Below are 135,393 nucleotides of genomic sequence, written 5' to 3' on the forward strand. Positions count from 1 at the left end.
TCATATGAAACAATTTTCCATACAAACACGTGATTTCGATTGTTCTTTTTGTTTGGCAGCTATATGCTATAGTGGTCCGATATCGGCGGTTCCGACAATTGAGCAGCTCCTTGGAAAAAAAGGACGTGTGCAAAATTTCAGATCAATATCTCAAAACTGAGGGACTAGTTTTCGATCATTTATATACGTATATATTTTCATAGTCTCCGACGTTTCTTCTGGGTATTACAAACTTCGTGGCAAACTTAATATACCCTGTTCAGCGCGTAAAAATGTTCGGTTATATAAAAAATCAGTTTTAAAGCCACAACACATGCTTAGTATGTCGATATACCACATGCTAGGTCAACGTTAGTGTGCAGAATAATATCCGATATAAATTTCAAAAATCGATTTTTTTTTTGCATAAACGATACATCGATTGCATATATATTTGAAAATATTCTCCGAAAATTTAAAGTTTATCCGTTAAATAGTTTCGGAGATATGAGCGTATTTGTAAGCATTTTTTAACGTAGTGTAACCGGATCTCAAAACTCTCACCGCGTTTTTCTCGAAACGCTCTTTTCAAAGTCGGTGAGGAAAATTTTTCCAAAACATCTGAAACGATCGGCTTGATTTTTATCCTCTTAGTATTTGTCAAGTAATGCACGAAGGAATAAGAGTTTAATAATAATTTTAAGCCACATGTAAATTTTTTCACCAAAGGGTGGGTTTGGGAAGCCGTCATTTTGTAAAAAAAAACAAAATTTTGACCAGTCCTTCGATCATTACCTCCTATAGTAATAACAATTTTTTTTTACATCTTGCTCTTTTTTCGAAGTAACTCCAGGAGATCGGCTATGGGATCAAGGGAAGTCAAAGTTTTTCAAAATGAATTACCGATTACCCTAGTTTACAGTCATTTTGCGACTGTGATGTTAGAGGCTGTTTCTTGCCAATTTTGGGTTGCTAAGACCGAAAATAATAGTAAAAATTTCCGAACACGTAGGATTTTTTGTGTAGTAGTCAAGGGGTGTAGGGGTCAAACTACCACCATTTACTAAAACTACAAAAATAGCTGTACGTGATAGAAATTTTTAAACTCAAATTCGTAATCAGGACACCCCGAATACCCCCACATGCCTCTTAGCACATCAGTCGGAAATTTTTATTTCAGATTGTTGAGTAGTGTTTTTAAAGAACATTATTTTTAGTTATGTAAATTAAATTCCCCTTAAAAAAAGCAATTTTTCTGATTTGAAAGTGGATACAATCCCTTAAAGAGTTACCAAATAAAAAAGCATCAACTGTAACTTGACATTATTTTCAACTATTAATCATCAAATACCCAAACACCTTAATGTTACTCAATTAATCTTGTAATTTAGCAACTAACTAATTGCACAATTAATATTCAACAGAAAATATATTGATATGAGAGACTCTATGTGATTCTATAAATAGGCAAAGAGGGAAGGAAAGCCTATTTAGTGAACTATTAATTGAATAATTAGCATTCAATTGAAAATATATTAGTAACAAGTCTCCAACAAGACCAGGCAAATGTCAATGAGAAAAGGAAAGCATTTGTTTAGTGAGAGAACAAATTATAGAGTATTACAGAAAATTAAAATTATTTTTCTTACTACAAGTGCAAATAGTCGTCAGTTTTCCTTTTTATTCTCCTTTCTTCTACCCTGTAAAAAGTCGAATTTCAGTCAAATTTCGATCATATTGAACGAAAAATCTCAATACTTCTGTTGAAAACTAATCGAAATTGTTATCCCCAAGCTAACATTAACATTCTCTGTCTATCAAACATATCGGGGTAATACTGTGTGTATGTTTGACATATTTGAAATAATCATAAAGAAGTTAAAACAAAAAATGTGAGGGCATTGAACTGTATCAATTAGCAACCACTTTTTCAATAGTTTAAAAATTGACTCCTGCTATTAATATGACTAAACACACACATACATATACATACCGACGCGAATGGTTATAGTTTATTACAATGTTCATTCAGTTAAGTTAAAGTTTATTTTAGTAGTATGCATATAACTAACCACATTTTGACAGGTGAAAAAGTTTTTAATTGCCATTTAAAACCGGTAAGTAGAATAATTTTTGAAACGTAGTTAAAACAATTGGGTGCCAAAATATTGAGTTGGAGAAGGAAGAAAGAAATGTATAAATATTTGCGAAGTAAGCAACCGGATAGTTGCGATTTGCTCAAATAAAAATTGGTTTGAAAATTATTTTCGATTTTCAAAAACAAAAAGAAACAGCATCTCACAAAAGATTTTTAAAACCGGGGAAAATTGCTATATCATTGAAAAAAGAGGCTTGGCAACTGCCGTCTAGAATATACTTGAATTATGAAGGGACCCTTATACTTAACATCTGATGTATGATATATACATATGCACATGAAGAAGAATGTTCGATTCATAATGACAGTCGACTGTGGCAAAAGCACGCTTCGAAATCAACAATATTGTGGATTGCGATGTAATGAAGATGGTTAAAGTACCGAAAAAAATTGTGGAGTAGCTGATAGAGTTCAACTTTTGTGAAAAATAACGGATGAAAGCAGACGTAACGATAAGTCATAGAAAACTAGCATGAGAAGGAAGAAAGATCTGCATGAATTCAATAAAGGCCTAAATGTTTTACAGAATACCAAAAAATCGCGGCTTCGCTGACTGAAACTAAATGATTAGGGTCTACATACATAGTACAGCACTCTAAAGAGGAGAGCGCCTAACGCATAAGAAAGTACCAGCGAAGAATTATTTTAAGAACAAATGGTAAGTCATTGAAGATTCGGCCAAAATTAAGTGCTTATGTCAAAAGAACACGATGATAATTAGATAAATATCCCGTAAAGCTTCTTTTAAAAAAACTGGAATATACTCGATAGAATCATCTAGAAGTGATGATGGAAGCGAAATAATTTAAAGACCCGGCTTATATTTTCAGTACGTTATGCTGTCATAAGCTACAATGTCTCTACATTATTTAACTTTCTATTTGATTTTATGGGATTAAAAACAAGATATCATACCCATATGTATTAATAAATTAATCAAGCGCTTGCTTGAGGCTATTGGAAAACTTCAATAAAAGTTCCTAAGTTTTATTAATTGATAAATTTATGAGAAGATAATTTGTTCATGATATGTACAGAGGTTAATCCCTCTGTAACTGCCGACATCTGCTTAATTTTAGTTTTAATAGCTTAATTTATGTTTTATACAACGTTCCTGTTACTCATTCATTTAGAGTTTCTTATGAGAATTGTGTAGTTTATGGGTCAATAACAGAAAATATTAGCAGGCAAGAAGGAAAGGTATAAGCTCAATCTCAATGATATTTAACTTAACACTTTAGGAAGGTTTGTGGCGTCTTTAAGTCGCTAAACGCATTTCAATTACATAAAAAAAACTGTAATTTTTTCAGAATTATATTTGTTTAATCTGATCTGGACTAGATTTCGAATGCAATACATTTCATTGATCACCTTTTCAAAGTCCTCCTACGAAAAAAAATTACCAATATTGGGGCCTGCGTGATATGTTTCGAATTGAGGTAAACACAATCTGTTATCAAAGCTTACTTCTAAAAATTTAGTAGCATCCCCAAGAAAATCATCTGTCAGTAACATTTAATAACGATTAGATCAACTAAACACATTGCCAGAGGCAATTTTTAGTTTAAAATTTTTTTTTATAGAAATTCAAATAAATCAGAAATATACTCGGAATTCCAATTAGTAATTTCAAGAAACGCATTCTATGCATGATCCGGTATTCAGATTCATATATGTGACTATTTTTTTACTGCTATTACATATATATATAATTCTGATACTTCATTCAGTCCCTTGAACTCCGAAGCTCCTAGATATCTAAGCCGAGTTTTATACATGGACGGACTAAAGCAAAGGTGTTCTAGCGTCTCTCTCATGCCTGCTTCCCTGCAGATTCTACATGTGTCATCGTTAATAATGCCCATACGACTTGCATGAGATGCCAGTAAGATGTGACCTATGACCTGGTCAATAAGCTTCCTACAGTATTTTCGAGATCGTGTGAGTAAAACGCAATCGTGTTTTCCTTCCGCTTTTTTCCTCCCTTGCACATGATCTTAGCGACTCTGCATGCTTTAAAGGCATTCAATCTCACCATCCGTCTGTCAGCCCTATCGGAAATTTCATTGAGTATCGTTTTTAGCGACTTTTGTAGTTCCTAAACTGGATCGGTAGTCAAGCAAAGGACACTTTTGGCAATCTTATCTGCTATTAGCTTTAGAGATATGAAAAACGGAAATCTTAAAATCGGAGCGATAGCCTAAAGGTGTCTTTCATTTTAGTCAAACAAGAAGCTTCAGCAGACATTTAGCGAACTCGTAAGCGCTATACATCATAAAGTACTTGAATACACCACTTTGTGGCGCGTGTTTCACGTAACTTGAAAGCATTATTTGAATATTAAGATATAATATTTAATTAGTATATAAATATAACATACTTGTACATATGTACAAGCCATATATCACTTTGGTGAATTACACTTTCAGCATTTCTTAAAACTTTAGGCGCAACGCAGCTAAGATAGAAATTTTTAAACATTTTTGCTTTTGTTGTTGTACTATTTTACATTTCGGCACCTGTGGCTCTACTTTTTGACGCCGTAACGCCATACCATTTAGCGGTGCTACTATTCTCAGCGCTTAGGTAAAACTATAATTTTATAATCGAAACAGGTACAATGGCGGCAAATTGATTATGTGCTGGCGCACAGGGGGGCAGGAGTGTGTTGCGTTGCGTACAATCGTGCAAATTGACGCACTCTTATCAAAAACGTTTCTGTGGCCATACAAACCATATATATATTAACAAATATATATATACTATATCTGTATATATGGGCAAGAAAATCTAATGAGCGCCGAAAAAGACAATGTCAACGCTTTAATATTTGGCCAGGTACATACAAACACTCGCACTTACGTTACATATGTATGTATGGTACTTAAGCCTACAAAGTATCAATATATGTATATGATATACTTGTATACATATATATATATATTTATATGACATTTTGTTAGTGTCAACGACAATTGTGTAGCGACGAAAGACACCTTGACACTTGGCTCGCAGGGTGGGCAGCGCCTGCTCACTGACGATCGATTGATGGAAACGTTGGCACGCATACGAATTAGCTGCGCCATAGGAATTCAAAGCAGATTTAAAGTTTGAATAGTAATTGAAATTGAAATTCGTATAGGCCTAATTTAATTACCTGGTGTATGTATGTGGCTACGTGTGTGTGCAGGCCTAAGTACATTTATGGTGACAGTGCCAATATAAGCAAATACACATACATTAATATGTTTGTGTGTGTATATGTATATTGTGATCGCGTGTGAGCGGACCCGTGCTAAATGGTAACGTAAGACTTTTAGCTGGTGCTAGGGCATTGTTGCTATGTCACAAATAACTACATGCACGACATATTTCGGGAATTTGCAATCACATTTTTTAACGCACTTACGTGTGTGCGTAGCTCTATACACAAATGTATAACAAGTCTATAGCAAATGCTCTAATATAAGGAAGTTTAACTATACAATTTTTGTGACAATCTATTTTTTCTTTTCTTTTTTACTCATCAAGCACCTATTCGGCCCATTGGGCTTTCGAAATACATTTGGGAGGCAATGACGCAGACAGACATACACTCATTTATTCAACAAGCATACATATGTACATATGTATGCATTTAAATTTGTCTGGTAATTTAAAAGCAAAAATTAATTAAATTCATTTTAATGAACTTGACTAAGACTATTGATTCGAGAATTTTAAGTTTTTTATTACTTGTTCGCACTACTATTACCGATGTACTTCCTTGATTCCGTTGACAAAAAATCGCTTTTGAATAAGAGCGACAATTTTTTTTTTTCAATTTGTGGAATATCTCCTGAAGATATCGGACGATATGTATGTGGTTCTTTGTAGTACTCTAGCGGTCCCCGAAAGGCTTAGACATCGGTTTTATGAATAACGTCTTAATGGTTGAAATACGTTATAAAGTTTACTAAGACTGTTGGCAAAACCTGGAAAAACACATTTTTTTCTATAATTATAGGTTTTGATAAGGACTTTATAAAACCGAAAATTAACAAGAAGATGTGAGGATTTTAGATTTTTGTACATGGCAACGAACAACTTATTGAAATATTTTTTACTTGTATATTTTTAAAATATAATTCGCCAACAATTTGAAAATATTTTTGTAGAGGATAGCTTATTAACAATTTTAATTCAATATCAAATGAAAGAGAGTTTTAAAACGAAAAAAGAAAATAATTAAAAAAAACATCCACATATATTTTTAAGCAGGGGTAGCAACATTTGAATTTTTTTAATTGATTGATGAATATAAGGGTCAAAATATAGATATGTATGTACATATATGTTTAAAAAAATTAAACATTTTAATTTGCAAATTGAATTAAAATGTCAATGAGTTGCAAAAAGTTGCCACCATTTCAAATTTTTTAATTCATTAAGTTTATAAAATACGTGATATCGAACCAAAAATGTTTAGAAAAGATATCTGTATAAGCTATTTTGAAAGCATTACCACATACATACTTAAAAATATGAATACAAAACAAGAAAAAACGTTAACAACGGCTGCACCGAAGCTATCCTACCTTTCACAGGTGTATTTCTTATAGCATAAAAGAGTATAAAAAAGATCTTAATCTTGATTTTGATACATTACATTGAGTAGCAGCTATATATATGCTATAGTGATCACATCTGACAAATTTCATCGGAAATTGTAGCGTTGCCTAGCGCAGTAGACCATGTGAATATATCTTGTCTAATAAGAACTTTTTCCGTAGAGGGCTTGAGTTTGATCTATCATTTTATATTGCAGAGATAACCTATAGTAATCCAATACGGGCTATTCAGACAAATAAGCAACTTCTTGCGCAGAAATGAACGTGTGCCAAATTTCATATCGATATCTCAAAAACTGAAAAACTAATTCACATACATATATACGGACGGACATAGCTTAATCGACTCAGCAAACCTAATATAGCGTCTTCAAGGTTTAAAAAAATAATACAAAGAAATATTATACGCCATACTTGCAGTTCTTAGAAAGCTTACTGTTGAAAATAGTTTGCATGGTTGTATCTAATAAGTTATTAATAAAAATATTTTGATAACTAAAAAATTCAATTGTGAAATATTTCTCATAGCTGTATTTATTTTTATTGAATTCAGAGAAGTTACACATCGGTTACGCAGAATTCTACGTACATAATTTTTTTGCAACGATAACATTGCATGTTCAATTCAAATGTATTCATAATATGCGTTTTGAAGTTGAAACCGTGTGAATTAAATAAATTATGAGATAAAAAATAATTATGTGCACATCTTGGCGAGCATAATTATTTTGAATTTAAATTTAATAGTAAACTCTTACCAATATACCAAAAAGTTTTTTGAATTTCTCAGAACATGTAAATATGTATGCAAATATGTGCGCACAAGCTTTTGTTGTATGTATGTAACCTTTTGCGGGCATAATTATTTCGAACGTAAAATTAATAGTAAACTCTTATCAATATACCAAAAAAAGTTTCGTTTTCTCAGGACATGTAAATATGTATGTGCGCATAAGCTTTTGTTTTTGTGGTTACTTCAGTTGTTTTTAGATAAAACTCGCTGTTTTCATATGAAAATAAGCGTCTCATATGCCTCACACCTAGCAGAAGCGTAGCGACGGTTTTAATTGCGCTGCTGCCTTCATTGCGCATACCCTTTTGCGTAACCCTGACTTCCTCTTTCAGTTCACAAACAAACAGTGGCAGCACTACACATCAGTTCAATAAGCAAAAATAAAAATTTTCAAATTAAACATAATACAGTAATATTTGTATAAGTATGAACAAAAAAGTCACTTGTCGTGTCTATAGACCCCGCGCATGGGCTCCCAACAAACAGCGCAAACACATTAAAGCCTTTTAATGGGAGGAAGGGCCGCAATTATAATTATGCCTAGCAACAGCCATGGAATTGAAAAACATAAAGCGAACTGTGGCTTGACCAACTGACTCTAGCACGCCAGCAATCTGTCGATGGTTAATTGCGCAAATTATATACATACATATGTATACTTGTAAACTCCTTTCGATATATATACATATATGTATGTGTGTGTGCGCGCATGATAATCCCGCAATCCACAGCGGTTTATTAATTAATCGTCCATATTTGACTACACAAATTGACTGGCAGCAGGCACGTTTGATCGCTTAAAGGAAATATACATCCATACACATATGCATACCATATGCATGTAAGTATATATGCAATGGTGGACTGCAGTATACCAAGGTGAAGCAGACACTTGTGTAAATGTATGTCAGTACATGTGTACACTTGTTAACTTCTAGGCTCACATTTGCTAAGTAGATACTTATGTATATATAAACATAATATATACACATATATATTATATTATATACATATATACATACATACTCATTTACCAGGCATATATAAGTGCATACATATTTATACACCTACATATTATTTGCATTTCTACATTGCAATGTCGAAGACCTGGCTTATTTGCGCAGGGTCCGACTGAAGAAAGCTTGATAAAAAAAATTATTTAACACGGTCAAGTGGCAATGCCCGCTATGGAAATTAACCGTACATATGTACACGCGTTTTTTAAAAGAAATGAAAAAAAAAAACAAATAGAAAATAACAATGCAACAAGTTCACAAAGTACAATACCCAAGCAGATGGATGATGTCATAAGATGGGGAAAGCCGTTTTGAACTTAAGAGAGTGCAAGAAATTTGTTTAGAGTTTTGTCATAAGTAAAATCAGTCATACTTCTAGCTTCTTGCGTCACTTTATACCTTTGGAAACTTAATACTCGGTATATAATTTTATCAACCTTACCTAGGCATTAACGTATAAAAGTGACGCAGTAAATAAGGTATCACAACAACCTTTAGCTTTTTTAATAAACTTTTTCCAGATAGTTAGCTTTGAAAGTGGCAAAACAGTTCGACATTGCAACATATAACTAAAAGTAATTTTTACTCACTTTGACTCCTCTGACCCTAAACTCACTTAGACCTGCGGAGAAGAAAGAACCCGAATTCCACTAGTATACTAACAATCAGAACTATACCATTCCTGCCTAAGGACTAGGATTTGTAAGAGCTTGACCAAGAGCATAGTGGGTATCAATCTGTACCGTTATGCTATAAGTTTTGCGAATCTATATCAACTGAAAATAGCCACACTAGATTTAGAAAAATTCTCGTCGTAAGATTTGATATTATAACACGTTAAATTCATTGAATGCAGCGATTTGAAGCTGGCTGATGAAGTATTGAGAAACATCGTACAACTGCAGAGCATTGTTCTGATGCGGCATGTGAAGAAAACTTGAAGTAATAAAAGCTTTTTCGACAAACTAAAATCAAACTTTTCATTACCAGCCAAATTCGCTCCGGTTACCCGACCCGCCTGTCGAGAGACCATCCCTGTATACATAGTATACACATACATAGGCATGTATTATCAGACAGCTCTTTAGGTCGCAGGAGTTATAATTACACGAGAGTCTTATGATTGAACAGTGAACTCTAAGAGAAGAGCAACATAATTCAGGTAATTAAACTCAATTTAAAACAGGGTAAATTGACATGGCGCCCTTGTCGCTACAAACATCTTAGATGCAAAAAAATGTTTATATCAAACAAGTTTGAATGACGTGAAAATATCGTAAAAGTTTTGAGTCAATACGACCCGGCGACTTTGTGATTGAATTAATAATAAACACATAAAAGGTAGAGGAGCCGATAAAGTATATTTACAATCAATTTACACAGTAGTTACAAGTTGTACCAATGACTAACAAGTCATGAACAGTAAAAGTGATTGTTAGCAGCTATACGAATAATAAAAAATAGTGTTACTCATAAACCAAAGCTATATCGAAAACATATCTAAATTTATTACTTAAAACTCCTGTTAGCATGAGAGATAGAAATATGATTATTTTCCTGTCGCTCTTCGAGATACATATACCTAGATAAGTTCTACACACTGAAGACATTAAAACTAGGCGATAAAATGCACATATCAGAAAATGGGTAAGTTTATGAGACGGTTGGTGCCTAAATATTGTCCAAATGTCAATAGTGTACAACACTTGTACTTACAAGTAACTGTTAAGATATGTTTTCTATCATATTTCATTGGTTATTAGTGACAATTGTATTATGGGCACACAGTGGGTAGCAAAAGTTCGAGTACAAGAATATTTATATTGTTTCCGGAGTTGTGTAAAAAAGTTTATATACTTTTTTTTTTGATTCCGCTTTAAAAGGGCGATTCTTTTATGATATAAAAGTTCAATTTAAAGAACACAGAGAATCAGCGATATTTTAATACATATATGAATATTTTGTATTTGAGCAGAATTTCGGACCATCCTGCGCACCAATTTTTTACCGCTTTTTCAAACACAGTTGACTTTATCTCTCCAATAACGCACCGAATGTTGGTTTTCAACTGGGCCGTTTATTAGCATAGGCTTTGCTATACCCTAAAATATAGTGCGTTCATTTATAGTTGATTTTGTTAACCAAGTTTCCTGAAGCTATTTAGCCAACGTCCTGGTGACATTTCGATTTGTTTAATAATAGTTCACCAGTGCAAAAAAAAAGTTTGTCATAATTTGTATAAGAACCTTTCGTCTACGAAGGTTAGCGATTGCCTGCCTAATGGAAGCACTATTAGAAAAAAGCTTTTAATTATTGATCTGAACTTTGTCTCAATCAAGCGCGACTTCATTGAAATGTAGTAATTTCGAAGTCTAGTGAAGCATTTAGTTAAATTTTTATCATACACTTTTGTTTCCTACTGTCAATATATACGTAATAATATTAAATATATACAATTTTAATATGTCACACTTTACTGTAATATATTGTGTCAAGTGGACTTGGTTACAAAAGTATTTCGTTTATTTGGCAATAAATGTGTTCGGAATAACATTTAGTTGTATCACTTATGTATATTCAGCATATACGAGGGTTACCGTAAAAGTTTGAGGAATTGAGTATTAGATAAAGGATTAAGTTGGATAATATTAACTGAACTTCGCTCACACCATTAGAAAATTCAAAGTTCGGGCGTGTGTTGATACCTCGCAAAAACTCAGAAGGAAGCGACTAATGGGTTAAAAATATATCGAGAGTCAATTGTTAAACTCGAGTCTACATCAAACAAAAAGCAATGTTGTTGGTCCCACACGAAATCGTATAAGATGTACTTAATGACAATAATACTGTTCGAAAGAAAGGTTGAAGAATTGTAACGCCAGATTAGTTAAGGACAAAATAAATAATAGAAAAAACTGGAATATTTTTGGAAACTGTGTTTTTCCATTTTCATAACACCCTCCGAGAATGTCTATAGATTTTTCTTATTTTTAAATAAGAGTTGTTGTTTTGTTAAATATATATTGTATTTTAAATTTAAATCTCCACATTAGCCGAGTACGATTCTGCAATCCTCTACTCGCTATATTTGAACTTTGAAAAGAGTTGCCATGTGAAAACAACAAAGTTTTCCAGTAGGATTCGACTGAATATACTTGTAGTATATTGGTTGCTTATGATAGTTTGTTCGATTCGCCATACTTCATTGTTTGGCTAATATTCTCTATTCTTAAAATATCAGGGAGCCATTAAATATGACGTGATGAACAAGTTAAAATGTAAAAGTGTAGAGCAAACAGGCAATATATGATTATATTCGAAAACAATGGTATCGAAACTATACATTGAGAAACGGTCAAATTTCAATAACTTTCTCTTAGTAAAATAAAGCAGATATTTTGCATGTACAAATAGGGTTTCATATATCATTCATTTTATAGTCTTCGGATAGCTTAAACTAAAAAAAATTCAACTGTCTTTAGTTTAACTACACATATGTAAGTATGTATGTATGTATTTATCAATTCGAGTGTTTTATGACAGCGTTTTTTTATGGACTGCATAGTTGGAGCTCAACCTGCAAGCCATGAATGATATAAATGCTTCATGTTTATGAAGTTAATGATAGTTTCAATCAATATGGGGTTTGATTATGCTTTATCTTCAATGTAATTTATTACCGCATAGTTTTCAATAAATTCAACATATCTGCAGTGAAAGAAGTCTCTAGAAGTATTTAACATTTGTGCAGTTCACTTGACAACAATATCGCTTCGATCTACCTATAACTTTCGGAATCCATGATTTCCTTAGAACATATTTGATGAAGTGCATAAGATATATTCATATATTTCACAACAGAAAATAATTAGCGTCTTTTTTGTTTGAGTGGTTTTAGGTAAGTGAGGTTATAAAATTGAAATCTTATAAAAAAAAGAGATATATCTAGACCGATTGTATTTCATAGACTGATAGGGTGTAATTGTTCGTCTATTAATTTAAAGTTCAAGACATGTTAAGATCAAAGAGTTTACAATACTGAAAAACAGTTTGACACGCCAAAGCCGATTTCAAATCTAGAAAATAAGATATTTAGGACAGGGTCTAAGACATTTGTAGGGTTTTAATTTATTGTCACGCGACCTTACCGGTTACTTTGTCTGAGCTCTCGCAAATATTGCTCCAAAGGGTTAAGAAAAAAGAAGGTTTTTAAGAAGGTGAAAATAGGGCAATATTGAATGTTACTATACAAAACATTTTAAGAGCTCTCGCCTTGTAATTACACTAGATTTTGCCAGACACAAATGCGGTACACTCTGAAATCTCTGTCTGAAATCCACACAGCTGTTAGCCAGGATTTTAACTGACCCGATTATCGACCCTACGACGAGATTAATGTTCTTAAATTTGAAAAAGGCAAATCTGGGTTTAAAAAAAAATTAAATTCCATATATTTGTACCTGAATATGAATTGTTAATAATTTTAAAAGCCTTTAAGATAATTCTAAAGTAAAATTATTCCACTATTTGGAAGAGAAATATGCCAAATATTTCCTTACGAGTAGTGAGTGTATGTAGATTTATAAGTTTTAAAGGCCTAGTGCATGGAGAACTTAACCTGAAATACCCTCGGGAATGCGCTAAAGCCAAATATATAAATTGAATATTTCTCAAATACAGTTTTTGGATTACTTTTTTAATAAAAAAACTAAATGAATGAAAAATGATAATCTAATTCCCGCAAGACCACTTAAACCAAACGCTATAAAAAGTATTTGACCGTTTTTACTCCTCATAACGGCACATCTTTGTATTTCGAGCGAGACTATGAAAGAATTAAAATTGGCTACCGCAATGATAATGCTGAAACTGCTGATAAATAAACATATCTAGATATGCATGAATGTATTTTGTTTTTGAAAAATTAAGAAATAATAGAGTACATAATTTATTAGTATTAAGCGCCCTACAATAAATTGAAATAAAATGGTATGGTTAATGTGGATAAATGCATTATTACTATTAATGGCATTGCATGCAACACGAAAGCAATTTAGCCACTCCAACAACAGACAGACGTTCGTCTACTTAAAGCAAATTTATGCAATTTTTCGGCTCAAACGCCGCTAAAGTACAATGAAACAGCCATTACAACCCTCGCGCGAAAAGTGAATAAATATTCGAAAGTCCAACAGCAAGGCATATGAAACACGGTAAGTCGATAAAGTATAATTTGGACAGTGCAACAGCACATTAGATGCGAGTGTGAGTATTTAAAAATCGATTTCCACACAAATGGCGTGAAAGCAAGCGCTCATCCATCCCTTACTACCAATAATTTTTAATTTCCTTCTTTACTTTCACACTTTCTTTGCGGGTGTTACAATGAAACCCACAATTATATGCATGTACAGTGGCGATAGAATTTTCAATTTAGGTTTTTACTGTGCTACGGTTTATGTGTATAAGAATAAAGGTATTTATATATTTTATTTAATACTTGTAAGACCAAAGAGATAGAAGTGCTTACATTTTCCACAACATAATCCTAAAATGTATCTTTTTTAACAAAAGTAATGAAATATTCGATGTTATATCATCTATCAAAACGTACACTATGTTTGAAAAATTAATGAATTTTTGTTGGAAACTATAATGTTATTAGTTTTCTTTGAACAAAAAATAACATTTTAAATGAACTCTCCGACTCGAAGCCCAGACTTGTAATATAATGTTTTAAAGTAATTGCGTTAATTGATCACGAAGTTTAGTAAATTTGATTGGTTACAGTGCGCTAACCAGATCTAAAACTTATCTTGTTGACAAGATTAAGGAAGTTTCTTACAGAGAGAAAAAGCATTACAAAATCTGTACTTCATTGATTATGATATAACGAAACTCTAAGCCGTAAAATATTTTGTTTTATAAGATACCGAAAAACCTGACACCTGATCTTAAGTACATTTATTATGTGATCTCAGAATTTTTGCAGTTCTTTTTTGCATAATTTTTGGAATCCAATAAATGCTTTATCGTTTTTCCAGAATTTATCACATGACAGAATCTTAAGTACATCGTCGCAGGGTATAGGTGTGTAGGTATTTTTATTTTTACCAAAAAATTGAAGAAAGTTCGTTCTATAAAGAAAAAAAGGAAATCAAGGTGCAATAGTAATAGTAAATGTCATCGAGCACTGCTATATATGTATCGTTCACCAATCAAAAATACTTAAGAGCATAACATAGCTTTCTAAATCGGTGCTAAATTGTATGAACACCTTGATATATAGTGGGTGTAGTTTCATAAAAAGAGTTTGTACGCTAATTTTTGATAAATTAACTTAAACTACTTTTCATCTTTGAAAATTAAGTAGTATAAAACGTATTGTGCTTCAAAAAAGTGAGTCTACAAAAGTAATGTGTAAATCTTCCAAAAAAAAATTTGGTTTACAGTAAATTTGCTAAGTTATATCCTTAATTTCTGCCCAATACTGTAGGTATGCATACACGAGAACCGAAGCGAGCGCTGCGTATGCGTGAGCCAGAAAAACTCGATGATATATCACCAACTAGTGTCAGTTGGAAGATTTTTACTGCAATTGTGGTTGATTGTTTGGACTGCTTGTACAACGATGCGAATAGATAAAATGCAATTATTAATGACTTACGGTGTTGACGAAGCCGTTGACGCTGCAGACGCGATTTGAATAGCTGATGTGTTCTGCGCAAACAGACAGGCATGCAGATTCGGTGACATGCACGCGGACCGCTCCGCAAATAAGCCGTACAATTTGTGTGTTGATCCTGCAAAGAGATATCCTTATCCAAAGTCTGTAATCATGCGGCAGCTGGAAGTTTTCGAAAGCAATATATTGTATACATATTAAATTCCTGAGAGATTCGGGTTGTCGTTATTTATTTAGCCATTTTTGGCGTGACCCGTATAGGAGTGTCATTTATTTTAGCAACCGGCTAATTTGACACTTTGAAACAGTGTTCTTTTCATTTATTTGAGAAATTCGGCACGGACAACGGTAAATTGAATATGTAGCTATGAGAAAAACACTTAAAATAAAAAGTGCGAAATTGAGTGAAATAATATTTGTTTTCTTTTCTCTCACTTTTCGTAAAAGAGAAATCAGCAAAGAAAGCCTAAACCTCAATCTTTCTATCCAGATCAAACGAACAAATGTTACCGATGTCAACGATGTCATATGTACCTAACTAGACAAGTTTAACACCTAGCTTCAACTGCCTACTTTCGTTACATAGAAATGCAAAAGAGTTCAAGACGATCATGAAGTGTCTAAAAAAAGTCTTAGCCTTTTCTATTTTTAGCTTACAATATACGAGTACTTATAGAAAATAAATGTAACTAACATATCGTGTAGTACATTCTCGTAGTTACTGTTTTTGGAAGTAAAACCGGACAGTGAAATCAAAGAGAGGGATGCTGTGTGGTTTTTAATGATAATGAGCCACCCATAGATGTCCCGAAAATAGCTAGTACGAAAGATAGCGTGACAAAAATGCGTGATCTCCTCTTGGGAGACGGGAAGGCCCAAACGTGAGACCACTATTTAAGGGCAATCCGAATCGTTAAGATCGACGAAATATGGATCAACTGTTACAAATCAGAGAGCAAGGAACAGTTGAAACAGTGAACTTCACACAGCGAACCTGCAGCGAAGAAGGCGAAGACTATTTTATTGGCCAATATTGTTTGGCATTCACATGGTGTGTTCTACATACATCGACTAACTAAAAAAATTGGTCGAAGTAGGCTTCGAACTGCCCAAGAGTTGGCACCGTGTGACCTCTTAGGAAGATAGTGAATCGCTGGGTCAAGTGTATCGAGGTAAGCAATTACTACTGCTTTTTTATTGCTTTAATTCATTTATAGTATATACATAAATTGTTTATTATTTACGGATAGCTGGTTCAAATCTTCCAGTGAGGTTAAAGTTTTGAAAGCCAAAGAGAAATTTGTATGTGGTAAAATTTTTTTTTATAAAACTTAGCGTTGGCATCTTAAGTAGCACACATACGCTGAACTTTATGACTGACATAAACCCTTCACATACATACTTGTATGTACGTATGTACAACATGCTCGAACTAAAGCTCTCCCTTTAGGCAAGTATAAATGTACAAGTGTATATCTGTATGTATGTTTGTGTGTAAGTATGTAGCACTTTGGTCCTACCACTTGTCAATTTATCACTATTTTTTTAAATTAATTATCATCAACCCAAAACTGTCGCCAACCAACAAAGCGAACAAGAGACCTTAGCGAAGCAGCTGACTCAGGCGGGTGATGTAGCATTGCGTTTTGCTATGTGAGCAAGTGAGGTTTGTGGTTGTTGTTACGCTGATTGAAATCGACGTGTGACACTTATTTCGTCTGTCGGTGCAAGGGTAAATATTATATTCTTTGAATGTTCTTTTAAGGTGGGGGCTGATTGGACGTTCGCTTTCGCCACGTCGATGGGAGTCAATGAACTCGAGAGCGCTGGCGAGCCGCGAGGAAAGACACAATTTGTTAAATGTATTGCTTTCACTTACTAAACTTATCGCTAAACAAGAACAAATAAAAGCAAGCGCCTTACGTGGCGTAAACTTGTACAAACAGAGAAAAACTTGTACAATTTGAGGCATTTTTAAAATAATTTTCATAAATTTGTTGGGTTCACTACCTTGTACGAGCACTAATTAGGAGATTTTCTATATAATTTGCGGTTAGATTTACTTTCACTTGAAATGTATAAAGGTTTGTTGGCATTTGTCTCGTGCCAAATTAATTTAATTTTAGTACAGAAATATTTAAAAGGCTGCTTGAGGCGGTAGTAGCTACTGTGCGGTTGAAAATATATGAAATAACAGCATTCTAGATTATTATATAATATTTTTAGAAAAGAAATATTAAAATAATAAAAGAAACATTGAAACAGCAAATTTATTTTCGTAGTGTTGCGATTAGAGGCGAGCATGTTTCGAGTGAATTTCAGTTCAGAAAAGATTTTTTAGTAGTGTTCGCGCTTGGACAAATGATAGCATTAATTCTAGCTCCTCATAGCATAACCGTCTGCTATTTTACCGTTAATATTATTTTAAAATCTTCTAAAAAGGTTGAGAAACATTTTACAATATTTTATTTGTTTATAGTTCACTTTTTCAATATTCTTGCATGGGGATCTTTCGCATGAGCTGCTGGAACCAATTGAGGTAACAAGGAAAAATAAAAGAAGAAAGCTAAAAAACAGACCTTACAGTTTTTACGATCTCACCCGGATTTTCTTCGAGGAGCATTGGATAAGTGAAAAAGACAAATAAATTTCAAAAAACAACAGGATATAAGTCAAGGCAAGCAAAATGCCGATGACTGGGATGAGAACAAGAACAGTTTCTTTTTTCCAAGAAGAGAATAAACTATGTATATGCTTAATGACCACATTTTAGTAACGGGTTTAAATCTATGGAATAGATGGAACATTACAGCAAGGGAGTTATGGTATTTTGGTCATGAATGAGATTTCCGATTCTATTTGTAGCTTTCCGTTCGCTTTTGTAAGTCTAATAGCATAAATATATTTACCGACAGAGAGATGAGTGATTGAGTGAGTCAACATATTCTAAACGATGTTCTGAGTAGGAAGTTTATCGCCGCTAGAATTGTACATTTTTACAAAAACAAGAATAAACGTTGACCTTGGCTGCACCGAACCTATAACACCCTTCACAGGTGCAATTATTTAGCATGAAAGAGTAGAAAAATATCTCTATCTTGTTTTTGTTATGCTATGTACACTGATACGATCTGAAAAATTCGGATTTGGATTTGGAGATTGCAGCATTGCTTTGAACAATAATCTATGCCAAATTTCCTGAGGATAATTTCTCAAATAAAATAAGTTTTTCAAACAAGGACTTGATTTTAATTGGTCAGTTTGTAGGGCAGATATATGCTATAGTGTTCCGATATCGCCTATTCCGACAACTGAGCAGCTTCTTGGGGAGGAAAAGACTTGTGCAAAATATCAGATCGACGAACTGGTCCCGTATATATACAGACGGACCGATGGTCCAAGCTGATCATTTATACTTTATAGGGTATCCGTCGTTTCCTTTTAAGTGTTACAAACTTCGTCGTAACCTGAATGTACCTAGTTCAGACTATAACAAGTCTTGTAGAGGTCGTTAATTGGATGCTTGTCAATGAAACAGAAACTATCACCTATCCTATTTCACGTTTTGGCTCCTTGTGGCCCCCCTTAATTCGAATATCTATTCTGGAGGTCGTGTTTTATGAGTTTTAGCAATATTAAAAAAAAATTTTCGGAGCTACAATAAGCCCGTTAAAGCCAAACTATCAAATTTGATCAATTTATAACAAATGTAAATCAGTTGGGTATATTTTCTACTTAATAGCATGTATCGTCGGGATTGCAAACAGTGCATATGTATAAATTCTTTACTTACAAATTTAAATGATTGTTGTTGTTGATGACTAAGCCCGGTGCATTGTAAATTCATTTGTTAATATTGTTGCAGGTAATACCATAAACAAATTGTTTTTACGAAATAAATGGCCAAAGAATAAATTACAACTTGAGGTATTTATTTACATATGGTCCGTTTGTTAGCAGTTTGCGTAGGATGGAGTCAACGCACTGGTGGACAACAATTTAATTTTTAGTTGTGACTAATTGACGACACTGTTTAAGCAATACACAGACACGAGCGTGTAGTAATAGGGTGATATATTTGTCAAAATGCCAAATTAACGGAGGGATTATGTAGGTAGCAGACACATAGGCAGTACATACATATGTACAATATTGAGAAAATGTAAAATTAGACAGATGTTGATTTTTAAACAAAAGATTAAAAAAATTTCCGATTTGACCGCCTAGTTATTAAGAAAGCCTCTAGCATAGCAACAGTTTCTGAATTTTTATCTAGCTTTTCCCTTATAGCTTTTGTATGAGAAATTTTAAAGTCAGGTAGGTATTTAATTTAGTTATCAAGTGAGCGAACGATTTAGGCGAATATACAAATATTTTCGATTTGTGACACATTTAATTCGTAGCTCGTATGCGGACGTTCGGCTCTCTCACATGCAATCTACCAATATAAAAGGTATTGTAGAAATAAATCCATTATTATACCCTGAACAGGGTATATTAAGTTTGCCACGAAATTTGTAACACCAAGAAGGAAACGTCGGAGACCCTATAAAATATATACATAAATGGTCAGCACGATGAGCTGAGTTAACTTAGCCATGTCCGTCCGTCTGTCCATCTGTATATATGCAAACTAGTCCCTCAGTTGTGACGCTATCGATCTGAAATTTTGCACCTGCCCTTTTCTAACTAAGAAGCTGCTTATTTGTCGGAACGGCTCATATCGGACCACTATAGCATATAGCTGCCATACAAACTGAACAATCGGAAACAAGTCTTTGTATGGGAAACTTTTTTATTTGACGAGGTATCTTCACGAAATTTGACATAGTTTATTATTTACGGCAATAGTGCAATCTCCGAAGAACTTGTACAGATCGGATGACTATAGCATATAGCTGCCATACAAACTGAACGATCGGAATCAAGTGCTTGTATGGAAAACTCTTTCAGTTGACGAGGTATCTTCACGAAATTAGATCGGAATCAAGTTATTGTAAGGAAATTTTGTATCTGTGAAGGGTGTTATAGCTTCGGTCTAACTGAAATTAACGTTTTTTCTTGGTTTTGCATTAAATTGAAGGTTTTTCTCTTGGGGCGAATTTTCGATCAGCAAAATAGGAACAGTTAGTAATCAATTGGTGCCGAGAAAGAACTATACGTCAGCTGGGTGCATAATAACCTTCCAACCAAGCCCCAAAGATTCTGGCGATTCACATCGATTTATGTTGCCTGGCGTTGCCCTGATGGTCCCCAAGTCCATTTCTATTGGACGATTGCTTACTTCAGGCGGTCCAACTACTGACAATACAGGTCCGAATTAGACGTTTGGGCGTAGGGAGCAGTTCATAGTGAAATATTTCCCCTTTCAGTCCCACCAAGCACATTGCAAAATCACCCTAGCCACCGTTTTGCGGCGACATGTTAGAGGTCGCACTGTACGATTTGCACGATTTTATCGATATTTGTATTTGTCAATGGGCCTTCCAGAACGTGGTGAATCTTTGATATTAAAATTACCGGAACGGAATATATAAAACCGATATTACGCGGTACTGGCTTTTACAGTATTAGGACTATAAACACTTTTTACATTTTTAGTCATCTGGCTGGCGTTTTCGAAGACTCGTGCTAAGTCAAGCAATCACACAACTGTCAGAAAAGTTTTTTAGTGCGAAATCTTAACTTTCTAACACCATAAAGCGTAACCCGATCACACTTACATATACAACGCGAGATACAGATTACTGAAGCCATCTATTGGAAAAATTAAGAACCTTATATTTTATATTCAGGTCTTTGACAGACAAAATCAAAATTGACAAACAAAAAACGCAATCCTCAACAATTTTATGTATACTAGTTGTTTGTTCGATTCGTCACATTTCAATACTTACAAATAAAATAAACTGGCATAATCATAATGCGATAGAATAAATATCTTTTAAACCACTTTAATAGGGTATTCATACACTATATTGTATAGAATTCTACAATTCCACTGGTTAACTTCGTTGTTGTTTTAACATATAAAATTATTTCGACAACAATGTCAAACTCTGCGAGCTCAGAAGTGGCGAATCGGAAACAGTTAATGTAAAATAGTACAGTTTGTGCACACAAATTATAGAAAATAGAGTTCATATTTTTAATATTATAATAAGTCCAAAAATACAGCTGTGTATATGAAGCCAAATTTGTGTTTTTACGTTATTTCTTAGCAGAGGACTTGACTTTGGAAATTTTCATACCTCTTTGCTGGCAAATGTCGCATATTTCACACATCCATCATTATGAATTCTTCAATTTGGGTGAAGAAAATACATTTTTGTTTGAGCTCGCAAGGATTGTAGAGCAGAAGCATCTTGTAATCTAAACGTTTATACCTGGATAGAACTATTATAAGTAAATAACTGTTACACCACATGAGCCGTCTTAGTGGCTGCGAACGGTACACACTTCGGCGCAGTTCGCTGTCAATCAATCATCAGCAAAATTATACAAACATAATTGGCACGGAGAAGAATGAAGCCAATAGTAAGGGGTTAAGTTTACCAAAACCTAGCAGGAATTGTAAAAGCAAAGAAGGTAAAAGGATATGCTAAGGTGCCCTAATAAAAACAAAAACGTATTAATCACATTCGACTGGGTGAGCACTAAAACAACACATTACATATGTTCATTTCTATAACGAAAACTCAGGCGACGATATTCTCAATTTGTCCGGTAGTAATGTCGCTTTCTTTTTATTGACTCAAAGACAGCTTGCAGCAACAAGGTGCAACTCACACTTCGAACGCTTGTGGCATACTTTCTTGTACAACCAACAGCTAAGCAAATAGCCAAATAATTAGCCCATATTATATAAGCTGCTAGCGACAAGCAACAGCGAGCGAAGTCTCTGGCAGCAAATTAGAAATTATTTTAAAGAATTTTCTCGAAAGTTCTCAAACTATTTAAGAGTGTATGTATGCGGTAACAGCAGGCAAACAATTTTCCAGAAAAAAAATGCGAACTAACAGTAGTTTAGAGCCAACAGCCCTCATGCCTGCACATATACATACACCCATAACATTCCACTTCCCTCGCCTGGTTGAACACAAACACAAGCAAATCAGATTAACGCCGGATTTATGCCCAACAATGATAATAATAAATGCTACAGATATTGAAATGGGTATGTGCAATGTGTCACGGGGATTCTTTTGCGAGACTTAAGAAGGAACATGGCATACATAAATACCCAAATACAAATGTGTGTATATGTTTTTACCTACAACAAAGCAAGTAAGGTAAGCCAAAAAGGTAAAGGTAAGGAAGTGAAATTCTTCGACATTTCTAAGCTGTGAAATCGTTTTCTTGATTCATCTATGTTTATCAATTGTATCTCCTCCGTTGGCGCATATGAAAAGAGGCGCACACACGCGCCATAAATGGTAAATGGCTATAAAACAAGCGTTCATAATTTTTTTCACTCTAATGGTTTTGCGGGTAAAAGAGAATTTAAATAGTCTGACATTATTCACAAGTAATTCGAAATGACAATAATGGTAGGAAGTGAGAGAATTCTATATACATATTTGCATAAAAATATACATATATAGAACGTATAGAATATGTATCATAGTATATATGACAATCAAAGATTACTCTAGTTACTAGAGATCTGTAAATACTTTCAGTAGGCTTATTTGAAGACTGAGTTGTCAAAAAACAGAAAATTCAAAATACCTACAAAATAGTTTTTTGGGTTTATCGTTAAATTGGCACACCGTAGGCAAATGTTAATTCACGTTAAGTAAACTCAACTCACTCTCTTTGAGTATGCGAGAGAAACTGTTAGTTATTTACGTAAGAGTGATATGTACATATGTTCGGAATTAGTACACTTCGTAAAATATGAAAATGTATCTTTTAAATCGACTATGAGCACATGAAATTGTTCTGAGAGCTTTTAAACTTTTTCATTGTGTCATTCAGTTAAGAATCGTGTGAATTTTTTGTAGGCGTATACTACCGGAGAAACAATTCCTAGACTATAACATAAAATCTCGTAGCTTCTCCAGTTCAATAAGTTAGAAAATGGTTGACGATGTTAGAAAACAGATACAACAGTGTATCAAAAGTGAATCAATCACAGTTCGGCAAAGCGAGAACTTCAAGCGATTTGGAAAGAGTTAATGAACAAGTGTAAACGCGTAAAAAGCTAGAATTCTTGACTTGAATGTGAATAGAAATAAATATTTGTTTTAACTGTCTTAAAAAATTGATTTTCTCAGGCTGATGTTTGTCAAATTTTTTTTTTTTAACGAGACACACTTTTTATTGGATGATTGTGGAAAGTGGTACAAATTTTTCAACAGCGACTCAATGATAAATCAAAGCAATGTCTCGGAAAAATGCGGAATATTTCATGACACAGCTATCAAATCGAAAAAATGGAAGCAGTAATGATTGTACGAATAGTTTAAAAGAGAAAGTTAGAAGGTTGTTATCTCTTTGAAAGTTTGTTGAAATTGATAAGATAAAGAAACACTACAGAAAGAAGAAAACGTTTAAGAAAGCCAATCAAATAATTCCTAGAATATGATAATCGAAATAATGCGACAGTTTTATTTTTAATATTAAAAATTATTATGATCAGCATGACGAGCTGAGTCGATTTAGCCATGTCCGTCTGTCTGTAAATACGCGGACTAGTCCCTCAGAAGCTGCTCATTTGTCGGAACCGGCGATATCGGACCACTATAGCAAATCTTTTGAACGAGCGGAATGAAGTGCTTTTACGGTAAACTTTTTCATTTGACGAGATACATATCTAAACGAAATTTGGCTTGGTTTATTGTATATGGCAATTTTAGAATCTCCGAAGTAATTGTTTAGTTCGGATCACTATAGGATATATTCGCTACCAAACTAAACTATCAGAATCAAGTGCTTGTAAGGAATCTTTTGCATTGTTGAAAGGTATTATAGCTTCGCTGCAACCGAAGCTAACTTTTTTTCTTGTTTTAATAGCATTATGGGGGCCCAGGTGGATTTCCTTTTACTTTGCTCTGTAACCAGCCGTTTTTACAAAACGTTCCAAAATTTAAAAAATAATACAGCAACTTTGTAGAACTAATAAAAAGTTTCACCAAACTTCAGTAGCTTTTATAAACTACATTATTCGCTGGTATAAATCATTGACCGCCGTAAACCCACAACTGCCATTAGTGATGCATACCATACCACGGCCTTATAGTTCTCAAAAATTTTCACTACCCCCTTTCTCATTTAGTAGTTATAAAATAATCGCAGAGCATCCAAATTGTTTTTTTTTCAAAAATTTTATTTAATCAGCTTTACTGGACTCCGAAAAAGCATTACATACATTTATTTCTTAATTTATTTAAAAAAAAAAGGAGGAGGTCAGTTGCATGCCAAACCGCCAAGAAGAGCATTTGGTGTCTTAACTCAAAAGTAGTGCAGGGATAAAGATTTTATAGAGTAATCGCTAATCTTTAACTTAGATTGTGTAAACCTGCCTTTGTCGCTTTACTTAATTACAACTGAGGACCTTTAACACCTAACCTGCCAAACCAAAGCAGCAGCAATTGTAAAATCATACAAAGCTACATTTCATCTTATCAAGCAACACAAAATCAGTCATTTATAATAATACAATATCATCACAATAATTGAGGTATCAAAAACTGTGCGCATGCGCACTCAAACCTTATTAAGGCCTCAAAGCATACAACTTTATCCACTTTGAGAATCTTCATACCGAATGATAGTCACATCCGCAGAGGCGCTGACATTAAAACATGGAATTAAACAAAGAACAGTGTTATTTCAGAATATTTCAGCTGAAATAACTACAATCAAAAAGGTAATGAGTGAAAAGTGCTATGTTGCAAGCTGCAACAACATAAAATGACTTATTGGCCCGCCGGCCTGTTGCCCTCACCGCACATGTACTTGACTGAAGACATTTTAAAACAAATTTTTAGAATTTTTATTTTTATTGCTTTTTTGTTGCGTTATCACTATAATTTTTGCCCACTTACTTCCGTTTTTATTTCGTAAAGCAAATAATGACGAAGGCAAAGCTGAGCAGAGACCAGCAAGCTGACAAAATTCTTGAAGGTACAGTTGGCGCAAGAGGTAAATTGCCAAACCCAAGCCTCTTAAACGAGATGACTCAGTCAAAGAAATTAAAAACAACTGGTCAAGGTTCATAGTTATATGTAGACATACGTACATATATACTTTTTTACGTACATAAGGATATTTGTATGTTTTTGCCTTTATAAAGAAAATCCGGAGCCCAGGGGGATACGAAGGCTAGCGAGTGCAGAGATCGGGAACCAAAACAAAATGCATAATAATACTAAAATACTAAAAACTTGTATGTGAGCAACAGGAAAAAGATTAAAAACGTATGAATGTATGTACAAATTTTTGTCTGTCAGCGTAGTCAGCGCATAGGAGATTGAGGCATGACATTTTGGCGCAAGTTACGGCACACTGCTTTGACATATAGAAGATGAATTTGCATTCTGAAGAGCTGCTAAAAATCAACTAAAATGGATTTCAGGACCTACATGTACATATGTATATCCACACATACATAAATACATAACGACAATGACTAAGACAATGACAGAGAACAAACAAGGATTGCAGAAGCAACAGGGTACAGCAGGATACAGCCTTACTCAGGGAGCGACAAACGAAGCCTTTTCCACAATATACCTATATGTATGTATTGTAAATATAAGTATATACATATATATGTGCAAAAATACGCAAAAGCAAAACAAGTCAGCAAAACAAAAGCGTCTGGAATTGAGAAGGATCAATGCAATCAGACACGAAGTAGACATGTGCAAAAATTACAAACGCATCTACCGACATATATACGTATGTAAGATGGGATAGCAGTGCTGGAAGACGAAAATGGAAAGCTGCAAAAATGTTGTTATTACTTTTGAGGAAAACAATAACGCCAAGCTAATGGCAGAGCAACGTTTACGCTAAGGTATACTCAAAATAAAACAAAAAACACAAACATCCATGCATCCTATTACGAGGATGATGCGATAAATACATAGCCTACGAAAGAAAAACCAAAATTTTGGCAACATCGCGACATATTTCTCAACATAATTCCTTTTAGCTCGATACAGTTGACCCAGCGGTGCTTCCTTTTCTTTAATTCGTTCGAAAAATTAATTTGCTGTCTGCGAAGTAGGCAATCAACTTTTACAAGTTTTGAAAAAAACCAGCCCACATACCGAGAATTTGACAGATGGGGCAGCCCTTCATAGATGTATTCGACTAGTTTTGCCGGTGCGACGGCGAAGTTGAAAATTTTTGCAGTCATGTTCGAAAATCATTTTTTTCTTTGTCAAATCTGACCATTTTTTTGCAATTTGGTGTCGATCGGTACAATAACTCGGCATAGTTAGATCCTGTGACCTTTTCGTATTCCTCCACATCAGATCACACTTTGTGAATACCAGAAATCGGTGCCCATCACTTTTCCTTTACAGAGCAGGTTTGCCGGGTGAAGTCCACGGTGGTTCGACTGTTTCTTAGTCTCTAATGGATCGGTGTTTCGGCGAATCCCACTGCCAACGCACCAAAAGCTTCTTCATGCCCAATATTTCATGCAAGTTATGAGCAACACTGTTGTTGTTGTTGTTGTTGTTGTAGCGGCAGAATTCTGCCGAGTTGACAGTCCTTGGCCGGATTTAATCCGGGTCCGTTCCGGTTACGTAGACCCGACTGTCGTGGGAACGGCAACACTGTCTTGTAAGATGCCTACTGTCTCAGCTATCTCACGTTATCCACCATAGTGGCCGTTTTCAGTACACCTAGACTCACGAGCACGTTGAAACTCATCAAACCAATTTTTGACAGTTACCATCGAAGGAGATAAGTCATCAAATACAGCATCCAAGCGCTTATTGTTTTCTCTCGGCGATTTCCCCTCCGAAAAAAGCATTGAACCATCGATCGATATTGCTCTTATTCCATTTTTATAAAATAGTTTTCAAACTCGGTCAAAACAAATCAAAGTGTTTGATTTGGATGAAATTTTAATAGTAATCACAGAATATGTATTATACGATGATAAGAACACGATAAATATTTCGCTTCCAATCCTTCATCGAGCTGTGATACTAAGTATTTAACGGAACGCCCTCGTACATATGTTCTTGCTTCCTATTTTACGAATTACTATGCTCTTACGCTTAGCAATACATATACGAGTATAACTTCAATGCAGAAGAATGGCAAACTCAGGGAACTTAATGGTTCCTTGCCATCACTGCCTCACTGCTAGGTACATGCGATACATATTTACATATGGCAAAGCAACAAGCATTATACTAAAACTGCGCTAGCACTTTTGCTTTTGCTACAACTTCCCGTATTCCCTTCTAAACCCCCCCATAGTGTGATTACAATTTACTCCACTTTATGAAATACCCGTAGCATGGCAGTGACCGAGCGTCTTTCGGTGAACATCTGTCGCATTAAGTGGCAGCCGCTGTGACTACAACTGTTACTGGTCGGTCTGGCCTCCACAATAGCCGCATCTTGTCTGGCGTTGTCTTCGTTCGTGGTGGTGGTTGTGGTTGTTTTGTCGAAGAATTCGCATGCAACAGCTTCTTTTGTGCAACAGTTTCTTTCTACAGCTGCGTCTCATTTAAGTGTGGCATGGCATGGCATCGCATGCTGAAACACGTTTCCCGTTAGCATGTTTGTAAATGCCGAAACCGCCACTCCACCAGCAGGATCGACCACCGCCAGACCGAGATCGGTAGCGAAATGCCCAAAGGCGATTGTGTAAGACTTGGTGATGCGGCCAGCTCCCCTCTATGTGTTCTTAATTTCTATGTACATATGTACAAACATACATCTGCGCTTATGTTTTGTATCATTCATACTCATTAAATACCCGAAGTGCCATTGTAAGTATGTATGTATGTACACCTTAATGTTGTATACAATGTAACTGGTTAACAGTTTATTGGCGCAATCAAAATGTGTTTGTTTGCGAATTATTATTGCTCATTTGTCACGTGTTGCATGTGCTCAGCATGCAAACATGCCTGCAGCAAACTCTCTTATGGTTATTAACATCGAGAGTGAAAAGGGATCGCGACAGGAATAAAGTTAGACGAAAGGAATCCTTAACTTCGTAGATAAGTATATTGCGTATTGAAGCGTACATTTCTAGATCCTTTGAGGTGCGTAAGTAGGAGTGTTATTACAGATGGACCATAACCTACCCCTCCATATTGAGGTAAGATAAATTTAAATGCGGCATGATCTGGGTACACTATAGTTAACATTGGCGACTTTGCTTTTAACAAAAAAGTAATTTCACTGAATTTTTAGCCACGAAGGTGCAATTTTCACACAAGGTGCAAGTGTAAAACATACATATGTAAGTATATATATTTATATAAAGAGCGTTTTTTCAAGATGCATTTAATGTTATAGACAAGAATTTTGTTTTGAAATTGAATTTCGGGCAAGTGACCGCCAACCCTGGTTCAAATAAAATCAAGCCGCGAGGCCCAATTTTCGACCACTTTGTGCAGCAATAACGCGCTGAATATTCTCTTCCAAGACGTCAATCATCGCGGACTTATATGCGTTATCAAATGACTTCACATAACATAACATATATAATATATACAAAAAATAGTCTACGCCACAGGTCCACGAAATAATGCGACCCCCAAAAGTTTCCTTCATTGATTGTTTTGTTGGCTGTTTGGCATGTAGCGCCATTTTGTTGGATTCAAAGCTCATCCACATCAACATCCTCCAAGTCAGGCACGAAAAAGTGATTAATCATGGCTCTATAGCGTTCCCCATTGTCTGCAATATTATGGTTGGCTTCATTTTTGAAGAAATATGGACCAATGATTCTCTCTGCTCATAGAGCACTCCAAACAGTGACTTTTTGAGGATGTATCCACTAGAGTAAACGTAGTGCGAAACCGATCCATGGTTGGTCGAATTTCCGACTCTGCTGGGCGATTACTTCGACCGAATATTGGACGCAACGCGAATCGAACTATTATTTTGGTAATAAATTTGCACGATTTGCAAACGTTGTTCCGGAGAAAGTTTGTTTATTATGAAATGGGAAACCAAACTCAGTTTAAACCAGGTAATAACTGTCAAAAATACCAATTCCGTAAAAATTATTGCTTCATTGAAAACCACACCAAAAAAAAACACCCGTTATATTATTCTTCGAATAGATTGTTAACCATTGTTTCTATACTAGGACGAGCTAGTGGAAAAAACAGAAATAAAGTCACGCTCTTCGAATCAAAGTTACCCCATAAAAGGCTTATAACTACATACCTTCCTTGCAGTACTATCTCAAAACTGACTACGATTCTGAAAATGTTATATAGCAGTTGGTCAAAGTTTACACAAACAAATGATATATGGTAGATATATTTACATAGTATTCCCATTTCCTACACTTTTTTCGATGTTACTCAAGTAAAGCAAGTTTTATTCGATTTCACTATCCTCACTGAGTTTTATGCTCGAATACTTGTCACTCACACTCTTTCAGTACTTCCAAATATAGAAGAAAGATTAAAAAAAGTCTGTCGACTGAAAAATTATAAAAAATTAAGCTCATAAAAGGTGTTTTATTAAAAAAAACCTTAAGTATGGTTTCAACATTTGTCTCTCTATTTACTTCGATCTATCTTCATTTTTCGAAACAAAGCTGACACTACAAAGATTTCAGTTATTTTGTTTCATGTTTTTTGATTTTTGAAAAGTAAAATGAAAATAAAAATTAAAGATAGAAAAGAAGATAAAACCACTATCGATCAGTGTTATTAATGTTTTATTACCACCAAACTGTCGTGGTCACTTTCACTAGTCATACTGTTTCATGAACGTCCACAAGGACTTTTTTTAAAGAAAGGCCAGATGTGAACTATGTTTTCACCAGAAGAGAAAGTCCTAACTCGGAAAAATCGAATAAAATAATTCTATTCTCACATCATTTTCCGTCACAACTCCATAGGAATATTATATATGTATAAGTATATACTTTTTAGAAAACCCTTTTACAATGACAGACCGAAAACTATTGTATTAGCTTTAGAAATATAATTGTCAAATATTTTAAACTCTAGGAATACTACTTCATCAATCATTACGAACTACAAGTATAATATAAAAATATGTTTTTATGGCATGAATGGTATATCCTAAGCGATTACTGGAACACTTTTATAGGTTATAATTTCCTTCTTATGGTATTACCATAGAATAAATAGGTGGATGATCCAACAACTCAAAAAAGCTCAACATTGTTGCAATTAAATGGATTAATAGCAAGACAAACACGCTAACAACAACCACAGCAGTGCTCAAAATATTGTTGCAAAACATGAAACAAAGCAAACTATTATGGAAAGCGAATAAAAACTTAAAAAGAAAAAATCAACATGAACAGTTGTATGGAATAATGCAATAATTAGACACCGAAGCAACAACAGGGATAAACAAAAGAAAGCGAGTCATGAAAACTTGCAAGCTGGAAGAAAAAACTACACAGATATACATACATACATATATTTTATATAATATAATAAATGGTTCATGTATACCTAATTATGTGGAAATAAACGATACTAAGGGCAAATTTTTTGTACGATCAAACAGCAATTAAAATCAATATCAACAAACAGAAGAAACTACAATATAAAAGAATTTTGAATTTTATGTTCAATAATTAGCCACCACTGGAATGAGGAAACATATGCAGATGTATCAATATGTATTTACATATGTAGGCATATCCAAACTATACCAAAGGCACAAAATATCGAAAAATATATGACAATTAATGGTTTTTATGCCTGCAAAGGCGCACATTCATGCATACATATACATTTTCATGCACACAGACACATGTACACACTTATATTTGTATCTAGTATTAGTTGTGAGGAAATTTATTACTCTCATAAATGCCTAATTAAAATGTCATTGCTAAATGAAGTGGAGCTGTTTGAATTGTCACATGAAGAAAAGGACCGCAAACTGTGCTGTATGACTCTGTAGACCAGGAGCTAAGCCGGTTCTTAAGTAGATTGTTAGAATGAATAGGCATTGAGTGTTTGCGTTACTTAATAACGGTTTCCACACCTGGAGGAAGGTATAAATATGTTAACAAAAATAAACGCTAAATAACATTTACCATTTGAAACTTAATTTAAAAAAGCCTTGTAACTTGTAATTAACAAAACTACAAATATACTTATAGGTGCCTCTGAAATTTCACACTCGGCCTCTACGCCTCACTAAAGCGCATCGAGGATGTGGAAAAGGGGGATGAACGCAGCAATCACAAACACATTGTGACCATGCACTTCTGTCGAATCAATGAGTTCAATCGTTTTTGGTTGCAGGGGCTGTAGCTGCCGATAAATTCCACTTTTCCACTTACAATGGTATTTTTTTATTTACAATACCACTTAAAACTCGTGCACACTAGTATGTATTTTCTATGTGCATTCTCCAAATGAAAAGAGCGACCCCCTACTGATGACAGATTTACAGGAAGACACAAGCAAAGTGACCGTACACAAGAGAAGTCGCAACATGTGACAATTTGAGAAAATCCTTAAAACAACACACATTAAACGATAATTAAAAAAAAATTGTAAGTTGATATTGATAGATCGCTCGCTTTAAATTAAAAATTATTTTTACGACAAATCTGCAGGTTAATGATGTAGGAAATTATACTACTTAGAAAGATCTAGGCCTGAATACGATTGAAATATATGTTAGATGAAATTATTAAACAAAAAAAATGTTAACTACATAAGCTAAAGATAGTGAAAGAATGTATTGATATCTTAGTGGATCTAACACATTACTTGAAGGTTCCCATGCCTTCCGAGAAAAAGTATCGCATAGTGGACATAGGACAATAAAGTGTATAATAAATATATAGATTAGAAAATAAGGTATGCACCGCGACCTAGGGTCTATTGTGCCCATAATTAATATATAGTTAAGCGACCTCTCTTTTCCCGCTTACCTTTTACATTCGATGTTTATGAACTCATACGTGGAGCGAATGCTAACCACATTCGTTGAAATTCATCTTCGAAATGTTCCAACAGCAGTTTATTAGAACTAATTACAATATTCTCCCAATTGCCACCAAAACCCTGAAAAATCATTACAAAATATTTAGTAAACTATTATGTTTTTCAATAACCATATATACACCTGCATGGTCCAGTTGAGTGAGCCGGACATGAGAACACCTTTCACATTACGTAAATCATCTGTTTTGCCGGCATTACCTAAAACCGAACGCGCACGTTTCGGTCCGTCCAGCAAGCAAAATTTATGATGCATAAGCATTGTGGTCATTGGACACCGAACCGCCACGCCTAAAAGTAGATTTGCATAAAATACAAAATGAATTTTAATTAAATAATTTTAAAAAGTTTTAGAGGGGTATATAAAATCTCAACAGATTAATTTTTGTAAATATACTGTACATATGTGCAGCACATAGTACATAGTATGAATGTACATATGAAGTTGAACAAAACTTTCCACGTTAAGTTGTAAGGTTCAATTAGTTAACTTACGAAATATTCTAAATATATTCAACATATTATATAACCCACTTATGTATATATTTATTCAGAAAGTATTTCAAATTAAAAGTCGCTAAATTTAAATAATTTTTTTTTTATACGGTGCACTATTTTATCGACATACAAAACTAATAGAAACTAAACAGAGCTAACAACGTTTCCGTTTCCTCCTGCAACCCTAAAAGTATGCACTGTTTTTAGTTCTAATTTCGCCGAAGTGGCAAAGCAGTGTTAATGTTAATACCAGAGAATATTAATGAATAGAGAAGGTGCAAATGTTGGATCAAATCTTTTTTTAGTGCTAATTTGTAGTTTTCACCTGAGGGAACATCGAAAAATGTAACTTCGAAAAGAAAAAATACACCACGCAATGTGGAAATAAAACACTTCTCACTTTTGAGGTGCCTGTGGTCATAAGCGTGAAAGAGTTAAGCTCAATGCGAATATGAGCATTTACATTCGAATCCTAAAAATAATAAATTTTAAATTTCATTTTATTGCAACCTGAACAGGGTATAATAAATTTGCCACGAAATTTGTAACACCCGTCTCCGGAAACGTCGGAGACCCTATAAAATATATACATACATACAGTAATGTGCGATTAAATAAAGCCACACAATCGCTGACGATGTTACTTCATTTAAAAACATCGTCTTTGAATATTATTCAAGTATTTCTGAAGTAAATTGCTCGTTCATTTTTTGCAAATCAGTGAAAGTGTGCTATTGCCTGTGCAACGACGTGTGCCTTAAAATAGAGCCAAACGATAAAATTATACATTTACTAAGCGAAAAAACTTTATTTGATAAAATTTTCAACAAAACGTGAGTAAAGGTTTTTAATTTTATACATTTAATGTAAATTTTGTTGTTTCGTATAAATTAGGTATAGAAATGAAAAGAGCCAAGCACTGCAGTTCTGAATGCCAAAAACTGATAAACACTTTGAGTTTACTATCAAAAAGCCAAAAGAAAATAGCTCGAATAGTTGGCTGCTAAAGAAAAATGGTTGCGAATGCAATAAATTATAAAGAAATACTAGAAAATAGAGGTAAAAAAATCCAAAATCAGTGTGGTCTTTCAAAGTCGAATCCTGAGTCAGGTGAGAGAAAATCCGTTTGTGACCTCTTCCGCCCTTAAGAAGCAATATTCTTTGAATGTGAATACTTTAACCATTCGAAAGTTATCAATCAAAAACAATTTGAAAGCTAAAGTTGCTCGGAAGTTAGCGTTTCTGACCATAGTCAATATAAAAAAACGGTTAAAATTTGCCGAAGATCGTGCTGAATGGCCAGTTAGTAAATGGCGAAACATTCTTGGGTCAGATGAAAATAAAGTTAATTTATTTAACTCAAACCAAGGTAGTCATTCGGTGCGAAGACCCGCAATACCGAATTCCTTCCACAACACAATAAAAATACGGTAAAACATTGCGGTGGGAGTATAATGGTTTGGGGGTGCATCTCATATTATGGAACAGGTCCGCTATTACGGGCACAAGGTAAAATGGATGCATTGCAATACACCAAGATTTTAAATGAAACCATATTACCTTATGCGGAGTTTAATATGCCGCTTCAATGGGTCTTTCAACAAGATAATGACCCGAAACACACATCGAAGCGGGCAAAGAAATAATAGAGACAAAACTGCATCGCAGTTTTAAGCTAGCCCCCGCAATCACCAGACCTCAATCCTATAGAAAATTTTAGCGTAAGGTTAAAGTGGCTCTGAGAGGCCAAAATCCATCCAATAAAGAGGATCTTTGGAGGCTAGTGAAGGCCGCATGGCATAAAATTCCAGCTGTTCTGTACCAGAATTTAGTGGATTATATGCCCAGACTTTGCGCAGCAGTTATAAAAAACAATGGATACTGCACTAAATATCAATATAACAGTTATTATTCTTTAGCCTTTATATTGACTATTTCATTAAAAATTACAGATTTCAAATCACCGAAAACAAATAAATTCAAATAACGTCTTCTGCCTCTAATTCAAAGTACAGCCAAAACGGGACATGCTAATGAGTTTTTAATTTTGATTTTAGACTTAAGACTTTTAATTGGGATCTTAATATATACTCCATGTGTTGTTTCTTTTCTACCAATAAAAAAAAACTTGAAAAAAACAAAATTTCTTGAAATATATTGATTTAAAATATATCTATAGTACTGTCTCTATTTCATCGCACATCACTGTACATATTTTGAGTTGACAAAATTTGTTTCAATCGACAATATATGTACATATATTTATTACCCCGTACCAATGTAACACACTGGTTCCTAGAAAGAGCAAACGCTGCAGGAAAGTGATTTTGCAAAAGAGATCCAAAATACTGGACTAAACAAAGCAAGTTTTTTAAACAAAAAATCAAATTATTTTATCTGACTTAATTATATGAGCACGAAATACCATATATGTACATACTAATGAAGAAGAAAGTAGATTTCTGTTTTTATCAATAAATTTTAATTTTATGAATTTGTACACCATGACGTTTAGGTGAAAAGGCAATTCCAAAAATATTCACATACAATTTGGTAATTTGAAACAAGTAAAAAAGAGTTCACAAATTAGACTCATTTAACCAAATATGGTCTGTGGTGCTGCTTGTATAGCAAATTCATTATTGCAACATCAAATATTTTTCCTAAGTTCAAACCTAACACAGCTATTTTCTCTTTTTCTGTATGTTTTTTATACACCTTTTTTTTATTAAATGACATTTTAATTACATTTTCATTATTATTTCCCTCATTGTTTACATTTTCTTGTCATAAGTCAATTCCTTTTCTTTTTGTTATTTTAATCTCCGCTCATACGCATGCCGAAGAACATTTGCGCATACATTTTGCTTGGTTCCCTTATGGAGTGGTGAAGTTCATTGAGTTTCCTGATTGAGTGCTGAAACTTAATTTACGAACTTACACTTTTTCGATGTTCCCTCACAATAATTACATTTTAAAACAGCTAACATTTGCGTATTTTCTTTTTATTAACGTTTTTGACGGAACTTACATGGTTTCCGATTTCTCTAGCCACCCTAAAAGTATGCACTGTTTTTTAGTTTTAATTTAGCCAAGTGGCAAAGCAGTGTTAATGTTAATACTGCCACCGATTTTATCACAGAACCAAAGTAATTTTACCATCTTACACAAATTTTAAAATTTTAACTTTTTTATTATCAAAATATACTAATTTTCAATTAAAAAAGCACTATAACTAATTCAACAGGCTCTACTTTAGCGAACAAGCACCTGTTACTTGTAACTAGAGCATGTAACTTCCGGTGGCAAATGCAGAAATGCATTAAATGTGGCTGCTTTATGTACGAGTTTTCAAAACGAGCGAACATTTTACCACGAAATGCACGTGGTTCAATCGGTGGCATAAAGAAAAAAGACCACAACGTCCGTACCTACGGCGCAACTGAGATGCTTCAAATAACATCAATACATAGCATTGTTATTGTACTTGTCGTGTCTTTGCCGGATAGCAAGTGTAAACTTATTATTGATGGGGAAAGAGAAAATGTGATTAATTGCCTGGATACAGAACGTTTTCGCAATGAAAGAATACGAAATACCTGTACAAATATGTGGTTGAAGTCCCCACAAACACGCTGTGGACATTCATTAAATATCCAATTAAAGTATAGAAGCATTTCAATGCATACATATATGCATGTATGTATATTTCGATAAATTTGTTCGAACTGTGTATTCGTGTAAGCCTCAGCGTAAATACGATTGCATTTGTACAAATGTACACACATATATGACATCATCAGCTGATTTGCAATTATATTGCACGTCCATAACTAATATGTAGAAATTTTAAATACTTCACGTTTTTAATGTATACATTTCTAGAAATATACTTTACTAACCTGCCTTCGTTAGTGTTATAATCTGAGATCCACTGGAGTATACCATTTCTTTGTCACTTATTATGCGCACAGAAACTCCTCGGCGAATCGCGCGCAAAAATGCCTGCGATAGATCATACGATGTAAATGTATACATTGCTAGATCAATGGTATATTTTGATTTATCAATTAACGCTATTAAACGACCGACATTATTGGCAGCACAATACCGATTTTGACATGATGGACTCACGTTAGGAGTAGGTAATTTCGTAATATGTCCATTTTCAACCATTCCATTCGATGGACTTTCGTATGTGGGACTCTTACGTTCAGATGGCGATTTTAGTATGTGACTACCAGCACAGCTTTGTGTCAGCTCATTCGTCCAGATGACTTCGGCTATTTCGTCATCAGATGCATCGCGACGCCACAAACGTTCGCGCACGTACAAATAGCCACGATAAAAGATTTCTGACAACAACACTACCGAAACGCCCGTAGTCAGGCTATAAAACGTGTAGCGCAACACCCGATTCTCCAACATTTTTAATAAACTAATATCGAAGATATTTCACTTGCACAATATATTATCAATTTTATTTATTAAATGCACTTTCACTTATTATTTTTCAATAAAACCTTCACGTAAACAATATGAAATGACAGAATTGAATTGCTCTGCTTTTGTTGGATTTTGTTGCGCTACAAAAAGAAGGGGTGGGGGTATTTGATTACCTACAAATTCATTGTATGCAAAACTGAAGGAACACACAAATTAAAAATTACCGAAAAAATAACAAATTTAAAGGCTTTCAGCAATAATTTGCACTTTGATAACGAATAATCACTTGTAATACAACTCGATGAATTTCAATATTTGAAATTGGCCAATTGCAACCCGAAGCAATCAACATGCATGCACTAGCCGGTGTCAGTCGAACTGTGCAAAAGCTTTTGTTTCAAATGATTAATACCGCTTTTTACACGTTTTGTGGTTTATAACACATTTTAATAAAGTTATTTATTGTTATCTTCAAAAACTTACAATTGCACTTAAACGGAAATGATGTCAGTTGCAAAAAAATATAGGTTCGCGAGATGCAGCGGCCAAAAATGCACGTGTCGTTGAAGGCAAATTGCTGACAGGCAAATCAGCTGTGCTAAGGTTAGTAGTGTTGCCAACATTCCACATTTATATTGATTTATTATTTGCTCAATTGGTACAAGCAGAGAACGTTGAAGCAGAGAACATGAATGAGTAGAGAAGGAGCAAATGTTACCAGTACTAAAATGTTAATTGCTAAGAAGGAACATCGAAAACGTGCAAGTTCGAAAATAAAATGTCACCACAGCTGTCAATTTACGCAACGAACTACACCACTCTATAAGCAAAATGTATATATATACATAAGCAGAGATGTTCTTGATATGCGCATAAACAAAACTTAATATAATAAAAAGGAAAATAATTGACTTATGAAAAAAAAATATAAGGAATGAGGGAAATAAAATGAAAATAGAATTAAAATATCATTTAATAAAAAAGGGTTATAAAAATAAAAAATAGTATATAAAAATATGATAGGATTTGAACTTAGGCAAAATATTTCACGTTGCAATAAGCAACTGCGCTATACAAGCAGCACCACAGATAACTTCATGTTCAAATAGTTTAAGGTGTGAATTCAAACATCAATAATTTTTTTACTTGTTTCAAATGACTAATTTGTATGTATGTGAATATTCTATTGATATGAATAATCAATCGTATGATAGAATCTGACGAAAGAGAGTATGCACCTGATTGGTCATATTTTAACGGCCAAAATAGAAATACAGCTAATATTTGGTGTGAAATTGCGCCAAAATAAAGGAAGAGAAAATCCAATAAATGCAAATCAGAAAATAGTTGTAATTGGTTTGAAGTTGCATCTAAATAGAAAAGGAGAAAAAATGAAATTTCAATGTTAGAATCAAATGTGCATATGTACCCAAGTATATACATATGTAGGATATATTATATGTTTTAATAAATAAATATAAATAGTAGTAAAGTATTTATAATATAGTTTAAAAAAAGGAATATAAATAAAAAAAATGTAAAAAATATAAATTGTTATTAAATTTTTTGGCATGTGGGTGGGATTTGACCATTGGCAAATTGCAAAAATTCTAACTAGATCAGAAGAGGAAGGTATTCTCCTCTATTGATGTACCTGTTGGATGAAATTACAATTAAAAAAGATCTCGTTTATAATAAAAGTAAGGATGTCATCGATGGTTTCGTTGACAAGGGAGACGGCAATAGGGAATTAGATATTGCCGACAAATGCTGCTTTTTCATGGCGAAAGCTATAGCATCTAATTGGAAATACGTAATTTCGTATTATGTGGCAAAAGGAGGGCTGACCGCAGTAGATTTAGATGTAATATTAAAGAAAAACATTGAAGTCTTGGAAATGATAGGACTCAGTGTAAAAGCGATCATTTGTGATCAAGGTTCCGTGAATGTCCGATTATATAATAATTTAAAAGTTACAAAGTCCGAACCATATTTTATAATCAATGGCAAAAAAGTTCATTGCCTATATGACTATTGCCATTTGATTAAATCAGTTAGGAATAATTTATTGAAGCACGACTTAAAAACTATCGATGGCATAGCTAGCTTCAAGGTTATAAGGAAGCTGTATGCAATCGATAGTGCAAGTCATCATTTTAAAATATGTCCGAAGTTGACATCCTCCCACATATATCCCAATAATTTCGAGAAAATGAGCGTTTCTAGAGCTACACAGGTGCTCAGCAATTCAGTAGCAGCTGGCATCGACATGGCATTCAGGCAGGGATTATTGGGCACGGATGCATATATATTGAAATGCGCCAAAGCGACACAAATGTTGGTAAAACGTATGAACGACTTGTTTGATGAGCTTGATTGCAAGGTGCTCAACAGCAAGAACCCGTTCAGGTGTCCCATTTGGCGAAACACTTCGGCAAAGTTTGATAGGCTGAAGGACCACCTGCAGTTCATTTCGCATATCCAGGTTCCTAACAATATAAATGTTCAATGCTTATCAGGGTTTATCATAACCCTGACAGCAATGATGAATTTATCCAAAGATATCTTTGATAATTACAAAGATGTGAAATTTATATTGTTAGGAAAATTAAATCAAGACGCGCTAGAAAACTTTTTTTATAAAATTAGGGCTAGTCAGGGGATAAATACTCATCCATCGGCCTATGATGTTCAATTCATAGTCGCTCGTCTTATCTCAATGAAGATATTGAGACGCAGATTTAATAATAAAGGCTCAAACTGCGAAGACGATGACGACCTGAATCTTGATTGGAATATCAGCGAGGAAATTCATAACTCCCTCGATGATTCCGAGCAACATGCCGTTGATATAGTTGACATTCCCGATGAGCACTTTGCAGAAACCGAAGAAAATACTGCGGAGCTTCAAGTACAGCGGTATTACACTGGATACTCGATATACCAAAAACTTCTCTGCAAGTCCAGATGCGATAACTGTGCAAAAGAGCTGTTGAAGACTCAAGGAGATTTAAATAAGCACTCCGAGTCTTTAATACGCTCTAAGAACTATAAAGATTGCACCGATCTGCGACTAATAAATCCGACTGACAGAGTTTTCGAAATTTGTCGGATACAGATGAAGTGGTATAAAGAGCTATTCGGAAAATATGCGCATTACTATGGAGTTCGAGAGCTCATCGAGGATGCCATAGATGATAGCACTAAAAACGTTTTTCCAGAATGGTTTTTAGAAGCTGGCGAATGCTTGGTCCACCGACAACAACTGTTAAAGTCCTTAGTAACAGTGTTGTTGTATAAAAATGCGAAATGGCTGGCTGAAGAAAAGAGGCAAAATGATGTGCAACGCCGAAAAATAGGTAAACAAAAAAAATTAAATATATATAAGAAATAGGGATTATGGTGCACTTCTTTTAATCTAAAATTCTATTGATTGAAGGCAATAGGTATTAGGTGTGTTTTTTTGTGTAAGTGATGTATCATATACATACATATTTAAAACAAATTTATTAATATTTTATACATTTTTCTTCCACATTTAGATGTTCTTCTATTTTCAGCTCTTCTTTGTATATTTTCAGGTTTAAATAAGTTTAATTTAGAAGATTTAAGTAGTTAAATGTATTATATATGTAGAAATTAGTTATAATTAGTTTTAGTTGTAGTGTAGTTTTTTTAGTTTTATTGCACATGAGCCTAGTTTTATAAAACAGGTGAATTATTGATTAAATCTATGTAAATAGAAAAAATCGTGTGAGAATTTGTGGTTGAAGAGGAGGCAAATTCGCAAATCGTGTGGAATTAAAAATATTTTTTTGTTTTATCGTTACAATTTAAATAACAAAATTACTTATATGCATTTGTTTTTTTTTTATTTTCAGTGTTTTCTATTTTTCCATTTCAGATTTTTATTTAGATTAATATAATTAAGAAATACCTATAAGTATAATTTATTATTATTTTAATTAAATAATAAATTAATTAATAAAATATAAATAAATAAAAATTAATTTATTTGCATTTGATTCGTTAATTATTTGAGGTTTTGATAATACATAGGTAAGTATAAAATTTTTTGATTTGACCACCAGTTAGTGTTCACTTCGTTTGTACAAAGCAGCTAAAAATAGTATTGATGAATTGCCACGGTCTGTTTGTATGCACTATGACTTGTATACATACAAACAATTCAATATGCCATATACTTGTATTCATAATTACAAGAAGAAAAAATTCATTCCTGCATATCCATATCTACATACATAAAAACGTGAATATGTCAAGGTCTGTTTGTATGTATGTAATGTGTAATATGCCATATATTCATACAAAAACAACAAATTCATTCATACATATATCTACACATTCAAATAACACCAACAACAAATTCATTCATATATCTACGCATTCAAATAACACCAACAACAAATTCATTCATAAGAACGAGCATATTCTACAAGTTGCCCAAAAGCTGCTTCTTCATGGTGATTCTAAAAATCAGAAGTTGAAGAATTTTCTGATGTTTACTCCAGAAGAGAAAAATGGCAACTTGGGTCATTGCCGATTTAATATTTTTGTTTTTTAATTTTCATATATTATACTACATATGACAAAGTAGACAACATAGCCGATCGACATTGTCGCAAAATTGTCGATTGAAACAAATTTTGCCAACTCCGCCACGATGCGCAAAATTCGGTGTCAATATGTATGCGAGCTCATATGTATATATGTATGTTTGTTGACAAAATCGTCATTTGGTTACTTTCAACAACACAATGTCTGCGCGACTCGCCGTTATTTCGTTGGCTTGCCACTATACACAGAGGCGTGTTAAGTGAGGATTCATAATATATTAATATGTTGCTTAATTTGTATTGAAAAGTACTAATGCATTAATGATTTATTTTCGTAATATTATTAATATATATGTAAAAATATAAATACCAATAAATTCATACCTATAATCGTTCTTAAACTAAATTCGATAAATAAAATATATATCTGAAATAATTATGTGGCAGTGCGCCCCAATCCCTCCTTGCCTGCGATCGTTCAACTCGCAAAAAGCAAAAAGTGTGTACAAAAGTCATTGCTTGTGCGGGGCAAAAAGAAGCAAGCATCAGCGTACGTGTATTTAAGAATGTATGTGTGATTATCACATTTGTGTAAATACGCATAATAAGGAAACATTCAATAAACCTAAACATATGAACATATTTTCCTGAAATATTATATTTTAATTATCTCTGAAAGTAAAATATGCTATTTAAGTAATTGAATTATGATATGCTTAGATTCCAATTAATAAAATAAAAAAATTAAATACAATTTTAATTTTATGTATTTTACGATTCGAACGTATATGCTCGTATTCGGAATGAGCTTAACTCCTTCGCGCTTACGACCTAAGCCACCACAAAAGTGGAAACGTGGCCGCTTAGCCACCGTTTTATTATTATCATTTGTTTAATAAGTATATTGCTCACGCAACGCACATACATAAGTTGGAAAAATAGCCTATTAAATGTTTATTTTATTATGAATTCTGGGGTTTTTACCGATAATACAGATTTTTAATTCAGAAGGCTTTTCATAATTATAAATTTGTCATATCATAGAAATTGAAAACATAAATCTAAATAGGTATGCGCAACGATTTTTCATATAGGAATATTCGTTGTGTCTATTTATAGCATTTCGCATATTGTGTGGTGTATTTTTCTTTTTCGAAGTTATACTTTTCGATGTTCCCTCTTGTGGAATTACAAATTAGTACTCAAAAAGTTTTCATTTAACATTTGCTCCTTCTCTACTCATTCATGTTCTCTGGTCAGAGAACATGAATGAGTAGAGAAGGAGCAAATGTTACCAGTACTAAAATGTTAATTGCTAAGAAGGAACATCGAAAACGTGCAAGTTCGAAAATAAAATGTCACCACAGCTGTCAATTTACGCAACGAACTACACCACTCTATAAGCAAAATGTATATATATACATAAGCAGAGATGTTCTTGATATGCGCATAAACAAAACTTAATATAATAAAAAGGAAAATAATTGACTTATGAAAAAAAAATATAAGGAATGAGGGAAATAAAATGAAAATAGAATTAAAATATCATTTAATAAAAAAGGGTTATAAAAATAAAAAATAGTATATAAAAATATGATAGGATTTGAACTTAGGCAAAATATTTCACGTTGCAATAAGCAACTGCGCTATACAAGCAGCACCACAGATAACTTCATGTTCAAATAGTTTAAGGTGTGAATTCAAACATCAATAATTTTTTTACTTGTTTCAAATGACTAATTTGTATGTATGTGAATATTCTATTGATATGAATAATCAATCGTATGATAGAATCTGACGAAAGAGAGTATGCACCTGATTGGTCATATTTTAACGGCCAAAATAGAAATACAGCTAATATTTGGTGTGAAATTGCGCCAAAATAAAGGAAGAGAAAATCCAATAAATGCAAATCAGAAAATAGTTGTAATTGGTTTGAAGTTGCATCTAAATAGAAAAGGAGAAAAAATGAAATTTCAATGTTAGAATCAAATGTGCATATGTACCCAAGTATATACATATGTAGGATATATTATATGTTTTAATAAATAAATATAAATAGTAGTAAAGTATTTATAATATAGTTTAAAAAAAGGAATATAAATAAAAAAAATGTAAAAAATATAAATTGTTATTAAATTTTTTGGCATGTGGGTGGGATTTGACCATTGGCAAATTGCAAAAATTCTAACTAGATCAGAAGAGGAAGGTATTCTCCTCTATTGATGTACCTGTTGGATGAAATTACAATTAAAAAAGATCTCGTTTATAATAAAAGTAAGGATGTCATCGATGGTTTCGTTGACAAGGGAGACGGCAATAGGGAATTAGATATTGCCGACAAATGCTGCTTTTTCATGGCGAAAGCTATAGCATCTAATTGGAAATACGTAATTTCGTATTATGTGGCAAAAGGAGGGCTGACCGCAGTAGATTTAGATGTAATATTAAAGAAAAACATTGAAGTCTTGGAAATGATAGGACTCAGTGTAAAAGCGATCATTTGTGATCAAGGTTCCGTGAATGTCCGATTATATAATAATTTAAAAGTTACAAAGTCCGAACCATATTTTATAATCAATGGCAAAAAAGTTCATTGCCTATATGACTATTGCCATTTGATTAAATCAGTTAGGAATAATTTATTGAAGCACGACTTAAAAACTATCGATGGCATAGCTAGCTTCAAGGTTATAAGGAAGCTGTATGCAATCGATAGTGCAAGTCATCATTTTAAAATATGTCCGAAGTTGACATCCTCCCACATATATCCCAATAATTTCGAGAAAATGAGCGTTTCTAGAGCTACACAGGTGCTCAGCAATTCAGTAGCAGCTGGCATCGACATGGCATTCAGGCAGGGATTATTGGGCACGGATGCATATATATTGAAATGCGCCAAAGCGACACAAATGTTGGTAAAACGTATGAACGACTTGTTTGATGAGCTTGATTGCAAGGTGCTCAACAGCAAGAACCCGTTCAGGTGTCCCATTTGGCGAAACACTTCGGCAAAGTTTGATAGGCTGAAGGACCACCTGCAGTTCATTTCGCATATCCAGGTTCCTAACAATATAAATGTTCAATGCTTATCAGGGTTTATCATAACCCTGACAGCAATGATGAATTTATCCAAAGATATCTTTGATAATTACAAAGATGTGAAATTTATATTGTTAGGAAAATTAAATCAAGACGCGCTAGAAAACTTTTTTTATAAAATTAGGGCTAGTCAGGGGATAAATACTCATCCATCGGCCTATGATGTTCAATTCATAGTCGCTCGTCTTATCTCAATGAAGATATTGAGACGCAGATTTAATAATAAAGGCTCAAACTGCGAAGACGATGACGACCTGAATCTTGATTGGAATATCAGCGAGGAAATTCATAACTCCCTCGATGATTCCGAGCAACATGCCGTTGATATAGTTGACATTCCCGATGAGCACTTTGCAGAAACCGAAGAAAATACTGCGGAGCTTCAAGTACAGCGGTATTACACTGGATACTCGATATACCAAAAACTTCTCTGCAAGTCCAGATGCGATAACTGTGCAAAAGAGCTGTTGAAGACTCAAGGAGATTTAAATAAGCACTCCGAGTCTTTAATACGCTCTAAGAACTATAAAGATTGCACCGATCTGCGACTAATAAATCCGACTGACAGAGTTTTCGAAATTTGTCGGATACAGATGAAGTGGTATAAAGAGCTATTCGGAAAATATGCGCATTACTATGGAGTTCGAGAGCTCATCGAGGATGCCATAGATGATAGCACTAAAAACGTTTTTCCAGAATGGTTTTTAGAAGCTGGCGAATGCTTGGTCCACCGACAACAACTGTTAAAGTCCTTAGTAACAGTGTTGTTGTATAAAAATGCGAAATGGCTGGCTGAAGAAAAGAGGCAAAATGATGTGCAACGCCGAAAAATAGGTAAACAAAAAAAATTAAATATATATAAGAAATAGGGATTATGGTGCACTTCTTTTAATCTAAAATTCTATTGATTGAAGGCAATAGGTATTAGGTGTGTTTTTTTGTGTAAGTGATGTATCATATACATACATATTTAAAACAAATTTATTAATATTTTATACATTTTTCTTCCACATTTAGATGTTCTTCTATTTTCAGCTCTTCTTTGTATATTTTCAGGTTTAAATAAGTTTAATTTAGAAGATTTAAGTAGTTAAATGTATTATATATGTAGAAATTAGTTATAATTAGTTTTAGTTGTAGTGTAGTTTTTTTAGTTTTATTGCACATGAGCCTAGTTTTATAAAACAGGTGAATTATTGATTAAATCTATGTAAATAGAAAAAATCGTGTGAGAATTTGTGGTTGAAGAGGAGGCAAATTCGCAAATCGTGTGGAATTAAAAATATTTTTTTGTTTTATCGTTACAATTTAAATAACAAAATTACTTATATGCATTTGTTTTTTTTTTATTTTCAGTGTTTTCTATTTTTCCATTTCAGATTTTTATTTAGATTAATATAATTAAGAAATACCTATAAGTATAATTTATTATTATTTTAATTAAATAATAAATTAATTAATAAAATATAAATAAATAAAAATTAATTTATTTGCATTTGATTCGTTAATTATTTGAGGTTTTGATAATACATAGGTAAGTATAAAATTTTTTGATTTGACCACCAGTTAGTGTTCACTTCGTTTGTACAAAGCAGCTAAAAATAGTATTGATGAATTGCCACGGTCTGTTTGTATGCACTATGACTTGTATACATACAAACAATTCAATATGCCATATACTTGTATTCATAATTACAAGAAGAAAAAATTCATTCCTGCATATCCATATCTACATACATAAAAACGTGAATATGTCAAGGTCTGTTTGTATGTATGTAATGTGTAATATGCCATATATTCATACAAAAACAACAAATTCATTCATACATATATCTACACATTCAAATAACACCAACAACAAATTCATTCATATATCTACGCATTCAAATAACACCAACAACAAATTCATTCATAAGAACGAGCATATTCTACAAGTTGCCCAAAAGCTGCTTCTTCATGGTGATTCTAAAAATCAGAAGTTGAAGAATTTTCTGATGTTTACTCCAGAAGAGAAAAATGGCAACTTGGGTCATTGCCGATTTAATATTTTTGTTTTTTAATTTTCATATATTATACTACATATGACAAAGTAGACAACATAGCCGATCGACATTGTCGCAAAATTGTCGATTGAAACAAATTTTGCCAACTCCGCCACGATGCGCAAAATTCGGTGTCAATATGTATGCGAGCTCATATGTATATATGTATGTTTGTTGACAAAATCGTCATTTGGTTACTTTCAACAACACAATGTCTGCGCGACTCGCCGTTATTTCGTTGGCTTGCCACTATACACAGAGGCGTGTTAAGTGAGGATTCATAATATATTAATATGTTGCTTAATTTGTATTGAAAAGTACTAATGCATTAATGATTTATTTTCGTAATATTATTAATATATATGTAAAAATATAAATACCAATAAATTCATACCTATAATCGTTCTTAAACTAAATTCGATAAATAAAATATATATCTGAAATAATTATGTGGCAGTGCGCCCCAATCCCTCCTTGCCTGCGATCGTTCAACTCGCAAAAAGCAAAAAGTGTGTACAAAAGTCATTGCTTGTGCGGGGCAAAAAGAAGCAAGCATCAGCGTACGTGTATTTAAGAATGTATGTGTGATTATCACATTTGTGTAAATACGCATAATAAGGAAACATTCAATAAACCTAAACATATGAACATATTTTCCTGAAATATTATATTTTAATTATCTCTGAAAGTAAAATATGCTATTTAAGTAATTGAATTATGATATGCTTAGATTCCAATTAATAAAATAAAAAAATTAAATACAATTTTAATTTTATGTATTTTACGATTCGAACGTATATGCTCGTATTCGGAATGAGCTTAACTCCTTCGCGCTTACGACCTAAGCCACCACAAAAGTGGAAACGTGGCCGCTTAGCCACCGTTTTATTATTATCATTTGTTTAATAAGTATATTGCTCACGCAACGCACATACATAAGTTGGAAAAATAGCCTATTAAATGTTTATTTTATTATGAATTCTGGGGTTTTTACCGATAATACAGATTTTTAATTCAGAAGGCTTTTCATAATTATAAATTTGTCATATCATAGAAATTGAAAACATAAATCTAAATAGGTATGCGCAACGATTTTTCATATAGGAATATTCGTTGTGTCTATTTATAGCATTTCGCATATTGTGTGGTGTATTTTTCTTTTTCGAAGTTATACTTTTCGATGTTCCCTCTTGTGGAATTACAAATTAGTACTCAAAAAGTTTTCATTTAACATTTGCTCCTTCTCTACTCATTCATGTTCTCTGGTCAGAGAACATGAATGAGTAGAGAAGGAGCAAATGTTACCAGTACTAAAATGTTAATTGCTAAGAAGGAACATCGAAAACGTGCAAGTTCGAAAATAAAATGTCACCACAGCTGTCAATTTACGCAACGAACTACACCACTCTATAAGCAAAATGTATATATATACATAAGCAGAGATGTTCTTGATATGCGCATAAACAAAACTTAATATAATAAAAAGGAAAATAATTGACTTATGAAAAAAAAATATAAGGAATGAGGGAAATAAAATGAAAATAGAATTAAAATATCATTTAATAAAAAAGGGTTATAAAAATAAAAAATAGTATATAAAAATATGATAGGATTTGAACTTAGGCAAAATATTTCACGTTGCAATAAGCAACTGCGCTATACAAGCAGCACCACAGATAACTTCATGTTCAAATAGTTTAAGGTGTGAATTCAAACATCAATAATTTTTTTACTTGTTTCAAATGACTAATTTGTATGTATGTGAATATTCTATTGATATGAATAATCAATCGTATGATAGAATCTGACGAAAGAGAGTATGCACCTGATTGGTCATATTTTAACGGCCAAAATAGAAATACAGCTAATATTTGGTGTGAAATTGCGCCAAAATAAAGGAAGAGAAAATCCAATAAATGCAAATCAGAAAATAGTTGTAATTGGTTTGAAGTTGCATCTAAATAGAAAAGGAGAAAAAATGAAATTTCAATGTTAGAATCAAATGTGCATATGTACCCAAGTATATACATATGTAGGATATATTATATGTTTTAATAAATAAATATAAATAGTAGTAAAGTATTTATAATATAGTTTAAAAAAAGGAATATAAATAAAAAAAATGTAAAAAATATAAATTGTTATTAAATTTTTTGGCATGTGGGTGGGATTTGACCATTGGCAAATTGCAAAAATTCTAACTAGATCAGAAGAGGAAGGTATTCTCCTCTATTGATGTACCTGTTGGATGAAATTACAATTAAAAAAGATCTCGTTTATAATAAAAGTAAGGATGTCATCGATGGTTTCGTTGACAAGGGAGACGGCAATAGGGAATTAGATATTGCCGACAAATGCTGCTTTTTCATGGCGAAAGCTATAGCATCTAATTGGAAATACGTAATTTCGTATTATGTGGCAAAAGGAGGGCTGACCGCAGTAGATTTAGATGTAATATTAAAGAAAAACATTGAAGTCTTGGAAATGATAGGACTCAGTGTAAAAGCGATCATTTGTGATCAAGGTTCCGTGAATGTCCGATTATATAATAATTTAAAAGTTACAAAGTCCGAACCATATTTTATAATCAATGGCAAAAAAGTTCATTGCCTATATGACTATTGCCATTTGATTAAATCAGTTAGGAATAATTTATTGAAGCACGACTTAAAAACTATCGATGGCATAGCTAGCTTCAAGGTTATAAGGAAGCTGTATGCAATCGATAGTGCAAGTCATCATTTTAAAATATGTCCGAAGTTGACATCCTCCCACATATATCCCAATAATTTCGAGAAAATGAGCGTTTCTAGAGCTACACAGGTGCTCAGCAATTCAGTAGCAGCTGGCATCGACATGGCATTCAGGCAGGGATTATTGGGCACGGATGCATATATATTGAAATGCGCCAAAGCGACACAAATGTTGGTAAAACGTATGAACGACTTGTTTGATGAGCTTGATTGCAAGGTGCTCAACAGCAAGAACCCGTTCAGGTGTCCCATTTGGCGAAACACTTCGGCAAAGTTTGATAGGCTGAAGGACCACCTGCAGTTCATTTCGCATATCCAGGTTCCTAACAATATAAATGTTCAATGCTTATCAGGGTTTATCATAACCCTGACAGCAATGATGAATTTATCCAAAGATATCTTTGATAATTACAAAGATGTGAAATTTATATTGTTAGGAAAATTAAATCAAGACGCGCTAGAAAACTTTTTTTATAAAATTAGGGCTAGTCAGGGGATAAATACTCATCCATCGGCCTATGATGTTCAATTCATAGTCGCTCGTCTTATCTCAATGAAGATATTGAGACGCAGATTTAATAATAAAGGCTCAAACTGCGAAGACGATGACGACCTGAATCTTGATTGGAATATCAGCGAGGAAATTCATAACTCCCTCGATGATTCCGAGCAACATGCCGTTGATATAGTTGACATTCCCGATGAGCACTTTGCAGAAACCGAAGAAAATACTGCGGAGCTTCAAGTACAGCGGTATTACACTGGATACTCGATATACCAAAAACTTCTCTGCAAGTCCAGATGCGATAACTGTGCAAAAGAGCTGTTGAAGACTCAAGGAGATTTAAATAAGCACTCCGAGTCTTTAATACGCTCTAAGAACTATAAAGATTGCACCGATCTGCGACTAATAAATCCGACTGACAGAGTTTTCGAAATTTGTCGGATACAGATGAAGTGGTATAAAGAGCTATTCGGAAAATATGCGCATTACTATGGAGTTCGAGAGCTCATCGAGGATGCCATAGATGATAGCACTAAAAACGTTTTTCCAGAATGGTTTTTAGAAGCTGGCGAATGCTTGGTCCACCGACAACAACTGTTAAAGTCCTTAGTAACAGTGTTGTTGTATAAAAATGCGAAATGGCTGGCTGAAGAAAAGAGGCAAAATGATGTGCAACGCCGAAAAATAGGTAAACAAAAAAAATTAAATATATATAAGAAATAGGGATTATGGTGCACTTCTTTTAATCTAAAATTCTATTGATTGAAGGCAATAGGTATTAGGTGTGTTTTTTTGTGTAAGTGATGTATCATATACATACATATTTAAAACAAATTTATTAATATTTTATACATTTTTCTTCCACATTTAGATGTTCTTCTATTTTCAGCTCTTCTTTGTATATTTTCAGGTTTAAATAAGTTTAATTTAGAAGATTTAAGTAGTTAAATGTATTATATATGTAGAAATTAGTTATAATTAGTTTTAGTTGTAGTGTAGTTTTTTTAGTTTTATTGCACATGAGCCTAGTTTTATAAAACAGGTGAATTATTGATTAAATCTATGTAAATAGAAAAAATCGTGTGAGAATTTGTGGTTGAAGAGGAGGCAAATTCGCAAATCGTGTGGAATTAAAAATATTTTTTTGTTTTATCGTTACAATTTAAATAACAAAATTACTTATATGCATTTGTTTTTTTTTTATTTTCAGTGTTTTCTATTTTTCCATTTCAGATTTTTATTTAGATTAATATAATTAAGAAATACCTATAAGTATAATTTATTATTATTTTAATTAAATAATAAATTAATTAATAAAATATAAATAAATAAAAATTAATTTATTTGCATTTGATTCGTTAATTATTTGAGGTTTTGATAATACATAGGTAAGTATAAAATTTTTTGATTTGACCACCAGTTAGTGTTCACTTCGTTTGTACAAAGCAGCTAAAAATAGTATTGATGAATTGCCACGGTCTGTTTGTATGCACTATGACTTGTATACATACAAACAATTCAATATGCCATATACTTGTATTCATAATTACAAGAAGAAAAAATTCATTCCTGCATATCCATATCTACATACATAAAAACGTGAATATGTCAAGGTCTGTTTGTATGTATGTAATGTGTAATATGCCATATATTCATACAAAAACAACAAATTCATTCATACATATATCTACACATTCAAATAACACCAACAACAAATTCATTCATATATCTACGCATTCAAATAACACCAACAACAAATTCATTCATAAGAACGAGCATATTCTACAAGTTGCCCAAAAGCTGCTTCTTCATGGTGATTCTAAAAATCAGAAGTTGAAGAATTTTCTGATGTTTACTCCAGAAGAGAAAAATGGCAACTTGGGTCATTGCCGATTTAATATTTTTGTTTTTTAATTTTCATATATTATACTACATATGACAAAGTAGACAACATAGCCGATCGACATTGTCGCAAAATTGTCGATTGAAACAAATTTTGCCAACTCCGCCACGATGCGCAAAATTCGGTGTCAATATGTATGCGAGCTCATATGTATATATGTATGTTTGTTGACAAAATCGTCATTTGGTTACTTTCAACAACACAATGTCTGCGCGACTCGCCGTTATTTCGTTGGCTTGCCACTATACACAGAGGCGTGTTAAGTGAGGATTCATAATATATTAATATGTTGCTTAATTTGTATTGAAAAGTACTAATGCATTAATGATTTATTTTCGTAATATTATTAATATATATGTAAAAATATAAATACCAATAAATTCATACCTATAATCGTTCTTAAACTAAATTCGATAAATAAAATATATATCTGAAATAATTATGTGGCAGTGCGCCCCAATCCCTCCTTGCCTGCGATCGTTCAACTCGCAAAAAGCAAAAAGTGTGTACAAAAGTCATTGCTTGTGCGGGGCAAAAAGAAGCAAGCATCAGCGTACGTGTATTTAAGAATGTATGTGTGATTATCACATTTGTGTAAATACGCATAATAAGGAAACATTCAATAAACCTAAACATATGAACATATTTTCCTGAAATATTATATTTTAATTATCTCTGAAAGTAAAATATGCTATTTAAGTAATTGAATTATGATATGCTTAGATTCCAATTAATAAAATAAAAAAATTAAATACAATTTTAATTTTATGTATTTTACGATTCGAACGTATATGCTCGTATTCGGAATGAGCTTAACTCCTTCGCGCTTACGACCTAAGCCACCACAAAAGTGGAAACGTGGCCGCTTAGCCACCGTTTTATTATTATCATTTGTTTAATAAGTATATTGCTCACGCAACGCACATACATAAGTTGGAAAAATAGCCTATTAAATGTTTATTTTATTATGAATTCTGGGGTTTTTACCGATAATACAGATTTTTAATTCAGAAGGCTTTTCATAATTATAAATTTGTCATATCATAGAAATTGAAAACATAAATCTAAATAGGTATGCGCAACGATTTTTCATATAGGAATATTCGTTGTGTCTATTTATAGCATTTCGCATATTGTGTGGTGTATTTTTCTTTTTCGAAGTTATACTTTTCGATGTTCCCTCTTGTGGAATTACAAATTAGTACTCAAAAAGTTTTCATTTAACATTTGCTCCTTCTCTACTCATTCATGTTCTCTGGTCAGAGAACATGAATGAGTAGAGAAGGAGCAAATGTTACCAGTACTAAAATGTTAATTGCTAAGAAGGAACATCGAAAACGTGCAAGTTCGAAAATAAAATGTCACCACAGCTGTCAATTTACGCAACGAACTACACCACTCTATAAGCAAAATGTATATATATACATAAGCAGAGATGTTCTTGATATGCGCATAAACAAAACTTAATATAATAAAAAGGAAAATAATTGACTTATGAAAAAAAAATATAAGGAATGAGGGAAATAAAATGAAAATAGAATTAAAATATCATTTAATAAAAAAGGGTTATAAAAATAAAAAATAGTATATAAAAATATGATAGGATTTGAACTTAGGCAAAATATTTCACGTTGCAATAAGCAACTGCGCTATACAAGCAGCACCACAGATAACTTCATGTTCAAATAGTTTAAGGTGTGAATTCAAACATCAATAATTTTTTTACTTGTTTCAAATGACTAATTTGTATGTATGTGAATATTCTATTGATATGAATAATCAATCGTATGATAGAATCTGACGAAAGAGAGTATGCACCTGATTGGTCATATTTTAACGGCCAAAATAGAAATACAGCTAATATTTGGTGTGAAATTGCGCCAAAATAAAGGAAGAGAAAATCCAATAAATGCAAATCAGAAAATAGTTGTAATTGGTTTGAAGTTGCATCTAAATAGAAAAGGAGAAAAAATGAAATTTCAATGTTAGAATCAAATGTGCATATGTACCCAAGTATATACATATGTAGGATATATTATATGTTTTAATAAATAAATATAAATAGTAGTAAAGTATTTATAATATAGTTTAAAAAAAGGAATATAAATAAAAAAAATGTAAAAAATATAAATTGTTATTAAATTTTTTGGCATGTGGGTGGGATTTGACCATTGGCAAATTGCAAAAATTCTAACTAGATCAGAAGAGGAAGGTATTCTCCTCTATTGATGTACCTGTTGGATGAAATTACAATTAAAAAAGATCTCGTTTATAATAAAAGTAAGGATGTCATCGATGGTTTCGTTGACAAGGGAGACGGCAATAGGGAATTAGATATTGCCGACAAATGCTGCTTTTTCATGGCGAAAGCTATAGCATCTAATTGGAAATACGTAATTTCGTATTATGTGGCAAAAGGAGGGCTGACCGCAGTAGATTTAGATGTAATATTAAAGAAAAACATTGAAGTCTTGGAAATGATAGGACTCAGTGTAAAAGCGATCATTTGTGATCAAGGTTCCGTGAATGTCCGATTATATAATAATTTAAAAGTTACAAAGTCCGAACCATATTTTATAATCAATGGCAAAAAAGTTCATTGCCTATATGACTATTGCCATTTGATTAAATCAGTTAGGAATAATTTATTGAAGCACGACTTAAAAACTATCGATGGCATAGCTAGCTTCAAGGTTATAAGGAAGCTGTATGCAATCGATAGTGCAAGTCATCATTTTAAAATATGTCCGAAGTTGACATCCTCCCACATATATCCCAATAATTTCGAGAAAATGAGCGTTTCTAGAGCTACACAGGTGCTCAGCAATTCAGTAGCAGCTGGCATCGACATGGCATTCAGGCAGGGATTATTGGGCACGGATGCATATATATTGAAATGCGCCAAAGCGACACAAATGTTGGTAAAACGTATGAACGACTTGTTTGATGAGCTTGATTGCAAGGTGCTCAACAGCAAGAACCCGTTCAGGTGTCCCATTTGGCGAAACACTTCGGCAAAGTTTGATAGGCTGAAGGACCACCTGCAGTTCATTTCGCATATCCAGGTTCCTAACAATATAAATGTTCAATGCTTATCAGGGTTTATCATAACCCTGACAGCAATGATGAATTTATCCAAAGATATCTTTGATAATTACAAAGATGTGAAATTTATATTGTTAGGAAAATTAAATCAAGACGCGCTAGAAAACTTTTTTTATAAAATTAGGGCTAGTCAGGGGATAAATACTCATCCATCGGCCTATGATGTTCAATTCATAGTCGCTCGTCTTATCTCAATGAAGATATTGAGACGCAGATTTAATAATAAAGGCTCAAACTGCGAAGACGATGACGACCTGAATCTTGATTGGAATATCAGCGAGGAAATTCATAACTCCCTCGATGATTCCGAGCAACATGCCGTTGATATAGTTGACATTCCCGATGAGCACTTTGCAGAAACCGAAGAAAATACTGCGGAGCTTCAAGTACAGCGGTATTACACTGGATACTCGATATACCAAAAACTTCTCTGCAAGTCCAGATGCGATAACTGTGCAAAAGAGCTGTTGAAGACTCAAGGAGATTTAAATAAGCACTCCGAGTCTTTAATACGCTCTAAGAACTATAAAGATTGCACCGATCTGCGACTAATAAATCCGACTGACAGAGTTTTCGAAATTTGTCGGATACAGATGAAGTGGTATAAAGAGCTATTCGGAAAATATGCGCATTACTATGGAGTTCGAGAGCTCATCGAGGATGCCATAGATGATAGCACTAAAAACGTTTTTCCAGAATGGTTTTTAGAAGCTGGCGAATGCTTGGTCCACCGACAACAACTGTTAAAGTCCTTAGTAACAGTGTTGTTGTATAAAAATGCGAAATGGCTGGCTGAAGAAAAGAGGCAAAATGATGTGCAACGCCGAAAAATAGGTAAACAAAAAAAATTAAATATATATAAGAAATAGGGATTATGGTGCACTTCTTTTAATCTAAAATTCTATTGATTGAAGGCAATAGGTATTAGGTGTGTTTTTTTGTGTAAGTGATGTATCATATACATACATATTTAAAACAAATTTATTAATATTTTATACATTTTTCTTCCACATTTAGATGTTCTTCTATTTTCAGCTCTTCTTTGTATATTTTCAGGTTTAAATAAGTTTAATTTAGAAGATTTAAGTAGTTAAATGTATTATATATGTAGAAATTAGTTATAATTAGTTTTAGTTGTAGTGTAGTTTTTTTAGTTTTATTGCACATGAGCCTAGTTTTATAAAACAGGTGAATTATTGATTAAATCTATGTAAATAGAAAAAATCGTGTGAGAATTTGTGGTTGAAGAGGAGGCAAATTCGCAAATCGTGTGGAATTAAAAATATTTTTTTGTTTTATCGTTACAATTTAAATAACAAAATTACTTATATGCATTTGTTTTTTTTTTATTTTCAGTGTTTTCTATTTTTCCATTTCAGATTTTTATTTAGATTAATATAATTAAGAAATACCTATAAGTATAATTTATTATTATTTTAATTAAATAATAAATTAATTAATAAAATATAAATAAATAAAAATTAATTTATTTGCATTTGATTCGTTAATTATTTGAGGTTTTGATAATACATAGGTAAGTATAAAATTTTTTGATTTGACCACCAGTTAGTGTTCACTTCGTTTGTACAAAGCAGCTAAAAATAGTATTGATGAATTGCCACGGTCTGTTTGTATGCACTATGACTTGTATACATACAAACAATTCAATATGCCATATACTTGTATTCATAATTACAAGAAGAAAAAATTCATTCCTGCATATCCATATCTACATACATAAAAACGTGAATATGTCAAGGTCTGTTTGTATGTATGTAATGTGTAATATGCCATATATTCATACAAAAACAACAAATTCATTCATACATATATCTACACATTCAAATAACACCAACAACAAATTCATTCATATATCTACGCATTCAAATAACACCAACAACAAATTCATTCATAAGAACGAGCATATTCTACAAGTTGCCCAAAAGCTGCTTCTTCATGGTGATTCTAAAAATCAGAAGTTGAAGAATTTTCTGATGTTTACTCCAGAAGAGAAAAATGGCAACTTGGGTCATTGCCGATTTAATATTTTTGTTTTTTAATTTTCATATATTATACTACATATGACAAAGTAGACAACATAGCCGATCGACATTGTCGCAAAATTGTCGATTGAAACAAATTTTGCCAACTCCGCCACGATGCGCAAAATTCGGTGTCAATATGTATGCGAGCTCATATGTATATATGTATGTTTGTTGACAAAATCGTCATTTGGTTACTTTCAACAACACAATGTCTGCGCGACTCGCCGTTATTTCGTTGGCTTGCCACTATACACAGAGGCGTGTTAAGTGAGGATTCATAATATATTAATATGTTGCTTAATTTGTATTGAAAAGTACTAATGCATTAATGATTTATTTTCGTAATATTATTAATATATATGTAAAAATATAAATACCAATAAATTCATACCTATAATCGTTCTTAAACTAAATTCGATAAATAAAATATATATCTGAAATAATTATGTGGCAGTGCGCCCCAATCCCTCCTTGCCTGCGATCGTTCAACTCGCAAAAAGCAAAAAGTGTGTACAAAAGTCATTGCTTGTGCGGGGCAAAAAGAAGCAAGCATCAGCGTACGTGTATTTAAGAATGTATGTGTGATTATCACATTTGTGTAAATACGCATAATAAGGAAACATTCAATAAACCTAAACATATGAACATATTTTCCTGAAATATTATATTTTAATTATCTCTGAAAGTAAAATATGCTATTTAAGTAATTGAATTATGATATGCTTAGATTCCAATTAATAAAATAAAAAAATTAAATACAATTTTAATTTTATGTATTTTACGATTCGAACGTATATGCTCGTATTCGGAATGAGCTTAACTCCTTCGCGCTTACGACCTAAGCCACCACAAAAGTGGAAACGTGGCCGCTTAGCCACCGTTTTATTATTATCATTTGTTTAATAAGTATATTGCTCACGCAACGCACATACATAAGTTGGAAAAATAGCCTATTAAATGTTTATTTTATTATGAATTCTGGGGTTTTTACCGATAATACAGATTTTTAATTCAGAAGGCTTTTCATAATTATAAATTTGTCATATCATAGAAATTGAAAACATAAATCTAAATAGGTATGCGCAACGATTTTTCATATAGGAATATTCGTTGTGTCTATTTATAGCATTTCGCATATTGTGTGGTGTATTTTTCTTTTTCGAAGTTATACTTTTCGATGTTCCCTCTTGTGGAATTACAAATTAGTACTCAAAAAGTTTTCATTTAACATTTGCTCCTTCTCTACTCATTCATGTTCTCTGGTACAAGGTCGCAACTAATTCTTATTGGAAATAAGAAACATGTTTGTTATTGTTTTTGTAATAATAAAAACGGCAAGGACACGAATTATGAGCAAGAAATATATCGGACTAGACATGAAAATTGTCTTTCGACTGTTATTCATATTCTTGTTATTCGAAAATTCTTTATCTCAAAATGTTCAACATAACATATGAAAAATGTTCAACATAACATACGATTTATTTTGAGGAGACAAATTGCACATTTTGGGTGGCTGTGAAATTCTTTATTTATTTAAAATTAAACCAACATATTGTTTTAGATTGTAATTATCTATGTTTATATATTGAAACCAGTAAATCAAACTTATAAGCGTAAGCAAAACTTTAATTCATTTTGATAATCAATTCTCCATCTGTTTTCTCTTTCTACTATTATTTATGCACATCTTTCTATAAGTCCTTTCTTCGTTACTAGAGGTTTATTATTAAGTTTTCTACCGCAACTGATTATAACGAACTTCACCTGTCTTGCGGTTTGAGAAAAAGTTACGAAGAATTAAAATCTGGCCAAAGCCAATAACTAAAACAATACACGTCTCTAGACCAGACCACATCATCACAGCTTCATTCAAATCTTCCGCCCTTTTGCGTCCCTTTGATTCACTCAGACGGTGATGTGTTTGAGCATCAAGAATATCATTGAGACTCTTGTGTATCGACTGTGAGGATGTTTCCATTTGAGTGAGGACAGTGGCATGTTCATCGATACCAGGTAATGCTGGCTCATCTCCCACTTGGAAGTCCACATACACAATTTTATGTGAAAATGATGAAAATTGATTGCTAAAACATACTTTGTAGACACCCGTTGCCTCAGCGGTAAATTGATGACTATCGAACGTCGCACGCTGTTGTTCGTATATTACTTTGCCATGTGGATTCGTCAAAGTTACATCGACGTCCAACTGACCACCAGCGGATACTTGAAACTCAAGATAGCAGGTGGTATTACGTCGCACCTCTTCGAAGAAGCAATCTTCAGAATTGTCCGCTAAATCAAACGTGAATTCCACCGCCTCTCCAGTGCGGCACGCAATACAGAGCATAAGTGCCAAATAAGCAATGACAAATCTACATCTTATCGTTGGCGATTGCATATTTTTGTTAAAGCTCTCAAGCGTTAGTGCAAAAGTTTTGATAAATAAGTTTTTGTATAGCAATACAACGATGAGTTCGATGCGGTGCCACGCAATGTGTCAGGAGCAAGAGCTGCACCTAAAATATTAGAAGAAACTGTTGACTAGTAACTTCGGCGAATTATAAAAATTACTATACTTGTCTTACTGGTAGAAAAACACCACAAATGGGAATTAAAGTATTATCTTTGGTTTATTATAAATTAATAACGAATAATACGATTTGTTTGCTTTTACGTTTAACTTTTCTAGTTGTACAAACGACGAAAAATTCTGCTTAATTTGACAGCTGACAACTGACGTGTCAGAATTATTCACAGCGTTACCAGGCAAGCAGAGATTCAAATAATTTTGTTTTTAGTCATTTAAGTACAGACTACACATTTTTTAATGGTTTCTGTTTTTTTAGCAAGCAGGTCGAATTAAAAAAACCATATTTATGTATTTGTGCGGTTTAAGTGTTTTTTAAAGAAATTTAATTTTTCTGAACAACTTCTAAACACGCTTCCTTCGCACTAGGATACTTAAATTTAAATCCACTTTCCAAAGTTCTTTTAGGTTGAACCTTAGCACCGGATAGAAGTAATGCCGAACGGTCTTTGCCAAAAAGCGCTTGTACTACAAACTCCGGTACTGCGAATAGACAAGGACGTCGTAAAGCGGAAGCAAAAGCCTAAGTGCAAAAAGAAAATGGAAATATATTAATTAAAACTATATATAATTATAAAAAATAGTCAAATCCCAAATGTTTAAAATGTGTCCTTTCATGCATGAAATTTTGTTTTTCTTTTATAACTCTATAAACTTTTACTCTACTACTTTTACAGGAAATAAGTTATAGGTAAATTTACCTTTGAAAATTCGCCATTAGTTACAATTTCCGGTGCCACACCGTTTATTACTCCCTCTATTTTGTCATTTTCAATACTTCTTTGTACTAGCTGGCATAAATCATATAAATGAATCCAAGGCAGAATTTGTTTTCCACTGCCCAGAGGACCGCCTAAACCCAATTGGAAAGGAAGCCAGATATTCTGAATCATTCCACCTGTTCGTCCTATTACAACCCCAGTACGAATTTTAACCTACAAATATTATATAAAATTTTAAATAACTGTTTCACTATGCAGAACATTAAGTCAATTATTTGAAAAGTTATTATGATTATTTATACTCACGCCCCTACAGTGCGTAATATTCCCTGGTAATGTTGCTGCTTTCTCCCACTCTAAGCATAATTTCGACATAAAATCAAATCCTTCCACTGGATCACTCTCAGTATAAATATGCTTATCATCAGGTTTATAGTGACTTACGCCTGATACATTAACAAAAGCTTTGACTTGAGGTGCATCTGCAATAGCTTTCACTAATGCTGCACTTGTGTTTACACGAGAAGTCCACACATTTTGTTTAAAGCCATCCGTCCAGCGTCGACTTGGATCTAATACATTTTGTCCTGCCAAATTTACAACAGCTGTAACACCATTTGGTATGCCGTTCCGCTCCAGTTCTAACCAGGTAATGCGCTTTAGCCCAGGCATTCGGGATATTACAGTGACATCATAACCATTTTTGATCAAGTGTTTGTTTAACCCTTTACCAATGAATCCGGTTCCTCCGCCTAAATAATGTGTCCATAAGAATATATTGAAAAACTGACATTTTTTTTTTGTTACTACCAACCGATTAATGCATGTCGCGACATAATTTACTCTACGAGTATTTCGATTTTATTCTACAATTTACGTAAAGTTACTAAGTACTAAACTCACACAAGAATGAAAATTTCAGTGCCGTAAGCGAATGTTGCGAGCAAAACAAAACGGTCAATAATCGCACTGAGTGCACTTCGCTAATATTATGGCAATTACTTATGTGGAGGCCACAGAAAAAATTTTTCATAGCTTAATGAATATATGCTATTTAATGCATTAAAATTTATTTGTGCGCTGAATATCTTTCGGTAGAAATCAAATAAATGAATTTTATGTTATTGATAGATAACCATTTAAATAATTATCAATGAAATTACTTTAGAATTTCAATGTATCAATACGGCAGCCTTGTTTAATAAATAATATACGGCAACCAATCCACTAAACTGTCAAATATTTTTACTTTTGCTTTATTTCTAAATTCGGTGAAACATATCTCATATTCTTTTCTAAAAGTCAAACTACAATTCCGTGATCTACATAGCTTAATTTCTTTCCTATCCTACATTGGTAAAAAGCGTTGTTACTGTTGTGAAATGTCTGCTCCGCTAGAAAATCTTGAAACCCAATTGGAGATGTTTATTGAAAATGTCCGCCAAATACGGATTATTGTAAGCGACTTCCAGCCACAGGTACGTGAAAGGTTACAAACGACTGTCTACCATATCCCACTGAAATCAACAATTTTTATATTTGTTATGTAGGGTCAGAATGTGCTGAACCAAAAGATGTAAGTTATTTTGATAGATCTTATTGAGTATTGCATATAAACATTTTTTGTTTTCTATAGTCAAGGTTTAGTGACCGGTCTACAAGAAATCGATAAGCTTAAAAATCAAGTGCAGGACGTCTTCGTCCCATTCGAAGTATTCGATTACATTGACCAAGACAAGAATCCTCAATTATATACAAAAGATTGCGTTGAAAAGGCATTGGCCAAGAATGAGGAAGTTAAAGGCAAAATTGATGCTTACCGCAAATTTAAGGCCAATATGCTATTAGAGTTATACAAAACGTTTCCAAATGAAATGAATATGTATCGTGCATACCGCCCGGATTCTATTTAAGTGTATTAAGTGCATATGAAGGCGTTATCTTCGTACAACTTTGTAATTTTTGTATAAGTTAAAAAAGTTTGTGTACATTTAGATATAGTATTTTAATAAATATTAGCATACAAATACTGAAAATTAGTAACAACCATTTCTGTAACGATGGGTTATTGCTATAGGTAGATTGTAAATACAGCAAAATATTTCTTAGCATCATTTGAAGGGTAATTATATATTGCTCAGTTTATGAGATATCGAATTGAAATTTTGCACACGCCCTTTACTCTCAAAGAAGTTGCTCATTTGTCGAAACCACTGATATCGGATCCCTATAGCAAATAGCTGCCGTACAAATTGAACGATCAAAGTCATGTCCTTATTTTTATTTGGCAAGATATCTTTGCGAAATTTGATATGGATTTTTGTCCAAGGCTTGTGTAGGGTATTACAGTTTCAGTGCAACTGTTTTTCAATATAAAAACAAATTTAAATCTTCTACTTCTACAATGAGGCTTTGCTGCTAGAGACGAAGGACCACCTTTCAAAATTGGAGGTTATGCTAATCTATTTGTTTACGTTACCACGTAGTGTCTGGACCAAACATACCGTGATTAGATATAGTATTGTTGTTGTTGTAGCGAAAGAAAACAACTCTGTAGGAACTTTGAGAAATACTGCCGAGTTGGCAGTTCCTTCCTGATCGGATAAAGATCCCGGTCCGTTCCGGTCATGTATACGCGAATGTCGTGTAAACGGTATCGAAGCAGTAATTAGTATTTTTTGTTATGCTTCATATACAACACAATTTACCCTTTTAATACAAGAAAGAAATATGCTTGTTTTGGCTGGTTTGTGATAACGTTTAATAAGTTTTATATTTTTGATTTGTTATTACAGTTTTTGGTTTTTAGTTTTCATAATACCTGTTTAAAATTTTCTTCAAAAGAACTAAAGCACGACGTGATTTGAAATGGGTTTCGAATAATAATAAAATACATCTGTAAGATTGTTGTAATCAGGAATAATTTCGCTGTTTTTTGTTTTAATATTTGCAATAATTAATAATGTAGGTAAAGCTTAAATGCATTATTAAGTATGTAATTAAATAGCTTATAATAGGAGATTTTGTAAATATATAAATAATCGTTTCTACATTGGCTTTGTGAATAATCATTTGTAATAATTTCCAGTGCTCACAAATAGTTACAGTTTTAGTTTTTTTCACAACATACGTATTTCAAAGAGAGGAGATACAATAACATTGAACATAAATCCACTTTGAATAATTCAAAATAATTGCATATATTTTTATTTGTGGATTAATCAACAATCTCAAAACAGTCAATTTTATACCCGGCCATACATACGCTAACTGTTGTACATAGTATATTACGTTTTTTTTTTATTTAGATATCAAATAAAATTTTTTTATTTATTAGCCATAAGGCTTTGGGTTAAATCAATTACTTTCGAAAGTTTGTCAACTATTTTTTCTTTCATCGTATATATATTTTTTTTAAGAATAACAAAAAACATATAATTTGCAGCATCGACGATAGGTAAAAAAAGGTCGTCATCATCATAAACCTATAGCATCACATTTCTTTTATGTACTTATACGCATTTAATAATATATTTACTGCTGATCACAACATTGCCCAATTAGAGTCTGCGCCTGCGCATTGGGTGGTCATTTATTCTCGCAGCAGCCATTCAATGCCAACTGCTTCTGCAGTGCGGGCGGCAGCGAATCTTTCGTTTTGGAATGATTGCCTTTACCAAGTAATGTGGGTTCGATCACTTTGCCCTCCTGTATGTCCTTGATTCTCTTGAGCAAATCGTAGTTGATGCGATCACTTACAACAGAGTCTTGTCTGTAATGAAAAATGTATATTTAATCGAAAAATAGTAGGAATGTTATATTGGAGGTTATTGTTATTATTATTTACGCTTATAACAAAGCCACTAATTGCACGCCTACACTTAATTAAATTGACAATTATTTACTCACTTATAATCGGGATGATTTAACACTTGCTCGCGCATCCAAGTAGCAGTGGTGACCAGCTCACCAGAAGCACGCTTCTCTATAAAACGTAAATACTGCTCAATTGTGCAATGAGTGTCGGGATCAACTTCCATTGATTGCAAATAACTGCGAATGAGCGGCACGAGACCAGGGAAAGAGTCAGTCTGCAATAAAAAATATTTAATTTAGTTTAATTGATTGCTATTTTTCAAATTCTATCTCAGCTTACCTTTCCATTGAAAATTTCGCCAACTGTCAGCAATTCAAATTCCTCGTGATTAGTTTCGCCATTCTCCTTAGTACCGTTGTGTACGCCATTGACGCCATGGCCATTTATGTAGCAGCTCTTTTTAGAAGTTTTGCGGAACCAGAATTTTTCTTTCCGACAAGCGTCACGCTTCTGAGCAGTTTGCATGTTTTCATCAACCTGAAAAAAGTGATATTTACATTTAATAACAATTCATTAAAAACATGTTTTTATTGTTGTTTCATTATGTGTATTATTATCACTCGCTCACCTTACTAATGGGGATCAGGAAATTCAACTGATACGATAGTATCACTCGTGTCAGCAGCACGACAAAGCAAACAATGGCAGCATTTTCAAAGTCACTTATCTGTGCCTCACATGGCCGAAACTCCACACGCCAGCCGATCGACGAATTCGGAGGTGGTGGCTTGAAGCGCATTGTCTGCCAATTGGTCGATTGTATATTCTCAAAGTGGTCCGTGTCCTCTTCGTCATTTTGATCGATTTTCTCACTAAACAATGAAACCGTATCGCGTATGAACAAGTGTGCCACATGTTGCGCCAATAGTGGATCAATGCCGCCATCACGTAAACGTTTATAATCTTCTTCGGCATAAGTGATCGGTACGTCATTGTATTCGGCACCCTCTGGTGAAAGATATGAATCGATCGAATCATATCTCGATTTTGCGATACGGAACTTATTTTCATTTAATGGTCGTAGACCACGCTCCTCTTCGGTGCGGCAGTCTACTGAGGAGCTTATCACATTCCAACGACAGTCGGATTCGGTTAAATAACCGCGATATATGGGCGATGCTGCTGTAAGTGCTAACATAATGGGACACAATGGCGCCAATTGATCATACAATTTACGTGCCTCATTGATGTTACAGGCCTGGAATGTAAGTTGCAGACAACAACAGCCCATACCGAAGCCCATGGCGTCGAGTGCAACGACATCGGGCTCACCCTTTGGAGCACCCTCTACGGGTAGCTTTGTGTTTACATCTTTGAAAACTGTTATTGTTAAATATAATATTATATAGTAGTTTAAGTGCTTAAAGCCTGTTATCATAATGCCTTTTTATACCTTTTAATTTGATGGCGACTTTCTCGCCACGTCGTTTGCGTATATTACGTGTTAACGTCTTGAAGCGTGGATGTGCTGGATATATGGCTTCATCTGGAAAATATAACGATTTAGCTGAGCTACTCGGATCGTCCGGATTTGGATAGTAGATGGGATGTGTGAATTCCGGTGCACCCAAACGTGGAAAATTCGTTATGGACATGACACACTCATCTTTGTTCAGTATTTCTGTGACCTCTTCACGCCGGTAACGCATATTCGCCTCCACTAGATTAAAGTGTGCCATAAGACCACCAAACGGCTTGCCCGGTGTACCCTCGATCATGTAAGCACCATATTCGGGGCGCCACAGTGACTTGACGCCCTTAGGATCGGCTAATTCTTTTTCATTAAGGTGATTTAGTAGTTCTGGCGCTTTTAGCGAGACACGTGCAACGCGATTTTCATCGTCAAACTTAACGATTATATATTCAACCTCATCACCCCACTTGAGTATGTCGCCAGTGCGATCTTTCAGTCTGTGATAGAGATTTATAAACTGCGTAATGCCATGTTCACGCACATGTTTGGCTAATTTTTTGGTTTCTTCCCATGAGAGTGGACTGCCTTCGCTGAGTAAACCCATTTTAGATGTGAATAACTGCAAGAAACGATAAAATACATATTAATAGGGTTTGGTATATGCAGGCTTATATGTATTGGTATATATAAATGTAGCTAAGACCCTATATGGATGTTGCAAAAATGCATACTCAGCTTAGAGCTCAGTTTGCTATTAAGGAAATGTGCAACAGTGGAGAAGGAGGAGGAAAGCAAGAATGTGATATCTACAATTCCGTGAAGCTGCTGCTGTGACAAGTGTACAAACACATATTTTTGTATACACACTTATAAATTTATACGTAAAATATATAAACAATCACATACTCTATATTTTTATTTGTTAGAAGAAAATTAGAAACTAGTTTCCGCTCGGACAGATGGACAATAAAAAAGCGACCAGAAGTCATTTACACAAAACTACTCGCTTTTATGAACATAAACACATCACATTATATATTTGTACGTATGCTAGCTATAATTGATTTAATTGCAGAAAAAGTGCACGCGAACCGCTTGCAAATTCCATTGTTGCATTAGAAAAGCGATGGAGTTATAAGCGATAGCGAATACAGACGAATCCATACTTATAATCGACACCAAAACTGGCTCAAAGTCAATGCGACTGAACTGGCACACGTAAAATAGATATGAGCACACGTACACATGCATACAAAGTTGTTGGTGCGCATGGAAGTTGAGTTTCAGCATTGGAAGTGCTTGGCGTATTTGTGAAAACTAAACAAATAAATAAATATCGATTACGTTTTAACCGGAACAATAAATACATCATTAATAACGACTACTTTTGCATATGTCCGTACGTATTAGCAACACTGCGAATGCGTTTTAGCGAAAATCCGTACCCGATATATAATTCAAGAGGTCTATTTTTGTTGAAAAGCGCTAGTGGATATAACCATTTTAATAAATAAATGAATAAATAAAAATATTCTACATTTACAGAATTTAATGTACTTTAATAAACGGAGATTAATTTTAAAAAAGTTTGGATTCTCCTGATACCGTGACGATCTCCAGGGGGACCTACGAAATAAGGTGTCTGGCGGCGAGTAAGGTTTTTCTAATTAAAATTATCTCAAATTCAAAAATCAAAAATAAATTATTATTACAATAGATGAATACAAACATTGCGACTAGTTAAAATTTGGATTTTTGATAAAATTTTGATTGCAAAAAAAATCGTTTTTTGTGAATCAAATTTACACTTCAGATTAGCTTAAAAAAATCGAATTGAATCAAAATCTTATTCCTTCACTGAAAAAATATATTTAAAAAGATTATGTGAAAATTTCATTTTCCCAGCCGTTTCCAAGAAAATTTCCTCACTCTGTAAACACTATTACGATTAGGCTAACTAAAAATAAATTTTAACAAATAACATCTCCGCAGCTATTTGCCGGATCGACATATGTACATATATACGATTTGTAATAAAAACTAAATTAAATGTTTTGAAATTCACAAGTAGATACAAGTATAACCCCTTAAACGGAGCGTTAATGGCTATAAAGACAATTTTTAGCGCCATAATGCAGATTATTCTAGCTTTAAGCATGTTTTACCATTTTGAATCAATCTCATCATTTGAAAGCTCGAATTATTTTTTCAGAACACTCTATGATTTTTAGAACGAACGATAATAATTCTGACAGGCCAGTGTGCGAAGCAGAAACAAGTATGCCTTTTCCGACCAAGGACTTTCAGTTCGTGATATTCCTAAAATTACAATTTGGATTACTACTTTCGACGTCAGAAGGCATGTGTTAAGCATTCAAAATACGTAGATGTCTTGCAAAAATTATATTTCTTTAAAGATCAAAAGTTCCGCCAACGCGAAAGACAGGTTGGTATAAATTAAAATTATAGTCAAACTAAAGATCGTTCGACTTCACAGTTTGTCCGGAGCGTCACAAGAAATGAAGAATCGAGCATAAAAATTAGCAAATATTGATTTTTTTTAATATCTTTAATTTTGAAGTAAACAAAAAAACAATGTTTGTTAATACAATACAATTGTTAATATCCATTGCGTATTTGAATGAATATATTTACTTCGTTTATGACATGCGATCAATATGTACATAACTGGTGTTTTTTGATGAAATTATTTTTTACTAAAAGTAAATACGAAAGAGGTCTCTTTACTGAGTTTTAATTATTACGTATATCACAATTTTCCGTTAAAAATTTTGAAATTTGGCTGATTTGAGTGACCTTATTGAGTTTGTTGAAAAGTTTTTGCAAGTCAGAAATATGGTATGACATAGTTACTGGGGCTTAATTGCGCAACAGTTGGGATTTGTTAAAAGGTCGACAAGGGTTTCAATTAACTGTGAATAATACACAAATGCCGAAAGCCAACCAGTTTAGCAGCAAATGGAACAAGTATTTCATCAGTTCAAAATTGTTAAGTGCAATGATAGGGTTTCTATTATTATCTGCATACATATAAGTACATATGCGCATGACCTTGAATAGCATGCATTCATGCATATACATATGTATGTACATATGTAGATATATTTAAAAATATGCACACTATTGCTTGTATGATTGATGTGTTTCAGTATGATAAGAATTACAAGTAAAAATTATTGCAGCAAATGTTAATTAGTACATTTTGTTATATTTGCATGAGAATAATTTACTGTTGTGAAATAAATAATTTGATAATATCGTTTGTAAAATGCTATCATCATTGTAAAATGTTAGTTTTAAATCAGCGTAATGTCAAATACAATTAATGACATGTGATTTGTTTTTTGCTTTTGTAGCTGTCTATATTAGTGAATTAGAAATGGCAGATTTTGTGCGCGGTTGCCACCATAAATAAAACATATGTATGTACGTTTAAAAAAAACTTGCGATTACGGCACAATTCCCGCCACATAACAAAAAGTATTACTACAGAATTATAAAATATATATGCATATAAAATATATATGTATATATTAGTTTATTCTTCCGCAATAATTAATGTTCCGGAACAACACTATACTGCCATATTCCATAAGAAAATACTAAAAATGGGTGTACATAAATATGTATATATACACATTCTCATTAATTGTACATATGTATGTATGTACATAGTTCAATTAATTGCTGAAATAGCGTCTAAACGAATCAACAATATCGAGAAGAAAATTGTCTAATTGTATGCGACATACAGAAATACACTCATGCTATGTAGCTAGATGAGAATCAAGTAGACTGAGAGTACAGTGTTGAGTATAAGGGGAACACTATCACTGAGATTCCATGCATTCTAAATACAACATAACCCCCAGAAAGATATAACGGAGACCCTACAAAGTGTATATATGTATGTACAAATGATCAACATCAATGATTTAGCCATGTCCGTCTGTCTATTAATATGTGTATTTGCGATCTAAAATTTGGAACACGTCCTCTTCTCTCTAAAAGCAATCCATCTGTCGGAATCGCCGATATCGGAAAAATATAGCATATAGCTGTCAAACAAACGATAAAAAAAGAGTTTGTATGAGAAACTTTTATATTTAACCAGATATCTTTACGAAATTTGGCATACATAGATTATTGCTCACGACAACGCTACAATGTTGTTAAAACTATATGTAGCACAGCTGATATTCAAACTGACCGATCTAAATCAAGATAAATATCTTTTAATACCCTTTAATGCTAAAGGAAATGCACCTGTAAGGGTATTATAGTTTCGGTGCAACCGGAGTTACAGTTTTTCTTGTTTTTAATATATTTGACATATGACCATAAATAGATACTCGTAATACTAAAGCTTATTTACCTTAATTTTCTATTATTTACCGAACAAACAATTGTATGATAAGTAGGCACGTGTCTAAATACCGTATATATAGTACATACATACATATGTATGTTAATATGTATAAATGTATATAAGATTATGGATTTTCCATAAGTGAACGAACATATATATTTATTGTATATTGAGCAGTTTTTAAGGGTAAATTTTAAAATAGCATCCGTCGAATTCAGAGTTTAAATGGGTATGTACGGATAGAGGAAGTTCTCCAGATTAAGAAAATATATATTGTACATTTACATACAGTTGCCGCCGACTTATGGTTTTTGAGATATTTATATTTAAAGTTCAAAAATTCAACTATTTAAAGTGCGTATTTCTTTTTTTTATTTTACACTCATTTTTTTAACTTTTATATCCACTGATTTGTTTCCACAAATTTTTTTTGTTATTAAGAAGTGCAAAAATAACTTTAATTCAATATTTAACTTTTGTTCAATTATTTTTATTTACACAATAACAAAAGGGTTGCATTCCGACAAATGTACAGTGTTACCTTATCTTCATATTTTACAAAGGAATATGAAAATGGCGCGAAATTTTCAGCGTAACTTCCGTCCATATTTTCTAGAACTACAAATATATTAACAGTAACTTACTCAATACACAACAATTTTATTTATCACCGCTGTAATGAAGCATACGTTGAGTACCGAAAGACATCACATACACACCGCCCTAGTATTTATGGAGGTACTTATGTACGTACAAATGTATATGCGCTGTTAATGGACATATAAACCTAATCTTGCGCCTGTTGCAGTCGGAATGTTTTTAATTTTTTACGCAGTTACAATTAAGCGAACTTTGCGCAATTTTAAATACAAACATACATACATATACATATTTATGTACATATACGAGGTGTGTTCAAAGGAAAAGGGTAATTTTGATTTTTCGCGAGCTGTGTACAATCGATTATCGATATTTTGTTTTTGTTATAATCGGACACATATGTTTATCATGTGCTTGCATTAGGAGCCATTTTCGATTGGTAGTTTTTTTTTTTACAACAGATAACAGTAAGTCAAGTTTTTGTGTGCTCTTCGATTTTTGACTTTTGAAAGAAATGGATCAAAGAATATGTATTAAAATTTGCGTTAAGAATTGAATAAAGTGCTCCAAGGCACTTGAAATGCTGACTGTGGCATTTGGTGAGTTCCCTTTGTCTCCAAAAAGTGTTTATAAGTGGTACAAGCGCTTTACAGAAGGTCGAGAAGATGTTGATGATGATCAGCATCCTGGCGGTGCGACCACGTCAACAAGCGAAGAAAACATCGAAGCAGTGAAAAAAATTGTTCTTGAAAATCGTCGAATCACTATTTGGGAGGTTGCAGAGGTTGTTGGCATATCAATCGGCTCATGCCATTAAATTTTCTCGAATTTTATGCGCAGGAAACGTGTGGCAACGAAGTTTGTTTCGAAATTGCTAAATTTTAAGCAAAAGCAATGTCGCATTAGTATCGCTCAGGAGTTTTTCCTATTTCCAAAACTGAAGAAACCAATGAAAGGAAAGCGTTTTGCCACAATTGATGAGATGAAGTCAGAATCCGAAATTATATCCGAGTGGTATTACTTTCAAGGGAAAAAAATAGATATTGATGATTAAATAAGTATTTTTCAAAAAAATTCAAAATTCACCTCTTCCTTTGAACACACCTCGTATTTACATACGTAATGTCGAAGTGAACGTCTACTCAATTATTTAATTAATCATACATTTTTAAGCTTGCTAGTAACGTTGGACAAATTATTCTTAATTAAAATCTATTTCAATATTGAGCCCTTAATGGAAGGAATTGAACGAGAATTACACACTAGAAAATTTATAACAACACTAAAATCAAACTAAAACTAAAAAAAGCGTTAACTTCGGCTGCACAGTAATACCCTTCACAAATACAAAATATTTCTTACAAGAACTTTATTTTGATCGGTCAGTTTGTATGGCAGCTATGTATATGCTATAGTGATCCGATATGGGCGGTTCCGATAAATGAGCAGCTTCTTGAGAAGAGGATGCGTGCAAAACGTCAATATCTTAAAAACGTAAACGTTTGCGTATATACAGATTGACAGATGGATATAGCTCGCTAGCTATGTAAGTATGTAGCGTCTCCAAAGTTTCCTTCTGGGTGTTACAAACTTTGTGGCAAACTCAATCAACTCTGTTCAGGGTATAAGATAAAAATACAGCTACAGGTATGTATGTATGTATATACAAGTATACAGGTGTAGATATAAGTACATATGTACATAAACCAATATAAGCATACCTGACTTCCAATCAATTATTTTAAGCTTTCGTGTTAAATATGGAACATCATTTATCTACGTATGTACCAAAAACGATATAAAAAAGAAAACCACTCATATTGAAACAAAATTTGAAGTTTGGTTGTAAATTGGTCATATCCAATAGCGGAAGCTTAAAATCACAAATAATACGATGTAGTAAATCGTAATCAATAAAAAAAAGTCAAATTCGAATTTGTTGATGATATGTTGTTTTATATTTTAGCTGACGATTGGTGTAAATTTATGTATGTACATATCTAGCATGTGATATACTCTTACTTATGAAGTTTTTTGTCGCATGACTTGACAAATTATCAAGTAAGGAAGTGCTAAATACGATCACAATCGAGTACTAAGTAAACACGTATGAAAGTAACTTTGCCTAATTATAAGCATACATATAATATATACATATGTATGTATGTACATATAGTTACAATCGCACAACACCTTCAATGATCCACATAAATAGCCAACAAGCAAACTTCTAGAGAATAAGACATTCTTCAAAACAGACTCTACTCATCAAAACCCACCTTCATTTTACCCTATCAGCATCGTGGAGGAGGAGTAGGCGAAAAGCTGATAATTTTCAAAAATTATTTATAATTAGTGGTACAGAGTAAATTCATCGGAAATTTGCCTCATGCGAGTCGCCCATGCACCTCTGTTAATGACGATGACATCGAAAAAGTGCTTGAATGAAAATCATCGTGTGGGCATCAGAGAGATAGCAAAGCATCTCGACATCTCTTGAGGATCGGCTCAAAACATTTTGATTGATATTTTGGGTATGAAACGTAACCATGCTAGACTCATACCAAAAGTCTTCAATCTTTTGTAAAAACGACGTCTAGTAGAGATCGCAAAGGAGATGGTTGACAATGTAATGGAAGATCCTACTCTACTGCTGACGAATCGTGGGTTTATGAATATGACGTCGAAACTGTATAACAATCTAGCGAATGGGGCTACAAAATTGAACCGAAACCCAAGAAAAAACTCCAATACGCACGCTGAAAGCACTGAAGACCATTCCAACCGAGGCTTATAACATGTGTGTTGAAAATTGTTTAATGTATAAGGCGGTAATAAAGATTTGCATTAAAATGTGAAATACGAAAATGTTGTTATCAGTCCGGGTCAAATTTGATCAAATGATTCATAGTTGGAATCCAAGTACAATAAATTGTTATATTAAATCAGTTTTTCTTGGAGAAGTTTCAGTGAAAATTTTCAGTTTTTTCTGTTTTATCTTGTAAATCAAGTTGATTGCTCTGAAACCAGTTTTTGTAATGGAATCAATGGAATTAAATAATTTGACAATTATGAACAAAAATAATTCTACTTAATATTCAACTTGTTTAAGAGTGTTAAAATGCACTTCTGAACATTTTTTTTAGCTTGTAGGGGAAAAAGTGGTAATATGTGTAAGTTTGAGAAAAACTACTAGTATTAGCCTTCAAGGCCAAATTAAAACGTGTAATCATCATAAAAGCTAAATTAACTAGTTTTCGTTTCATATATTTGTGTTCGGCAAATAAAAATATCAATTGTTCAATAAATCAATCTTTTATACGTAGTATATTTACCGTGTGGGTTGTGGGAGTTGGTATTTTTCCTAAAAATAAACTGTCAACTAATTAATCTAGCAATGAGTATTTGTAATTCAGATACATTTGTAGATACATTGTATTATTACGCAAAAGCAGTATATAAACTGCGTATATATTAAATATATTACGTCAGTTTGAAAGAGCGCAATTGAAAGATAAGTGGAGCGACAAACATACCATATACTATATTTATTCAAAGGCATATCCATATATTTAAAATATTATCTTATTTCACAACACTTCATAGTTAAGAAAATCTCTTAGTTAATCTCTTGTTCTGAAAGCCCTCATAAAAAGATTATTAAATACTTTCATATGTACATACATATGTATAAAAGTTAGATAAACTTAGTTCAAAATGTAGATTTGACACTATCAAAAACTCACAGATTAAAGAGATTCTCCGAAGAAATTGTTCAGATTGGACCAGTACAGCATATAGCTGCCATTTTTTTTATTTGTGTCGGTATCATAGCTTGGTATTCTAGCTTTGGTGCAATCGAAGTTAACGATTTTTCTTGCTTTTATGTATTTTTTTCCGACCCATTTCAGGGTTATACAATTAAATTATATGTATGTAGATAAGTATATATAAAACTTTTGCAAAATGTTAAAATTTTTGAGCTACGTCCATACACAAGTACAAAATTTCTAGAAATTATTAATATATTATTAAAAAAAATTTTGATTATTATAATAATTTGAATTGCAGAATAATTTATTGCAATAAGTTGTCGATATTATAATCATTAGATAACCGCTATAACTACAACCAAATTAATATTATACTCAATTTAAATTAAATGCCACAAATCGAACTTATTTGTCATATACTTTTCAAGCGCAGACGACTACAGAGCTCATTTGCCGTGCAGAGTCCCATTATTTTCTTATCTCCTTTCACTCACAAGTTATGTTTTTTAATTATTAATGTTTAAAATATTTTTGCCAAAGTCTCTTGTTACGAATAGCTAAATATAAACAATTTTTGTTTATATGTATGTACAGTTATCCACAAAAAAATAGGAGTGGCATCATTAACTAAACGAATCTTTCACTTTTTAATAAAAATAATATTTTAAGTCTCAAAATTTTTGCACAATGATATACTGATCACTGATGATATATTAATATTTCCGTAGTCCATATGAGTTTTAAACCTTTACTGAATATTAAAATAATTCATATTTCTTTCCCAAATTTCTTTTACTAACTACCAGAAATCACTCGAATTGGTTAGTTTTCGTTCAATACTACTTTTTGTCATATCAGTTCTGAGAGTTATTATGGGGTTGAGGTCAGGAGACTGAACAGATTGACAGATAACCTCAACTCCGTTGACTCTACACCACTTCTTTGCGCATGTTGGTATACCCATATAAATGTTATATTCGAAAAGCCAAAATGTTATATTCCTCATCTAATATTTTGACATATCACATCCAAAACGCATTCAATCAAGAGAATTTGACCAACGCCTCCATGTTTGGCGTTTTTTTTTTGTAAATCAGGGAATATTTTCCGTATTTTGGATTCATCTAACCACAATTTATTTCGCCATTTAAAAATCTGTCTGGAGACATACTTTTTTGCAAATTGTTTACGGGCTTCCACGTGTTTGTGTTTTAGTAGCGGTACTTTTTGTGCTGTGACAATCGCCTGCAAAGAGTTTCAGTATTAACGGATAAATTTAGTTCATCGCTGATGCTCCTTGCTGAGGCAAAAATTTGGCATTAATTTTTCAAAAGTGTCCTATATTGGGATCGTCAGCAACGGGTTTTGGCACTTTCGCCCATGTGTTTCATTTTTATTCCTACAATATAAGGCATGTGCTACAATTTAAGCAACATATCATTAGATTTCTTGGATCTCTTTATACATTTTCCCAGTTTTATTTATTTTTTTTTTTTATCATTTCCAACTTTAACTCTGTAGAATGCTTTCCTCTACCCACTGAAGAAAAATCCGATGATTAAATTAATAATAACTAATTGAATTTGCTTCTAGATAATGGAATTCCACTTACTTTGTTCATTATGCGAATATTTTTTAGGTTAATTTATTATTTTAGAAAGGAAATGTCTAACACTCCTATTTTTGTGTAGAAAGCAATTTCAAGGGTCTCCGAGAACTAGCCAAGCTGAACGAGAATAACAATCATCACGTTTAAAATTTTTTTCGTCTTTTAATATCAATATTTCGTTATGTGTAGTGCTTTTGTACCAGGCCATTTACATGTGATCCAGAAAAGTTATGCATCCAAATATATTTTCCATATTGGCACTCCTATTCTTTTGTGGACAACTGTATGTGTACTTATGTGCAAGCATTTACGATGGTACACAAGCAAAACGGAACTTGAAGACTGCTGAAATGCGTAATGGGAATCTTTACTATTTGATAAGCCACCGCTTTTTCTAATTTTTTATTAGATTTTTAAGAGTTTATAATCAAGATAAGAAGTTAACCAATACATGTATAACCCCTCTCCCGATCGATCCGATAACGACAAACAACTTGTTTTTGGACCGCATTTTAGATGACTTCGATGACAATTAATTTGTATTTCCTTCAAAGTAGAGTTTAGACTAGCCAAACAACAACAACAAGAAAATAACTTAAATGCATGCTGGTTAATATAATATAAAGAGCTTCAAAACCTAAAAATCTAAAGGTTAACATACATATGTACATATGTATATGTAAGTATGCTTTGATATCGATAATTAATTGTAATAAATAAACGAATAAACTCTTAACTTTGAAAATGAAAAGCCTACTGACCTTCATAAAATACCAAATACAATACAAGCAAATCGAATGCTTTCACGATATAGAAGTATATGATAAGTAAACAAATAATAGATTACAATAAATTAGATAAGCAATGCTGATATTAGTGATATAAAGGGGACCCGGAAGAATTAGCTGAAAGGTATACAAGTTGTATGGATACGTCACGGAAAGCGCTAGAAGGCATTCGTGTATCTTAGATATATGTAGATATTATAGAATACGTACTTTATATTTTATAACTCTCAATACAGATGAAAAAACCTTTCAAGCGTGTACAGTATAAAAAAGGGTCGTAAAAAATTTACTAGTCATCCCATTCACCATAAAATTAATAGGGCCACCAATAAAACCCATGATTTTGATGACAAATCAGTCAGAAACAAATGCGGATTTGTATCGCTTATAATTGAAAAAAGGCTATCGTTTTACATATGTGATTTAATGACTGCTTCAAGTGTATTCTAAGGAGATCCAGGCATGGCTCACAATGGAAATTTACAAATGTTTTATGTATCCGTTAAATAAATACTTTTAAATTAGTTTCTTATCACTGGCATATTACGGGAACTAATACTATTTAAAAACTCTTATGAGTAAGTGTTTAAATTTCTATGGCACACACATGTAGGCATTGCACGTTTGGAAGTACAAAGTGCCCGTGCTTCTCTTATCGTGTTGAGTGCGAAAAGCAACATGTGAATGAATTGAAAAGTAAAAATAAAACATAAAAAAGTGTCAGTAGGTGAGAGAATAGCAACCACAGCCGGCGCTAAACGAATTGATTCACTCTACTACGAAATGGGTATACGCAAATGTATAGGCATGTACAGTACGTGGGAAAAGTTTTCAACTTGTAGTAGTTGTCAACTAATATTCGAAAAGTTTAAAATATGTTTTTACAATTTCGATAGAAAACACATTTTAATATTTTAAAATAATTGAATTATTTTTATTTATTTTTTTATTAATTATGTATATAATGGGTATATAAATAAATTTTTACTGTTGTCTAAAAAAAATTTTACGGCTTCGCTGATAATTTTTTATATAAATTTATTTAAATAAATATATGGATTTAAACGAATTTACGATTTTTTTATTTCAAAAATGTTGTATTAAAAATTAGATTATAAATTTTTAATTCGAATTTCGGGATACAAAATTGCATTTTAAATATTTAAATCCAAAATCATAATTAAACATTTTTTATAGTTAAGTTTCACAGCAATTCATTTTGTGAAATTTTAATAATTGTTAAAATTAATTCGGACCTTATGATTCGAGTGGCATATACTAACTATATATTATTTGGTTTAATTGGTGATGAAATAGTTTGCTTAAAGTATTTAAAATTTCATCTATAATAATACAATATATTAGATAAATTACGCGCTTGTCGGTTCTGAGGAAGTGTCTGCAAACTTTGTACGACAGTGTATACACACTGTGTAGATATGTATGTAGAGCGTTCTTTTTTGCGTGTTTATCAGACATTTTACACGGAACTAGCAAAAAGAAAATAAAAAAGCAAATAAATTTACACATAAATATATAAATATTTATATGTATCATATATTGGTTTGTAAATCGTTAAATATACGTACATACATACACTGAAATTAAATTAATTTCGTCAAACAATTATGCACATGATAAAACCACTTCAGAGGGAAAGTACATTCTAAGAACGTTTTCTGTATAACTGTTATTTTGCACACGTTGTCCCACAATATTTAGATATGTGCTGCCAATTTTTTTAAATTGTTAAGAAACTTTTGAATAACGAATGTAGTTTGTCAAATTTCACAATAAACAATCAGATCGAACGGATATAGACACACCACATACCTAAATACATAAATATGTTCATATGTTCATGGGAAGAAATGAAGTTTGTCAAGCTTTAAAAAAATGCAGAGTCATGATGAGGTGCCGAATAAACACTTGCAGAGGTATACAATCTTCAATCCTATGCTTGTATGTACGTACACATGTAATATGTACAATGAGAGAGGTTTGTTAATTTCACAAGACCATTTTGATGACGTCATGTAGGCAATGAATTTATAAACTAATTTTCAGCAGTAGATATATAATAAATTCTATGAAAGATATAATGTGTGGCAAATATTGTTTGCTAAAAATTAAATTTGTTGTATCATTGTATAATGAGTAATACATTTCTACTTATAATTTTATGTTTGAAAAATAAGTAATTTTTCGATCAATTTTTATTATATTACTATTTTTTAATGAATTTTTATTATTGTGTGCCATTTTTTATTAATAGTTACAAAACCAAATAATCGTTAAAAATTTCCAAATATTTTTTAATAATAAAACTTTTGATTTAAAAAATATTTGTAGCACAGATTTAAAGCAATATCTATAAATATTCAAACTTTCAAAATAAATAAAATATAAACAAAATATATGGCGTATTTTAGAGTTTGTATGACTACTAACAAAACACCCACTGCAAAATCGCAAATGAAATTCACAATTAACAGTTATGGTCTTGTCAACTTTATTAGCGGATATTTTGCATCTTATCATTTACCTCATGTGACAATGACTAATGTAAATTAGTAAATGTGTATGTAGCAAACTGACAACTGTTTTTCTTTTTAGCAAATACTAATGGGTGACTGGGCTGATAAATATTTACATGAAAATTGATATGGAAAAGGTTTCTACAGATTCTACAGACTTATTGGAGCACACTTCATTATTCAGTTGAAATCAGAAATTGAAATGCGTTCTTTAGAATTTTAGAAACAATATTTAGTTTACTTTAATATTTAAAAACTTTTTCTGCTATTTAACAAAATTTGGAAATGATGGAGTGGAAAGTGGAAATTTTAATGGGATACTTGAAGAGCACTTTCAAATAAATCAAACTATATAATTAATTAATATATTAAATTATTAAAATAAAGTACTTATACGAGTCAGAAAACAGTTTTTGTTACACAAACATGTATTTTATGAAAAGCATTATAAAACTAAAACTTTCATATATTTAACTTTTACCAGATAAATATCGCATTTCATTCAGAAAACCTGTTTATTTATAAACTTCATAAATATTTTATATGGATATTTTGGTTTTTCACTCCTCTTATCGGGCAACGATTTGCGTGCCTTTTACTTACGTCTTGATATTTATTTAAACAGCTGTTTTAATGTATAAACAAACAAATTAATTTTATCAATAACACCATTTTATGAATCCCATATAAAAGTATACAAATTTATGGTGCCACGAAAACTAAGTTAGAAAAATAAATAAATTTCACAGAAAAGAAACACATGCAAAAGATAAATACAAAAGCCGAAACTTCATAAGCCTTTTTAAATTTCATCTAATTCTGCATTAAACTTCTTAACCTTAACCCTTTTAGTGCCGGGCGAAATAGAGGTGCCTATGCGAAAAAAACGTCCGAATTTCACAGTTTTACAAACGATTGAAAAATCTCGTCCACAAAGAGCTCAAACAAAAAAAATATTCTTTTTAATTATCTTGTAATAATATTAAATTATTCATTTACAAATTTATTTTGAGTTAGAGTTCTCCCGCAATGCGAGTAGTAAACCGCTACAAGACGCGAGCCGATTTATCGGCTCCCGGTACTAAAAGGGTTAACACTTTATAATTAGGTGACAGGAAAAAAGTTTTTGTTCATTTAGTACGTTATTTTAAAGTCAATGTTGAAACTATTTTTCTGTTTATCTATTGATTTATAAACTTTTTTTTTTAAGTTTTGTATGAAGAATACATAAAATTGGAAAGTTTTTAAAAGTACTTTAAATCAATGGGTACATATTAATTTTTAAATTCAAACGTGTGAATAAAACCGTCAGTAAAACATTTAAATATACATACGTAAAATCAAAAGATAATATGTTTCTTATATTCAAATATACATTTTCAGCCTATATGTGCCTGCAGACACCAAGTTAATTTATATTAAAAAAAAAACACATATATTTCGTATATACTAATAATAAAGTTGTAGCATCAATGCAATTTCACTAATACACAAAACAAAAGTGTAAATTAAAAGAAACAGAATTGAAACTAAAGTCAAGGTTAACTGAGTTACTTGTTGGGCCACTACCCGCAATACTATATACGGCGTGAATGTTCAATGGTATTTATTTTCAATTTTCGTTGTTATATTGCTTATTAGAGTGTACACATATAGCATGTCTACTAATACGCATAACAGTAATTACAAAGTAATTTAATATAGCTAGATACATAGCAGACAATTTGCCATCGATTTTTTAAACAATTAAAAGCTCATGCCAGAAACATTCTACAAAAAGTATTAATGATACTATTATAAATCATTTTCAAACATCATTTTTATAACATACAGGTCTATACACTTACCGTTTAATAACTTTATAACTGGTGAGTATGTACTTTGTTAAAAAATACTAAGGCCGCAATATGCACCTGCTTCTTTGCACTTTAAACAAATAATGATATATCCAGTTCCCGTATAGCTACGGGCACGTGAAAGTATATTTAAAAATTTTTAAATGTAGGTAATTATTGGTACGAACTTTCCAACTATATAATGTGTAGTTTCGTGTGCTTATTGTGTAATATTATGCCGGTCAGAAATGCAATATTCGTGCCCTTTTTCTAAACTTGGTCTGATGACGAAATGCTATTTCTTGCTAAAGGTTTTATGGATCTATTTTCAAACTCTTCTAATTCAATCGGTAATATAGATTATTATTTCGTCGTTTATTATTTACACAATTCTAATTTAGAATTTCTGTTTTATTTTCTTTCGGTATCCGACTATAGGTTTAATTTTTGTGTATACGACGTATAGAATCCTCACACTAGTTTCCTATATTGAAATTTACGTTTATAGATATCCACTGAATGACCTCACTCACTCTTCTACACACAGGCAAGAATTTTATATGGTTCTCACACAGCCGAGATTTTACTATCGGCTTCGCAGGAAGGGTTTGTTCGTGGCAAATACAATAGACGATTGTCCACAACAAATCAAAAATGTTACTTCAACCACACGTTCACACAATAAATTCACTGCGGTGCTCCTCTGCTGTAAAGTATATTACATTTGTTATAAAACTTTTACACAATTTTTCATTTACTTTTTAAAACTGTTGCTCTGTTACCCCGGGCGCAACTAAAACTGTACACTTTCCGCACCTCCAAATTGTTTAATATTCTCAAGATTGTGAAGCACGTTGTTCGATAGACTCGCTATTTATGCAATTCCGTGATAGCCACCGCAAAGATTTATTTCCAATTCCACCGCATGCCCGTTGTCGTTGGTGCTTTTGCTTACTGCTGCTTCTGCCAAAAAACATAAAAAACTTTCTGACATTTTGTTTTTTAAGACATTCTTATAATGTTGCCATACTGTACACGTTTTGTTTTTAGAAATACACCCTGTATTTTTATATATACTGTAACGGATTTCTCGATAAATCGTCTACCTGTAACTCACTCTTGAGTTCGATCACTGGATTGTTAAATAAAAGTCCCAATTTAATGGCTATACACTTATCTTTATTTCTAATTCCAACAACTTAACACTTATTGCTCGTTATTCAAGCTTACAACTTCTTGCTTATGTCTCAATTGTTCTTATCACGACAACACACTAACTAGAACTGTGTTTGCTGCACAATCCGATTACTTTTCTTGTACAACTTCTGTTTGCGTTGGTGGCCTTCGGCCGCGCTTCAAACAAAATAACCCTGGTCGGTCCAACACCGGGATGTAACAAGTCTTTTCGCGTAAAACTCTTTTTGGCGTTGGCGGTCTTCGGCCGCGCTTCAAAAAAATAACCCTGGTTTATCCAACACTGAGGTTTTTTCGCGCAGAACTTCTTTTTGCGTTGGTGGCCTTCGGCCGCGCTTCAAAAAAAATAACCCTGGTCGGTCCAACACCGGGGTGTACCAAGGTTTTTACGCGCGGAAATTCTTTTTGCGTTGTTTTCTGTATCTAGGGTATAATCTCTATTTATTTTATTTTTCTTCGTTTACAAAATATATGTGTCTGGCAACACTAATGTTTTGACATTCACAACCATTATGTTATTGTCAAAATTAATAAAATTCAAGAATGATTTAAATATTGAAATAAAGCTATTTTTGCAGCATCTAATATAAAAAAAATTCTAAAAACGAATTAGTCAAGTGTTAGTGGATATAAAAGTGAAAAATACAAGTGTATAATTCAATTTAAACCGCAAAAATACGTACTTTAAATAGTTGAAATTTTCAACTTTAAACGTAAATATCCCGGAAACTATAAGTTTCCCGCGGCTATATCTATATATATTCTTGATCTGGAGGATCTTCTCTATCCGCCCATACCCATTTTAACCCCGAAAGCCTGGGACGTTATACTAAAGCCGACCCGAAGTTTGGTAAGTTTTCGTTTATTAAAGTTCAAAAAAGTTGTTATAATATTTTTTTTTAAGGTTTTATTAAAATGCCAAAAGGCAGTTACTTAAACGACAGTGAAAAGGTCCAAATCAACCTGGACGATAAAGAAGGTTACTCAAATCGAGAGATTGGGCGAAGAATCGGAAGATCAGAGGCAGTTGTGCGCTCCTTTTTCAAAAAACGTGAGAATTATGACGTAAAAAATCCCACGAAAGGCAATAAAAATAAATTCACGCCAAATAAACCAAATTAAAACGGAAGCCACAAAACATTTTTTGAACTCCACTCAAATAAAGGAGAAGTTGGATTTACCGGTGACAACAAGGCACATTGCACACATTTTACGCATGTCACCTAACGTAAAATGGAAAAAACCGGTGTGCAAGCCTATATTGAAGCCGTACCACAAACAAGCTCGGTTAGACTTCGCCAAAGAGCAAATGCAGTGGTCAATAAAGTGGGACAATGTTGTGTTTTCCGATGAAAAAAAGTTCAACCTGGATGGTCCAGACTCGTACAGTTGTTACTGGCATGACTTGCGTAACAATGACGTCCGTATGTCAAAGAGAAACTTTGGTGGTGGCAGCGTTATGGTGTGGGCTGCTTTCTCATCGAGAGGAAAAGCAAAAATTTGCTTTGTGCCGCCCAAAATGAACTCAAAAATATACACAGAATTGTTGGACGACGCTCTCATTTCATTTTTGGAAGATAAAATGGATGAAGATAGCATTTTTCAACAAGATAACGCTGCCATCCATGTCTCTAAAGAGTCTCTGAAATGGTTTGAAGAGCACAACATCTCTCTTATGAAATGGCCTGCATGCAGTCCTGATTTGAATCCAGTGGAAAACCTTTGGGGGCACATGTCGCGAAAAATCTACGCGCAAAAAGCTCAAGGACACCTCTTTAAAACAACACTTGAGCTCAAATGGGCTATTAAGGAGGCTTGGGAAGATTTAGACCGGACGCTGCTGCAAAATTTCAATCAAGGAAGACCAATAAATTATTAAAAATTAAATAAATGTCGCCTTATTAAAAATTAAGTTGATGCTTTTAAACGAATATGTGCCTGTTTTTGCTATCTGATTTAAAATGCAACGATTTAAATATAACAACAACAAAAGTGGGGGTTTGCACTCAATACGAATTTCCGTTAGTTTAACAAACAATATGAGAGAGAATTTGTTGTAATTAGTGCAATGCAAAGAAAGAGAAAAGTTAGCAAAATTAAAACTAAGAGTGCGTTTATACGTATATGTGGCACTGTACCATCCTCACATTACTAAATAGTTATTCAGGGATCGTGTTATAGCGATATACTAATATAGAATCCCAATTGTTATAAGCTAATAAACCACTTATTAATTTATGAAAGAAGCTCTGGTTAAAGGCTAATATTTTTAATAACTTGCTAACTAACTATATGGTATATAAGAAAGCATCTTTAGTTTCATATAAAATTTATTTTGCATTATAAACTATATAAGTATATTACTTTAGTTAACTTAACTGCAAATGTAAAAGACAACGTTCAGTAAGTATTGTCACTACTTGCTCAGCTGTCGCTAAACCTAATACTTCGCCAGCGTCTTCAAGGGTTATTAAATGCTGCTTGCCTATTTTAACTTGTGGACCATTACGGTTTCTCAATCCATCCGCTCCGTCGTAATTTGATTTATAAAGAAAAATATGTCGATGGGATTCACAAATGATAGCATAGTTTAAATCTGGTGAGCAATCAATGAACTTTCGTTGTTGCTTGGAAGCTTGGACATATCCAAACGCGTGCAAGTTTCCCTCATGTCGAAGAGACCAATCATCAGGTTTCGATGGATTGTATTGCTGGAACCAAAGCCCAGCATCCACGTCTTGTCGTATTGCCAAAGCATTAGGAAACCCGGGACGCAAAATAGTGGAAAATATCGGAGGCGTTGAACCAAACAAAACAGCATGTGTAACCGACTTAGTTGGCATATGATAACGACCTTCATATTATAGATACATAAGAAAATTAAATTAAAATGGTTTACAAACTATGCTTACTCACCAATTTTGATTTCATTGTCGATAGTAGCTATGGGAAAGTCGCAATCTTCGATAGGAGCCTCTAAATTTGCAATAGGCTTTTGCTCTATAGACAAATCGGATTGTGTGTTGTCATCGAAAGTTTCTTTAGGCCCAACATTGTTTTGGAGAAGTGATAACCAGCTTGAAGATTGATTTTGCTTCACTAGAGTTATTTGTAAATAATTGTTTTCCTAAAAATAACCAAAATTAGTAAATGATATTTACATTTAATATAAACATCATACGATAGTCCATGTCGTCAAATCTTGATCAATCTTATCGTATAGCTCATTATCAAGAAGCACTACTTCGCCTACTTTCACAATGAGTTTATTAGCGACGTATTTTATGTTGTAATCTGATCTTTCTTTTCCTTCCTTAGCGTCAAATTTTATTATGATATCATCGTCGGTTTGTGTCCAAGTGAATCCGCTAATTTCATAATTTTCATCGTGGAGCACAGCTTTTTGAACAATAATTTCACAACTACCATTCGTTTGTTTAGAACGAAAACTATATTCACGATTCGAGCATATAATCAGGGATTCTGCACGCGGTTCAAAGGCACAGTAATATAAAGATCCTTTACCTTCAAGCGTGTCAATTATTGAAAATTCCCAGCTTTCATTTTGTATCCATTTCCCCCAATACAAGTGCATGAAATGACTTGATCCACTTGTAGGGCAGTTGTCTATCCTTTTAATTCTACCAATTACCATACTGATTTGTTTTTTCTCGTGCACAATATCTAATCGGCAATCAAATAACATAAAATTACGTTCACCAAGTGCTTCATTGTTTAAGCTCTTTTCGGCAATCAATATCCATTCAGATGCCTTAAGACGATCTTTGGTGTCGAACAAATAAATGCTTTGGATACCATCGCATAAAACACAGTACTTTTCAGATATAAAGCGCATGGAATAATTGTAGTCTCCTTTCACACGTATATCAGCCGTATTCAGGCTATAAACGATTTGCATTGATTCAACACGACCGGTTGATTCATTATAAGAAGCCCTTGTAATCTTTCCGTGTCGACTAATGTAATAGGAAATTGTACGAGCCCAAGGGTCTACATGCAACAAATTTTGCATGGAGAAGAGTTCCGCGTGCAATAGAGAATACCTTAAGAATGTCTATATATATAAAGCAAGTTGAAAATCGGTTAAGGAATATATGTACATACTGGTCTTCATTGGGCTCAGCTCTAAAAGGAAGGTGGGACAGTTCCTGCCGCAACAGTGGCACCGGATCTAATGATAGCTTATACCCATCGAAATTATTCCGTATGAGATTACGATCAGGACGCAATTCTACAATTTTAGACATTTATAAATATTTACTTCAATATATAAAGAATATAACTTTGTTAAAAAATACAATTCCGGCTACTTAATAAACGTTTTCGTAAACAACAAATAAACACATGTCTCAGCAGTGTTTAGCACTTTTTGTACATTGGAGATGCCACTTATTAAGTTTGATAAAAATGGCTTCGTTCAACATGATAGAAATACGTATATATTATCAAAATGAAAGAGAAATATTCTTTGGAATCAAATTTGTCGAATCGGAATATTCTATTCGTTACAGAATATTAAATGTTATTCTAAGCCTTTCTAAATTAGCTATTAAGGAAGTTATGTTGTTCAACTTGTTTGAACGTAGCAATACATTATTTTTCGCTATCCTTTGTTATCGAACTCTGCCACTGTGGTTGAACAGATCCAGTTTGACATTTTATTTCATTTGGTTTTTCTTTATTTTGATTCCCGACTTTCATTACGGTATCCTTTTAATCCAGAACCTATAGGAAATGGGTGGGTAAATTTTCTGGCATTGTGTATGATTCTCTGTTTGCCTTCATATCATTTATATGTGGCATTTGGAAAAAATTAGTTTGATTAGAAAATCTGGACGTATAATTTTTAACTATGTGAAAAATATGTGTTATTTGCTTTCAGTGAATGTTAATTTGAATAAGTTGTATACAAAATTTGAAAAATTCGGAAAAAATTTGAAGCAAAATAATTTTAAGTGTGCATACTTACATATATAATAAGTTTTGGTTTAAAGGACTTTATTGCATCGCATGTGCTGACGCCTAGCGTTCCCTATATTGTTATTTAAAGAATACACACCGTGTCAATGTAAAAGAGAAATAAAAACAAGAAGTCCAACTTACGTCCTTGGCTAGAAAATGGGTAAGTTATAAGTAAATAAGGAAACGAAATGCAAAAAAGCGTGGCTAATAATCGTGGTGCAGGATGTATACAATTACTAAACTAAAAAACGTACGTGTGTGTTGAGTGGTAATGGGGGGCGGTGCTGGTGTGAGAATTGCATTATGAGCAAATTTGGCAATTTCACACCGTTGTCTTCTGCTTTCCGCATTCTGACTTGCCAAATCGGACAAGTATTTGAAGCTTCGAATTGGAAATAAACGCGCTTAGTGCCTTGGGCCGCAGCTTCTGCTGCAGACGTGCTTTTGTTATTTCGATTGTGTTGCTTTTATTCACATTTTACCTGTCATATTTGTCTCTTATGTATTTATCAATTAAATAACTAAAATAAATTGACCAATCACTCCTTTTAATTATATCCTGTATATTTCTATTTTCGTTGCTTACATTTCTTGGAATATCTTTGGGCTTCTTGCGCGTAGAAAGCATCGAAATGCTTAAAGCACTTTACGACTTCCAGGCGGTCTATCCCAAAACGATAAGCTTCGATGAAGGAGAATACTTTATACTATACCAGACTTCAGCACGTCAACGGAACTGGTGGCAAGTAGTTAGCATGAAAGGCAATATTGGTTTTGTGCCATCAAATTACGTAATGAAAATTAAGGTAAGTTTCTTAATATTTTGTCTTCCTCAATGCTGTTGTTTTAGTAAAATTGCAATATTAAAAGTGGTCTGCTAATAATATTGTACTTACAACAATATGCAAAATAATAATTAATAACAGTGAAGTATTGTGTAATTGTAAAATTTAGGGGTGTGGTCAGTAAAATTCAAAGCAATATTTACTATGTTCAAACTGCCAACTCGATTCCTAGTGACGTAGGTCGGAATATACACTTTATACATATTCCTTTCGAGAGTGGAATAAATAAAGATTTAACACTCTTTAGTTAATAAGTTCGTGACTAGTTTCAGATATTATGTGATATCATTCATATATCCTCAAATTTGGCATTTAATCAAGAAGAACGAATCAAAATTTTGTTTTGTTATTTATTATAAGTATGTATATACTTTGTAAAGTATTGTTCATGCTAAATATTAAATAAAGTACATATGAGTAGAAATAAGATCGTTTATTTCGATATATTTAACAGAGTTATAGTGAGTTGATTTATTAAGCCTTTAAGAAAGCGATATTTCTTATTGAGCTACTCTCTTCTCTTTTTTATTGATTATGATGCATTTCAACGATTTCAAGCTACCAAATCGTTTATTTATAGATCATACAGATTATAATAAACTATAATTGGATTATAACCTTAATTTAAATCTTTCCTATTTACAAGTCTTGAAAATTTTAAAACTATTATTTGTTACCTACAACTTTTTGTATCACAGCATAGGAAATAGTAAGATTGATGAAAGATATATTCGTAATTATATTTCACAGCGTTACCCAATTACTTACAATATGTAATAAATGTATACATATGCTTATATTAGCTTAGACGTTAGTAATTTTATTAATTTTAACAAATTTCAATTATTAAAATAGCAACATATCGTTCCCCATATATCTATATGTATATGTACTCGTATATGCATATATAAAAAATACATCGATGTACAAGTATCTATGCAATTCTAAGATTACATAAGTGCTTTTGAAATTGGCAAGCAATTGCTTCCAAATTTGTCACAAATCATTTTCTTATGCAACGAAGCAACATAAGTGCTTCTTTCTGCACTTGTTGTTTGATTTCGTATTTCTTATTTCAGGTATAATTCATATTAGAAAGATAACGTATAGAAGGTAGCAGGCTCAATATTTGAAAAAAATTTAAAAACTAGATCAAAATCTCCACATTTCAATTTAAATGCAAAGTTTTACTGATAAAAGCAAGTCTTACTAAAAAATAATTCCGATAATATTTTAAAGGAATCTATAGGGATTACTAATAAGAACGACGTGATGTTAAAATGAAATAAAGCACTCAAATTTGGTCAAAATTCTGCTGTTTTTTTTAGTTGTGCAGATCATTTTATGCAATTTATGATCTGAACAATATGTCCATGTTTAGACGTAAAACATGGGGCGGCGCACCGTCTTGTTGGAAATAGAGATCGTCCGCGTCAATTTCATTAGATTCCGGGAAAAAAGTCGGTCAACATCGTGTTACGCTCGCTATTGATCGTAACGCCAGTTCCTGCCTCATTTCGAAGGAAATAAGGCCCACAATCCGCACAAAACAGTTTAAAGAGATGCAATTGCGTTTCTTGAACCACACGAGCATTTGACTCACCGTAATAACGACAATTTTGTCAGTTGACGAAGCCATTTAGAAAGAAATGGTTCTGATCTGAGAATATGATTTTTCGATTAACGTGAAATTGCGTAGTAAAACAATTTCCAAGCGTTCTACCAAAGTGAAACTTGTCATTATTAAATGGCAAACCTTACTGAACACACTGACAAAATTTGACACAAATCCGTAAACAAACATGGTCGCCACGAGCCGTCAAAATCACGTCATCCCTATTGGTTGACGCCGTATAATCGCAATAAAATATCCAAAAATATCTAAGAAACGGTCCCTCTTGCATTTTGTGGTACAACTTTCTCGTCTCATATGCATAGTATATTGATTAATTCTTTAATTATACTAATATACTTTTCATCCTTCACTTCGCCCTTTTTGAGGCTTCCGTTTGCACTTTAATGCCTGTCACTACACAGCATGGGCATTGAAGTACGAGTAGTGTTTGTGTGTGTGTATATACTCAACCTATAATTACCCATGAAGATTGCCTCTTTTTCGGATTTACTTGTCTCCCGGAGCTGCAGCTGATGGTGATAGCATCAGTGAGTGGATAAAATGCAACTTGAGGGTTATTGACACCAATATTCGGGCAAAACTCTTTGTGAAGCCTTATAGACCTACTCTATTGCGTTGAATATATTTATACTAGTGTGTAGATACATATGTATACGTATTTGAAGATACTTACACATATTGCATTGATTTAAAAATTTTAATGTATCAAAATTTGGTTATTCTTTTTGCTGCTCTAAAGAAGTCTTTATTTTTGTATTTGTATATAATTTACAGTGGCGGACAAAGAAATCCGAACAGAAAACTTAATTGTTTTGTTAATTTTCATTGATCTGCCTGCTTTTATCAAAGTAATCAATTGATTATGGTAGCTAATCAAAACAATTATTTCTAAGCTTTCAGGATTTTTGCGTCTAAAAAAATTATATATTTTATTTTGCGATAAATTTAATACGAAGAAAAAACAATTTGTTTAATATTTGAATAGATTGTATTGTATTAGTTAAATAATGTACTTAATTAAAAATTAGCTTTGTGTTGGGCCTCCTTTGATTGTAATGGCAGCCTTAATATGCGTTGGCATATAATCGATTATCGATTTTCTCTAGGGCTATGTCATTGTATTAGACGTCCTTCAAAGTCCCGGGATTTTTCTTCGTTATTTTAGGTTTCAAAATATGACAAAGGTTCTTGATTGTGTTCAGAGCAGGGTTTCACTCGAGTTATTCCCACTTTATTTAAATATTTATTGCTTAAAAAACGTAGAAATTTAAAAGTTTGGTTATCTTTCATAAAATAATAAAATAAATAAATAAAAATAAGATTTATCGTTTTTGAACAATGGCAAGGACCAAAATGAAAAATGCGAAACACGAAATGTTCTTCAATAGATGGTTTAAGATGTTGGTCTAAAATTTTCTAACCCTTTACCGCGTTCACAGTTCCATCAATTATATCCACATCTCAAACCCCATATTAATTAAAGCACTTCACATCATTCGGGATCCTGTTTGGCTAAGGGTCCGTCATAAGCCAAACCCTAAATTAGTTTTGACTCATTAGAACGTACCATGTGATGAAATTTGACCCGTACTGACATAATATATTTACTAGTTATAGGCCTCGTCTTGGATGGCCTTCATTATCTTCAGCGAATTTTGGTTCTTTTGGTTTTGATTCATTTTTCGAGCGCCATTCAGTAATGTTGCGTTTGACGAATGTAGGGCTCTCCCGAAAAAACTTGTCAAACATTTTCAACAACTCCATAGCCGTGATTTAAATGGGCCAGTCCGGGTCAAATTTGATCTTGATATATAACATTAGAAAATATAATAATTCAAATTGGTTAAAACGTGTTTACGTATATTTCAAATTTCGCATATGAAGTCCATACGTTGGAGTCTACCACTGCATTCTGTTTGCCCTATTATAACTCGGTCAGTCGGCCACTTATCGGACAAAAAATTCTGTTTTAAACTTTCATTTAAATTATTTTTGTTGTCAACAACAATATTATTTACCTACGTGCTTCTTGGCTTATAAAAGCATATTCATACAAGTACAAGTATGTATATTTACTAGCTGCTGTTTCCCATGCTGATGGATGTCAAATTGACAGTAACAGCAGTATTATTGGGTTTCCTTCATTTAAATTAGTTCTGTTTATTTACATTAAATTAGCAAAAGATATTTTCATCACAAAAAAATAACAGTAAATTTTTTTGTATTGATTTACTTGTATACTAAAGAAGTGATTTGCGAGCAACTTAATATTTCTTAACTATTATAATTAGTACTTAGTAGTTGCTTTGTTGTCGCATGTACCTTATTCAATTAACATGCCCTCATACATATGTATGTATGTATGGATGTGTGTTGTGATCAATCTAATTTGCAAAATCTTCGCATATATTGTCATTATGTGCGTCCGCGTCGCCGTCCCCGTAAGATATGGCAACCTCAAATGGTATTCCAGATTGTAGAAAAGGACTAAAAGTAATTACTTAGAATACCTTTTATTCGAATTTTTTTAGGTTTCTATCCTACTAATCTCTCAATGAATGATTTTTGGTTAAAAAAAATATATGCTTCAGGAATATTTTTATTATTTTTTCAAATACACCAACTCTTTTACACCGAGGATATGAAATTAAAGAAATATAAATTTCCTAATTTATTGATTACAAAATTGAGGTAAAAATTTGAGTAACGTAGTCATCTGATCTAATCTTATTGGAAAATTGATGCGGTTATATTTAGAATGATGTCTGAAATATGCAATTTTTTAAATTTTTTAAATCATTTATTGTGTATAGGGGAGCTAGAAAAGAATATAATTAATCAGAGGTATGTGGTCTGTTGGCCCCTCTATTCTTCAGAATGTCTCTTCTATCGCCAGCACTCCAACAAATTAAAAAATTGTATTTTAGATCAGACGCGCTGCCTTCGGGCAAGTTTGCATCGTATTAATCGGTTAATATTCGTACGAACGGTTACAAACCGGACATTCGAATAATCGGTTTTCAGGTTATTCGAATAACAGCCCTAGAATAAACGCCTTTTCACCTTCACTGCGTTTGTGGTTATTAATCTTTGGAACTTTCTTTGCATTCGCTTTATGTGCTGTTGTAAAAACAATTTAAGTAAACAAAACTATTATGCTCTGTGGGAGAATACACCCTAATTTCCTACAAGGTTATTGTTAATGTTATGTATAGGATGAAGAAATTACTTATATATTTTGGATTGACGCTTTGGAAGCTCAAATGAATATTTAATGGCGTGGACTGGATGGTTGGCTACGCTCGTTGAGTTTTCTTTTGTTGTTGTAGTTGTTATTCCGACGTTATTCACTGGTAATTTTAGATATTGTCTTCGATATTATCGAATGGTAGATCTAGAGGCGAGCTCTATCGGGGTTGCATCATAGAAAAAAGTGTGTTACATGAATGGGGTTGCATGACCATGAAAACGGATGGTTGCTGTCATCTTGTGCGCATGTTAATTGAATTTCACTAGGCACCACTAGCCCTTTGTCTCCGAAAGGACTGCCAGGTCATTATTTATGTCATTGTTTCCAAGGTGCCCCGTCCGAAAAACTTTACATTTATCTGAAATCGGTCGGATAATGGCAATGTTCTAGAAACTCTGCTTCTCTCAGCTATATATGAAAATTCCTAAATTATTAATTTTAAATTAACAGCAACACTAATACGTCACTACTAATTTTACTTAATGCTATTTTGAAGGTGGAACCAGATTTTCTCATCAGTTTCCTCAACTCCTCAATTGAGTCACTAGAAAAGTCGAAAGAAACGGAAATCAATGGAATTATGCCAAAAGAAGAACTATTGGAGCGGTTGCGCGAGAAGAAAATGGCCATGGAAAGAGTTTACTTGGTAAACTTAATATGCTCCTTACAAAAAGAATACAATTATTTTATATATATATATTTATATTACAGGACTACTCAGAACGTGACTGCGATTCTTCCTTGTCCTTTTCGCAAAGCATTAGCGAAAAAAATTGCTCCAAATCACACAGTAATCGCGCCACATCCGCTTCAGCGCAGCCAACACCGCACAGTCCACAGAGTCCACCGCGTTCAAATCGCTTGGATAGCAATAAAAAATCGATGTCTAGCCCAGCTGTCGGTATTGTGTTGCCGCAAATTATGCAAGAATCCAATAGCATGGGCACCATGCAAATACAGACACAGCAATCGCAACAGCAACAGCAACAGCAACAACAACAACAGCCACAGCAATCGCAACAAACACAGAACAGCAATAAAGTCAGTGATATCACACAAGACAACAGTGTCACATCAGAGCCTTCAGAGACTACCACAACTACAACGACAACAAGCGAAGATGTGGTGACCACATATAAAGAAACTAGTCAACGTGAATCGCCCGGACAAAGCCATGCTAAACAGAATGGCAGCGAGCGAAAATGTGAAACGGGGGATGCTAATGGCGGTGGCGGTAATAGCTGCAACGGCGCTGGTGTTACCGGTAATGGTATAACTGGCGGCACAAACACCTTAACAGACACCAGTGAGCATTTCAATGATGAGAAGTTTGCTGAAAAATCCGAAGGCAGTGAACCGGCAAGCGATGGACGCGACGTTGCTACGTTGGCGAACGATGGACGCGGTGACTTTACCAATAGCGTTGAGAATAGCCAAGCGCTGGATAGTGAGGAATTAGCTGTGCAGCAGGCTTTGCCAACAGGTGCTTCCGGAACTACTATAGTTACCACAAATACTGCTGCATATGGCGTAACACGCGCTGATTTGAAGGTGGAATCCTCTGATGTTTATCAAATTGTAGATATAATAAGGCGTAATACGAATTTAAGCTTCGATTTGTCATGCGAAGCTTTACGTGTGGTCCTCACTAGTCTAGAGCAATTATATAACGGTGCCATAAATCCATACTTAGAGGCTGTGGCGATACATGTTACCGACAAAGTGGAGACACCAAAAGCATTGTTGGGTATGACGCACGATTCAAAACGTCTACAGTACATATTCTCGCAGCTGGCGGATTGTAAAAACGATACGGAGCAACGTTCGTGGATGCTGTACGAAGATGAAGATGATATAATACAATTTCTCGAGGAACTAGTTGAAATATTGGTAATTATGTTAAACTTGGTTACAAAAAATCAAATATCTATAAGAAATATTTCTTTAGAATAATGCCGATGAAAATATTAGTTGTTATGAAATGTCGTGCGACCAGTACCAGGTGCTTATTAATCTAGTGCAGTATTATCAAATGGAAACGCGTTGGCCTATTAAACAGCTATTGCTGAAGACTTTTACCGCTGCTTGCCATTTGGACCATATTATAGTCGATATTTTACTCACATCTGTATTGCCATTAGAAATTGTAAGTTATTACTTTTGTTGAAAATTGTATACCAATTACTCACTAATTCCACTAATTTGTCATATTTCAGGTAGAAGATATGAAAACCAATTTTGCCAACTTAGATAAATTTAAGAAACTTGTCAAAATGTTAACAATCATCTTTTCATTAGGTCAACCTATGCCAGTAAATCATCAAGGTGTGTAAAAAAAATGGGTTGGTTTGAAATCCTCGATTTCAAAATCACAAAATTCAAAATCCCTTAAAAAGAAAATAATAATAATAACCCTGGCCCTCCCTCTAACAAAGGAGTGATTTTTTAAATTGTTGATTTTGTGTTAGTAGCTTGAATTTTTTGACGTTTTCGAGCCTCTGTATAATAAAAAATTAAATAACTTTTTATTAAAAATAAATATTAATAACCACAAATAATTACTTTCAGATTATCTTGGTGTGCACTTTGCGAGTTTCCTTTTAGAAATCGTTGAAGGCAACAATCCAGAAGCTCTAGTTGATATGGTTATATCCTTAATATTGGCATTCAATCTACAATTCACCGACTTTTCACAAAATGTTGTCGTTGAAGCCATGCAAAGCTTGCCCAGCGCTAAAATATTTACTGAGAAAATTCTATTACTATTAAATAGAGAAGGTAACTTCATTTACCTTTCCTTCATACAAGTATACTAATATTAACTTGTACACTTTACTCGCTGCGCAGAGGATCCAATCAAGTTGTTGAAACACTCAACGGATACTATGAATTCAGTGCTCAAAATGTTTATCGATATCTTCAGCAATCCAGATACAGCTGGCATGTTTTACACGAATGACAACAAAGTGCTCATTGATATTTTGGTGCGGCAATTGTCCGATTTATGTGCCGGTAATCCGGTAAGTTCTTAATGATATTGCATATTTTAATATATTAAAAAAATAAAATAATTGTGTTTGCAATACCTTAATACGAAATAAGTATATAGTTGCATACTATTTGATGAAATGCGACACGGATTAGTCCATTTACTGCAGCGCGGGCAAACCGAATCAATAAATACTTTTTGGCTAGATTGATGCAACCCTTTTTTATGTTGAATTGTAATGTTGTTGCAGAAGTGTTTTGGGAGAGTCTACTTTATCACGAACACAAGTATTTGAGTGGCACATAGCATTCAGTGGAGGCAGTGAAGTCATAGAAAACTTGCCTCATGCGACCACCCAAGTTAAAGTTTGCGAAACTATTTTCCAGATCAACTTTAAATTTTCGGCGAATATTCTCAAATATATAATATGCACATTTGATATACAGACATATATGCAAAAATACAAGTTACTTTTTTTAAACTCACAAGTAGATATAACGCCTTAAGTGTTGTAATCTTAGTCATACATTTCATTCATCGGATATTATAAAATATTATTTTTACAATTTGCAAGAGTATTTAATGTTCGGTTATGGTCGAACTTAGTCCTTACTTTTTCTAACTTCAGCTGTGTTTTGTTATTTTGCTACAGATGCGACGTTGCTACTTGGAACTATGTCGACGCATTCTACGCAATACTAATTATGCTGAGCACCAGCATCGTAAGCAGGACTTTATGAAAATATTTACACGCATTTTTTGCGAAGAAACCGAATGTAGCGCTTCGGATCAACAGTTAGTGCGGGAAATCGCTAACGAATTTCCACAATTATTCAAGGCTTAAAGGCTTGAAAGGCATTTATGGTAGGTTGGGAGGTGAAATGCATTTCGATGACTGAGCTAATTTTAGTAAATCTTTAGTATGACTATTTAATTTACTGAAAATCGAAACATTAATTTAACTTTTATTTTGTAATCAATGCTATTTTGTAATGAAAATTTTAATGCAGCTATAATTTTACGTGTGTTTTTGTCGCTTATTCATTTTGTACATTTACTTTTGATGAATTCGAATTATTATTGTTAATAATAACAATTATTACAAAAAAAAATTATTTATATAAAAAATTTAAATATTAGATTCAAGCATTCATACATTAGTGTTAAAATCATACCTTATTAAGTACTTGGTTAAATGCGAAATGTTCTAAATGGCAATGAAGCATATGCTCACACAGCTGGCAACGCTACACCAGTGCATTACAAACGTTTGTATGAAGGCATGTGGCATGTGGCATGTTGTTGGTGCAACAAACAAAAAATAATGTTAATCGTAAGCAATTAGTTAAGCAGAAATATTGAAACAGTTTGCAATATTTGAAATTATACCTGAAATATTATAAAAAATAAGTATATTTAATATCGATGTAACATTGTAAGAGCCCTTAGTGCACGCACTCATTCAAAAAGCTACGTGGTTGTTCCAAGGACAAAGGTATCAAATGAAATACTCAAATATTTCTGTTTGCCAACAAGAAAGCGCGCAGCCAAGGCATACATTTAAAATAATCTGAAAGCGTTAAACGGTTTTTTAAACGCATCTCGTTAATTATTTTCAATATACTAACTTATTACATACATATAGATATATTAGCTTTTTAAAACAACAACAACTAGTCGAACATACAAATATTTATTTTAACTTTTATTTATAAGAAAATTTATTTTAAGCACAAATGTTGAAAAAAATAAAGTCGAATTGGTATTTGAAGCGTGCAGCAGTGACAGCAACACATTTTTACCTTCTAAAAACAATTCTAATGCAGAACAACGTAACTAATAAACGAAGTTAATAAATATATACAAATATAACAAAAAAACTTTTAAAACAATACAATGTTAAATTTGACTATATAATCTATATAATGAAATTAAATAAATGACCATATATTAAATATATATACGGAATATGTTATAGCCAAAACTGAGAAATACTGAGAAACTGAAAATTGAAAAATTACATATGCATATGGTATAATAAAAATACTATTTATTTAAATTAAAAATTTTCTAAACAGTTCTCGAACAAGAAATATTAAAAAATATAAACAGTAAAAGTAGACTAAAAAAAATTGAAAACATTTACGGTAAAACTGAACTTAATAACACTGTGTAAACATTTTTTAATACATTCAAATCAAATACAACATTTATTAAAAACCATAAATTTTAAAATACTGGTATTCCAAATTTATGGCACAAAATTTTTTTATTAAAATTTATCAACTTTTTTGGTATTTACGTAGAATTGAAAAAGTTAAGCCTGAGCTGCCCTTGTCAAGATAGGATTTACCATATATGTATATGTAAAAATTATTGTTATCTATTGTATATATTAAGTTTGTTGTTATATGTATGCCTGTTTTTAAATCAATTCAAAAGACATCCAACGGCAAAATGTGTTCAATTCATTTTTGAAAAGTCTACACACACTAGCACATTTTAATTCGAGATTAAATCAAAAGTTTTAAGGTGAAAGTAATAAAATCTTTGTTTTATTTAATAACTTGTTACGGTGTAATTTGTGTAAATAAGAGCGGATATTTACTCAAAATCATGATTCTGGGATGATGAGCACGCAAATGTTCTTTCGCTGCGTCTTTATACCTGCTAAAGTTTAACATCAAACATAAGAAATGGTAAAAAAGAGACCAAACTACAAAATTGCCCTCTCTATTCACAATATTTTTATTGTTAATAGCCATAACTTTGTTGTCAGTAAAAATTTCATCTATTGTGACATCAACAGTAGTTTAAATTATTTTCAAAATTCCAAAATTCACATATCCAAAGTACCGATGAAACTTTGAATTGGCTACAATCCGGATAATATCCGTATATTATATCTCCTATCCGTGTATTACTGATATCCGGTTAATATTTCTTAATGCGAATATTCGGTTCAGGTCATTACCACTATTTATCTAAATGTTTAGTATTCGGAAATACGAATAATATAGATATCCCGTTAATATTTTCTAATGCGGATAATGTGTTTATCCGGTTTATATTATCAAAGGCCAATATGAATATCCGGCAAATTTTCACTAATCCGGATATAACTATTTTTGTAAATGTATACTAAAACTGCTTGTAATGTCGATACGAGCGAGTGGTTATCACTATTCCGGTTTTGAACCTTGATATTATTTATAAATTATTTGTTTGCTTTATTTTGAGCATTAATTAATTTCACATATTCGGATAACAAAAATATTAATTCGTATAAACGCATATCAGCGGATTTCGTTGAGATTTCAGAATTTATCCGGCTATTTGAAAGTAATTGATGAAACTTCTAGCTCTAATTAAAACCGGTTGTAAGTTACTTATAAATGCATACTTTTTTTTAAGTCATTTAACTGTTCTGCTAGCGGTCGTCTTTGACTATATTTACGAATTAGGAACGACACCTAGTGTGAAATTAAAAAAATGTATTTTTTCATACTTCTATAAGTTCTATCTTAAAAAAAAGAACATACTTAAATTTTAAATCGATATCTTCAATAGCTTTTGAGTTACAGCCTTTCAAAATGTAACCGCCCAGTTCAATCAGCTTAACCAGTTTATCTTCAAAGGTGGGAAACAGCATTTCTTAAATTTGGTTGAGCACTGGAACAGAGCCGGATACATGATCGACCGAGCACTGTTAACTTCTCAGCATTCTCCAAAACTATTTTGGTAATATATCATTCCGCTACAAAAACAACTAAAAGCATATTTTGTACAATATTTATCATTAAGTTTAGGTTAGACGTTGTTGGCGGGGGATCACACTTAGACTGTTATCTATAATCATTTATGGAACCAGACGAAAAATGTTTTTATTAAGATATCAGCTATCGGCAAAATGCCCTAAACCTATCACAAATGTGCGTAGGTGCTTTATTTATATTTTCGCTATTTCCCCTAGATGTCTAAAAATATGACACGTTTATGGCAGTTACCTCCACTGTGCAGTGGAAGCTTAAAACAGGAGCTGCTGGAAAGTTCCCAACAGCGTACTAGGACCCTTGATAGTTTTTGTTTATTAGAAGATGGTGAAATAAAATACAGTTTTTTGTTTTGTTTTGTGTGTTTTCCAATTTTCAAATTTGCGTTTTTTTGTTTATTTCCAATTATTTGTTATAAAGCATATGTAAGTACATCCAATACAAGTACTTTTAAAATCATAATTAAATACTTTATAAATACACAGTTACTCTTACAATTTCGATTTACAAAAGAATTTTCACAGCTTTTTGAAGCTTTGTTGGGAGACAATACATATTTATTGCTTTCATTTAAATTTTCTTATTTTGCTTTTAATTGTTTTTTGTTATGTTTAATATATTGCGCATACATTGGTATGCATGAATATTCTGTTTGCTGGCGAAAAACATTGATTTTGAATTTTGAAATAAAATATCAAAATAATGACAACAAGTCGAAGTCTAAACTAATAAATGCACTTGACTCTGGTACTTAGCTTTTCTTGTTTTAAATCAATAACTTAGACGAATATTAACTATAAATGAATGCTTTTGCCAGTTGCAACAGACTCGTATACATATATACATATGTCTTTACTTCATATACCTGAGAAGTTGCTGTTTTAAAAAGTGCCTACAAATTACAAGGTAAACATGCTCAGCTAATGAGTATTCACAGAAGAGAAAAAAATCTCTTTCAATGACTTGCTGTAGCTACAAATTGACACAGGTAACTAAAACTTAATTTCTCAGCATACATTTGGGATGCACATATATATAACATATTATAGGTAATTATTACAGAAAATATTCGTACAAATATTGTCTATAGCATTTCATAAATTAAACTATATTACCTTACCCTAAACATGTAAAATAAATAATATTAGAAACTTACGAAATTAATACGTAAATATGGAGTCTTTAAATTATTAAAGGACAAACTCAGCGAGCTTCCCCAGTATAGCTTTCTACCTTATACACGCCTAAACTAATAGTACAACTGCACAGATATGTATATGCATGTATATGTGTGTGCAGTGCGCCAAAGTTCGGCACAAATACACCGCTGACATTGGCGCACCGAAAGTCCAAAACATAAATGCAATGTTTGGCTAGAAAACATTGTTGAAAAAAGTGGAGCTTTGCCATTTCCCGAAAAAATATAATGGTTATAGTTGATAAAATACCCGTTAGAGCTGCTTTCGTCCATACCATAAACTATGCGAATAGTTAAATTATATGTAAATAGTCATAGTAAAGCTATTTCTCTCAAAAGAAGAAAATTTAAAACTATTAATACACTTTCTTTTGCTAAGAATCCATCAACAGATTGTGAAAGATTTCGAAGACGTAGCACGCGAGTGTTTACATTAATCAATGACCATCGCCCATGGATGATCTATTTTGCCATATTGAATGTCTGTTAGTGTTTCACGTATCCATTCGTGTATGGGCTTCTCCTGCTCCATGGTTGGTATGTAAATATCGGTACCTATATAATTGATACGATTGATGGGGCTGACCACACAGGCTGTTCCAGTGCCAAACAGTTCGAGCAGCTGTGGGTGAGAAGGAAGAATTTAGCAACTTGTGTAACGGAAACATTTGCAGAGCATGAATTAGAGGAGGTACTTACTCTTCCTTGATTCAGCAGCTCGCAGACTTGTGGCATGGTGATCACTTCTTCGCGCACTTCAAATTGACCCAATTGTCTGGCTAACGTGAGTATTGAGTCTCTTGTAATGCCGGGCAAAATGAGACCGCTGAGTGGTGGAGTGACCAGTACTTTCTCTGTAACAAAATGTATGACGTCACGTTAGCATATGTTAAAGGAACTTATTGTTATTGCTAAGAGAATTTCGTTTATTTTTATATGCACTTGTATTTACCTCCGTTTTCGTTGACGTAGAACATGAATATGTTCATTGTGCCCACTTCGGTGAGTTGATGATCCTCGCCGTACAACCACAACACTTGTTGCAATCCCTTTTGGGCAGCCTCTTTTTGTACATTGATCGTGGGTGCGTAGTTGGAGCCCATTTTGCGATTGCCAACACCGCCGGGCCACGCTCTGTAATTACGAACATAAAAATGAATATTCACTTTGCCTACTCTTTTGAGGTTTTAACACACTCACCTTGTGTAGCGTGGATCTGCGAGCAGTGAGACCGCACCATCGTTGTTAGCCTTAAAGTAGCAACCCACAGGGCTGAGTATTGTGTAGAGCAGGGCAGAGTCGGAGGAGGCAACACCGAGCGTCGGGTCGATACCGATCAATGTGGGGCGGATATATAAACTGGCAGCTTCACTGTGTGGCACCCACTCTGAGTCGATGGATATGAGGCGGGACAGACACTTGATATATTCTTCACCTTCGAATGTTGGTAGGCCGGAACGTCTTGCTGTGAGATTCATACGATTCATATTCATGTTCGGGCGGAAAATACGAATTTTGCCATCAACACCACGATAAGCTTTCATGCCTTCAAAAAGCTGTAAAGAACGGGAGAAGAATTTTTCAATACGGTGTCAGTATAACAAGTTTAAACTGCGGTAGGATTAATAAATAAGAAGTTAACTCGCAAAGAGCGCGTTATTGATTTTTTATTAAGTAGTTATGTGAAAAGAAGATCGTCTTACCTCTACAGCGTAGTGCAACACTTTTGCCGCGGGATGCATAACGAGATTTTCGAGTGGCGTAATCTCCGGTCGCTGCCACCCACCCAAACTCCGATGGTAATAGATTTTCAACATGTGATCGGTGAATACTTTGCCAAAACTTAAAGCCTCATCATTATCTGGTTTGGGTTGCAATTGTTGTGGCGAGGCCAGTCGTACGGCCAATTGTACGGCAGCGAACTGTTGACCGATATCCGCATCGTGTTTGATCGGTTCCGGGGCAGTTGTGTAGGCGCTGGAGATCGATGTGGTGATCTGGAAGTCGGGCTCAGCCTGTTGTTTTACGTGTTTCTGTGCGGTTTTCAATGACTGATTACTGCACAAACGAATTGACTGCTCAATGAAACGTATTAGCCTATGTTGGTTGCGGAATATATCCTGAAAGGAATTAAAAAGAATAGATATTAGCTATTGAAAATTGTATAAAAAGAAAATTTAAGAATTAAAAAAAAAATAAAATCAAAATCGATGTTCTAGTTTTAAAACAATTTACGTAACAAAATTAATTGCAAATTAACTAGTTTAAATGTAATGTAATTCATTTGGGGTGTCCGCCGTTTGCCCCTTGTCACATGGGGAAATCTACATATTGCGCATTTATTTCGTATAGATTTCTTTGTGCTAGCAGTAATGATCATTTTTTAAAACTTTATATACATAATTAATTTATACGCCGGGAATGATCAAGTGAAAGCCATTTACTGGCGTTTTTTGTTTCAAGTGCTTGCTCCTTTTAGACCTTTTTGAATTTAAAGCGCATATGTATAAAGTTCAATGTTGCATCAAACCGTGGCGTATGTGATCAATTACATAAAGTACTGCAAGTAAAATATACCATTACATGGAAATATACATAAATATCAATAATTATGCATAAATTGAAAACCTATATATGAAACGGAATCTAAAAGGCGAAAAGGTAAATGCCTCAATAATTGGTTGAAATAGTGACGCTCCTGGATTTTCGGGAAAAAAGAAAATTAACATCATGTCGAATGCAATGAAATAAGCTTAAAGGTGTGTCTCTAAAATTGCGTTTCAAAACTGTTGTGAGTTTAAAAGGTTAAAACCACTGGCAAGTCAGAAAAAACGTGCCTGACTGTGAGAAAGTTTTTTCTGCTTAGTCTCAAATTCAAAAAAAAATTATTTTATTACAATAGATGAATATAGGTCGAACAAATATTCAAAATTTAAATTTTTTATGAAAAACTTAGAACTATTAATATTAATAATAATTTCGAACATAATATGTATTTATGTATAATACATAAAAAAAATATATCTAAGCAGTTTGTGTGAAAATATCAAGTCGCTTGGTCCAGCCTTTTCAAGAAATTTTCTTTATCGACAGTGTTTCGAGAAAAACGCATGTAAAGTTTTGGGAGCCGCTTTCCCTAAGTTAAAAATTCCTACTCATATCTCCGAAATATATAATATTAATGTATATTTAATGTATAAGGAAAAAAATTAAATTTTTCAAAATTCTCGAGTTGATATAACCTCTCAAGTATCAGAGGCATTTTTTAAGATACGAAAATTAGGCTCTATATTGTTTTTGAGATTAGAAAATTTTATTTTTAAAAATAAAAATTGTATGTTTGACATACAAACACAATACAATACAATGAGTCACCGTTACTTAAAAAATGTTAAGTAATTGCAAATCTAATGCTACAATTAGTGAGAAATTTCTCTAAAAAACAAACTATGCTACAAATTAAAAAATTTGAATGTTTTTTTTGCTTTGGAATAATTTTTTTTTTTAGACTAAAAAATAGCGTGAGTGACATATTAAGAAATATTTGGTGCCAATTATAAATCAGTGATCATATATTATAGATGCCTTGGTTTCTCTTCCCGGGTTTTCGAAAAAAAGTGGATTCCACCCTAAAAATAAATTCCTACTTACTTGTAATAATGAGATTAAAGTAAAAAAATGTATATACATATATAAAAGATATATTTATTAAAAAAAAAAAATATACATTTATTTTTTTAAACTAGTCCACTTCGGCACGCAGTCGATAGCGATCATTTGCACACACTCCTCGTCAATAAATGACAATTTGATTACAATTAGACTTTATCTCAATTAGCTTTGTCAAATACCAGACAAATATTTCAAATAATTGATTTCAATTCCATTTATAAATATTTTTGAACATGTAAAAGCATCTACATTTGTACGAACATATGCAAGTTATGGCACGTCGTTGACCCAATGATAACCCAATTAAAATTTTATTCCGATTAATAAATGCAGGCATTTCTATGAATGCTAATAAATTAATTTAACTAGTATGAATCCACTTTGTCCAAATCTTTCAATAAAAATTCAATCCTGTTACCGAGCAAGCAATTTTCAAAACAATCAGCATGCTTATTTACAAATATAAAGAAATCAGTGTTTTTTTCTGCGCGAAATAATTTATAGCCATTAACAGTATTTATTGTTTGCTGTTAAACATAAAGAAATATTAAGTCCTTTTCAGTTTTACAAAAATGAAAGTTCGAACGTTATTTCTAAAATTACAAGGAAATGGTGTTTTCAATACGCACACAAATTTAATTAACACTAAATTTAGTTAGATACTGTTTGTATATAAATATATGTATGTATGCGTATGTATATAATATATGCACACATATAAACAATGTGAACATCCGATTAATAATCAATAACTAACTTTGTTATTTTCGCTCAAGAAAAATTGTTTTTGCTTTAAAACAAAACTAAAATGTTTATTTGTATTTATCATCTACTATGTATGTATGTGTAATGTGCAAAATAGTTCTAAAACGGCATTCAGAAATAGTTCAAGTAAGCGAGAATTATTGATAGGCTCGACTAACTGATGCAATATACTTGTTTTCAAAAGTCAACAATTTTCCCAAATAAATTTATTTTTAAACAAAACAAATTTAAATATTTATTTGTTTATACCCTTGAAAATTGCTTTTGGAATTTTGCATCATCCAACAAAAAACTGATGTAACAACTTGTTTATATGAGGAGAGAACGCTCAAAACGAATATTTCTAGCTTGACCGCGGTCAGTGTTAATGGTGCACTATTTTGAAACTATACTCATTTAAAAATACATATTTACACATAGGTAGGTAGTATGTTAATAAATAGAAAAATAAACAGCTGGAAGCAATAATATTGAGCCATTATCACTAGTAAATTTAAATCACATTTGCGGCAATTTTTATGAGATATTTGCTAATTTATAATATATATAATCTAAGATAATCTTGCAGATAAAAATTAGCACATTGCCTCGCTGGTTAATAAGTGACTTTGCAAAAAAAAAATACATATATGAAAATTTTTCAGAATGTGTTTGATGATATTGCTCTTCCGGACGAAAATTTATTTTGAAGACAATAGGTAATCACCCTCGCTAATGTCTCAGATTATTTATTAGCAGTTATTTCAACTTTTTGCAATTTATTTTATACATTTGCACTGTAATTTCAAACAAATTCATAAAAACAGCAAATACACTGTGTTTCTTCAACAGCTGCTTCTGACGTTTTTTTACTATTGCTGCAGCATATTTTCAGAGTTCTACTTAGCAAGTATTTAGAATTATTTATTTGCATATTAAACTTATGGAAATATACTGATTAGTTTCTAATTTTGCATTATTTTTAATATTTTGCAAGGCGCTAATGTTTTCTTTATAATTTGCTTTCATTCTATTTTGACACTTTGCTTTTTATTTTCTTCTATTTTTGTTTTGTTTTGTTTTTGTGCTGCTGCTTTCCCGCATAAATTTGCCTTGAAATGTTTCGTCTACGGAAATAACTGTTTTTAGTTCATTTGGTCAATTTTAAATTGTACTACGAATGGTGAAATATTATATTTTGATTAAAATTGTTTATTCTGATCGCCCGAGTGGCGAATTTTTAATTTAAAAATTTTGGATTAAAAACAACATTTTCAATTTTAAATTCCAAGATGTTTAGGATGAATAATTGAAAATTTCATCTTTAATTTATTAATAATAATTGAAACTTTAACTTTTGATCTCAAAATCGGACAAAAAATTGAGAAAATATTATTTATTTAAAAATTTGCTTTAATTTTTTTGATAATATTTGGGATTAGAAATTTGTTTTTAATTTTTTCAGTCAAATTATTTGGGATAAAAAATAAAAAATTTGTTTAAATTGAATTTTCGTGGTTGCAAACTAACAAAAAAAGAAAATTATTTAATTTTAATGAAATATTTGCAACTGTTTATTATCAAACTTAAAAATTTTAATTGACCTAAATTTATAAAATTTTTTTCACTATTTGTTGTAAAAGGCAAACTAACAAAATCTCGAGTCAAAAGGAGGCTATTTTTAACAAATAAAAATATTTTTCATCAATATGATGTTTACCTTGGTTTTACTAAAATATTGAAGAGTACGCTGGTCAACAGCCGCAATTAGGCACTTTCACTCTTCATACTACTTAAGTCAACTATTTTATTGTTAATTATCAACCTTGTGTTATGTATTAATTAATAGCCCTCTCGGGCTTCCAAAAATTGCCGTAGTGGACGGTATTTCACGTCCCCCATGGCGGGGTATTGGTTAAAGTTTTCAACTAGCAATAATCGCACCTCAGTAGAACTTCATTGGTTACGATATCGCCTCTGCGCAAAGCTAAAGAATCCTTCGCCGGCATCAACTATTTAAATTCCACCACTTATGAGTTGGTTGAGAAGTTGTTGGTAATGACCAATTTGGAAAGTGCACGCCAATGAAAAATAAAACAAGTTTTGCAAAAGTAGCAAAAGAACGAAAAACAGAAGACTACCTAAATTCTACCTATTCTACATACCTATTTACACACATACAACATGACAATCTAACAGCAATTTGTTTATTGTTGCAACCAACAACACCGTGCTGCAATCTCGAAAGAAATGCCCATGAAAAGTGCCGAAACTACCCCACCGGGTCGACTTGACATTGATAATCGGGTAGTAGTTAGGGTGTAGGTAACTGCATGCAGTTTGCATTTGCATGTGAGTGCCGCCTTGTGCAATTGCAATGCATTTGCTTTTGTTGTAGATGCAGTCGTGAGCGCTGCAGTTTTCATTTCATCTGTTGAAGTATAGCAATCTCCTCACTTCCTAAAATTGAAAGCTTCGCCTCTCGTTCATAACATTATATTTGTATCTCTATATCTAGCATTTGTTTTTGTTGCATTTTGTATAACCTATGCAAAACAAAAACATTAGGCATACTCGTATGTTTAGCAATCTGCAAAAGCTATAGATAACTGTTTATTGCGATTGCAAATATGCCATATACATGCATACATATGTTTTATGAATATTTACAAACAGAAACAAATGATAACTGCTACTAAGAATCATAAATGAAGCATTTTACTACGCATACTTATAAACCTAGTAGCGTGTTCTGAGGATAAACATATAAACTATGTATATAATAAGTATTGCAAAGATAAAAACTTGCACTTAATTTGAGGCAATGAATAAGTAAATAATATACACATTCATGTACATATATACCTATCAAGAATGATAGAAATAGACCTACATACGTATATCCCTACTACTTTCTATCTATAATCTTCTATAATCACAAATCAATATTAGTCTATAATTTGCTGCATATTTCATAATGGTAAGTATTAAAGACTCTTTTTTAACGCATACAAAAATATGGCAGATCTTTTAATCAGAAAAAGTTTCCGTACATTTTCAAAAACGGAATTCTCCTTTTAACGTAGCGGCCTATTTTGAGATCAATATTATTCGCTATACGTTATTTTATAAAAAATTCGAAGTTTTTGTGGAAACGAAGTTACGATGGCTTCCGAAAGAAAGAAGTTAGCAAAGGAGATAGAAAATTACATATGTTGAAACTAAACAAATTTTAAAGACTTTCCGTGAAATAGATCAAATTATAGGAAGATATCAATCGAAAAAACTCGATCTGGTCGGCCTAGCAAGTTCCCCGCACGCAAGAAACATGAAATATGGCGATAATGAAAAGATCTTATTCTCTTGATAGAGAAAAAAATGGATCAATATGCTTCATTTAATGTTTTGAAAAGCAATATGAAGGAAAGTGTTCAACTATAGGGGCATAGTACCGATTTTTTATTTTTATTTTCTAAAAAATATTGTTTATAATAAAGAAGTTAAAAAGACATATTTTGATATTTTATTAAAAAATACATATATACATATTTTTTAAACAAAACATTTTTACTAACTAAGAAATCATTAAGGTTTGTTTTATTTTACCTGGTGTACGTGATCTTTTTGTTGCAAGTGTATGTCTCTTTACATTTACTATGAATAAAAACTAAGTTAATATATAAATATATACATATGTATGTATGTATGTATTTAGTATTTAATAAATTTATTACTAAAAATTGAATAATATCTACGAAATAGTATCAATTGATTCGAGTATCTTTAATATATTTTAAGCTTCTTGAGTATTCCAGACAGTTCCTAAACATAGGTATATGTATGTATAGAATATTTAATAATCCGCAAATCTGCAAATGTAAGCTAATATTATTCCAAGCCGATTTATAGCCGTTGTTCGAAAAAGAAAGGTTGAATAAAATACGTGGACTTCAGGTAATAAAATATTTTATATATTATATTTTTTGAAAGTTATCGGAAATAATATTTTATATTTCAATTTAAATTTTTTTAAATAATATTTTTAATTTTTGATTTTCAAAACATATTTAAAATAATTTTACTTTTTCAAATTAGCCCAATTTTCTAATTAACTTTTTCTTTTTCATTTCAATATTTAATAAAATAATATTTTTTTTCTCTAAAATACGCGAATGTTACCGCATTCAACTCAAATTAAATATTGATTTCTGTAGCTTACTTAAATTCACAAGTCAACGCAAACGTCTGTTATATATAGATATGAAGTGATAATGGAAAATGTTTTCTCTAAAACCGTTTGAAATTAAAATTAAAAGGAAATATCAAATTGTTGTTACGTAAAAGATTCTAAAAATGATGAATGAAAATAACTAAAATGCACACTGAAAACAAAAACACACAGCACGAAAGTAATCGCGAATATAGTCGGGCCAAGAGTTTAAACAGAATCAGCAAAGTCTCGAGACACAATAAATCACAGCGAATTCTTGAAATAAATTTTAGAAATTGTCGAAAGAGTGCCGATTTGACAATTTAATTGTATACACAACACGTATATACATACATACATACATATGTATATACTATATGTATATACTATATGCAAATTAGAGTTCACGATTTTTTTTGTAACAACAAAATATTAAGACACATGCACATGTATTAATACCATATATGTATGTGCATTTCAATAAAGTGCGACCGCTAAAAAATTCAAATAGCGTCCGTAAACTTCAAAATCAGCGAGCAACAAAAAATGCCACATTTTAAATTTTTTCTATTTTTTCTTTGATTTTATGCGAACGAGCAGCACACTTAAGTTTCGTTTATTCCTTGTTAGCAACAAACGGCTAAAAAAAAAAACGAAAGAAATGTGTGCAAAAAAAAGAATAAAATTATACAAAACGTCGACAAATATGTAAATAACCAGGCAGACTTGCGCTGAGTGGCGAACCGCAAGAAACCACCTTTAGTTGTTCGCATGTCTTTTTGTGGATTTGCCTTTAATTTTTGCATAATTAAAAATGATTTTTTTGCGACTTTAAAATATGCTTTGCACTAGTTTTGTGCAACTGTTTCTACAAGGTTTCTGGTTTTAAAGGTTGAAAATATTTCTTGCTCAACTTTTATACCGTAAATTTTTACTAAATATTTGCACATCCTCGCATCTTCACAAATTTACTTATTTATGTAAGTAGATATCTGCGTTTTTCATTATTTGCAGGGCGCCTGCACTATATCTACAAGTAGCTACTTATATCTCGCCAACAAAAATTTATTTGGTCGTTTTCTTTCCGTTCTGCACAAACTTATTACAATATTTTTATTTTGCTTTAAATTTCTTTTTGTCTCATACGCACCTTTGCATTAATCGCCATTTTGGTAGTCATCTTGTCAGTTTATTTTTATGAGATTCGCCAACAAGTTGGTTATGTCAAAAAAAAAAAGATTACGTTTACTTATTCACACTGTCCCACACTCTAGGCACAGTCAGTCCTTTGCAGTTGCTTCTATTGTAATCAGTAATCAAGTTCACAATTATTACTGTTTTATTGTACACTGTTTCATATACACACATATATGCGTATATATTTTATCACTATCCAGTTTTAAATTTACTGATCCTGTGATTCAATAATTGCTAGCACTTATGTTCCACTTTTTCTATACTTTGCGTTTATATTTTTCTTTTCAACCATAAAATCCAAAATTAACACTTCGAAGTTTCTGCAACAACTGAGTTTGCACCGCGCTGAGCACCTCTATCTATAGGCGTTCGTCAGCACCAACACCAATACAAGCAGTGTACGTCCGCCTTCGCTCACCTAGCATATGTCAGATACAGTCGTGAACATATAATTAAATCGTTTTCCACATAATTGGAAACTCATATCATTTACTACTAATTTAAATTAATATTTGTTTAAAGGTTTTAAACACAATTTTTATTAATGAATCGTGCAGCGATATAATTTGTGTGTCCAGATCAGTTACATTCCTTAAGGTAAAATTGGCAAATGTTTAAATGTATTAGATAAACCAGAACTGACACTTCAACTACAGCTCAAAAGATGAACTCCTTACCAGGGAAATAAAATCACTTTTTGAATTCATCGCATATAAGGTCTTCGTTTTCATTACTTCGGAAGTATATTTTATATTACATTTTTATTAAACATGAACAGTCTTTTGTAAAAAAAAAAAACGATACATTTATTTAAAAAAAAAAGAAAAGATAAAATGACAAAGACATGACATTCTCAAAATACTACATGTTATCTCATCAATACTATAAAAAGCTTATAATAATATACAGGAATAATTATAAAATAATAATATATTTACTTTAGTTTATCAAGATAAGCCTTAAAGTCGTAACGTAAAAGCGAAATTTTTTTTTACATTAAAAATAAACAACCATATTTACTATAAAATACAATGGAAAACGAGTGACTAGTTATGTGTCCACAAGTGTATCTTAACGACTACTTGCCTGTTCAAGTGCCCCCTCAAGAAATAACTGCATAACATACTATGTAACATACGGTAAAAAATAGAACTGTTATTGCTCTAGAATTTATAGCAAAGAATATGTAGAAAATAATAAACTATTCTTAAAAATAAAAAGTAGTTTTCTTTTTGTACTATGAAATTTGTTGTTTGAAAAAAAGTCTATTATTATTAATTTTTATAGCAATATCCCAGCTATAGAAAATTTATATAGCATGCAGAAAAATCAAACAATTGTTTAGTGTTAATTAAAAGAGAGTTTTTCAGTTACCTATAACAAACTGTAGGGTCAAGTATTAAAACTATAACATTTTAATAAAAAAAACTGAAATTAAAATATAATACAACAAAGCTAAACCTGAAACAAAAATGTAAAAAAAATATTAACTTAAACTCTTTAACAGTATTTTTCAACGCCTGAGATCAATTGAATTGGAAGGAAAGGTGTGATTCATGTCTACTTTTTCACTTTCAAAAAATGTCAAATTTACCATTTTAATAGTTTTTTTTATTTATGATAAAATGTGGAGTTTTTCTTATATTAAAAAACTTTTTAATTAACACATTTTTAAAAACAATTTATTAAATTATTACCACAAAATTGTTACAAATTAAGAAGCAATAAAATATTGATGTGTACATAAATTTGACTAGTTTTGAAAAACGTTCATACAAAATTCTAGCTAAATCTAAGGTATTTTGGTAAACAACATTTTCAATTAATTTATTGGTAACAAACTGGTAATAAGGGATTCAGAATGGTCAATCAATTGTTACTGACAAGACAACTTCTCAATTACTTTAACTGTAAGAGAACTCGTCACCAATTTTTTTAAAAATACAAGTATATTAACAAGCATTTCAATTTCTCGCAGGGTTTAGCACACATTTTTACCATATAAGAAATACTAAACATTTGTCCACTCTAGAAATTATTTACAGAATTTATTTTACTCGCCGCCACACTTGTTGAACACTGCCGAAAAATATATCAGAAGTATATGTATAAAGCTCAAGTGCTTGTGTGCCTCTATAGAGGAAGTAAATATCTCTTCTCTGTGGACATGTGTTTGTTTTACAGAGAGGAAAACCTTTCGTTGGCTACGACTCTACATGCCGTCGGATTTTTGAATTGCTGTGCCGAATCAACTGTACTAAAAACTAATGATACCGGAGAGGGAGACCTAGTGTACTAAAATGCTGGTAGTGCTCGGCTCTTAAGATCTTGGAGCTCAGCGTGTATGACTATGTGCGTTCACAAACATACATAGGTATGTAGGTAAGTAAGTAAACGATTATGTCTGTGTCTCCACAATTATGTATTAAACTTATAACATCATTTCGATGTCTAATGATTTTTCGAAAACAAGTTTATAGAGTGCTTTGCTTCAAATTTGTTTGTTGTTTTTTAATTGAATGAAAGTTAGACAAAAAATATTCGGTTCTTTTAACTATTAAAAATACTGTATACATGTACATACATACATATATAAATATACATGTATAAAAAATTATTGATAAATATTTCTAAATCAATTGCGTTCTTGAGTACTTGATTACTAAAGCTTCTAGATCTGGATATATGAGTATTTTTAGAATTTTTAGCAAAACAAGCTGTTGGAAGATACAGGAATTTTATACTGAAGATCACTTTGTGACGCTTTTTATTTAGGGTAAATTATTATTTACTCAGTAAAATCACAGTCTAGCGTTAAAAATAGCGAGGGATATTAGTTAGTCAATAAGTATAATACACTGACTTGTCTATGTAATTGCAGACAGCGTGTGATAAGTTAATATAGAAAACATAATTTTTCTTATTTTCCTCTCCTTTTCCCTAAGTTTTATTTTACGTCTAACATTTTTGGCGTGTTTACGTTTTGTTTGCCAATTTCTACTTATCCATGTACACAAATACATACCCGCTTATGTATGGAGTGTCTATTTACTTAGCTGTTTAAGTATGCAGAAAAAATGGCGCGTGCGTGCGATTCAATAGAGAAACGTAGACAAATTTTGGTGAAGTAAACACACTACACACAAAAGTCCAAACTGTGCGCCTAAAATGGACTATAATTCGTTTTTTTCGAGGGAATAGTGTGTATTTATCTACACATACTTATATACATATGTACAATATATCTAATTTATAAATAATAAAAAAATAGTATAAAAAACTATTACTCATTATATATATTATATACAATATATAAGATAAAAATTTAATAAATTCACCAAACATAACTCCTATAAGTAATCTAGACAATACAGCGTTTACCTATAGGTGGCCACTGTAAGAGCTCATGTGAAAAATCATCTGCTCAGATGAGGCCCATTTCTGGTTTAATGGTTTCGTCAACCAACAAAATTGTCGGTATTGGGGTGAGTCAAATCCTCGTGTGGTCCAGGAAACTCAATTGTATCCCCAAAATTGACCGTTTAGTGCGGAATGTGGTATGGCGGCATTATCGGGCCTTAATTCTTTCGAAATGAGGCAGAAAATGCCATTACTATCAATAGCGAGCGTTATAACACGATGTTGACCGACATTTTTCCCGGACTTTGATGAAATTGACGCGGACGATCTCTATATCCAAGAAGACGGTGCGCCGCCTCATGTTTTACGTCTGCACATGGACACATTGCTTGCAAAGTGACTCGTTAATTTCGAGAAATGGCCCAGTCAAATGGCTGCCAAGATCATGCGATTTAACACCTCTGGATTAAGAACTTATATTCTATATAAACCTTGGCAGTAAATAGTATATATGTAGATAACTGCTTTAAAATTTACTATATACATATACTGACTTTAAATTAAAAGAAATCAGATTAACATGGGCTGAAAAGTATTTGGTCGAACAATGAAATAAAGTTTTGCTAATTAAAACATGGCTTCATTCTTTTCTTACTTCGAGATAATTTCAGCAATAGGTGTTCATTTGTTGTAACGGTCCTACCGTATTTCGATAGTGATCAATATGCGTTTCCTTTATTTGAGTGAAATATTTTTCCATCGAGCCACTTTTGGAGTTGCGGAAAGAGGACTATTTTGTCTCGGAGACTAAATCTGCCGAAGACGGTGGATGTCGGATTGGTACATATGTATATGTATATGTTTAAAAAACGCTGAACCCATCGTACGCAAAGATTTTTTATTTTTAAAAATTCGTGGGTGGTCTGACATATGTATTCCCTTGAGATACTATTGATGTTAACTAACTCACTCAATTTCCTTAATGGTCATGAATTTTTCTAATGTACTGATACAGTTACGCAGAAATTCAGTAAGCCAGTACTTGAACGTTGAATATGTTAGGGCAGATTTGTCATACCATTTATCAAGCGATGACTTTCATCAATAATGTTTTTCTAATCATAATCCGGTCAATCTCGACATTCAAAGATGCATAAATTTACAACAAGTTGAAAGTGAGTAAAAAACGCCTCATCGTTCCAGTATGTGGAAAAAAATTTACTCGAGGTCAAAGATTAAAAAAATGTTTTGTTTTTTGCTATTTTCAGCCATCTATGGTATGTTATAATCCAAATTGTTTTAAGTAAAGTAAGTATGTCCAGATGACTTGATGAGTGAACACTGTTAACTTCTAATTTGCTGCTTAAATTATTTTTGGTTCCTTAAAAGCGACTTATTATTTGTTCCCTAAATACTCGTAGTCTCTATTTCCGTTTGGTTACCTATTCACGCGCCATTTTTATTTTCTTTTTTCTGAAAAATCAATGTTTATGTTTGGTATCAAAATAAAAACATACATACATTTGAATAAATATATAAGAATGTACAGTTGATAGTGATTGCTATAATCTTTAGACGTCTCACGTTCATAGCCAAAAAGTCTGATGCAACACACGTGTTGCCGGCGATCAGCATGCGTGTCTGCCGTTGAAAATATCATTATGTTGAGCAGAAGCGAACGCGGGAATTTTCGTCATACTTGAAAATGAAAATACTTGGAATTGTTTAGCACAAAATTGTCAATGAATACTTCGTAATACATAACAAATACACACATATATACATATATACGTTACAAAGCCGCATACATGCGCAAATAATAATTTGGTGCTCAGAGAGTGTGTTCACGTGTATGTGAATTACATATAATATTTTCGTGTGCTAGTTTTTCTTGCAGTCTCTCCATTGGTTCGTTAACAGTGCATTTACAGTGCACTCGCTGCTACACACACACATATATATAATTACATTCTCGTTACATTGCCTGTAAAATCATTTGATTTACTTCAAGTGCATTTGATTTGTTTTGGCGTTGCGTCTGTAGTAGTTAGTTACTGACCTAACCCTCTATAAATCTCGGTATGTCTCTACTGTGATTGGTGAACACAGTGTGTGAATGAGTGTGGACAAACGGCTGTTAGTCCGCTTTAGTACTCATTTTAAATAATTTTTTATATTATAGTTTTCTTTTGATAAGTGCACTTAATATACTTAGTATGGAGATGATGGAATTCGTCACAAATGTAATATGCAGATCAGTTCTCCAAATTTAGCATTTAGCTGTCTACCTAATTTTAAATATTTCACTAATTGTCAAATGCGATTTCGTAATGTACGAAATGTGTCGCTCATCCTTCTGGTGCTCTAGAGGATCTTAAGTGATTCCATCATCAGGAGCACTAGCCAGTCTAGGATCACCACTAAACGGCGTGTCCAAATGTTATAGGTTTTGTATGTCCCACTATATGTACTTTAGACAGCGAAAATTAGATTGTTAGATAGGTAGGAGTGCTACCACCCTGAGTTCAATTAGCTCTGAATGCGCTATTTTGTTGCTCTATCATAGGACCTTTTTAATCTTGCTGTCTCGTTTCACCGCTGCACTCAAACTAGTTGGTGCTCTATTCGTTTTGCCTTTTTTGTTTTAGTTGTTTAGTAGCTGTAAGTATGTACATACTGTTCCTGGCCCTATGTAATATGTCCTTAGTTCGAGTCTTATCATACTAGGTTAATATCTGCTTCGTTATCTTGCAGTTATTTATTGCTTTCCATCTGCTTTGTAGCTATTTGTTGAAAACGTATGTATAAAGTTATCTTTTGGTCGTTCCCAGCGGAAATGGTATTAACTCTGTCGTCTAAGGAGGCTCCTAGCTTGGCCAACTCGTTTCACCGCTGCACTCAAACTAGTTGGTGCTCTATTCGTTTTGCCTTTTTTGTTTTAGTTGTTTAGTAGCTGTAAGTATGTACATACTGTTCCTGGCCCTATGTAATATGTCCTTAGTTCGAGTCTTATCATACTAGGTTAATATCTGCTTCGTTATCTTGCAGTTATTTATTGCTTTCCATCTGCTTTGTAGCTATTTGTTGAAAACGTATGTATAAAGTTATCTTTTGGTCGTTCCCAGCGGAAATGGTATTAACTCTGTCGTCTAAGGAGGCTCCTAGCTTGGCCAACTCGTCTGCTCTTTCGTTATCGAAACTGTACCTGTGGCCCGGGATTTTGTAGACAAACGGAGTTGACCTGCCAGTGAGCTTAAAATTTTCCTGCAATTGTTTACTACGCTGGAATTAATCTGTGGCGTTGTAATTATTCAATAGAACATCACAGGCTATCTCTATACCTAGTACTTCCGCTTGGAAGATGCTGGCTGAGTTTGGTAGGCGTATAGAGATAGATATTTCGAGATCATTGGAGTATACATCCGTCTCTAGATAGAGGCTTCATATGTCCACATGACTTTATTTGGGTTCAGGTTCCAGTTATTGCTAAGTATTCTTTTGCACGTGTAATAGGCTGTATTTGGGGACAGAGAAATTGTTGTACCACCAAGTGAGGGAAGATTAAATTGAGCTGTTTTTGTTTTATTCGTGAAAAGCATCAGTTCCGTTTTACTATGGTTTACACCTAGTTCTTTGTTCTCGTCTTATAGGTGTAACCTTCGTTGGACTTTTTTCATAATCTCACTGATTGTGAAAGGAAACATCCCTGATACCATCAACAATATGTCCTCTGCATATGCTATTGCTTTCACCCCTTCTCCATTGAGCTGAAGTAGTATTTCATTTAGCGCCACTATTCGTAAAAGCGAGGAAAGGACACCTCCTTGAGGAGTGCCTCTGCTTACGTGGCTTGTTCGGGTCGCTGATCTATGTGATGCTATAATCATTCTGTTTATAAGCATCGGTCGTGTGCATCTGTAAACCATGTCATTTAAACCTCCATGTGACAGAGAATCAATAGTCGTACTTATTTCTATATTGTTAAAAGCTCCTTCTGTGTTAAGCCATTGTGTACTGTTGGTGACTTTTTAATTACATTAAACACTTCGTATATGACAGTTTCTGTCGATCGGTCCTTTATCAGAAGAATTCAAATATTTCTAAAACACTATAATTAAAAGTAATTAAATGTAAATAACATGAAGAATGTTAAACTACTGATATTGACATTTTATTAAAATAAGCTACCCTTTTGCAAAGCTAACTAAAATGGGAGAACACGTAGTGCGCAGTGCGGAATAATTTCTAATTTAAAAACACAATTTTTTAATTTTTAGTTATAAATTTGAGACTAACATTTTAAATCTGACATTTGGGATTAAATTTTTATTTTTTCCTTTTAAATCCAACTTTGAGAATTAAAAATTTGTTTCTAGTTTTTCAATCCGGTATTTCGAATTAGAAAATTTAAAATTACTTTTTTCTAAGTTTTTGGGAATTAAAAAATAAAAAAAAAATCAATTTTAATTTTAATTCAAATATCTTCTTAATGAATTATTTGCAGCGCTGCTTCTTAGTATACACGCTATTTTATTATACCCAGAAGATAGCGCATAGAAAGAAAGTATATACATAAATGAGCAGCGTGACGAGATGAGTCAGTTTATGTCTATTTGTCCGTCTGTATATACGCGAATTAGTCCCTTATCCCATAGAAAACTTTTTTATTTGACACGAAGTTTGGCATAGATTATTATTCCAAGCATCGCTACAATTTCTAAAGAAATTGTACAGATCGGACAAAAATAGCAGCTATAGCCATTCAAACAGAGAGATCAAAACCAAGATAAAGACTTTTTTATACGCTTTTATGCTACAAAAAATTCACTAAAGCTTCGGTCTAGCCGAAGTTAACGTTTTTTTAATTGTTTGTCGAACACTTTCCGAAAATTCGAATTTTTTATTGATCAAAAATATACACAATAGAAAGTATACGAATTTCGAGTAAGTTCTTCAGTTTCAAATATGAACATATTTACTCCAAATAACTACAATTATTTGAGATACTTTTCAAAACTTAAGTTAATTGAATTTTTTTTTTAAATTATTTATTATTTGTCGAAATAATATTCTTATTCCGCTTTACGATACCTCTCCACACATTTTTCAAATGATTTCTTTTGATGCATTTGAGTGTAACAGCACAATTGGCTATAGTGCAAAACAAGTGTACCAAAGCACAGACAGCATTTACTTTGCATGTACATATGTTATTATATCTGCTGAACACATGTTCCTTATATTTAAATGCCCATTCAATATTGCACAAATAGCAACGGTTCAGTGGGCAAAAACTTATCAAATCTTAGAAGAGGAAGAAATATTGTTTTGCACGTGTGTGGAAAAAAACTATATTGTGAAAGTAAACAGCAATATCACTGAATGTACAAACGATATAAATAAACAATTTAGTTTCGCTCGAAGTCATTTAAGTTTTGAAGTCATTTCAATAAAATTTTACAATTTTATCATAAAAAAAGCCTCTATTTAAAAAACATATAATGAGTATTTATAATAATTAATATATATATATATTTTTATAGTAATATATAGTAAATTATGTTATTTAAAATGTTTTTTTTTTGTTTTTGTACTTTATTATTCTTATAATTATTAATTTAACTACGTTGTTATATTATTTGTGTCAATTGAAACAATAGCCGTTAGTTTTGCAAAATAAATAATAAATACATTAATTTTCTTTTGTTAATTACCTTTGTAAAAAAAATACGTTCAAAAAGCCCAATTCAATTATAAAGTGGTTCCATCAAAAGTAATGCCAATCCAAACATTTTTTATACACAAATTCTATTTTTTCAGCAAACTTTGTATTGTGGTCCAATTCCCAAAAAATGTTTTTAAGTCAACTGGAATAATGAAAATCATTATGATGGCAGTAGTACTGAACCGATATATGATTTTAGTGACAAGCCTCATTATCAACATCACAAGATGATTCCATTAACATTTTCTTGCAAATTGACCGTAATTTTAAGTCCATGTCCGTCTGTCTGTATATATACAAACTAGTTCCTCAGTTTTTAAGCTATCGATCTAAAATTTTGCACCTGTCCTTTTCTCACAAAGAAGCTGCTCATTTGTCGGAACGGCCGATATGAGACCACTATAGCATATAGCTGCCATACAAACTGAACAATCGGAATCAAGTGCTTGAATGGAAAACTCTTTCATTTGACGAGGTATCTTCACGAAATTTGGCACGGACTATTATTTAAGGCAATAATCTAATCGCCAAAGAAATTGTATAGATCGGATGACTATAGCATATAGCTTCCATATTAACTGTACGATCGGAGTAAAGTGCTTGCATGGAAGATTTGTTTATTTGACGGGGTATCTTCACGAAATTAGGCGCGAGTTATCGCTTAAGGCAACAAATTATTCTCCGCAGAAATCGGTCGGATCAGATCACTATATCATATAGCTACCATACAAATTGAACGTTCGGAATCAAATTCTTGTAAGGGGCCTTTGTATTTGTGAAGGGTATTATAGCTTCGGTGCAACCGAAGTTAACGTTTTTTCTTGTTTCTATTTCGATAACATCATTGATTATAGATTTATCTTAGAACAGTTGAGAGAACGAATTTTATAGCAAGTAAAGTGATGCCAAGACACAAGTGTATCAAGTTCATTTAAGATATTTCAATTATTACTCAAGTTATGCTTGCACGGATAAGTTGTTGGACAGACAGACATCCGGTAAACAAATCATCTGGCCCTCTGGTATCTACCTCTTAGTTTTGAGTTTCAAGTTGCCGGTAAATTAATCAATCTTTCATAAGGCACCTTGCTGGGATTTTAAAACAAAAATACCGTTTTCTTGTTTCCTTTTTTTTAGAAAAGAAAATGGTATAGATAAAAAAAAATATTGGTTTATAAACTGTTGTTTTTTCGGTGTAAACTAGTGTAATTTAACAAATAATAAAATTTCCTTTGGCCATTAGTGGTTACTTCTACCCTTGCACATATAGACATGCATATGTACATATATTTACATACCTACAAGACATCTCCGTCATTAATAAATAATTTTATAAAAACATATTATTGACTATTTTCTACTAACATTCAAAAGAAGCCTCTCATATTTGTTTTTTCTACAGCTTTGCAAACTTGCGGACGAAAGTTAATGTAAATATTATTCTTTTTTGTATTTACAATGACACATTTCTGTCAATCCTCTGGGTATTCGTGACGCAGTGTTTTTAAATTGCTACAATTATTCTTAGTACACACATGTAAATATATATACATAAGCATGTACGTAAAGTTTACAGCGTCATACTCATTCACATTTTAGTTCGCCATTATTGGGAATTATTCTCAGAGCATTCGCCGCGTTTACAAAACCATGTAACACCCAAATTTATAAGTGTGTGTGTGTGTAGTTAAGGTATATCTACGCACACATATGAATTTTATATGTATTTTCATTTATTAATGTCAGGGTGAGAGCTTATTTTCAGCACAGAGAGTAAATGGGAGGCATTTATCGGTATGTAAGTACCTGTAAGCGTTTGTATTTCTGTAAAAGAAAGAAGGTGTATTGCCAGCGGGTGGATCGTTGAAAATTTAAATAGATTTTTGGTGAGTTGTTTTGAAGTTATACGCGTAAGCATTGATTACATTTATGTATTGTATTATAATGTTCATTCACGATGTAGATCACAACGTGCTCGAAGCTAATTAGGTTTAACCGATGCAAGCGGCTTCTTCAGTGGCACGCGTTCAAGGGCCATGAAAATACACTTTTTATAGATGAAAAAATGGTCACTGTAGAAGAAGTTCCTTATGAGCAAAACGACAAAATACAAAAAGCTTCCAAAGATGCAAAATAGGTTATTCCATGAGCTCAAAGTGCACACCATTCAGCTGCTGTAATGGTTTAATGAAGAGTCTGCTATAAAGGCGTTACACTTCTTCACTCCTGTGAAGAAAGGATTAAAACTGGGGCAAAAGTGTACCAGCAGGATGTTTTAGAAAGCGTGGTAAACCAGTGATTGAAGAGCATGTCCTGTCGACTATCCCACAAAAATTTGGAGAGTCTCAAAAAATCGTTGGTTCCAGCAGCGTCGGACAATACCAATAGAAACTGTACGTGCTGCTATAGATAAATGGCTGAACCGTTCGAGGGTTATGTGAAAGCAAAAGGTGACCATTTCGAATACAATTCATCACTCATTTAATATGTACATTGTTTAATAAATTAATTTTAATAAACAATTTATGTATTACAGTTTGCTTTTATAACGGCCTGAACTTGTAACAGCACTTATGGCAGGACTAAGTACTTGTAGTTGCATTTAGAAATGCACCTGTGATGGGTAGTGTAGCTTACGTGAAGCCAAAATCAACTTTTTTTTATTGTTTTTAAAAATTTAGAGCTAAGCGAGACCTTTTTTCATAATTGATTACTTCTACCTTACTAATTTGTATACATTGGAGAAAAAAAAATTGTGTAAGCGAAGTTCATGTGACACAATGGAAAGTTCGAAGTAATTAATTCAAATAATGCTTAATAAAAGTGTTCGTCCACCTATAAATTGATATTCACAAAAATGTATACCATTAAATCCAAATATGTGCATACAATTTATATGTATATGTAGTTGGGAACTATAGTGAAATTTTAAATTAAATCTGAAACGCAAAAGTAGTTTAATATAAGAAAATACATATGTATACATATATGTATGTGACTATAAAAAATGCACTATAAACTGACCCTGACCATGACATGTCTATATACATAACCAACTATCTACAAAAGCTCAGCACACTTCTGCATTTCTAATTTTTCTATACTTATGTAAATTCCTAGAATTATTAGCGAAAAATTATACAAACTCACTCTGCATTATATCAGAATTTTTTAGGAGACTATCGGCGAAGCAAAGCAAATGATTTGCAAAAAAAATCAAAAATACTGATATTGTATGTATACTTTTAAAGATATATAGTATAGATATAGTAGAAGAAACATATACGATTGTATGCAGGATTGATTTATATGATTTTTAAGCATTGACGTCATCATAAAGGAACAGAAAAATCGGGAGCACACATCATCCACGAAACTTAGATAAATATAAGAGTATTTTTAAAACATTGCAGTGTTTACATTTTTTTAATTTTGGTGCTCGTGATTTGTATATACACACGTACAAAGGCTTCTTCTAGTAGGTTATAATTATTAACTGAAAGTCAATATTAGTTTTTTGTGAATTAAATTTCTAAAGTAACGCCAAGAAAGTGTTTTGTAAACATATTTACCTAAAAGATGAAATTACTAGATATTAAGAGTTGTTCGAATAGTTTTCAATAACAATATTGAAATAAAGAAATATATAATTCATATTTTTTTAACTAAGCTTTAAGATAATAAAAATTTCTAATGTAATATACTATTATTACCAACTAAATTAATAATAAAATGTCTTTTTACCGCTTTTTTCAATTGTCAAAAGTCTTAAAAAATTAGTTATTTTATGATTTTGAGGCATTATTTTGTGAAACCATGTAAAAAATTGTAAAATTATCTTTTACGATTTAATGTTGTACTCGAATAACTTTCGAGCAAGTCGATTTAGGAAGAATTTTCTGAAATCTTTTTCGCAGAAGGTGACAAGATCGTTAAATTACAAAAACAAATGCATTAAACATCCGAACAAAATAAAAAAATATTACAGTGTTATTTATACGGGATATTAAAAATCACAGTGCGACGATAATTTTCACGGTAACTAAAGAAAAAAATTAATTTTTTTAGTCCACTCTACTAAGCATATTTTGCACACAGATTAATTTTTATAATATATTTAATTTCTGAAGAACAAAAATTCGCTTTTATTATTAAAAAGCTATTACACAGATTAACGGTTCACGAACTTTTTGATACAATTTGTTTCATCTCGTGGCAGCGATTTCTTTCCAGTGACCATTCGCTTGAGGCTTGAGAACAGGGGTGACTTTCCCCAAGAGAGGCTAGGTCCGGAAAATACGGTGGATATTAAAAGTGGAATTATTCCTTTTCATTGATTTGTAACACAAGGGATCGCTCCACTTACGTTTTACCGAGCATAAGAAAGCTAACAAAAATTCAATAACGTCCAACTTATACCTTCTTTAGATCGTATAGTAAACAACTTTTTTTAAAATCAACCACAATCAAATACAAATATTCGGTCTTTAAGAACCTTTTGAAGATTAGATCTAATTACAAAATATACGCATTCAATTCTAGCATCTCCCATTGAAATTAAAAGAGCCGCCAGCCTCCCGATGGACTACCATAGATTTTGTGTAGATTTCGAAAATAATGGATAAGGTGGAAAGGGTGAGAATTATTTTCATAAACATTTACAAAATGTAAACCCCGCAGTTCTAACCTAAAATATTACCCCGGGGGAAAAACAAAATTTTGAAAGAGTCGTTCGAGGATTAGAATTTTATGATTATTTCTTTCCTCAAAAACTTCATAGCATCAATGCAACAGCGAATACAATATTAAAAGAAACTTCTAAAAACGAATTTTGAATGGGATTGAACACCATACTGTTCGTAAACTACAATTATTGAAGATTCATAAAGAAAGAGATGAAAAGCATTGATAATTATCAGGTAAATGCCAAGCACATGATATGATATTATATGTATAGATATGTTGATATAAAATTAAATATCCTTCAGTATAGAAATTAAATTTAAATTATCGTTTCGTATACACTCCTACTTCCTCTCTCAAGAGGAGTATTCTTCTTTATCTATTATTCACCGTAACTGGTTGCTAAGTATTCTATCGTTACATATAATAAGGTACAATATATTTTTAATTTATTCAATTGTTATTAATCTGGAAATTTTGAAGTTGTGGAGTAATTTAAAAAGCTAATTATAGCAAGAATGCGTTCTACGTAAAATTTTAGTGTCAATTTGCAAGGGTTTTTTGAGCGAAAGCTCTTAACAAATATTAATTTTGGATCAAGTTTATTTTATGTTCTCTCTTAGCTATAATGTAAGTAAATACGACTCTGAACTCAAGCTATTTAAATACTCTCGTTTTTCACATTCCTGTGCACATTTGCCTTCTGTTAAGCGAAAAGCTGTCAGCGAAATGTCAGTTTTGATTATGACAACACTAAGGGATTTGTACCCGCTTTGTCGTCAATTCGTTCATGCAATAAAGAAGGCTAAAATGCATCGTCTTTCTCACGCAGTAACAACTCGCAACCGATAGTTGTTTGTTAAGGTTAGGCCGATTAAAATTTCGTATTTTGGTAAACATCGTGACAACTTAGAGGTATTTAATATCTACATATATCTAATAATAATATAGTAATAAAAAAAGAATGAGAGATATGCGAAGAAATTCTGGCTTCCGTCTGTTGCGTCAGCAAATTACTTACATTTTTTTATACTCTTGCAACATGTTGCTACGTAGTATAATAGTTTTGTCCACCTAACAGTTGTTTGTATCACCTGAAATTATACGAGCAAGCTATAATGTTATATATATATAAATGATCAGGGTGTTGAGATGAGTCGAAATCCGGATGTCTGTCTGTACGTTCGTCCGTCTGTCTGTGCAAGCTGTAACTTGAGTAAAAATTGAGATATCGTAATAAAACTTGGTACAAGTGTTTTTTGGCAAAAACGTAAAGTCACGCCATTTATCGAAAACCTATAAAATGTCATAACTAAGCAACAAATTAAGATATAAACCCATTATTTGGTATAGGAGATTGCAGTAGAAAGGGACATCAGTGAATTAAAGATATTGAAAATGACCATGCCCTTTAGTAGGTTTAATGTACATATCTCCTAAACTATTCAAGCAACAATAACCGAATTCGCTTAGGAAAAATTCCATTAGAATCCTTACCAAAACTGTGTAAATGGATGAAATCGAATTATAATCCCGCGCTCTCCCCATATAACGGTTTTTTTAAAACTACTTAAAGCGGGGTAAATCAGTAACCAAATGCGCTAGAGACATTAAATTTTACGACCAGGATGAAGTTTTAAAGTGGGCTTTATAAGAGCCGGGGTAAAATTTAGACGATGAGCGTCGCATCGCCGATATTTAGGTGAAAACTCATATCTTAGGATCTACTGGACCAATTTCAACCAAATTTGGTATATAACATAATCCTGATGAGCCTATGTCACAATATCTCAAATCGGACTATAACCACGCCTCCTTACCATATAGCACAATTTTAAATTCCATATGATTCTCTCACTTTCCAGTGCACAAATCAAGTATAAAATGTCCGGTTACACCCGAACTTAGTACTTCCTTACTTGTTACACATACATATTTTACTTATATATGTGGCGTGTGCAAGCTAAAATTTGGCAAATTATTTCTTCTTTCACGTAGCATTTGCATGCGTGTCAAATTCTTGCTGTTGTTGTTTTCAATTTTCTAAAAAATTTTAGTGTCTATCATACACAATTTCCAAATTCTATTTCAAATTAATTTACGCGTATACTCGGGTATGTATGAATTATTTGAATATGAAGCGTCCACAATTCCGTCTATTCAATGCCGCCCACGCGTTTCTTTTTCATGTGGCGTCAGTCAGCATCACACAATCCTTTTAGGTTTTTGATTCTCGCAATTTTTCTATTTTTTTGCTGATCGTTCAAGGTTGCTGCTTTCTTAAAAAATTTTATATATTGTGCATACATATATATGGTATATATAATAATTCATATGAGTATATGTATGAATGTATTATATATCACGGCAGTTTATTTTATACCTTCTTTTCGTTTATCGCGCTGCGGTATTTAATTGCATTGATGATTAAAAATTGAAACAATTGGTTGGTTTAAATGTTTCCTTGAAAATTACTCGCATTTGTTGACTTTTACAGTGTGCATATATTTTTAATACCAACGTACTGTGCGGAATGTATGTTCATCATCACAATTAGTTGCAATTGGTTTGTGCGATGCTTTTCGCCTTCACATTGACATTCAAAGTGGACCAATGAGCGCTCTGTGGATGTTTGGTGATTCAGGTCCAAAACAGTAATAATGAAATCGTAGTATGGAAATGTTCATGACGGCTGCGTCTGGTTATTCTAGTTATTAATCGAGAAAAATGTCAACGTGATTTTAGGACCTTTGCCGTATGCTTCGTCGTTATCCTGTTGGAAGACACACTTAAGTGGTATTTCCCATTCAGCATGTAGCAGCATTACGGCCCCAAACCAGCAGCAGAAAAGCATCTCCAGACCATGACGTAGCCACTATGTTTGACTGTTTTTAGACAATAGGAATTTTTAAGACGTTTATTTCGTGGACGTCGCACCTAACACAAGCCATCACTTCCTACCAATTTAATTTTGACTCACATTGAATAGAACAGTTTTCGGCTTGCTTATCGGCCATTCCATATGATCTTTAGCCAACTGTAATCGTCTTAGTTGGTTACGTTTGCTAATAAGCGTATTCTTCACGAGTCGGTAACTGCGTAAATCCGCGTCATTCAGGCGACGAGCGACCGTTCGTGAGCAGATTGATAACCCAAGCTCCTTTACCAAATGCGGAGCTCAAAGCGCAAAGGAAACTTTTTTACTTCTTTTACAATTGCGCTGTCAGTTTTTTCATCAAATCATTTTGGTCGGCCGTTTCTAATATAGTTTGAAATTATTCGTTTGATTGAAAACTTATACTTTATAGAAATTTATTTTTGAGAAGTTCTTTGTCACAAATTTAAAAAAAAACATATTTTTACAAAAAATTCAGCGCAAAATTTATGCTCAGTAAGTGTTTCAATCAATACAAACTCAATACAGTTAGAAAAAGAAACAAAGTTTGAGTATTTTTTACAGTTATATAGTTAAACAAACAGATTTGCAATTGTTTTGTCGCGGCGAATTGCCATACATTTTAAATTGTTTTTAAATATAACCGGCAAAAGAAAAAAGATCGCAATGATCATTTTAGAAACAAGAAACAAAAGGCAATTCGAAGGAAAATTGGGATTGTAAAGAAAAAAATCGAGGACTTCGCTCTAGTTGAAAATGTTTCGCCCGATACTACGTACGTATTAAATGTGTGACTCTCAAACATAGGCGACAAGTGTTTGCAATATATATCTGAGCGGATCACTTGTCATCGAGTTATTACTGCAGCAAATTCAAAAAAGGTGTATCGAGAAAAATGCGTTTAAAAAGAAACTGTTAGAGCACGTTGAACTGAGAGGCTACACTTTGGAAGCCTGTTACTCAAAAAATATTTGAAATAATCATAGAAAAGTATGTAATTTTTAAAGATATAGATTATCGAAACATGTAAAAATTCAACAAAAAAAAAAAAAAATTAAAAACTTCACACTAAGTGTGCCCCTTAAAGAATAATGGCGGCTGTCTTGTAGTTAGGAAGTTTCCCACCTTCATGTTTCTTCTGAGCTATATGACACATTGCTGTCTTCTTTGGACTATTCACGGATATCACTATTATTTTATAAAATAAAATAAAATTAGTAATGTTACGTTAATTCAGTGTAGTTACATTAAAATGTACCATCTGGTCAAATTTGACCCGGATTAGTGCATGTAACCTGCGCGCGTAGACCGAATCGATAAACAATCTTTTTCTAGATTGGTAAAACTTTCTTATGCTCGTGAGAAGTTAGATCAACATAACGTAAGTTTTTTGGCAGCTGTTTCCTTACGACGCGAAAAGTTTGTCCGGCGATTTTTACCATGAAAAATATATTGAACGAGCTTGCTTGAAATTTTGTGTTTTCAATGGAATCATGGCTACGGAATCTTTGAAAATGTTGCAGAAGTGTTTTGGGGAGAATTCGATTATATCAGTAAAGATCGTGAATTCATCGAAAACCACCTCACCACCGTCAATCCACCTCTGTTAATGACGGTAACATCAAAAAGTAAAGAAACAATGCTTGGTATTCGTAGTGTTGGCATCAGAGAGATAGCTGAGCATCTCAACATCCCTTATGTATCGACCTAACATATTTTGTGTATTGTTTTGGGTATGCATCGTGTTACTGTTATACTCGTACTAAAAAACCTGAATCTTTTGCAAAGACGACGTCGAATAGAGATTGCAAAAAAAAATGCTTGACAACGTACCTGAAGCCCTTACATTCATCAGACGTATCATTACTAGTGACGAGACCCGACGCACTGAAGTCCATCCCAGTTCATAACAGTGTATAGAAAATTTGATTAATGATTGGCATGCTTGTATTGGCTCAAAAGAAGCCTATTTGAAGGCGATAATAACGACTTGCATATCTATTTTTGTCAGTCCGGTCAAACTTGTTCTGAGTTTATATTTTAGAGTTTATGTACAAAAGTTGTGGAAGAATTTTTTTCCGAATTTTAATTCTATAGATTTTTTGGACAAATAAAGTTATGTTCATATTAATAGCAGTGTGAGTTGGAATATGTTTTAACGCTAAAAACCATTTGCAATAGCAATTCAATTTGTGTTTAATAATTGTCATAATCGTAAAAAAAAAATATTGATTCCAGGTTGCCCCAAGTAATCGTAACCCTACTTTCGATGACGTTTCACGGAGATTAAATTTTTTGAGTTGTTCATAAAAATAGCTGTACTGAAAAATTTATATATAACTTGGACTTGAAGGATTTTACTACTGTTAAGACAACTTAATAAGAATTGTTTAATACAAAAAAATTAAATCAAGGTAAAAAGGTATACATGTCCGCTCCAAACCAAGCAAGTTTGTGCATATGTACATGTACATATATTTTTCATAATAAATACTCTAGTTTACTTGATCCACATGGAAGCATAGACACGTAAGAGCCCATCATGCGAAAAAAATGTATCTTTTCGATGAGAAACGAAGTCATAGTTTGAAATTTTGATAAAAAGTAAAAAGAAAAAAACATATGCACTTACCTACATACTATATCAACCTGATTCATAGAGTCAAAAATGTTGACACGTGTAGCAGATAAATGTGAGCGCGGCGAAAGGTAAACATACTTGCTTATAATATATGTATGTAGGAGGGGCATATATGGGGGCACATGCCTGTGTACAAAGAAGCTTTGTACGAATAGTGAAGATTACATTTAAGTTCATGAGAGAATGTGGGAGAGATACGAAACTGACACAAATATAGAAATACATTCATATACATACATACATATGTACATACGATATGCGATCGATTTTTACTGATTTACGTTGTATAAATATTGACTAATATTTTGAAGGCAGTGGGTTCGATTCCACACCGCCGAAACGTAGCAGATATTTGATTGATTGAGCATTTCCACCTAATGGTGATTGCTTACCAACTGATAATAACTAGTCTCTAAGCACATTTTGGCGTAAAGGGTTTAGGCAACTCTAATATTTTCTAAAACCCAGTTTTTTGGCTTTAAATAAAAACATTTTTTTTTTTTCAATCTGCTACTACTAGGCATAGGGGCAGTTAGTTGAAGCACCTAAAATGTTTTTTTTTTCGAAACTGCGTTTTTCAAATGGTACTAGGAGACTATCCGAATATTTATTTAAAATTTTAACTGCAGCTTCACTGTAATATAATACTTAGTAAACTACTTAGCATTTGTTATTATTGCAACTTTTTTTCATAAACAATTTTTACCAATTTTTATACTCATACAACATCCTGCACCAGAGAGTATAATAGTTTTGTTCATCTAACGGCTGTTGGTAACATCTAAAACTAATCGAGTTAGGTATGGCATTATACGTATGTATGTGTATATAAATTACCCGATGACAAAACAAGTTTAATTCCGAGTGACTGTCTTTCTGTCTGTCCGTCCGTCAATGCGTGCAAGATATAACTTGAGATCGATTGATGAAACACGTGTTCCTTAATACCCAAGCGTGGTTGCTATTGCAGATGGGCATTTCATTGCCGAAAATATGTGAAATCGGTCTACCAATTACGCCAGCTCCCTTATACAACATACATACATATGTATAATGATATTTGTTATTCTAGCGGATTTTATGGCGAATATGACGATTTGTCTGTGAAAGATATTAATAAAATTGCGTAAAAAAATTGTTGTCGAGTATACTTGTCACGCCAAGAGTTCTTTAATGAATAGTCGAATAATGTATGCTGAAGTTTTGCGCACCATTTTTATACCCTGAACAGGGTATATTAAGTTTGCCACGAAGTTTGTGATACGTAGAAGGAATCGTCAGAGACTCTATAAAATCCATACATACAAGTATGGAAATGATCAGCCTGACGACCTGAGTTCATTTAGCCATGTCCGTCTGTCTATCCCTCTGTCCGTGTGTTTGTATATACGCGACCTAGTCCCTCAGTGTTTTAGAAATCGATCTCGAATTTAAGCACAAATTTTTTCTCCCTAAAAAGCTGCTCATTTATTGGAACCGCCGATTTTGGATCACTATAGCATATAGCTGTCATACAAACTGGAGGATCAGAATCAAGTGCTTGTATGGAAAACTTTTTCATTTGACAAGATATCGTGACGATTTGTATATGTTATTGTTTAAGACAATCTCTGAAGAAATTGTTCAGATTGAGGCACTATAGCATATTCTTGTATGTAATCTTTTCTATTTGTGAAGGGTATTATTGCTTTGGTGCGACCGTAGTTAACAGTTTTTCTTGTTTATTATAAAGATTCGCAACACCTGAATGTTTCCCCGTCTTTGATTCTTTCAAATTGCGAGAGTATTAAAAGTTCGGTTACACCCGAACTTATCCCTTCGTTACTTGTTTTGTTTCAAATAGCACGAGTTCTTAGAATCACTGTCGCCCGTCGATGAACTCTTGAAAAAAATATGATATGGGGCCAATCCTCAGAGGCCCAGTAGCCGCTGTTTTGTTTCAACACTATTACTACTATATATAATATACGGTAGTAATTAATTGTTTACTCAGTCATATACATATACATATGTAATATTATACAAATATTTTATTTTACAAATCTACATATTGGTCGGTAATAGTTAATAACGACTTTCTGCACTTCATTGGCAATTCCATTGAAATGCTTGTTTTTCCGCACTATAATTGATATGTTGTTGTTTTCAATACTTTATTTATAATACGTAGTTATATATGGCACTTCACCTCCGAAACATGCATACTCGTATATTATATATACCATACATATATACATAAGTGTCTACAACTAGTAACGAGCCCCCTTTAATAAATTAGTAAATAACAACAACAGGTGCACATAATAATACATACATATTTAAATGTAATTACGAAAATATTGTTGTTTTGTTCACTTTGCTGTGGCGCTGCCTCCTTCTCGACATGATTCACATGTTTATTGCTCGTTTACAAAACCTTCATAAATACGTGCGTAGGTATGTACATATGGAAGTGTTTATGTATCTAAGAAATAATATACATATGTATGTGACTGACTGTGTCTGTATTCAGGTACATACATACTCAGATTTGTTTATTTTTGTCCAATTTATTTAGGTGCAATTTTGAACAAGGTATTGTGTTCAGCTTTGTGGGCTTGTTGGCGATCTCAATGTGGAACTTGTGACATTAATAACTGAATAAAAAAGTGCATAAGTATTGGGGTGGGCTCGCTTGGTGCTCTGAAAATATATTCTTAGACGACTATAAGAAAGTCTTTTCAAGTATGAGCTTTTAATTGTAACGGGAAGGTCTACCCCTTGCAGTTTCCTATTTTTTTCTTATTATCAGATAGAAAAATTCAAATCTCGCTTCCAACTATTTGAAAAAATATTTCGCATTATAGGTTTTGTATGGAGTTATAAAATTCATAAAAAAATTGTTTCTTAAAATAATCAAACTTCAACCGATATTATCTTTTAAACGGTTAGCTTTACGATCGTACGACACTCTTTTGTAGATCATGAAATTTCCTACAAAACCTATGAAATGAGATATTTTTTCAAGTAGTTAGAAGGGAGATTTGAATTTTTTATCTGATAATAAGGAAGAAAAAGAAAACTGTTAAGCAGAGGACTTTCCCGTTAGAATTAAGAGCTTATACTTGGAGTGACTTTCTAAGAAGTGTTCAAGAACCTATTTTTTCAGAATATCAAGCGAAAAAAATATATATTATTTTACTTTTGACCCACCCTAATATGTATACAATATAGTCGGGAATACGAAATTTGCCTCTGGTGAACGAAATGAAATGAACAAAAGTACGTATCAAAAGAAATATGTATAATATTCAAACCTCAAACGCCAACACTTAGTAGTTACCTTTGTATCAATTAATTGGATACAATTGTTTACATACTTACATATATGTACATATGTATGTAGTTCTTTTTCTCCAATACCTTATCTTCTTCTTTTTGATCCGAGCTGCCGGAATCAATTTCTTCTTATTCAAACAATGTGAGTTTCATCTTTATGCTCCAATATTACATTAGAAACTTCTTCTCGGGTAGCATATTTTTCTATGCTAATAATACTCTTAGACAATTCTTCTAGCTCATCGGTTTAACTTATGAAACATTCCCGACAATCCTAAACGTCCATCGGTCTACAAGACAATAGAACCGCCTGAGCGGATATCTTTATCCAAGCTTCTGCACCATCGGACTTGACATTAGAGCAAGTAAAGTTTTAATTGTGTTCGGGGAGAGAGCATATTACTAACTTAGCTCAAAATTATACTTGTGGCACTTGTTTCAAGTTTAAGAAGATTAAATACTCTACAACTTCAACATTACGATTACTAGCACTATCATCTAAACTAAGTTGCAAATGATCTGTCTGTTTATTTGGAAACAGGAGAAATTTCATTATGTAATAATTTCAACATGTAATCATCTTTCACCTTACCTATGCACCTTTTTTCTTTTAATAATCTAGAAAAGTAGGAACTAACTCAATTGATAACTCGTCTCGGAGAGGTTTTCTCAGTTTTGACCGAGTTGCGGCTATTTAATGCCATTTTACATATGTTACAAGTTTTGGAGATATAACTAGTTCGGACATAGTGTGGGAAAGAAGTAACATTTTTCTCTCGAATTCATAAATAGATGTTGGGTTGTCCGATCTGTTTTCTTGAGTCTAAGCTGTCAGTTGGTTGAAAGTGAAAATCTTGCAGGTTGTATTATATAGATTGAATTCACGAAAGTTGACGTAGTTTTTGGAAAATTTTGTTTTATAGATTTTGTAATCCGATCAGCAGGCTTTGAAGTTTTGAAACGTCTATGTACAGTTAGGTTTATCTTATCGTTGACAATTGATCGCTTGCTTTGATCAGCTAGACTTAATCAACAAAAACAACCAAAGCGAGCTTCTTGGAAGGATATGTGTAAAATTTCAGATCGATATCTCAAAAACTGAAGGGCTAGTTCGCGTATATACTGATAGACGGACGGACGGATAGACTAAACTTAGTATATGGTAATCTGTTCAGGGTATATTTTCATGTACAAAAGTCATATTTTGCAAACTAATTACTCTTACCTTTGCGATTCACTTTATAATAGTGTTATTATGATTAAGGGGTTTATTAAACCATAATTATACTTTAGTTACATTATTTTATATTTTAGTCTAAAATAAACAAAATCGCGAGCCCATTTCCCAGATAAGGCCATTTAGAATTTTACTAGTTCATTTGACTCTAACTGGATGACCCAAGGGTCGACAAAGATATCACAAAAATCTTTACATATTGAATTAGAATTTTACTAGCCCCCACACAAGAAGAAAATTCTACACAGAGTCTAGGGTTTTCAATGTATTTACGAATAAAATGAAAAAATGAAATCATTCACACACTGACAAATGTACCTCC

The 135,393-nt window shown here is 32.7% G+C and overlaps 8 protein-coding genes, 4 long non-coding RNA genes and 1 other non-coding gene across 17 annotated transcripts; 4 read left to right on the plus strand and 9 right to left on the minus strand.

The window, feature by feature from the left end:
• Window positions 1-15,250: 15,250 nt before the first annotated feature.
• zuc (Mitochondrial cardiolipin hydrolase zuc) lies at window positions 15,251-37,938 on the minus strand. The gene is made up of 4 exons (XM_036366311.2): window positions 36,810-37,938; window positions 32,534-32,700; window positions 32,340-32,472; window positions 15,251-15,359 (listed from the first exon to the last, which is right to left on the minus strand). The coding sequence occupies exons 1-3, from the start codon at window positions 37,333-37,335 to the stop codon at window positions 32,356-32,358; spliced, it is 810 nt and encodes a 269-aa protein (XP_036222204.2). The 5' UTR covers window positions 37,336-37,938; the 3' UTR covers window positions 15,251-15,359; window positions 32,340-32,355.
• Window positions 17,518-18,479, plus strand: LOC118681462 (uncharacterized). Its single transcript, XR_004977204.2, has 2 exons — window positions 17,518-17,653; window positions 17,721-18,479. It is a non-coding gene; the product is annotated as an uncharacterized lncRNA (long non-coding RNA).
• LOC138857462 (uncharacterized) lies at window positions 36,080-36,658 on the minus strand. Its single transcript, XR_011396554.1, has 2 exons — window positions 36,507-36,658; window positions 36,080-36,426 (listed from the first exon to the last, which is right to left on the minus strand). It is a non-coding gene; the product is annotated as an uncharacterized lncRNA (long non-coding RNA).
• A 20,953-nt stretch (window positions 37,939-58,891) lies between the features above and the next one.
• On the minus strand, window positions 58,892-60,252 carry p24-1 (transmembrane emp24 domain-containing protein). Of its 2 annotated transcripts, none has more exons than XM_014248268.3 (2): window positions 59,974-60,252; window positions 58,892-59,904 (listed from the first exon to the last, which is right to left on the minus strand). In XM_014248268.3, exon 2 carries the CDS (start codon window positions 59,784-59,786, stop codon window positions 59,124-59,126), a length of 663 nt encoding a protein of 220 aa, XP_014103743.1. In that variant the 5' UTR covers window positions 59,787-59,904; window positions 59,974-60,252; the 3' UTR covers window positions 58,892-59,123. The 2 variants fall into 2 exon arrangements, with proteins under 2 accessions (XP_014103743.1, XP_014103744.1); XM_014248269.3 differs by having other exon boundaries at window positions 59,965-60,252.
• Window positions 60,000-61,670, minus strand: LOC106627933 (epimerase family protein SDR39U1). Its single transcript, XM_014248267.3, has 4 exons — window positions 61,512-61,670; window positions 61,004-61,449; window positions 60,677-60,910; window positions 60,000-60,498 (listed from the first exon to the last, which is right to left on the minus strand). The coding sequence occupies exons 1-4, from the start codon at window positions 61,531-61,533 to the stop codon at window positions 60,301-60,303; spliced, it is 900 nt and encodes a 299-aa protein (XP_014103742.1). The 5' UTR covers window positions 61,534-61,670; the 3' UTR covers window positions 60,000-60,300.
• Window positions 61,671-61,945: 275 nt separating this feature from the next.
• On the plus strand, window positions 61,946-62,733 carry MED10 (mediator complex subunit 10). Its single transcript, XM_014248226.3, has 3 exons — window positions 61,946-62,175; window positions 62,248-62,273; window positions 62,334-62,733. Exons 1-3 carry the CDS (start codon window positions 62,080-62,082, stop codon window positions 62,608-62,610), a joined length of 399 nt encoding a protein of 132 aa, XP_014103701.1. The 5' UTR covers window positions 61,946-62,079; the 3' UTR covers window positions 62,611-62,733.
• A 698-nt stretch (window positions 62,734-63,431) lies between these two features.
• Gclc (glutamate--cysteine ligase) lies at window positions 63,432-82,461 on the minus strand. Of its 2 annotated transcripts, none has more exons than XM_014248256.3 (6): window positions 82,279-82,461; window positions 65,968-66,607; window positions 65,143-65,894; window positions 64,854-65,051; window positions 64,607-64,788; window positions 63,432-64,469 (listed from the first exon to the last, which is right to left on the minus strand). In XM_014248256.3, exons 2-6 carry the CDS (start codon window positions 66,590-66,592, stop codon window positions 64,286-64,288), a joined length of 1,941 nt encoding a protein of 646 aa, XP_014103731.2. In that variant the 5' UTR covers window positions 66,593-66,607; window positions 82,279-82,461; the 3' UTR covers window positions 63,432-64,285. The 2 variants fall into 2 exon arrangements, with proteins under 2 accessions (XP_014103731.2, XP_014103724.2); XM_014248249.3 differs by having other exon boundaries at window positions 81,533-82,461.
• A 779-nt stretch (window positions 82,462-83,240) lies between these two features.
• On the plus strand, window positions 83,241-84,626 carry LOC138857321 (uncharacterized). The gene is made up of 2 exons (XR_011396410.1): window positions 83,241-83,564; window positions 83,619-84,626. It is a non-coding gene; the product is annotated as an uncharacterized lncRNA (long non-coding RNA).
• Window positions 84,627-85,026: 400 nt separating this feature from the next.
• LOC106627904 (nudC domain-containing protein 1) lies at window positions 85,027-87,092 on the minus strand. The gene is made up of 4 exons (XM_014248221.3): window positions 86,840-87,092; window positions 85,896-86,778; window positions 85,631-85,841; window positions 85,027-85,568 (listed from the first exon to the last, which is right to left on the minus strand). Exons 1-4 carry the CDS (start codon window positions 86,980-86,982, stop codon window positions 85,084-85,086), a joined length of 1,722 nt encoding a protein of 573 aa, XP_014103696.2. The 5' UTR covers window positions 86,983-87,092; the 3' UTR covers window positions 85,027-85,083.
• A 359-nt stretch (window positions 87,093-87,451) lies between these two features.
• LOC106627898 (NCK-interacting protein with SH3 domain) lies at window positions 87,452-98,964 on the plus strand. Of its 3 annotated transcripts, none has more exons than XM_070110719.1 (9): window positions 87,452-87,473; window positions 88,319-88,503; window positions 93,925-94,074; window positions 94,140-95,318; window positions 95,377-95,574; window positions 95,645-95,753; window positions 95,997-96,206; window positions 96,276-96,448; window positions 97,070-98,964. In XM_070110719.1, exons 1-9 carry the CDS (start codon window positions 87,470-87,472, stop codon window positions 97,259-97,261), a joined length of 2,400 nt encoding a protein of 799 aa, XP_069966820.1. In that variant the 5' UTR covers window positions 87,452-87,469; the 3' UTR covers window positions 97,262-98,964. The 3 variants fall into 3 exon arrangements, with proteins under 3 accessions (XP_069966820.1, XP_014103690.2, XP_036222054.2); XM_014248215.3 differs by lacking the exon at window positions 87,452-87,473 and adding an exon at window positions 87,528-87,857; XM_036366161.2 differs by lacking the exon at window positions 87,452-87,473 and adding an exon at window positions 88,081-88,199.
• A 1,765-nt stretch (window positions 98,965-100,729) lies between these two features.
• Bcat (Branched chain amino acid transaminase) lies at window positions 100,730-111,550 on the minus strand. The gene is made up of 6 exons (XM_014248263.3): window positions 111,165-111,550; window positions 103,092-103,508; window positions 102,589-102,944; window positions 102,341-102,522; window positions 102,088-102,242; window positions 100,730-102,010 (listed from the first exon to the last, which is right to left on the minus strand). The coding sequence occupies exons 1-6, from the start codon at window positions 111,192-111,194 to the stop codon at window positions 101,822-101,824; spliced, it is 1,329 nt and encodes a 442-aa protein (XP_014103738.1). The 5' UTR covers window positions 111,195-111,550; the 3' UTR covers window positions 100,730-101,821.
• On the minus strand, window positions 107,653-107,793 carry LOC118681493 (U4 spliceosomal RNA). The gene has a single exon (XR_004977231.1). It is a non-coding gene; the product is annotated as a U4 spliceosomal RNA (small nuclear RNA).
• A 13,955-nt stretch (window positions 111,551-125,505) lies between the features above and the next one.
• On the minus strand, window positions 125,506-128,122 carry LOC118681460 (uncharacterized). The gene is made up of 3 exons (XR_011396543.1): window positions 127,082-128,122; window positions 126,800-127,022; window positions 125,506-126,073 (listed from the first exon to the last, which is right to left on the minus strand). It is a non-coding gene; the product is annotated as an uncharacterized lncRNA (long non-coding RNA).
• Between the last annotated feature and the right edge of the window lie 7,271 nt (window positions 128,123-135,393).

The sequence above is a fragment of the Bactrocera oleae genome, chromosome 5 (genome assembly GCF_042242935.1).
Source record: "Bactrocera oleae isolate idBacOlea1 chromosome 5, idBacOlea1, whole genome shotgun sequence".
NCBI lineage: Eukaryota > Metazoa > Arthropoda > Insecta > Diptera > Tephritidae > Bactrocera > Bactrocera oleae.

Coding starts and splice junctions, on each gene's coding strand:
- zuc (XM_036366311.2), bottom strand. CDS start 37,335: ATGTTGGAGAATCGGGTGTTGCGCTACACGTTTTATAGCCTGACTACG. Junction 32,701..36,809: donor TATAACACTAACGAAGGCAG/GTTAGTAAAGTA, acceptor ATCTACTTTTAG/GCGTGGCGGTTCGGTGTCCA. Junction 32,473..32,533: donor CACTCAACTGGACCATGCAG/GTGTATATATGG, acceptor ATGATTTTTCAG/GGTTTTGGTGGCAATTGGGA.
- p24-1 (XM_014248268.3), bottom strand. CDS start 59,786: ATGCAATCGCCAACGATAAGATGTAGATTTGTCATTGCTTATTTGGCA.
- LOC106627933 (XM_014248267.3), bottom strand. CDS start 61,533: ATGTCGCGACATGCATTAATCG. Junction 61,450..61,511: donor GTCGCGACATGCATTAATCG/GTTGGTAGTAAC, acceptor CACATTATTTAG/GCGGAGGAACCGGATTCATT. Junction 60,499..60,676: donor CTAATGGCGAATTTTCAAAG/GTAAATTTACCT, acceptor TTTTGCACTTAG/GCTTTTGCTTCCGCTTTACG.
- MED10 (XM_014248226.3), top strand. CDS start 62,080: ATGTCTGCTCCGCTAGAAAATCTTGAAACCCAATTGGAGATGTTTATT. Junction 62,176..62,247: donor TAAGCGACTTCCAGCCACAG/GTACGTGAAAGG, acceptor TTTGTTATGTAG/GGTCAGAATGTGCTGAACCA. Junction 62,274..62,333: donor AATGTGCTGAACCAAAAGAT/GTAAGTTATTTT, acceptor TGTTTTCTATAG/TCAAGGTTTAGTGACCGGTC.
- Gclc (XM_014248256.3), bottom strand. CDS start 66,592: ATGGGTTTACTCAGCGAAGGCAGTCCACTCTCATGGGAAGAAACCAAA. Junction 65,052..65,142: donor TCCTGATCCCCATTAGTAAG/GTGAGCGAGTGA, acceptor CACTTTTTTCAG/GTTGATGAAAACATGCAAAC. Junction 64,789..64,853: donor GCGAAATTTTCAATGGAAAG/GTAAGCTGAGAT, acceptor TTTTTATTGCAG/ACTGACTCTTTCCCTGGTCT.
- LOC106627904 (XM_014248221.3), bottom strand. CDS start 86,982: ATGTCTAAAATTGTAGAATTGCGTCCTGATCGTAATCTCATACGGAAT. Junction 86,779..86,839: donor GCTGAGCCCAATGAAGACCA/GTATGTACATAT, acceptor GACATTCTTAAG/GTATTCTCTATTGCACGCGG. Junction 85,569..85,630: donor CGACAATGAAATCAAAATTG/GTGAGTAAGCAT, acceptor TATAATATGAAG/GTCGTTATCATATGCCAACT.
- LOC106627898 (XM_070110719.1), top strand. Junction 88,504..93,924: donor ATTACGTAATGAAAATTAAG/GTAAGTTTCTTA, acceptor GCTATTTTGAAG/GTGGAACCAGATTTTCTCAT. Junction 95,319..95,376: donor AGGAACTAGTTGAAATATTG/GTAATTATGTTA, acceptor ATATTTCTTTAG/AATAATGCCGATGAAAATAT.
- Bcat (XM_014248263.3), bottom strand. CDS start 111,194: ATGACTACCAAAATGGCGATTAATGCAAAG. Junction 102,945..103,091: donor TGTTGCACTACGCTGTAGAG/GTAAGACGATCT, acceptor CGTTCTTTACAG/CTTTTTGAAGGCATGAAAGC. Junction 102,243..102,340: donor CTACGTCAACGAAAACGGAG/GTAAATACAAGT, acceptor ATTTTGTTACAG/AGAAAGTACTGGTCACTCCA.